The sequence below is a fragment of the Mesoplodon bidens genome, assembly GCF_964165515.1.
Source record: "Mesoplodon bidens genome assembly, chromosome: 12".
In the NCBI taxonomy this organism is placed as follows: Eukaryota; Metazoa; Chordata; class Mammalia; order Artiodactyla; family Ziphiidae; genus Mesoplodon; species Mesoplodon bidens.
Window position 1 is genome coordinate 71,655,437 of NC_138168.1, and position 144,179 is coordinate 71,799,615.

Here is a 144,179-nt window from a genome sequence, read left to right on the forward strand (position 1 = left end):
TTGGAAAAGAAGAAGTAAAGCTGTCACTGTTTGCAGATGACATGATACTATACATAGAGAATCCTAAAGATGCTACCGAAAAACTACTAGAGCTAATCAATGAATTTGGTAAAGTAGCAGGATACAAAATTAATGTACAGAAATCTCTGGCATTCCTGTACACTAATGATGAAAAATCTGAAAATGAAATCAAGAAAACACTCCCATTTACCATTGCAACAAAAAGAATAAAATATCTAGGAATAAACCTACCTAAGGAGACAAAAGACCTGTATGCAGAAAATTATAAGACACTGATGAAAGAAATTAAAGATGATACAAATAGATGGAGAGATATACCATGCTCCTGGATTGGAAGAATCAATATTGTGAAAATGACTCTACTACCTAAAGCAATCTACAGATTCAATGCAATCCCTATCAAACTACCATTGGCATTTTTCACAGAACTAGAACAAAAAATTTCAAAATTTGTTTGGAAACACAAAAGACCCCGAATAGCCAAAGCAATCTTGAGAACGAAAAATGGAGCTGGAGGAATCAGGCTCCCTGACTTCAGACTATACTACAAAGCTACAGTAATTAAGACAGTGTGGTACTGGCATAAAAACAGAAAGATAGATCAATGGATCAGGATAGAAAGCCCAGAGATAAACCCACGCACATTTGGCCAACTTATCTTTGATAAAGGAGGCAGGAATGTACAGTGGAGAAAGGACAGCCTCTTCAATAAGTGGTGCTGGGAAAACTGGACAGGGACATGTAAAAGTATGAGATTAGATCATTCCCTAACACCATACACAAAAATAAGCTCAAAATGGATTAAAGACTTAAATGTAAGGCCAGAAACTATCAAACTCTTAGAGGAAAACATAGGTAGAACACTCTATGACATAAATCACAGCAAGATCCTTTTGGACCCACCTCCTAGAGAAATGGAAATAAAAACAAAGATAAACAAATGGGACCTAATGAAACTTCAAAGCTTTTGCACAGCAAAGGAAACCATAAACAAGACCAAAAGACAACCCTCAGAATGGGAGAAAATATTTGCAAATGAAGCAACTGACAAAGGATTAATCTCCAAAATTTATAAACAGCTCATGCACCTCAATAGCAAAAAAACAAACAACCCAATCCAAAACTGGGCAGAAGTATTAAATAGGCATTTCTCCAAAGAAGATATACAGACTGCCAACAAACACATGAAAGAATGCTCAACATCATTAATCATTAGAGAAATGCCAATCAAAACTACAATGAGACATCATCTCACACCAGTCAGAATGGCCATCATCAAGAAATCTAGAAACAATAAATGCTGGAGAGGGTGTGGAGAAAAGGGAACACTCTTGCACTGCTGGTGGGAATGTGAATTGGTACAGCCACTATGGAGAACAGTATGGAGGTTCCTTAAAAAACTAAAAATAGAACTACCATATGACCCAGCAATCCCACTACTAGGCATGTACCCTGAGAAAACCATAATTCAAAAAGAGGCATGTACCAAAATGTTCATTGCAGCTCTATTCACAATAGCCCGGAGCTGGAAACAACCTAAGTGTCCATCATCGGATGAATGGATACAGAAGATGTGGCACATATATACAATGGAATATTACTCAGCCATAAAAAGAAATGAAACTGAGCTATTTGTAATGAGGTGGATAGACCTAGAGTCTGTCATACAGAGTGAAGTAAGTCAGAAAGAGAAAGACAAATACCATATGCTAACACATATATATGGAATTAAAAAAAAAATGTCATGAAGAACCTAGGGGTAAAACGGGAATAAAGACACAGACCTATTTGAGAATGCACTTGAGGATATGGGGAGGGGGAAGGGTAAGCTGTGACAAAGCGAAAGAGAGGCATGGACATATATACACTACCAAACGTAAGGTAGATAGATAGTGGGAAGCAGCCGCAGAGCACAGGGAGATCAGCTCGGTGCTTTGTGACCGCCTGGAGGGGTGGGATGGGGAGGGTGGGAGGGAGGGAGATGCATGAGGGAAGGGATGTGGGAACAGATGTATATGTATGACTGATTCACTTTGTTATAAAGCAGAAACTAATAAAAAAAATAAAAATAAAATAAAATAAAAAATAAAAAATAAATTAAAAAAAAAAAGAACCACAGGGAAGGAAGGCATAGGAAACCATCTTAGCAGATGTTCAATAACTCTTGATCTCCTTACTCCTGATTCAGAGGCCTATGTCTGGTCTCAGAGAGAGCCAGAGCAATGGATCATCTGTATGCCAGATTACCATTCTCTCACTGGGTATGTCTCATATTCATGCTCCCCAAGTGTCAGAGTGGGTTTCACAAGAATGGACTTTGAGATGATGACATGTGTGCAGAAGGTTTACTGAAGAATGCTCTCAGGAGTTGACACTGTAAGGAAATGAGGAAAGTAGGACTGAGCAGATGAAGAAACACTTGCAATGTGGTTGCAACTGAAGTCTCCATCAATCCCAAGGGTTTCTCCAGAGCTGGAATGGCCATTTAGAGTTGTTCTGAAATAGGATGGGAGCAGGCCTTTTAGCTCTGCATCAGCCAGTTTCTGGCCACATATCCCTTCGCTCTGGGAAGGGACACAAGCTTGGGTGAGGCATTTCCCTGCAATGGAGGGCTGTGTTCGGTGAAGAATATATGCATTCCCGCCAGCCAATGTTCCCAGCAGCGGGGGTATGGTGCAAAGGCAAAGGGCCATAGCGTTCACCACCCCAAGAAGAGAGCTCTGACTCAATCAGGTTACTTCCACTAAATAACAACACGTCATTAGGCATGACCTTCTCTACTATACCTACTCATGGCCAGTTTCAGCTGGTGCCCTAAGAGCTTGTTCAGTCTGTTGAAGCCAAGTAAATTGGCCTGCTTTCACCCAAAACATAAAGCAAGGATTCTAGCAAAATTGGTACTTAAATGTTTATAGGCTCATCTTCAGTACAACTTCTCAATAACAATCACATCAACAACAGTAATAAAATAGTATTTTACGTTAATTTGGTACATACAGTGCTAGGTACCATGTTAAATACTTCTATTTAATCTATCTTACTTAATCTTAATTGCAACCCTATGAGATGTGTACTGTTATTTTTATATTACAGATGGAAAATTGAAACCCAGAAAAAAAGACTGACAAATATAATTAATATCACATGACTGATAAGTCATGGAACTTAGAGTTTCACATTCCATCACTGTAAGAACTTTACTAAACTATCTACACAACTTGACTTATTACTAACCATATACTACTTGACACTTGAAAAGAACTCTGTTGACTTCTTAATTTTAAATGTAAAGTTAGATCTACTGCGTTACAAAGATTGCAAAATTGACGTTATACTTATTCAAAGCTCATATGATCTTAACTCTTTGGAACATTGTCAAGAACCATGAGACCAGTGTAAAAGGTTTTATGTTCTGGTAGAAATGGAGTAATGAGGATTGGATATTCTTTTCTACTTTCTGCATAACAACAACTAGAAAACTGGATCATAAAAGGTAACCATCGTTGTAAAATATGAGATAGCCATTGGAAAACAAGCAGCACAGGACTATAATCACCGAGAAGAGGGAAGCAAGCCATGGGAGACTTGAGCACAAGAATTTACTTCCTCGAGGCAGTTTTCAGGCCACTGATCAGGAAGTGGAAACCCTAATAGAGCCCAAAGTCCTCACTGAATTTAGGAACCAGAGGCAGGATCTGAGGAGGCAGAGATGGCTAGAATTTGGAGGGCAGTGTACTACCGAGGTGGGAGCTAAACAGAGAGAACTTCAGAGGTCTGCAGGGGGTTCCACTTAAGGCTTTGACTGAGTACTGATCTGCTTATGCATGAGAAGAAACTTCCCATGGCTAGAGAAAAAACCACCCACTAAGATTTAAAGTACAAACAGGGCTGAGAGTAATCTGTGTCTCCACAGGAGAGTGGAAAGATCTTGTAAAGCAATGTGTACCCTGTAGAATACTTAGAAACATATTATTTGAGTTGTGAGCCTAAATATGCCATATTCTACAAGTTAATCTAAACTCAGCTTTGCAGTGCTTTGATCAGGCCTCAAGGGTATACAACTGATTCCAGTGACCTACCTGCATGCCAGAACAAATTCTAACACTATTGAAAGTATGACAATACAATACAGCAACCAACAAGTCAAGCATCCAGTATTAAAACTTATCAGTTATATAAATACCAGGAAAATATAACCCATAATGAGGAGAAAATTAATCATTAAAAAGAGACATAAAAATGACAGAAATGATGGAACTAGAAAATAGGACATTAAACAGCTATTAAAATATACTCCATCCTCAACATCACTCATCATCAGGGAAATGCAAATCATAACCAGAATGAGAAGTCACCTCACACCTGTTAGAAGGGCCATCATAAAAAGACAAGAAATAACAAGTGTTGGCAAGGATGTGGAGAAAAGGGAACACCTGTGCACTGTTGGTGGGAAAATTGGTGCAGCCTCTGTGGAAAACAGTATGGAAGTTCTTCAGGAAATTAAAAATAGAACTATCACGTGATCTACCAACTTCACGTCTGGGTATTTATCTGAAGGAAACAAAAACACTAACTTGAAAAGATATATGCACCCTTATGTTCACTGGATCTGTGTTTACAATAGCCAAACATGGAAACAACCTAAGTGTCCATCAGTGGATGAATGAATAAAGAAAATACAGAATATATATGCAATAGAAAACAATTCAGCCATAAAAAAAGAAGGAAATCTTGCAGTTTGTAACATGGATGGACCTTGAGGGCATTACACTAAGTGAAATAAGTCACTGAGAAAGACAAATATGATATGATCTCACTTATAACTGGAATCTAAATTTTTTTTAAAAAACTGAATTAATAGATACAGAAAACAGATTGCTAGTTGCCAGAAGTGGGACATGGGAGGTAAGTGAAATGGGTGAATGGGGTCAAAATGTACAAATTTCCAGTTATAAAATAAACAAGTCATGGGGATTTAATGTACAGAATGGTGTCTGTAGTTAATAATAATGTATTGTATATCTGAAAGTGGCTATGACAGTAAATCTCAAAAGTTTTCATCACAACAGAAAAAAATGTGTAACTATGTGTGGTGATGGATGTTGACGAGACTTGCTGTGGTGATCATTTCACAATATACAAAAATATCAAATCACTCTGCTGTATGCCTGAAACTAAAATAATGTAATGTTATTTGTCAATTAAGACAAAAAGTGAAATAAATATATATATATTCCATCTACATTTACAAAGGTAGAGAAAAATATGAACATGATGCTCAGAGAAATGGAAGACTAAAAAATGACCCAAATAAAACCTCTACAGCAGGGCTTCCCTGGTGGCGCAGTGATTAAGAATCCGCCTGCCAGTGCAGGGGACACGGGTTCAATCCCTGGTCCGGGAAGATCCCACATGCCACGGAGCAACTAAACCCGTGCGCCACAACTACTGAAGCCCGCGCACCAAAAGCCTGTGCTCCGCAACAAGAGAAGCCACTGCAAAGAGAAGCCTGCACACCGCAACGAGAGTAGCCCCCGCTCACCACAACTAGAGAAAGCCCATGCGCAGCAACAAAGATCCAACACAGCCAAAAATAAATAAAATAAAGTAAAATAAATACATTTTTAAAAAAAAAAAACTCTAGAGCAGGATTGGCTCTGGAAAGATTGGCAATTGTTTTCTTAAAGGGCCAGATAGTAAATATTTGGGGCTTATGGGCAATACGATCTTTACTGCAAATATTCAACTCTCACAAAAGCAACCACAGACAACACATAAATGAATGAGCATGACTACATTGCAATAAAACCTTATTTTACAAAAGGAATGGACTGATCCATGGACAACAAATAGTTCACTGACCCCTGTCCTAGAGATAAAAATATCAGAAATGAAAAATGCCCTGAATATGATTAGCTTCAGATAAGATTCTGTACAAGATCAGGGAAATTAACATAGTGACTATTCACAATGAAACACCATGAGAACAATGATTTATAGAGAGAATCAGGTATGTTTGGCAACATATCAAGCAGTCTTGATATATATACATATTCTTAGTCCCAGAACAAGAGGTGAAGGAGAAAGAAAAAATATTTGAAGAAATAATGGCTGATTTGTTTTCCCAAATGTGTTAAAAACAAGTCTACAGATACAGAGAGCTCAACAAATTCCAAGCAAATGAAGAAACTGAGGTTTAGAGTTGTTAGATAATTTTGCCAATGTATTTTCATTACAAGCTATGATTCAAATTCATGTTTGCTGTTTAAAGAACCCGAGTTTTTACTTATTTGGTAGGCTTCCTCTCAAACTTGATAGAATGACTCTAGTCTCCATAATAAGAGCAAAGCTCATATTTATTGAGAAGCCAAATATGCATCAAGCACTGCACTCCATGTTATCGCATATATTCTCTCATCTAATTACAGTATCTCTATTAGATAAGAATAATTTTCCTCATTTTACAGATGGAAAAACTAAAACTCACAGTTAAGACAGAATGTTTAAATAACAAACAGTAACGGTAGAAAAAGACATGAACTCAGGTCTTCTGGATTTACAGGCTGTGTTCTCCTATAGAGCTTGGCTATATGGATGGAGTATCTGAAAAAAGAAATAAAGCATATGTATTATATAACTAGATACCATGTATTTTAGGAATATTTAAAATACAAACTCATTGATAAAGATGGAAAACAAGGCCTTCAAATTAACCATTAGGTCAAGTAATTACTGGCATCATAAAAATTACTGACAATAAATCTCAGAGCTAGTACAATAGCTCCAAGTATGGTTATAAGACTTAGAATTAAAAAAAAAAAGCATAGATTGTGAAATTATTTACAAATCATAGAATCCAGTCTTTTCATTTTGGAGAAATGGAAACACACCCCAGAAGGTTAAATAACTTGCCTAAAATAACATCATTGGTTACTGACCCTTTATTCTAAGCCATTCCCAATTCCATTCCAGAAAATATAAATTATTCATGCAGAAGGATAAACCCAATTTTGGCAGGTCAGGGATTTCAATGAGATGTGAATTGGTTAAGGATTGTGATTTATGAATTGAGGCAGCTATCCAGATTGCCTTATCTCAGCTGTCCTTCTGTGAAGCACACTGTTGTGAGCACCTAAATTGACCTCTAGTCCATCCCATTCAACAGTCATTGGATAGCTCATGTGGAGGAGGGTAAATACTGTAACAGTGCAAAACTTATATAGAGATCATTTCTTCTTGTTTGACAGATATAAAATAACCCAAGATAGTTTACGACACTACTCTGAAGGATTTAATGTCATGCCTTATTTTAAGCAAGTTCTCAGCAGTATACACATCAACTACGTGCATGTATACAAATGTACGTATGTACATACATACAACACAAGCACACATGCTCTTATGTAAGCCCTATGAAGGCAGGGGCCACAACGTTCTTACATACTACCAATACCTTACACAGCAGTTGATACTGTAGGTGCTCAATATTTATTGTATGAATGAGAAAAATGTGTGAATAAGTGCAAACACATAGAAAAGCATAGATCTAGAACAATACATATAATTCAATTTTAAAGTACTAATTTAGAGCAGATTATTAAATAGTAATAATAATTAATGTATGGATTGATTTTCATGTGTAAGCTGTCATGAATAGTGCTTTTCTACACTTTGAATTTATTCAATACTGTCTTGGGTTCTGCACAGAATTAAAGGTTTATCCCCCTTCCGGGTTAGACCACAAAGGTCTTAAATGTTTTTAATCTCAGAAATTTTAGGACATCAAGAATATGTGTCAAAGATTATATGTGACTTTCAGGGTTTAGATTAGTACTGGAAGATAACAGCCATCAATAAATGCCAGCAATTTGTGTGTATGTGTATAGTAGTAGTAGCAGCAGTAGTAGTGCTAAATCTGAGCTTGCCTTCACCCCACTATCTGAAGTTAAAAGCTTTAAGCAAGTTTGAGCAAGTAAGCTGGTATGGTTGTCTCAAATTTTTGGTCATTTACTCAGGAAATTGATAGAGGTGTCCTGGTCATTTTTAAAAATCTTTGAGGCTTGGAGAGCAGAGGTAGCTTTTAATGATTAAATTTACTCAAAGCCCACTGGGGTTCAATCCCACTAGTCCTTGCTGAGCAAAAGTCCATATCTTGCCATCTTAGTAATAGACCCTAACAGAAGAGACACGCCTCCCAAATAGATTAAACAGAGAAGAAGAGAGAGACACTGAAAATAGACATGGTATTTGCATGTTATTTATCCTTCCCTGAAACATTCTTACTCTGGCCAACTCGAAGTTTCTTTACATTGAAGAAAGTAGTGGTTCTTCCTTGTTTAAGAAAGATTATTAATATATATTAATATTATATTAATATATAATATCCTGTAGTCTCCACAACAAGGAAAAATGAATAGAAAACAATTGATGGTTCAAGCTCTCATTAAAGACAGGAGGAATAGTCCTCCAAATGCTTTAATAATCCACATGCAACAACCCTGTGAGGTAAATACTATTGTCATCCCCAGGTAAAGAAGCTGAGATTGAGATAGTAAATTTTCCTGAGATCTCAAATCTAGCCAAATGGTGAAACCAGTGTAGATTTTCTGACTCCAGAGCCCCTGATCCCAGATACCATGTGGTCATTTCGCCTTACACTGAGGCCAAATGGGAAAGAAACATTAGCTAAATTCATTCTGTGGAGTCCTTCATGTTTCTCAAGTACTCTCCCAGCATGTATTATACTTGGTTAGCTCTCTTCGTGGCCTTTCATATTCACAATGAGATCTGGCCAGGAGCATGGGACAAGGGCCAAGCTCTGCAGAACCATCCAGCTGCTATGTGCCCTGATAACTCTCTGAGCTCTTCTCAGGAGAAAATAAGAATGTCTGAGCTTATTTCCCCTTCATTTCCTGTGTTTCAGGATCCTAGCAATCAACCTATTAATATCCTCAATAATATCCTTTAGCTTGTCATTTAACAACAAGTAATTCATTCACTGTCAGTCCCTACCTGGTTTTGCCACTTACTAACTGTAATTTTGGATAAATTGCTTAAACCCTCTAAGTCTCATCTGCAAAATAGATCTATAAGAGTACATACTTTACGGAGTTCTAAGAATTTAGAGAGTTAATTTGTTTAAAACACTTAGTAGCAAATAGAAACCGTTGAATAAGCATAATACATTATTATTAGCTTTTAACTACAGGAGAGTTCTTTTCCCATCTGTTCTAGTCCTTCTCATGTTCCTTTCAGGGCTCAATGTAACAGCACACAAGCCTGACCTCAAACTTTAGTTCTCATAAATCGATTCTAGAATTCTCTATGAAAGAAAGTACATATCCATGATTCTCAAATTGCATTTTCAAATGGCCAAGGTTCTTGAATATTAGATTTACTCAATTTATGCCCCCAGTCATGTGGTAGATTGTAAAATTACTGCAAATTCTTCATCTTTCCACATCCATGCCACTGGAATGTGACTTCAGATCTTCCCACTAAAAGGTGGAATCTAAGTTTGCAGTGACACTTGCTTTGGCCAGTGGAATGTTAGCAATCATGAATCAAGCAGAAACTTGAAAAGCTCTTGCACATTTGGGCTTTTCCATTACTTGCTACTTTGGGAACTCTGCAATCACCACCATAATAAGAAGCCTGGGCTAGTCCCCCAAACGACAAGAAACATGTGCCATAGTCACCCTTATCACTCCACCCAAAGCCTGCCAACCACCTGACATGAGTGAAGTCATTCTAGATAATCCTCCTGGCAGCTTATCTGCATACTGACCACACATACACGTGAGAATCCAGCAGAGGTCAACTGGGCCAGCCCAGACAAGGAAAAATAATCACCCAAACCATAAGCTAAATAAGTGTTTGCTGTTTGACCATTAATTGAGTGGCTTGCTATGAAAAAAATTCTTAACTGATATAGATATTGGTACCAAGGATCAGGGACTACTATAACAAATACGTTAAAAAAACATGACATCATCTTTGGGACCAGGCAGGAGGCAGAAGGTAGAAAAGTAACAAAGAAACTATTACTAATGTCAGGGAAAGCAATGAGAAACTATTAGTGAAGGCTGGAAAAGCAGTGAGGAAACTACTGTGACAGGCTGGAAATATGGTAACCTTTATTATATGTACTGAGACAATTAGCACAACAGTCACCTGTAATAACTTGGAAGGTAAAAAATGTATTAATTAAATGTTGGATTTGACTAAGGAACATCCCAGAAAGAATACTAAAGGTAACAGTTTGGTACTCCTGGCCACATTTTATAAGGTATAAGAAGAGAGAGATTACCTAGTGAAGGAGCCTAGAAATGAATTTGCAAAGAAAATTTGGGGAAAATATAGAGGGATCAGGACTTGCTACACAGGAATTCCTTTCCTTTTTTTTTTTTAATCCCTAGTGTTGGCCAGTAAAACTTTCTCATGTAAAACATGGTTTGAGGGTAAAAAACAAATCATTCATGTGACTATAACAGCCTTGATAAGACCCAAATACTTAAGGCATAACTAATGATCATCTCAATCAATTAGACAAAAGTTTTCTAAAAATCTTAAAAGCATGGTCTCAGAGAAGCTTAATCCAAAAATATCAGCAAATAAATAAATAAATATCTGTAAAATAATTGTGGGTACAACATTTTTTTCCAAATTAATTGCATTAAATCTAATACATAGAAAATTCAAAAAGTGATTAAGAGACTTGTACAAGTAAAAGAACTACTAATTTCAATTAAAATAAAATAGTGGTGAAATTGTAAAAACGACTTCTGGGGCCCCAACTTTCTTCTAACAAGAAGCAGTTTGAGGAAGATAATCAGCTTCAAATATAGCCATTCTTTTAAATGCAAAAGGGAAGATATTTTCAGCCAAGGACCCACTTCCATTAAGCAGTAGAGTACACTAAACTAGGGAGTAGCTTTCAGGGAATAGTACTATACTGTAATCACGGACCTTTTCTGACTCCAGAAGAGGAAGAACTGGCAACATTTCCCCTGCAAGATTTCAAAATTGTTATGGACCAGTGACAGTGTTGTGCCTCCTGTTGGAGTAGAAGCATCTATTGGAATCATCCTACCCCTTATCATCATTGTATATTGACTTTGTATGGAAAATAACTTTTCCTTTTGTTTCATTAGATTCTGGATCACCAAGAGTCACCTCTGAGCCACATCCAGATTTGCACATGAGACAAATCACAGAACCCTGGACTCAAACTTTAATGCTATAATTAGATGAGAGTTCTGACATCCTGGGATTAAGGTGAAGACATGTAGGAGAGATATGAATATATGTGATCATAGGGCACACTGTGCTAGAATATAAAGTTGGCCACAGATTTTTTTCTATCCTTGTACCCACAGCTCTGCAACATGACTTTGCAGGTCCATCAAGACATAGAATCTATCTCTTGAATCTGGGTTGGGATTGTAATTCATCTTGCCTAATGTAACATCAGCAAACATGAAGCAAGCAGAGGCCTAAACAATGGTTACACACTGGGGATTGCCCTCTTTTGCTGTTTGGAAACTTGCAACTATTAACATGTAAGGAAGCTCAGGTTGTCACCCTAATTAACAGCCCTACCAAGTATCATACATGTGAGGCCAACCTATCTTATCTGGTGAGTTCACCTTACATTTGGAAAGTAAAATTTGGCATACATCATTCATTTCTTAGCATCTTCCCCTTGGGAGCAGGTTGCCCACAGAGATCAATAGTTCTATTCTGCTCTTTTCATGCATAAATCTTATACAGGAGGGGGGCGCTCCATGCTGGAAAGGCAGCCATGATACAGCATTGACCTAGCCTGCACCTGTGTCTGCCTGAGAGTCATGCTTTCCCAAAGAGTTAAGCTATGTCCCTCTTCCAACCACATCTTTATGGTAGTAAGAGTGTAACAAAGGTGACATTTTGGCACCCATCTGCCTTATTCCTTTGTCTTATGATTCAGTCGGGTCATAACCCATAAGAGGAAGACCAGTATTATTTATTTTGCCTCTCATAGATCCCAACAATGGAATGATGCTGCATTTTCCTCTTCTTCACATGCAATTAAGGTTCAAGACAATTTCATTCATCTCTGGAAAAACACAGGAAGAACTCGGATGATTTTTACAAGTCTGACACTTGAATATATTTGTCTAAACAAAAACATTTACTATTGTACAATGGTAGAAGTCAAAGCAGGATTCCTCTCATGCAAATGATTGTTTTGGCTTTTGGATACCTCTTTGAAGGAATCAACACGTAGCGAACCTGGAATTCTGTTTCACAGAAGATGAGAATATATACTGATTTCTCTTACTCAACAGTTCTGAGGGGTGATTACATTGCCCATTTTTATTTTTTCCTATCCAGTACAACAGTCTGGTTCAAAAGGCCACTGCCTCCTGCTCATTGGTTATAACTACATGTGTTATGCAATCACTTCTCCACTTGCTGACAAGAGCAATGAAGTCAATTGGAGTTATCACTTTCACAGATTGCAAACAAAACAAAGATGAGAAAAGCAGGTGAAGAAATCAAGTTTGATCAACCATTAGCTGAATAGTGTTATAGGTGGCTGGAAGGTAGCAAGCAGATGTATTATCAGTTAGAAGGCAGCCACTTGTTCTTGGCCCCTGCTCCTTCTCAGTACCCATAACCATCTCTAGCAGATGATGTGTCGACTGAGGACAAAAGAAAGGGAGGCTGGGGGCTTCCCTGGTGGCGCAGTGGTTGAGAGTCCGCCTGCCGATGCAGGGGACATGGGTTCGTGCCCCAGTCCAGGAGGATCCCGCATGACGCGGAGCGGCTGGGCCCGTGAGCCATGGCCGCTGAGCCTGCGCATCCAGAGCCTGTGCTCCGCAACGAGAGAGGCCACAGCAGTGAGAGGCCCGTGTACAGCAAAAAAAAAAAAAAAAAAAAAAAAGAAAGGAAAGGTGGGATTATTCACAGGATTTATGCTAGATCCAGGTCTTATCTTGGTTAGCAGTATCCTATCTTTTTCCTTAGAATCAAGATCTAACTGCAGATTTTTCCATGTCTGTGGTAAGTATTCATCAAAAAGACAAAGATAGTAACACATTAGTAATATTCAGTGATGTAATAGCTATCATAACCTGCTTCACAGTTCCATAAACTTCCCAGAAATCAGTTTTATTCCATGGAAGTAAACAAGAAAGAATCAGGAATATTTCCCACATACTTATCTTTTCAGATATACCTAAAAGGAAGCCAAAAAAAAAAAATCACTTGACATTTCAGAGAAAATTCTAAGCTAAAGAGTCCACTGCTTTACGCACAGGCATTTCTTAGGTAACTAGAGGCACTCACTGAGTGTCAGAACCCTTGCCGGCCTGGCCTCCTGCTTTACTGGCACTCCTGTCTGTCTGGCTGGCTATGCTGACAGTGTAAATCAAGGGATTATCAGATTGACCACATGCCCTACTCTTTTGTTTCTTTGTTTTTGCTTTGTTTGGGGAGGGAGAGAGGAAAGTTGACTGGAGCCCCAGAGATCTATGAAAAAAAAAAAAAAAGAAAAGGAGGAGGGGAGAGAAATGTGCAGTGATAAGTGCTTTCTGTTGTAAAAGTTATGACAGAAAATAAGAGTTTGATTCTGGCAGAAACAAACTGGCAATGTGGGTCAAGGATTAACCCACAGGGATGCTGGGATAACATCTCCTGAGACATGTCTCTAAATTACATCAAAAACTTCTATGAAGGATGTGTAAGTATCATACAAGCAGCAGCAACAACAATTGTATGAGTCCTATCTGTTATTTTAACCTGATTTGCATGAGTGCTGATGAATAAGGTCCTCTACATGTATGGAGAATAATATATATATCAACCATTTACTTCAACATATTCTGAATTTAAATAACTGTAACTAGAATAATTCAGGAAGTACTTTTAGCTGTTGGTGCTTTAAAGCTGATCGCTCTCTCAATTTGATAATTGAGAAGAGAAGCTGTAATGACAACTAAATAAACATTATTTGCTTATTAAGATAGTGTGTATACTAATGAATTTAATGTTGGATTTATTATCCAATTTTTTAGAAAGGTACTAGATATACTAAGATTACCTTGATTTTATTGCAGAAGGATTACAGGGGTAAGGGATATTAATTAAATTCAAAGCTTTTTACAAGTTTCCAAAATTATTTATGTCATTAGCAACAAGTCCCTATTTGACTTGCACTTCATATTTTCAAAGTGAAAAGGGTAAGAAATCTCAAAATGCAGGATTTGAATTTGGCTTGATGATCTCTAAGTTTCTGTCTTTCTTCAAAACTTTATGAATCTTAAATTTTTAAAAATGTGATAATGAAAACATACTTTAAAATATCCCCCTTTAATATTTGTTTTCAAAAGTTTTTTTTTTTCTCCTAAAACTGTAACAGATGAAGCCTCCCACTGTGATCGGTCAGTTCCACACCCTTTTCTTTGGATCGGTCCGAATGTTCTTCCTCGGGGTGTTAGGCTTTGCAGTCTATGGGAATGAGGCTTTGCACTTCAGTTGTGATCCAGACAAGAGAGAAATAAACCTCTTCTGTTACAATCAGTTCAGGCCAATCACTCCACAAGTAAGTATTTCTGTGTGCACAAATGTAAACCTTACTCCACACCAGATAAAATTGTTTTCTTTTTAAATGTAAAATAATGTCATAATAAGATGAAGAATATTCTAACAGGTATTATTTCTAGAATAATTACCTTTTAAAAATATTAGCTGTATATTTCAGGTAAATTAATTTGAGTTGGTCAAGAGTTTCTTCCAAGTCCAGCATTCTATTATCTATTGATGTTAGAATTATACTCCAGGCTTGTAATTAGAAATGGAAATTGAGTAGATACTAAAATAACATATTTTATCATTATTAGTAATTGGTAGGTGATGACAGTAAAATATGACTACTTTTCACAAATACTAAGTGTTTACAATTTTAAACTCTAAACATCTTGGTAATTAAATGAGATTATGTCCAGCATTACCACCTTCATTATATTAATTTTATCCTCATAAGACTTACAAAACTTAGAATTTTTAAATTAGCCTCTATTGAGGGTCAGTGAATTATTGGGGTTTTTTTTAGTGTATTTTTTCATTACGTGTTGACTGATTTGACTAAGATATTTCTGACATACTTTAGGTGTTCTGGGCATTACAACTAGTGATTGTCCTGGTTCCTGGAGCTATTTTTCATCTTTATGCTGCATGTAAAAGCATCAATCAAGAATGCATTCTTCAAAAGCCCATCTACACTGTGATTTATATCCTCTCTGTTTTATTAAGAATTAGTCTAGAAGTGGTAGCATTTTGGCTTCAGATTCACCTCTTTGGTTTCCAAGTAAAACCTCTCTACCTGTGTGATGCTGTGTCTCTTGGGAAAAAATTTACTACTATAAAATGCATGGTGCCAGAACACTTTGAGAAGACTGTTTTTCTTATTGCAATGTATACATTTACTGTAATTACAATAGTTTTATGTGTTGCTGAGATTTTTGAGATAATATTTAGAAGATTATGCTTTCTAATTAGGCAATGACCAAAAGGTTGATTACCTACTGTCATGCCACAATTATTTATCAACCATTTTTATTTAGTTTTATCTCATTCAGTGAGTATCTCAATTTCAAACATAAATATCTGTTCTTCAAACTAACCTCAGTGTGTCTAAAATTTATGTCTAGTATAAAATACAATACTCAGTTCTAAGGCAGGGATTCTTGAACAAAACCTTTGTTCCATTTTAATTTTGTCACACATTAGGAAACATACATGGAACTAATGTTAACTCTTTTTTTTTTTTTTTTTTTCTTTGCTGTACACGGGCCTCTCACTGTTGTGGCCTCTCCCGTTGCGGAGCACAGGCTCTGGACGCGCAGGCTCAGCGGCCATGGCTCATGGGCCCAGCCGCTCCGCAGCATGTGGGATCCTCCCGGACTGGGGCACGAACCCGTGTCCGCTGCATCGGCAGGCGGACTCTCAACCACTGCGCCACCAGGGAACCCCAACTCATTTTTAAATAGTACTTTTACAGAGTTCTTTCATATACAACATCTTAATCAATCACAGTATTTTATGGCCAGAGAAACTTTTATTAACTCTTTTACACAGAGTAGAAAAATGAGGCTCAGGGAGATTAATATATGCAATCCTAGGATTCAGATTTCCTAACTATAAAGCTATTTCCCTTTCCATTTAACTATGCAGCATAAACTTTGAGGATGTAATTATTGTTGTATTCATGTAAAATATAACTTATTTAAGTGCAAAAGTTGTCAATTAATTATTAAAAGAGTCATTCTATAATTTGATGACTAACTTGAAGAAATGGAGCACTTACATTTTTAATATTATACTCATATTGTTTTCTTGAAATTTTTAATATTAAATGACATGGTAATGTGGCCACCAAATAAATAAAAAATGCTATGGAAAATACTGTACGTGGTTTCCTTGTTGCTTGTTGGAAAAAAAAAAAAACCCTCTGTGCTCATAGATATCCTACAACTATAGTTTCTATATTCAAGACTATTGAAATAGTAAGTTATATTTATATTAAGCTAGACTTCCTAAATAGCTATGAAATGATTTCAAAGGCAAGTTTTTAAACTTTTTATTTTATAAAGGAGTATAGCCGATTAACAATGTTGTGATAGTTTCAGGTGCACAGCAAAGCAACTCAGCCATACATATACGTGTGTCCATTCTCCCCAAGACTCCCCTCCCATCCAGGCTACCAAGAACATTGTCAAAGGTAATTTTATATTAATTCAGTGCATTTCTTTTTATCTGCCTGTCTTACCAAGAATCATGTCCATATGATATCATTTAAAAACTTTATGTATGACTGTCTTATACTGGTGCTTTATTAGGGAAATAAGTATAGTCAGTCAAAAACTGAGGTTTTCAATTTTTTCTTAAGCATTATTCAACCTATGGTTGATATCATGAATTTCTACATTAATTTTTAAGTCATTGAGGCTTTCTCCAAAGAAAAGCACAAGAAAAAATCCAATTTACCTTCATTCAACAAATAATTGCATAGTATCGATTATTAAACATGTACCACATTAAAAGTTCAAATACAAAGATAAACAAGATGTAGTACCTTTATAAGATCATATTCTAGTGAGGGGCACAGTGACATGACAAGAGGCTAGGGGCTGTTGGAAATAGCCTCCTCTGAAGGGAAAGACTATTTGCTCATTGTTTTTGTTTAGAATTACTGGCCCTTAGTGATAATAAGCAGCAACAATGTCTAGTATGTTTTATTCTTATTTTTAAATTATCTGTAGATAATTTACCCTTTATTGCCTGTACCTAGGGTGGACTGCTCCTACCAATTCTCCCACAAACACATACATCTTCAATATGGGTCATATTTTCCTGCATCTTTAGAAGGCATGTAATTTTTTATTGGATACCAGACATTGTGTGTTTTACCTTGTCGGATGCTGAATATTTTTGTCTTCCCATAAATAATTCTTAAATTTTATTCTGGGGTACAGTTAAATTACTTGGAAACAGTTGATCCTTTGTACTTCCTTTTAAGCTTTATTAGATGGGACCAGTGTAGCCCTTACTGAAGGGCTAATTTTGCACCGTTACTAAGGCAAAATGTTTCTGAGTGCTCTATGACATGCCTCTTTGGTGCTTTGGAGATGGTATCTTTCCACCATTCTCAAATTCCTGAATTCCTTCCTCAAGGTGGTTGACTCATTGTCTTAGTCCATTTGGGCTGCTATTACAAAATACCTAGACTGGATAGTTTATAAACAAAAGAAATTTATTTTTCATAGGTCTGGAGGATGGAAGTCTGAGATCAAGGTGCTGGCATGTTCAGGTTCTGATGAGAGCCGTCTTCTGTGTTACAGACTTGTCATTGTATCCTCACATGGTGGAAAGAAGGCCAGAGAGCTCCCTAGCATTCCTTTTATAAGGACACTAATCTCATTCATGAGGGCTCCCTCCCCATGACCTACTTACTTCCCAAAGGTCCCACCTTCTAATACTATCACATTGGAGGTTAGGATTTCCAAAATATGAATTTTGGGGGACACAACATTCGGCCCATTGCACTCATGGTTACAACAGAAATTGCTGTAGCTACAGGAAACAGGTTTTTGCTGTGCCCAGGGAAAGAAGGGAGAAGGAGCAAAAAGACATTCTTCTTGTTTGCCTCTCAAGATTTTTCTAAGGGAAGATCATTTTTTAAAAAAACCAACAGACTTCTCCTAATATCATTGCCCATTCACAGGCAAACAATTTGATTTATTCTTATGCTGATTCATCCTAGGACATTGTCAAAGTATGCTCCTTTTTAAGGGGATTTCTACCCTAGCTGTTGGAAAAAGTAACTATTCTCAGTTCTGTGTGAATCTTGGGTATTGTTTCTTTTAATCCTTTCAGGTAGCTCATTTTCTGCAAAGATGTTTAAAGATGTTACACTGATCAGGACTCAGTCGAAGACCCTTTACAGATCTCTGGAGCTCTCATGCTTTGTAGCTTCTCCCTCACAGTAGTCTGTCCTATGAAAACTAGCCTCTTTAGCCCTGGACTCTCTCTCCTCAACTCACAAGGAGGAAGGATAGCATTTCTAAGCCACTAGAGGAACCCTGGTCACCCCTGCTTCTTTTAAGTACACAGTCCATATTGTTATGTGTAAAGATTCAGATCCTGTGAGAGTTGGTTTGGACAGTCTTTTCAATTCCTTAATGATCTATATTATTCTACGATTTCATTTTGTTAGTAACTATATCAGGATTGTTAGCACACAGCTGTATACTCCTGGATAATAAATGCTACATAAAAATATAGCATTTATAAAATATAAGATATTTAAATATATGTAATATAGTTTAAAATATAAAAAGTGATTTTTCTAACTAAACTGCAAATGTAGAAAAAATTAATAAGAATGTCAAAGCTAAACAAATAACTAACCACTTGAAAATATATTTAAAGTTATTCCATAAAAAGTTGTTGGGTCAAATAAGGTAATTCAACCAGAAGTTTTTCAGTTTGTTTATAAATGAACAACAGTCAGAATATTACATATTAAAACCTATAAGATATTGCCAAAATTGCAGTGCATGGCCAATTGACAGTGGAAAATATATTTCTTTTTTAAAAATAAACAATAAATGTAATTCAAACAGCAAATGTAAGAACTTCAAACTAAAACTAAGGAAAACAAAAATAATTTAATAAGGATAAAGACAGAAAGTAATAAATTAGAAAGCAAACAGCTTACGATGGATAAATCCAAAATTGTTCTTGAAAAAACTATGTGTGGCATATCAAATCAAGTGTGGAAGTATACCCTTATAAGATTTTATAATATATATGAAGTTATATATTATCACTTGAAGTACACTGTGATAATTTAAAGATGTATACTATTAAATACAAGACAACCAGAAAAACAAAACAACAAAAGTTTAGCTACTAAACCAACAAAAGAAGTTAAAACATTCAATTAATCCAAAAGATGACCAAAAAGACAAAAAGGAAAAAAAAACAGATGGGACAAATTGAAAACAATAACAAGGTAGTAGAACTAAACCTAAAAATATCAACAGTTACAATAAATATAAAGATCTTAGCAATCCAAACCAAAACAGGGATTTCTGACTGCATTTTTTTTTTTCGGTATGCAGGCCTCTCACTGTTGTGGCCTCTCCCGTTGCGTAGCACAGGCTCCGGACGCACAGGCTCAGCGGCCATGGCTTACGGGCCCAGTCGCTCCACGGCATGTGGGATTCTCCCAGACCAGGGCACGAACCCGTGTCCCCTGCATCAACAGGCGGACTCTCAACCACTGCGCCACCAGGGAAGACCCACATTAAAAAAAAAAAATCCAGGTCAAATTATTAACAAGACCCCACTTTAAATATTTAATATTTAAAACATTTTAATATTTTTACAAATAAATAATAATAAAAGTGGAAAAAGATATATCATGCAAACAGTAAGCATCAGAGAGCTGAATTAGCTGTATTAATATGAGAAAACTCAAGAAGATTTCAGGGCAAAGAATAATGATGGGGATAAAAGAGACATTTCACAATGTCATTAGGAAGCATAACAGTTATAAATGTGTATGCCACCAGTGCCAAAATAGAAGAAGCAAAGCCTGCTAGAACTGAAAAGAGAAATAAATCCAATTATAATTAAAGATTTGAACATTCCTCATCAGAAATCAATTGACAAAGTAGAACATCAGGAAGGGAACAGAACACTTAAATATTACCAATAAGCAACTTGAACTAATTGATATTTAGAGAACACTCTTACTAGACAACAGCAGAATATACATTTTTTTCAAGTGCAAGTGTAACATTCACCAAGAAAGTTCATTTTCTGGGTCTTGATAAAGTCTCAATGACTTTGTTTAATTCACAGTAGAATTAAACTAGAAATTAATAAAAATAAGATATCTGAAATATGCCTAAATATTTGAGAAACTAACAATACATTTTTATTAACCCATTGATCAAAGAAGAAATTACATGGAAAATTTTAAACTACTTTAAACACAATTTATCAAAATTTGTGGAAAGCAATTAAAACAGTTCTTGACAGCATTTTAAAAGTTCTATATATTATGTTAGAAAAAAAGAATTTTTAGCTTCCATCTCAAGAAATTATTTTAAAAAGCAGTTTAAAAACAAATTACATAGTAGGGAAATAAAAATAAGAGCATGAAACATTGAAATAGAAAACTGAAAGACAATAGAAAAATCAATGAAAGGAGAAGCTGGTCTATGAAAAGATTAGTAAAACTGACCAATTTCTAGCTAGACAGATTGAGATAATAAAAGAGAAAATGAAAATTACTCATATCATAAATGAAAAAAGAAAGAAACATCACAACAGAACATTTAAATGATTATAAGGAAACACCATGAATGATATTACACCAATAAGTTTGATAGTTAGATGAAATGGAAAAATTCCTTGAAAGACACATATTACTAAAAACTGACTCAACAATAAACAGAAAACATGAATATCTCTATACCTATTAAAGAAATTGAATTTAAAATCAGAAGCTTTCCCAGAAAAAAAAAATCAGGCCCAGATAGCTTCATTGGTGAATTCCTTCAAATGTTTAAGAAATAATACTTCACAACCTCTTTTAGGAACTAGGAGGGACTATTTGCCATGTCATTTAACAAAGCCAGCATAACCGTGATATCAAAACTTCTTAGCAAAAATAGGCTATGTAATCCAGCAATATATATATAAAGATAATACATCATGTTCAAGTGGGGTTTATCCCAGGAATGAAAAGTTTTTTTAACAGTCAAAAACCAATTAATGTAATTCAACTAGATTAATGGAATAAAGGAAAAAAATCACCTAGTCATCCTAATAGATGCGGATTAAAGCATTTGATTACATAACATCCATTTATAATGAAACAAACAAACAAAAACCCAAATCTCTCACTGTAAAATGGAAGTAGCTAAACTTGATAAAAAGCATCTAAAAATACCTACAGGAAATATCCTATTTAATAGTGGAAGAATGAATAATTTCCCGTATAATCGGGAAAAAAGGTAAGGATGTGTACTTTTACCACTTTTGTTTAACATTGAACTGAAGGCCAATAAGACTAAACAAAACAAAAATTATATATATATTTAATATATACTTATTCAATAAATGCAGTAAGACAAAAAAATAGAAGATATACAGATTAGAAACGAAGAAATATTATCTTTAGTCACAGACATAATCATGTAAATAAAAAATTCTAAAGGATGTGCTAAAAGTTACTAGAATTTGTAATTAAGTTATCAAGATTAAAATTTCTGTAGAGCAATAAAAAATGAAATTTAAATTTTAAAATAAGATTTATATTATTCATTAAGTATGAAACAGGTAGAGATAAATTTTACAACAGATGTGCTAAACCTGTACAATGAAAACTACAAAATGGTGTTAAGAGAAATTATAGATGTTAGGCCTCCCTTGGTGGCTCAGTGATTAAGAATCATCTGCCAATGCAGGGGACACGGGTTCGAGCCCTGGTCCGAGAAGATCCCACATGCTGCGGAGCAACTAAGCCCGTGTGCCACAACTACTGAGCCTGCGCTCTAGAGACCGTGAGCCACAGCTACTGAAGCCTACACACCTAGAGCCCACGCTCCGCAACAAGAGAAGACATCGCAATGAGAGGCCCATGCACTGCAATGAAGAGTAGCCCCCGCTCGCTGCAAATAGAGAAAAACCCACACACAGCAATGGAGACCCAACACAGCCAAAAATAAATAAAATAAAATAAATAAATTTATTTTTAAAAAGAAATTAAAGATGTTTTAAATAGGTGGAACAATAAACCAAGTTCATGGTTTAGAGGCCTTAATCTTTTATAACTTCGGTCACTCCAAATTGATGTGTAGATCCAATACAATTCCAGTCAAAATCCCAGAAAGCTTTTGTAGAAATTCATAAGCTGCTTTTAAATTTTATATGGGATATAAAAGACCTAGAATAGCCAACATGGTTTTGAAAAAGTAAAAGTAGACGACTTACATTATGTATTCTCAAAACTTACTACAAAGTTACAATAATCAAAACAGAGTAGGGTTGGTATGCAGATAGGCATGTTGATTACAGGAACAATAGAGACCAAAAATAGTTCAGCACATATATAGTTGTTGTTTTTTTTAAATTCTCCAATTTAATTCAATGGTGCTGGAACAACCAGATATCCATGTTGAAAAAATAAAAAGCAATTTTTTACCTCTACCCCTGTCTCAGCCATGGATGTGTAATGGACCTGACCAAGTCATTGGTCTTCTCTTTCAGTCTTCTGCTAGTAACTGCAGGGAAAAAAAACAACTCTATTTTAGGGGATGCTAAACAATCAGAATGTGAGTGTCATATACTGGAAGACAAATTTCTACCATAGAGAGTGTACCCAAAAGAGACAGCTATAGTATATACTACCCTTATTACATTGGTTGAGCCCTGTCGTTTCCCATCAAAATATTGGTGACCACAATTAGAACAGAAAGTTTTGCTGTGAGAAGACCACGAGTACACTGGAGTCCAGGGAATGGTGCAGAACATTTAACTTTTCCCACCAAAACACCAGTCAGTTCTGGTCTCTCTCCCTTTTCTTCTTCCTGTGGTTGCTCCTATCCCCTATCTCTGCCCTCCCCTAACTTGCCAAGATTCTAGCCCCAACCTGGAAGGTGATATCAGGTCCTTCAGCAACTGATCAGAGTTGGATGGAAGAGAGTTAGGTCTTTCTTCATAGCAAAATATCAGTAAATTCTTAATTGTAAATCATCAACTGGAAAAATCAACTTCATGTTGTTAATATTTACTTTGTTTACACTCATACTTACTAGCTGTGACCTGGTGCAAGTTAAATAAATTCTATGTGTCTCATTTTTCTTACCTGTAAAATAATGAAAATGATAACACCTTCTTTGCAGGGTTGTAGTAAAAATTAAATGAGTTGATTTAAAGTCACTAGAAACATGCTCGATACACAGTAGATACTTGGCAAACTGCTAGCTAGTTATTATTGCTTTGTTGTGGCAGGGAAGAGGTGAAACAACTCATATTTGGTGAACTTAACTTCAGTAGCAGGAAGTGCAGTTTCTGACCAAGGTAATCAGGCTAGAGGGTCTGACTTGAAGAGAGTGGAGAAGGCTTAAAACATCAGCCATGTACTGATGATTCACTAGGGCACTGGCCCTCAAACTTGAGTTGAGATCTTGTTTCTTGGAGATGGTGTGATTCCAATGAAAACCAGTTTTAAGATGAACTCTCAAAACTGGGGAGTGAGATAAAATAAAGAAATAAAGATTAAGGTTACTGGAGGAGGTAAATAAAGTGTAAAGTCCTGATAGCATGGGCTGGAGAGGCGAGAAAAAGAACTGATGACGTCACTGATGGTAGAAGGAAAAGTTGATGCCTACCTACAATGGTATGAGTCCGCAGCATTGAGCAAGAACTACAAACTGAACGCCTTATCTGTGCATTGACAAGATAGTAACTGTCAAATGACTTTGCAAATCGCTCATTACTCTCCAGAAACAAACGATCTACAAATTATTCATTCACTAGTGTATACGCTCTCCAGCTCAGAACAAAAGCTCAATTTTCTTTAAGCTTAATGTGTTAGTATTTATGTTGAAAAAATATCTGGTTGTTTTATCCAATGTGCCCATACAGAGGAGTGTAATTTAAAACTGAAACACATCATCTCTCATCTTACGCAAGAATTAAATTTAAAGTTTCTGAAATTAGAAAAGCTTCTATGGACGCTATTAATATAATCTGAGGTACTGGAAACGATAATTCCTGAAGGATACCAAAGGCAATTCATGTCTTTACCTTTTCTCCCAATCAACAAACATTATTTTCTTTTTGTTTTTCCCTTTCTACCCATCCTTCAGCCACAAAAGGCGGGTAGAGGCTGGAAACAGAAGAGAAATAAAACAAAATCTCTTCTCCCTCCGGCCAGCGGCCAGCAGGGAGCGCTGGTGCCATAGGCGGTATCACAGCCAAGCTGCTCCACCCACTCTGGGCTCTATAGCTGCTAAGAGCCAGGCGCGCTGAGGTTGTCCCTGCTGGGAACCCGTAGTTGCCTCGATCTCGCGGAGCAACGGGAAAATGGGTGGGATTTGCCTGCGCGTTAGTGCGCGCACCCTCCCAGACGGAAGCGGAAGTGTCGGCAGCCGGCGAGTAAAAAGGGCTTATTCCTGGAGTGGAGATGGCGGCGCTTGCCGCGCTGCCTGTGCTGCCCCCGCTGCCCCCACAGTTTAAGAGCATACAGCATCATCTGAGGACGGCTCAGGAGCATGACAAGCGGGACCCTGTGGTGGCCTATTACTGTGAGTCTTTCCGAGTCGCCGCGGCCCTACTTACCCTCCGGGGCCCACACACCGCCCCCTGGTTCTTAAAGCAGGCCCCGCTCCCCTAGCTTTAGATCTGAGCTTTGACCTCTGACCTGCCCTGGGAATCCCTTGGGGCCCCTCCCTCCTCAGGGATCTCCACCACTCTCCGCCCCCTCGAAGGCCCCAGAAAGGCAAAACTTCACAAGGACCATGGTGTCCACCACCTATCCAGTCTTGTGCTTAAATATTTTTAAACAGAATACTTGGTCTCATGAACTCCGGAACACATTGTTCTAAGGGTTTTTTTTCCTGCGTGTACACACAAGAGCCTCCTGTTTCCACCAGGCAATCCTGATAATAACCTGGGTAGTTAAGTAATTGAGTTGGAGCTAAAACGAAGGTAAGTGTCACAAAGACAGTAGTGATGTGGACAAAAGGAAGATTGACTAGTTGAAACTATAGTAATAAGTGCAGGTGAATTAGGACAACATGCAAGCCCATTCAAAAATTCATAAAGAGAGAGTAGCTGCTACAAAACAAGTACTTGGATTTGTCCATTCCCCCTTCTGCATTCAAACTACCCTGTCCCACCAATGAGAATTTATAGTCTTGATTTTGAATAATACCTGGGGTTGAGACATTTGGTAGCAATAGTCTCACTTTGGTTGACTGTGATGCTTATAATCTACAGGTGATGAAAAACACAGATTAAATTTGTTGACACTTTTTCCTTTGCAGTGAAGAGAGTAGGTCCGGTAAACTTTATTTCTTATTCCATACTCTAATGTTACTGCAAATAAAACATGTGACTAAGCAACTATAAAAGCTTCTGAAAAGGATTTTTAGCCTTGAGAAGCTCAATATAATGTGTCCTCTATTATGGACGTTTTAAGATTATCTAAAAAATGGTCCACTGTCATCCCTGCCATACTCCAGGTGACCCCATTTTCATTTCTCAAATTGCAAGGCCCTTTCAAACCTCCACGTTCTTCACTGTCTTGGACCATCTTCCTTTTTTCTCCAATTGGCAAACTCTTTATGATTCAGGGTCTAACTCAAATGGCACCACTTCTGTGGGCAGTAAGTTGATTACTCTCAAGGCTTTACCTCAGCTTGTTCAAATCGTAACAGCATTTTCCCATTATACTTGTTTTTGAGGTTCCTCAAGTAGGGACCATTAGTCTTTCATTCAGCTTGTATTTATTGAGATTCTACCTGTATGAGCCTTACCAGACACTGTGACTACAGTTCCTGCATTCATGGAACTTACATACTATGGGGTGGGGAGATTAAGCAATAAAATGAGTATATTATATAAAATATTAGAAGGTTACAAAGAAAAATAAAGCAGGGAAAGTATAGGGAGTACCAGGAGTAGGGTGGTAGGAAGTGAGGAAGGGATTTCATTTTTAGACTGGTCAGGGAGAGCTCCACTGGGTTTACATCTGAGCAAGACTTGAAAGGAGTGAAAGGCAGGCTTTGCATCACCTGGGAAAGAGTACTCTCCATAGAGGGGGAAACAAGCACAAAAGTCTTGCTTGAAGGAGGACCATTGTAACGAGTGATAGAGCAAGGAGAAAAACGATGTGATTAAAGTCAAAGAGGTTATCTCTTATAACAATGAAATAGGAACCCTTGATTCTGTGTAAAGCTAATCCCTGTTTATGGGTTTTGTATTATATACCTTTGTGACTGCCCAGAGACCCTTTATTTCCCGTGTCATTATCTTCCCTCTTTTGCTATTTCTTTCTAAACTTGCCCCAGTTTCCTTTATTTAAAAAATAAAAGGAGCTCTCACTGTGACATTCCTCTAAAGTTGCAGTCCTGTCTGCCCAGCCTCAAAGATAAGCTTGAAATAATTGTCTGTAGTTGTCTTTACATCCTTATCTCATAGAACTTTTTCGGCCCATTGCGGTCTGGTTTTCATGCCCATTATTTCACTGTAATTGCTCTCAGCAGGGTCATGAGCAAACATTTCTATTGCTAAATCCAGGTGACACTTAAAAAATATTTTTGTTATGAAACATATGCATGTTAAAGAACATATATAATGTATGTAAGGAACAGTAAAATGAATGCTAATGTACTCAACCATATTTGCTGCTATTAGACTTAAATTTTTGCTGATCTGACGAGTGTGAAATGATGTCTCATTCGAGTGAAATTTGCAATTCACTGAGCCTTAATAAAGTTGAGCATCTTTTCATATTTTAATTAACCATTTGTGATTTCCTTTTGAAATACCTATTTATTGCTTTTGACCGTTTTTCTATTTCATTGTCTTTTCTTAATAATCTATCTACTGATCCTTTGGTATATGCGTTGTGATTGTCTTCTCCAAGTTTATAGTTTGATTTTTCACTCGATTTATGAAATCCTTTGATGTGCAAAAGTTTTTAATTTTAAAATATGGCCAGTTTATTAATCTCTTCCTTATGGTTCATGTTCTGATTTTCTAGGCCTTGATTTCTTTTTGTGTACCTTATTTGGCACTTTGGCTTCCTGAGTTTGTAGGTTGGTGTCTTTCATTAAATTTAGAAAATTTTCTACTATCATCTGTTCAAGTACTGCTTCTCTGCTATCTCTATTCTCTCCTGCAGTTTTAATTAGGTATGTGTTGCATTTTTCTCCTTTAGCTTCTTTGTCTCTTAATGCTTTCATAGTTTGTATCCATTTTCTTTCTGTGCTACATTCTGTATAATTTCTTTAGGTCTGTGTTCACCTCCACATATCCTATTGTAGAACCCATCTGTTGAGTTTCTATTTCCATTTTTTATTTCTAGATGTTCTCATTTTGTTTTTAAATCAGCTAGCCATTTCTGATAATCTTTTGTTAACTGTGTTTTTAAAACACTCTTACTTCTTTAAATGCTTTAAAAAATATTTACGTTTATATTTGCTGTCTGATAATTCCTGTGCATGTTATATTTTAGGTGTGATTCTGCTGTCTAACAGAAGATGGCTCATGATGACTTTTCTCCTTGTAATTTATGCTCTAGACGTACTAAACCAGTGTTCTTCAAACTTCAGTATGCAAATAATTCTACAGGAATCATTTTCACAATTCTCAACTTCTGTATGTTTCTTTCCTGACAAACTTCCTTTGGTCAAGGTAGCAAAGTAGTATGCTTCTTTTTTTTTTTTAATCATCTCCTGTTCTCAATTGCGCTTCTCCTACTTTAAAGAAGAAGGACATACTCTGATGCCTCATTATCATTTTTATGGTGTATTTCCCTGGAGGAGAAGGTGGAAAATACTCCAGGGTGTCCAGAAAAAAGGGACAATTCAAATAAATGACTGGTATTAGTGAAACCTCCATTAATTAAGGTATTAGGTAGAGCTTCCTATCTTTCTCTGTCTTATTTGGAAGAAAACCAGTCAGAGCAAAGAATAAGCTTTTATTTTAAAATGCTGAGCATGAGAAAGAAAGGATGTCAAAGGAACATTCTAACATATAACTTTTTATAAGGGGAGCAGTCAATAATGAAACTCAGAAGAAGAAGGAATTGTTCTTAGCTATTAGCAGCCATTGTTTGGTCATTTTGGATTTTATCCAGAGGAGTGCAGAGGGGCAGTGTGTGACCAAGATCAAGTGCAAGATGGTGTGGAGAGGGTTAGCTGTGGGGACAAGGACATGAACGTAGCACAGTGGAAACTTCTTTGTATTTCAGAGTCTCTTACACTTGTATGTATATATATTAAGGGTAACATCTCATGTTCAAAATTGGCCTGTGTTGAGGTGTTCTGAAGTTTCACAATGGTAAGAGTTTTCATTATATGACCTTACCTTTTTGTTCTCTGTTCCTTACTAAAGTGTCATTCCGGAGGTACGAAACAAAAGGGAAATGCTGAAGTGGGGCAGTGCCTTACTTCATCCAAGTCACAAGCTCATGTAAAGGTCTGTAGGTTATCAAAATTTTAGAATTAGAATTCAGAAATGAGATGGGGCTTGTGGGGACGTGTGAACATATTTATTCAAATTAGAGAAGTCATATTTTTCTGAAAAACGTAAACCTCCAGTGGCTGATTGGTTTGGCTTTAACAACTGGTTTTGTCATTTATGTAAAATGGTGGACATTCTCCTTAAATGAGGTAAATCTTTAGCTCTGAAGTGTTTTGTTTTTTCAGAAATACATTTAAAACAAGTGACAAAATTAAAATATTAAAAAAAAAATTTTTCCTGCCAGCGGATGTTGAAATGAACAGTATTTCTGTTTTCCCAATCCTGTGTCACTGTCTTAGGAAAAAAAGAAGCCTTTGAAAGAAAATGTTGAGTCTTTCTTTATAAGATCTTTTCTGAATACTTCACAGGAATTGAGAAAATGAATACTCTAATGATGGGGTGACAGATTCTTTTCTAGTCTTAAAACAAATTTTGAGGCAGACCTAATTATGATGTCAGCTAAGAGAGATTATTAACAATATTATTTGATAAGTGATGATGTGGTTTTTAGCCTATAACCCAGAAGGAATTTAAAGAATTCAGTGATTTTGCTGTGACAGAGCTTCCATTCTCATCTGCTGCTTTATATGAATGAATTTTCTCCCTTGTTAGAGTCATAAAAATGAAAGTAGGAATAGAACCAATACTCTACCCTGGTTCATTATGAGGATAAATCATATTAATTCATAGATAGGCAGTTTAACTCATTATTTGATGCATTTCCAAGAAAATTGTACTATTTATACTTAATGATTATTAAAATAAATAATCATGTTGTCTTGATCAATTATACATAATAATAATTGCCAAAACTCAATTCCAGAAGAAATATTTTAACACATAGTACCTTCTCTCACAGGAAATTTTGTCAAAATTTCAATTTTTATATCCTTTCTGTTGCAGAGCAGTATGATAGGATAATCAAGTAGGACTTTTAAGCATACAAATACATTTTTTATAATAAAATTCTATAGGATAAGTAAATAGAAATATGGGTTAAAAGAAAATACAACAGTGTATTATTTCTGACTCTTAAAAAAGAGCTTTTTGTATCTTAAAATAGATTATAATAGATACCAAATTGCTATGGTATTTACAGTTGAAAGAGTGATATAATTTTTAGATGTCAATATTTGATGTAGTACAGAAATTACATTTTTTTACCTGTTTAAACTTCTGATGAAAAGTGGTAGATGTCAACTGAAAAATGTGTGAAGGGGTACATTTCTATAAACTTAGAGCAAACGAAAATATTCTAAATCCCTAGAGCAAGGAAGAACTTTTTGTGAGAAAAAAATTCAAGATTATTTTGCTAAAGTACTTGCCGATTTATAAAAGTTCCATATTCTCTTATTTCTGAGGCTTTATATATGTTGCTCTCTGCTTGGAATCCCCTCTGACTTCCTCTTAATCTAACTAATTTATGCTTACGGACTCAGTACTTTTTGCAGATTGGTTTTCCTGACCTCATAGAATGGTCTAGAAATTGTTTCACATATGTCCCTCATCTTGATCACGTTGTGTTATAACACTGTTATCTTTCTGTCTCCTGGATTCTCCTGGAAGACAGGGATTGATACCTTTTTTTCACCTGGCACATAATTGGCATTCATAAATATTTAATGAAAGCCATTGTTCTAAATATTATGAATATTCCATTCTTACTAGAATGTAAGCTCTGTGAGAGCAAGAAGTATGTCTTAGTTGAATCTCTTAACTCCTAATACAGTACCTAAGCCATGGTGGATAATTTAAATTATGTAATTTACATGTAATATCTGTTGATTGAATTAATGAACTATACGGTAATTCTTAGTTTTTTCACATGCTCTTACTCTACAGTAAGGAAACGTAATGAAAAGAATTTCAAAACACAGTATTTTATGACTTGTGGGTATTAGATTAAGTCATAGATATGTCATAGGATGTGCTCATTGTGCCTTCTCCTTTCCAGTATTTTGTGATTTCCAAAAATGATTTATATCTGGCCTTAATGGGAATACTCTAGTGTTTTATCTTTTTTTTTTTTTTTTTTTTTTTTTTTGCGTTTCGCGGGCCTCTCACTGTTGTGGCCTCTCCCATTGCGGAGCACAGGCTCCGGATGCGCAGGCTCAGCAGCCATGGCTCCCAGGCCTAGCCACTCTGCAGCATGTGGGATCTTCCCGGACTGGGGCACGAACCCATGTCCCCTGCATCGGCAGGTGGACTCTCAACCACTGCGCCACCAGGGAAGCCCCTGTTTTATCATTTTTTAAATTGTTACCTTAATATTCCTACATTTCTTAATTGATCTTTTATTTTCTTTTTAAGTCAGGAATGAGTGTTGAAACACCATAGATCAAATTATTTTTTGACTAATATGCTTAGTGTTTACTTCTCTGAACCTTTTAATGTAGTAAGTAATAACAAATTATTAAATTTACTCATATTTGGAACATCTCCTCATTCCTGGAAAGAATCCCATTAGATTTTTTTATTAAACTTTTTATTTTGAGATAATTGTAGATCCACATACAGTTGTGAGAAATAATACAGAAGATCCTGTGTGCCTTTTACCCATTGTGCCCCAATGGTAATATCTTGCAAAATTATAGTACAGTATTACGACCAGAATATTGACATTGACACAATCCACTAATCTGATTCAGACTTCCCTAGTTTTCCATGTATTCATTTGCGTGTGCGTTTTTAGTTCTAAATAGTTTTGTCAGGTGTAGGTTCATGTATCCATCACCATGGTGAAGATAGCAGTTTCCTAAGAAGAATCCTTCATGTTACCCTGTTACAGCCAGAACTTTATGTTTTGGGGGGAAGTTATTTCTTATATTTGTCAATTTCTTACATTTAAAAAATTCGACTTAAGCTAATATTGATGTATTAAAGTTTTCTAGAATATCTTTCATATCTGTCAGATTTTCAAATTTATTAGTTAAAAATTACAAATTTAACCTTCCCATCCTTTCCTCATACCTGTCACAATCAACCAGTCATCAGATGTTTAAAATTTTACTTATCTCCTTAGTTTGTCTGATATCATCCCCTCACCTTATATCTAAGCTATTGACGTAGCTTCCTACCTTCTACTTCAAGCAGGTAATCCCTGTTGCTACTAAAAAGTTCTGCTTTAAATGTTTAGTGGAAAAAAACACAGAATAAAAGAATGATAAAGTTAACTAAACATTTAGGAATTATATGTGACACAAACAGTACAATTTATAAAAACATTGCATTAGGAAAAAATATTTCCAATAGATGAGAGACAAAGGGCCAATATCCCTGATATATAAAACACTCACATAAATCCATTTAAACAAAAACAAAACTAAGATCCCCATAGATAAATGGACAAAGAATATGTATGTACTACTAAAGGAGAGAATACTAGTTATTAACATTCAGTTAAGTTAAAATGGCATACCTTTTTTGGACTATAAAGTTATAACTCAGTGCAAATGAGTATATGGTGAAATTTTCATTGACATGGCTGTGTGAGTTGATTCATAGTTTTAGAAAGCATTTTGTCAGAGTGTATGGAATTGTGAAACTATCTGATGTTCAGTAATTCCAGTTTTGAAAAGCTTGTGCTTAGGAAATAATCACTAATATATTAAGAACTTTATGCAAAATTCTCTGAATGATTATTTATACATTTGTGGCAAGCTCAAAACAACCTAAATATATATCATTGTGGAAATGGTTAAGTAAGTTATGGTATATCCATTAGATAGAAAGTGATGTAATCATCTAAAAATTAGAAAGCATCTTTTGTAACATGGGAGAAAATTGATATAAAAATACAGGATATAAAATTATATATATACTACGATTTGAACTTTCTTATATGTACATACATACATACACTTGGAGAAGAAATTGTAGCTTTTAGGTTTATGTATGGTTTTCTTTTGATTGTCTTTTTTTTTAATGTTTTCTATTCTGTAAGTGGGCATGTCTCGTAAATACTAAAAAACAAAAGCTTTATTAAAAGCAAAAATTTTTTAAAGGTACTTGTGGTAGCTCCATCTGACTATCAGAAAAAAATATAAGTGCCTTTAGGAACCACTTACGATTTGAATGTGGCATCATCTTTTGTAGTTTTAATCAAACTGAATTTCATTCCGTTTCTATAACCTTACTGGATTTCTGTTGTCTCCAAGCCTTCCAACATTTTCTCTCTCCCTTGGTCCCTCTTCCCTTCCCTACCATCCCCGCTTCATTTTTATCCTTTGGATACTAGCTTGAATGTCACTTTTTCTGGGAGACCTTCTCTTAAACTCCCTAGTTTTAAGGTGCATCATCTCTGTGTCCTCATTATGCCTGTATGGCTTTACCTAATTGCTTTTCATTTGCCTATTGTGTTTTCTAGGTGGTAAACTTAAGAAGGCTGCACCCTGCTGGGAGCTCTTTATTCATTTACTGTACCAGGTAGTGCTAGGCCACTAGACATATTTACACAATAAAGAATAAGTGCTCCAAAAATGTTAAATTGATCTGAATTTTAAGGCAACTATGGTCCCTACAGGGAACTTTGGCCTTACAGCTGTCACTGAATAAAGAGGCCAGATGACTAACATTTATGTAGCTCTTGGCATTAATAACAATACTTTTCTTCAGGGCGTCTGATTTGAACCTTATAGTTATCCTGGTCCTTTTATTAGTAAGTGATGGAGCCAGGACCTGAATGACAGATACTAGATGAGAAATGGTTATATGTAAAATTGTTGATAGTAGGTAGTAATTAGAATACCACTTACAGAGTGAAGGTAAAGGGACTAGTTAAATTGGTGAAAAAGAAAGGGGGAGCCAATGCAGTAATCTGGAAGATTTCTAGTAAGTGGAGGGTAGAAATGGAGGACAGGCTTGATGTTATTAACATATCTCTGAGCTCTGTATGTCTCTCTCTTGTTTTTTTTCCTTAATGAAGCCAGAAAATACTTGAGTCTCTACTAAGCATGGGCACCATATGATAACTATTTTGATTCTGTGAAGTTTGGTGTTGTGGATAAAAGTAGAAAGATTCCTTCCTTTTAAATTTGCTTAAGTAACTAAATACATAAAGTTTCAAGTTTGTTTTTTTAAAGTTTCCTCTAGGGGGTGATATTGTACAGTCAATAGACATTCAGTGAAAGTGTACAAGTGTTCTTTCAGAGTCATGTTTATGTGATCATAGGAAAATTAAATGTAGTTTTCAGGAAGTTGTAAATGCATATGGTATATTTCATATACAAGATGTTATAAGATGCACAAGTGTAAATTTTTAATTTAGTTTAAATAAAGGCTGGAAAATATTGGATTTTTTGCTTGCTGGTGGATATTAGGATTAATAATCAGTTGCCTGTTATTTTTTTGTTGTTACACAGAAATTGGATTTTTTTAATGACAGATAAGCTTAACTAAGCCAATGAAAATAAGCAGTGGCTTTTTTTTTTTTTTTTTTTTTTTTTTTTTGCTGATTTCTGAACCTGTAACAATTGATTTGAGCCCATCATAGTCCTCTAAGTACTTATCATTTTTTATTATAAGCTGACTCGGGATACTTTACTGTAGCAATGACAGGTTAATAAATTCGCACAGAAAGTTGGACTACTGGATTATCCATTAGTACTCCATTCTTTTTGTTTTTGCAAACATATATGCGGACATGCATTTTATATCGTAAAATAGTCGTTTTAATAATTACTCTTTTTTGTTGTTGTTGTTGTTCTTGTTGTACAGGGGCCTCTCACTGTTGTGGCCTCTCCCGTTGCGGAGCACAGGCTCCGGATGCGCAGGCTCAGCGGCCATGGCTCACGGGCCCAGCCGCTCTGCGGCATGTGGGATCTTCCCAGACTGGGGCACGAACCCGTGTCCCCTGCATCGGCAGGCGGACGCTTAACCACTGCGCCACCAGGGAAGCCCAATAATTACTCCTTTTTTGAGTAAAGTAAATCATTTTGGTTTTAGACTCTTTCAACCTGTTTCTAAGGTTGAGGGGACAGGATCAGTGTAGTCAAGTAACTTGTCCTTATCTGTCATTCTCTTATGTTTGGCACCCATGCAAGTTTAAATCATCTTTGATAAGATTCCTTTTCTTAATGACAGTTATGATTGTTCAAAGTGAAAGCTTACATCCTCTGAGCAGCACAGGTTTCAGTGCTTGATAAATTCTCACTTTAATTCAATTCATCATGTATTTTTCTGTGGCTTGTCCAGGTTTTTTGGTTTTTAGGTGTTTTTTAATCCCAGTTAATTGTTTCTCTTTGGAAACACTTTGGAGTCCATTGTACCTCCACTGTGGGCTTATTAGATATTCCTCTTTGTTTTAATTTTTTTAATGGTTGCTCTAGCATTTACAGTAACTTATCACAGTCTACTATCATATAACACCTCACATATAAGTTAAGAACTTCGCTTTCTTTTGTCCTGTCCTTTGCCTGTAGTTGTTATGCGTTTTATTTATACATATACCATAAACCCTAGAATATATTTTTTATTTTTTAACCATCCTTTTTAGAAAGGTTCATAAAATGAGGAAATACAATTTTTAATATATTCCCACATAATTACCATTTTTAGCACTCTTCATTCCTTTGTGTAGATCGTTTTAAATCTGGTATCATTTTCTTTCCTGTTGAAAAGTTTATCATTTCATTTGTAGGATTGCCACCAATTCTTTCAGCTTCTCTTTTGTGAAACAAGCTTTTATTTCATTCTCATTTTTGAAAGATATTTTTGCTGGTTAAAAAATTTTAATTTGTCAATTGTTTTTGCCACACCTCCCCACCTTTGGAGGGGAGGATTCCAATTACATGTATGTTAGAGCACTTGGTGTTTTCCCACACCTCACTGAAACTCCGGTTTTGTTTTTGTTTCTCTTTTCAATCCTTTTTCTCCCTGCTTTAAGTAGTTCCTATTGCTGTGTTCTGAATTTCACTAATTTTTTCTTTTATGGTGTCTAAACTACTATTAATCCTGTCCGGTAAATTTTTTATTTCAGATAGTGTATTTTTCATCTCTGGATGGTCCATTTGTGTTCCTTTGTGTATGTTCCATTTCTCTACGCGTTTTATTCATGGTTTCCATTAAATATACTTTATAATAGTTCCCCAGTATTTTAATGTCATTGTCTGCTATTTCCATTATTTTGTCATTGTTTTATCTTATCTTATTGTTTTATCTTACGTTCACATTCTTCTGCTATTGCCATCATTAGTCATTCTTTTTTTTTTTTCTTTTGCGACATGCGGGCCTCTCACTGTTGTGGCCTCCCTGTTGCGAAGCAAAGGCTCTGGACGCGCAGTCTCAGCTGCCATGGCTCATGGGCCCAGCCACTCTGTGGCATGTGGGATCTTCCAGGACCGGAGCACAAACCCGTGTCCCCTGCATCGGCAGGCGGACTCTCAACCACTGCGCCACCAGGGAAGCCCCCATTAGTCATTCTTGATTGGTTGCAGGACAGAGTGAATTTTAAGTACTTGAGTGTCTGTTCTTGAAGGGATTTAATGTGACCAACAATTAAGTTAATCACTGTTCAGTTAGATTCTTTTGTGCTTTGTTTTGTTTGTTTTTAGCTTTGTGGAGCAGGTCTAAAGTAGTCTTTGCTTTAGGGACAGGTTAACCCTATCACTAAAGCATATCCCTTTGGGGGTCTCTACTGAATATCCTGGGTAAGCATCTGGGGCTCTCCACTCCTTTTGGTTGGAACTTGAATACATCCCAGCCCTGTGTGTGCTCTGGGGACAACCCAGCTCACAGCTTCTGCTCATTCTTTGGCCGTGTGGAGTTTTCTCCTTCACATGCACTATGGTAGGGTTCTCCTGAGCCTCAAGTTTACCCCTACACAGATTTCTGGATTTCTTTTCTTCATAGCTTCATCCTGTTCAGAACTCTGCCCCTCAACTTACAGCTGCCTCAGTCTCGGTGAACTCCAGTCTGTTTTCTCAACTCAGCTAGAGGACTGTGCTCTGCTTTGTACTCCCCTCCTGCTCCTTTGACTGGGATGTACCTCCAGGCAGAATGCTAGGCTGATATTGGTGTCACTTCATATATTTCCTTTCTTCAGATGTCTTGGTCTTACCATGTTTGTTTCCATTGTCTGAAAACTTGTTTTGTATATTTTGTCTAGTTTTTTGGTTGTTTACAGTGGGATAGCAAATCTCACTACTCCATGTGGTCAGAATTAGAATCTGTGTTCTCATTTTAGTAATCAAATCATCACTTAGTGTTCGCTAAGTACCAGCATGTTCTTTTAGTAAGAATTCAGAAATAGCTTTTTCTTAAAGCTACTGTATTATGACAGAAGCTCTAAAAAATTTGTTTAAGAAGGAATGAGTGAAGTAAATACCCTTTATTAATATATATTCATTCATACTTTGTTTTTATTCTTTGATTTGGAAGTCCATTCACAAAAGATAATAAAATCCCTGCTTTCACAAAATCAGGGATTTATAATATACTTATGAGTAGAGTAATATATTCAGTTCTATTTATTGGAATAAAATTTGCCTTTATACATCAGTGTATAGCATAATGATTCCTATTTGAGTGCTACATTAATTTAGCCTATTAACTCTTAACCTATTAACCTATTAACAATTGCTTTTATATACCTTTTGTGTGTTTATATCATGCATTTCATATTTTTAGATTTCTCATGTATAAGCAAGGGTGTGTTAGAATGTTAATGTTTAGATTTAATGTTCATACCTTCAGGATTAGTAAATGTTTTTCTCCTAAATGTTTCACATTAAAGTTAGGTTGGAAAGTATTTAATCCTTTTGCAAATATGCCTCATTACTCATCTTCAAATAATATTTATTCATAAAAAATAAACATATTTCCCTGATGAAATAAATCAAATATATTTTCTTATACATGATTCTAGCTACATATTTATTCTGTTTCAGTAGGTAACTTTCCATGTTAGACATTAATTTTTCGTCGTACTGCTGCTGCTACAATGAATTACTTGTCCTGAACAGAGTTCTAGATGAAAGTGATGCTTTTTTCCATCCATTATGAAAAGGATCTTGTTGGTGTGTTTATTAATTTTCATAAATAGATTTAATGTCTTTTCACTTTTATTAATATTAGAAAGTGTATCTTGTGATACAACTTAAGAATTGTAAACCATGTAAGATATTCAAAAATGTAAAAGGCCAACTTTTATCCTAAATCTTTCTGGGTCTGAGATGATTCTTTCCAGTCCTTCAATTAAAGGTGTTGCTTTATAATGATGTCCTTGTAATTGCAAAGACTGAATATGCATGTAAGCCAAGAAAAGAATGCATGTAAGTGAAACCATTAAACTGTATTGTCATTAAACTATATTTTGAGTATCAGCCATTTGTATTAAGGTTAACTTTTAAAGAACAAGAAGCTGACATTTGTTTATATTTGTGTTGTGAGGGAGATTGATGATGGTTGTGGTGATAGTGAATTGGGAATAATTTGATTTTTGCTTCAAAGGAGATACAGATAATCTTCATCGCTTGGTAGCAAGAAATTACTGATTAATTTTCTGCATGTTTGCTTAATGGGCTGTTACCTATGCTAGATAGCCATTTATGCCCAAAGTTGGTCCACTAAGTAGCTAACTACACTCCATAGATGGTAGGATTCATATATTGTTCACTACTTTGATAAAGTAAGGAGAAAGACCTCCTAGGGAAATGAAACTGTCAGTACTGTATTTCCTCACATTATTGTGTTATTGTGTTGACTAATAGTATATATAGATATCGAGTAATTAATTAATGTCTACTAAATTTTCTGTGTGTGTGTTTGGGTGAGGTTTTGTTTGAAAGATGTTTGAAAAAGTCATTTGAGAGGTTGGGAAGATAAGGAAATCAGTCTTACACAGTTAATATAAAATGTCTTCAGAGAATGGAGAAAACAGGAGAGAAGATGGTAAACAAAATAGAGAACTTTAATATTTTCAAACCAAATGTTTCACATAGGATGCAAAATGTTGGCACATCATAAAAATATGGATGTTTAAACAACTGTAGCTTGTGCTCAGTTTATAGTGATGGAAAGTGTATTTTACTTTGGTAAATGTATAATTGAAATATTCAATTATAACAAAAGGTATTAAGCTCATTTGAGGTTGATAATTAGGGTATTTATAGTGATGCTGATCTGCCCGTGGTCTCTGTTGCTAGTATGTAGGCATAGGGAGAGAGGATAGTTGGGCTTATATATGAGTGTGCTTTTGCCAGAGGAATGTAATGAAAAGATTCAGGGATAGGAGATAGGACAGTAAAGTTCAAGAAAAATCTATCATAAAATCAAAGCCGGTTGCAGAGGGAGGTTAAAGGAGAAAAGACTGGTTGTAATGAAGAAGTAGGGCAGCACCAGTGAACTGGAGGAGGCCTGTTGTAACAAGCAGAGTTTAAAATTGGAAGAAAAGGAATTATGCTTAGAGTGAGTGCTTGATATACTGATATTGACAGTACAGCAGTTTGAGATGGTAATTTAGTTATGGGGTGACTGGCATGTAAAGGAGAGTATGTACAGTTATTGGAGATCATTGTATGCATAAGAAATAGATGTGCTTTTTCATCACAGAAAATTCAAAATTACGATTGCTAAGTAAAATAAGGATTTATTCCCTCATTTAAAGCAAGGTCTGATGTTGGCAGTACCCAGTACCAGTGTGCCAATTCCATGAAGTCATCAGGGACCCAAGCTCTTTCTAATTTCAAGTCTACAAACTAGCACGATTACCAAGGTCGCCTTGTGGTCCAAGATATCTGCTAAAGTTTCAGTCATCCCATTTCTATTCTTGGCAGCAGGGAGGAGAAAGGGGAAGGAGTCAGTAAGGTCTTTCCCCTGCTGTCATTCCCCCTTTTAAGGTCCAGAAGTCTCTCCCGACAGTTTCTGTTTATATGATATTTGTCTTAGGTAATAACATGGCCATATTTTGCTTTGAGGAATACTGGGAAATATACTGTTTTGGCAAGCCACATTACAACTCCCTAATAATGTGTAGGTATCTAGTTTGTAAAGAACACGGGGAGAAAGGATGCAGGTAGACAGCTAGCAGTCTTTGCCAGAAGTATTGATTATCCATGTGAACAGCGAAATTTTCAAGATGGTGGAAAGACAAGGAAAGACCCTGGGGTCCATGGGCAATTACAAGCATAACAATCCAATGGAAGAGAGTGGATGAGCCCTAGACCAGCGTATTTAGAAAACATTGAGAGAATACTGTAATAGTGGGATGCAAAGAGAAAACCAATCATACCTGCCAATTCTCTTTTTCTATTCTCTTATGCACTAGAAGGAATGTAAGAGAATTAAAACTCATTACTTGAGAGGACTGCAAATAAAATGATTTCTTCAAGTGACATTCAGGTTTTAATTAAGACAAAGAGGAAGAAGGAATCTGAGGAGAGGTAGGGGAGTTTGCTGATTCTGAAACAGTAGTTCCAGGGAATATGGTAGAAGGAACAGGGCTGTGTGGAGAAAATACAGTTTACAGTTGAGAAGAGCAAGGATGCAGTGAGCAGTGATTCTTAACCTTTTGCTCATCTACCCACAAGTTAAAAATAATTAAACACAAATCTCCAATATTACGTAATTATGTATAAATAACTTTTCTGTATTGATGTACTAATACTATATATGTATTATAAAAATACTATATGTGTTATAAAAGATATGTAAAAATAGGAACTTATAAAGAATGAGATAGATGTATCAATAGAAATGCTGATATCTTCTTCCCCACACTCCTGCCAATCCCTGGGATCTTATAGGTCTCAAAGGCTGCAGCCTCAGTATAGCTTAGGGTGGGGACTATTAGGGGAAATAGGAGCAGCCTAGCACAGAATTGATCCCTACACTCAACTAAAAGCCTTCCCCTTAAAAATAAGAGCAAGGGGCTTCCCTGGTGGCGCAGTGGTTGAGAGTCTGCCTGCCGATGCAGGGGACACCGGTTTGTGCCCCGGTCCGGGAGGATCCCACATGCCGTGAGCCATGGCCGCTGAGCCTGCGCGGCCGGTGCCTGTGCTCCGCAACGGGAGAGGCCACAACAGTGAGAGGCAGGGCAAGAACACTTAAAATTCTTCAGAAAAATATTTGTAATACTGTAAGACATAGTAAGATTAAATATGGAGGAAAAAAAGCATATTATCAGTTACAGGTATTATCATGTGAGATGACATTTAATCTGTGATCTCAGTGAAATCAAATAGCCAAGACATATAAAAAGCAAAAACATATTAAGGAACCACAAATCATTAGAGAAAGAAAGGATTCTTTATTGAATGTATTTGAGACAGATGCCAGTAACTGAGGTGGATGCATGTTATTAAAAGTTAAATTCAAAAAGGAATTTAACTGGAAAAATCATAACTGAATATCCAGTTTCTTAGAGATAAAAGAGCTTTCCAAGCTTAGAATTGATCAGGGGAAAAAATCGCTTTGGGTACATAAATATTTTAAGCTTCTGTGTTTTAAAACAATATTCAAAAATTGAAAGATGGCACAGTATTTGCAGCCAATATGTTTATTTTCCAAAGAGCTCATGTGATGCACTTTTAATTAAAAAAAAAAATGCAACAAAAATGCTGGAAGACCAGAACAACTCACAGAGAGGAGGTGTTGGGAGTTCAGTCACAATTATAACAACAAAAGCTGACTAAAACAGGTACAGAGCTTGAACAACTCAAGAGATATGACTGGTTTGAAGAGGGGAGGGTGTTCAGCCATGCTTTAAAAAGCGTGGAGTGGGGAGAGGTGATTAGAACCTGGTACTCAAATGGGTAAACGACCTGGACATGTTGTTAAACATGACTGGTTAAAAGAAAGAGAAAAAGACAAAATTTAGTCACACTTGTGATTAAAGCGATGGATAATAAGTGCTTTTTTTGCTTCTCAGAATTTTTTTTTTTGTCAGAGTGATATCCAGTGCTGGTTACTGTGCAGTGAAAATGAAAGCATCGTGCTTTTTACACTGTAAGTCAGTGTAAATCTATACAGTACTTTTAGAACTCCATTTTTTTCCTCTCATTAATACCTAGATAGATCAAACCCTTAAATTTGATATAGAAATAAATGCGTTAATTAATTAAGCTTAAAGCTCTATATCATGAGATAGCTCTAAAAGCCTAAGCCTTCAAAAGTAGTTCCCTCAGATACAGCTATTGAAGTTAAGAATACATGCAGAATACATAACTGTATTATTTGTATATTAATACATCTTTAAAGAAGATATGATTGGGTTGACATAATTGAATTGGAAATCCTGAGAGTAGCTAACATACCAAGCCATGTTCTAAAGCTGCAGTAAATAAAGCAATGATAGACCAGTAGACTAACAAATAACAAAGCAAGATAGACAATATAAAGAATTAGGCCCTTTTATCCCATGAAAACTTAATATATGCTAATGAATGATAAAAGTGGCATTTAAATCAGTGGGGCAGAATGCGCTATTCTTTCATTCATGTATTTATCTATTCAGAAAATGTTTATGGAAGGCCAGGCACTATCCCAGATGCCAGGGATACATCAAACCAAGTAGACTACAATCGCCATTTTCGTGGAGCTTAAGTTGGAGTTGTAGTAGAATCAGAGGATAAAAAAATTGAAGATGATTACCTGCTGAGGAGAAAAAAAGGAAGGAAGGGGGATAGTGTTCACAAGATTCCATTTGGTGGGGGAAACATGATCTCCCTCCTTCCTACTGTATAAAGAACTGCCAAACAGCAATTTGTTAAAAAGCAAACAACCCAACAGAAAATTTGGCAGATTTTTTCCTTTTATTTTGATAGCTATTCCTAATTCATAAAGGAGGATACAAAGCTATCCAGTAAATCTGTAATACCTTTTGAATAGTGAAAATGCAGAATCAAACAGTGAGATAACACAGTTCTGAGATTGATAAGTTTATTATCAATTTTTAATTTAATATCAATTTTTTGTGAGTTTAGGAGAAATGGGTGCTTGCATGTGTTACAGATGTAACTGCATAGTTGTAATTCGTTTTGGAAGACAGTTTTAAGAGTACCTCTTAAAGTGGGAAAGGTACTACATACACTATGAGCCAGCAATTCTCATTCTTGGTATCTCCCTCAGGGAACTCTTGAATGTGTGCTCAAGAAGGTCTGGTAAGCGCAACATGGTTTGTAATGATGAAAATCTGAGAACTACCCAAATGTGCTTTAGTTTGTTGTGGCCATAGTGTGGAGCACTGTAGTGCTACAGAGATCTCCTTAGCGTATTGTTGAATGTAAGAGGTAAATTATAGGCAATATATGTACATACCAGTGGTAACAACAATTATTACCACCAAACTTTACAGCTCTTACCACTGGGAAAGCTATTTAGGATTGTGGTAGCAGAGAGGTTTTTAGCTTCAGCCTTATCGCTAATATTTCTATTTTTTTAAAGAGATGGTATACCTATTTTTATTTGTATATATAAAAATGACCAAAAAAATTCTCCCTGTTAGCCTCAGCTTGAGTGGCATTTCCCATTGTCCCAGCCCATACTGTGTATTTTATCAGAATTACTTATCTTGCCCTTGGCAAGTGCTCCTGTACATGTGGTTGTTTTTCTGAATGCCCTCACTTACCTATTAAATTTCAGGTCCCTTTGACAGCTTAGGACTTAGTCCTTTTATTTTTTAAACATAATGCCAAAAGAGAAGGCCTTATTTCATAAAAACTTGTTATCATCATCATTCATCTTGCATTCTTTGGATAATATTTTTGTGTTCTTTATATTTGTGAATAAGAGCCATAGTAAATCAAAGTTTTATTTCTAAATTCACTTAAAACTTGAATTATTAATTAGACAAAACATATTTTAAACATTCAGTCCTGGAAATTGTTCAAATCGTATTTTTCTTTGTAGGTCGTTTGTATGCGATGCAAACGGGAATGAAGATTGATAGTAAAACTCCTGAATGTCGTAAATTTTTATCAAAGCTAATGGATCAGTTAGAAGCTGTAAGTTGAACACTGAAAATTTATTTTCTGATTAATGTTTAAAATGCCGTTTTATTTCATTTGTGTGTGCGTTGTCATTTTAGTTCTTCCTGTTGGCAGCAATCAGCAATGTCATAGCTGAGGAAAAATGAGACACATTTTTTTTTTCATTTACGTCATACTGCTTAGGGAGTTGTAAGTAGGTATAAGTCGGTTTCAGTATCTTTACATATACATTATATCTTGTTCCAGGTTACTGTAGATGACCTTTGAGTCATTCTTTCGTATGACCAACCCTTTCTAACCTTCCTTCATGCAGTCACATGGATGATTGATTTGGGAATTCTTAAATGGCTCTTGTAATAATGAAATCGGGGACTTCCTTGGTGGTCCAGTGGTTAAAACTTTGCACTTCCCCTGCAGGGGGTGCGTGTTCGATCCCTGGTTGGGGAACTGCGATCCCACATGCTGTGAGGCATGGCAAAAAAGAAAAAAAAAAGAAAGAAACGGGCTATTTATTTAGTGAAAAGGACCATGAAGGAAGTTGCCTGTTGTTTCTTCCTCCTACTCTTGGTCCCATAACAAGATACTCTTATGGTCTAGGCATTTTCCTCTGCTAGCAGAAATGTGGTAGGTGACTAATAAGTCATCTTGAACTATGATAGAACTTCACAGGTTATGTAGAAGCACGAATCCAGGGAAAATTGAAGGATTTGATTGGGTGTCAGTGCATCAGGAAGTCAGCGTTAAACCATAGTAACCTTACTTAGTAAGCAGGGCTCCACCCTGTGCCTCCCATGCCCAGCCATCCCAGTTTCTTTTTTTAACAATGTCAAGGTTTACTTCTCATTAATGCATCTCTTCCAAGGCAGTTATATTCATAGCTGTGACTTACTTTTTATTTGCTTATTTAGTTATGTGACCTGCTCAAGAGAATTAGAATCCTAAATGTTTATTTGATCAGTTGCATTATTTTGTTTAGAGAAACAAAATTCAGACATATTAAAAATCAATACACTTATACCAGTCAGCCCAGAACTTTTTTTAAATGTTGAAAGTTATTCAGATCAAAGCCTACTTGTATTAAGCAGCCATGGGCAATAGTGTTCTCTCTAACTTTGTATGGGTGCCTGGCCTTCTGACCCAGAATCCTGTCATCTGCTACTATTAACCATCCAAGGTAGCCTGGTGGCACCACTGATGACAACTCAGCTGCCCTTGGAGTCTGTCTGGCCTTCTACTTCTAACACTGCTTCTGTGGATGCAGGAAGAATTTGAGTACCCTTCTTTTGGAGGGTGGGGTTAGGAGATGGGAGGAAGAATGTGTCTGACACGCAGCAATACATCTGTACAATACTGTCTCTTACAGACATTTTATATAGAATATATCTCTTTATTAATTTTACAGCTTAACAGTAATAACTAAAATAACAATAGCTTATGGATAAGACAAAACTCAAACAGTTCTTTATAATATGCAAAATGTAAAATCACAGTTACAAAGAACTTACCAGGAATTTATTATTATCTACGTTAAATAACAAGGAAGTTCATTCCATGGTGAGAACATATCTGCTTGTGCTATAATGTTTATATTTATAGTTGGAACACTTCAAGTATATTATGTTTTTGCTGCCAGATATTTTATGCTGAAGGCGAGATGAAATGACATGCTCCCACTAAATTTTTCTAGAAATAAATTGCCTCTACGATTAAATCATTTCACAGTGTGGATACAGTAAACCAGTGTTATATGTGGGGCTTTTTTTCTGTTTTTGTTCAGGATAAACGTGCCCAGATGTCCTTAAATTCCAGTATTCAAACTCTTCTGGGCCTTAATTATGAGAATATGTACTTTGCTGATTTTATGAAAAATCCTCTTGCTTTCTCTAAATTTAATTTGTTATTTTATAATGTTCTTTGAAAAAAGCAATTTTTAAACAGTAGTGTGGTACTCAGATCTAATGTTGCAGAAGGTCATTTTACTCCAATATGGCAGTCTGAGTAAAATGTAGGAATTCAGTTTGTTGTTTTTAAGATACTTTAAATTATTGTATGTGTAGGAAAGGGATGTACTGACTGGAAATTTACATGGTTGTAAATTGTGTTGATTTGAGATATATATTTGTCTAAATTTTTAAAACTTCCGTAATCCTATTCTAAGTTTGTTTTCTTATACCTTACTTAGAATTAGATCTCTAATGCAATGTGCTCTGAGAGATACTTTTTTAGGATATAATGATCTTTCTCATTGTATTTTTCTACACTTGATAGAAGAAATTGAAATAGGAATAAATTAAAAATTTAAATTATGCATGGTTAGGAAAGAATTTCTTAATCCCATTTTTAGGATACTTGTTAGTACATTTGAAATATTTGTCTGATGCTTTACATAGATAGTTGGATGTTTTTTATTCTTGATTATTTTGATATTTAGAGCTAAGTTATACTTTCACATTATCATGAGTGTCTTTCTTCAAAATTTTGTGAATGTTGGATTTGATTATTGGGAATTTTTATACTTAAGTATACACTTCTGTGAGCCCAGAATCATAAGTTCTGTATCTCATTTTATTTTAGCTTAAGAAACAGTTGGGTGATAATGAAGCTGTTACTCAAGAAATAGTTGGTTCTGCCCATTTGGAGAATTATGCTTTGAAAATGTTTTTGTATGCAGATAATGAAGATCGTGCTGGACGATTTCACAAGTAAGTAAAGATAGATAAAATAAAAATTATAAGTTTAGTTACTGTATAACCAGAATTTATCCAGTTTTCTCTTGATTACTCTCAGACTTCCTGATTAACGATTTAGATTTTTTTTTTTGAATCTCAGAATGAGTTTGGGTTACAAGAGTGATCCTGGCTTTTTAGAGAAAATGGCTAAATGAAGAACACCCAGAGCAGATTCATTTTCTTAGTAAATATACCCTAACTAGCCATTTAGTAAAATCTGTGTTGATTTTAGCCAAAAACAGCCTGGTCCAATGATACTGACTTTAAAAATTCCCACCCCTACCGATTCAAATGATTTGTCATTATTATAATAAGACTTAACTACAGAGAAATACACATGGCTTGATATGGATTCAGATAGTACTGTCATTACATTTTCTAAATTCAGACGCATACTATGAAACCTTGTTGTAGCATATTCACCTGTTATATGTGTTGTAACTTTCTCCTAATAACAGATTACAGAAGGAGCTCCATTGTACTCTTGAAATCTGATTTTATTTAAAACATTAATTTCAGAGTGCTTTTATAAACATTGGAAGTTTTTGTCTTGTAGCTACAAGACTAATTCTTACATTTTTCATTTGAATTAGATGAACTTTTCTTTTCTCTTCCAGAAACATGATCAAGTCCTTCTATACTGCAAGTCTTTTAATAGATGTCATAACAGTGTTTGGAGAACTCACTGATGAAGTGAGTGTACATTCTTTATTGTCTTATTAGCTGGAGATCAGTATTGTTGCTTTTTATTAGTTTTATTATTGCATTGTTTATTTAGAGCAGCATGTCCATCAGAAATGTAGTATAAGCAAAACGTATAATTTTAAATTGTCTACTAGCCACATTTTAAAAAGTGAAAACAAAAGATGGAATTCTTTTTAATGATAAACGTTTTTTTTTTTTGTAATAAGTTCTTTAAATCCAGCATGTATTTTATACTTAATGAGTACATAGCTACTGTATTGGTCCCTGAACCCCAGGATCAGAGTTTGATTTTATTAAGTGTTTAAGTATTACTAATCCTGGATGCTGTTAAATTTCTGTACTGTTATTTGGTAAACATTACTGGAGGCAGAGACTTTTTAGTGCTGTTTTTTTCCTATTTTGTTTCTAGCCAGAAATATTATTGTTAAAGATTTGTCTCTATTGTAAAATACATATAGAACTAGATATTTTACAAGATACTTCCTATGCATTTTATCAGTTTGTTTCTCATAACCACTCTAAGATAAGTAGAGCACAAATTCATTTTATATATGAGCAAACTGAGGCTAAGTGACAAACTTGTTGCCGTGAGTTCAGTGTTGTTTTCACTGTAGCAGGCTTTACCATTGACGTGGAAAATGTGTTTTCTGAGAGGGGAGATATTAATCTAGAAAGAGAACAAAAGAGAGAGAGAGGGGAAGGAAGAAGGGAGGGAAGGAGGGAGGGAGGAAGAGAGGAGAAAAGAGAGTTACAAATGAGACTGATAGAGGCATGTCATATTAGTGATTTGAGATCTATGAAGACCACTGCTTTCTATGAAATGATTTTTTCAAAATGGTGAGCAGCTCAGTGTATCATTCCAAACAAAACAAAGTACAATCTATCTATGAGATATTTTACATGTTCGTAAAACAGTACATCAAAACTGTGCAATAAATGCTTTGTTTATATGTAAAATGTAGTTAAGCTCTAGGCCTGATGATCATAAGCTGAGTTTTTGAGTTGGCAGAGGTGTACAGGACATTTCAAAATTGTGCCGAATGAGGGACACTTTTTTATTGTGTGTGACTGTCCCTTTTCTTTCAAAACATCAAGCATCCTGTCTCTTGCCCACACAGCATTCCCCAGTCAGATGACTAGAAACCACCAACAGATATTTCCAAACACCCGCGAGGGTATGGGGCAATGCCCAGTGAGAGCCACTGCTGTTAACTTTTCTTGAAATAGAGAAATATAAGAGAAAACTGAGGCCTGGAGTGTGAAAACCACAAATGCTTCTCACTTTTTTGCATTTTAGAGGCCCTGTGGATCCACTCTTTAGCTCCCTTTCTACTCCTGTCTCCTGTTACTACGGATCTGGATTTTTTTCCTGTTTTACTAGTATGGGGCTCTATACTAAACAGGGCATACAGAGGACCTAGAGGTGATTTAATCATGACATTATGGAAAACTGTAGATAGGTAGTCAGGTTTTGGCGAGTACCAGGTGGCTGAAGGAGAATAATGAGACCAGATTAGAAAAGTAAGTCATAAGCCAGATCAGACAGATGATAAAAGGCCTGGCATCTTCAATTAGGGGATTTATTGAATAAAGAATTATGCTTTGGGGTGCTTGGTATGATAAGACTCTATAGAATGAACTGGGGTAGGAAAGAACTACAAGTCATTTGGCAAAAGAACTAGTTAATGATTACTGTGGAACTTCGTACAAAGTGGGTTGTCGTTGACCTGAGGAAAAATAATATGTTTAGACTTAAATTGTAAAGTGTGAGGTGCAGGTATAGCCTACAAAAATAAATCACCACAAGACACTTGGAAAGAAAAAGACAAGAAATATGCAAAATAGAGATGAAAGTTCAAGTTAGGAGATTAGACAAACCCTCAGGTAAGAAGATAGTTTTGAAAGAAAGAGAAGATGGTCAGGTAAACATCCTGATAAACACCTGTATTTAAAAGGCTAGAGGAAGAAGTGAATAAAGAAACACAATTAGAGAAGTGGATAGAAATGTAAGATATCAGAAGAGAAGGTCATGATAAGGCACAGTAGCAGATAAGTTTGCCAGATACTTCTGAGATGGCTTTTCTTGCCTCTCCTACTTCTTACTTAGAGGAGCTGCTTTTGCCCACATATCTCAGAAGCAAGCACACAGGTCTTTTAAGTTATAACTGCTAACAGTGGGGAACCCAGATAAAAGGTAAAGTAATAGATACAGGAAAAAGAACAAAATGTCCAGAAGTCTTAAGTGAGTAATGTAGGTTTGGTTTTGTTTGTTTTTGTTTTTGTTTTACTTAAGGGACACATAAATACCTCCACACATAATTAACATGTCATTCATCTGCATTTCAGAAGGAAAAAAAATCTAAGTTTACATATAGGTATCCTTAACAAAGAACAGCTTTCTTAGTTATTTGAACATAGTAGCTAAGGCGAGGACTCTTAATGGGACAAATGAGAGGGCTTCAAAAGGAGTTGGGGGAGAGATGTTTATATACTGAGGATACTAAAGACTACATGTAGCCCAAGAGTGAAAGAGACATTTTTCCAAAATGTTTACACTCTTTTCTTTCCCTGTCTAGTCACCCAACCTACTACCTAAGTTTTTCTGCCTTGCATTGGCATTAAAGTAGGAAATAGCATCTGTGTTGGTGGTTAAGGGATCCAGAGAGCAGGAGGGGTCTGAAATGGTATGGAAAAAAGAAATTAGGCATTGTAAGGCCAGCATGGAAAGGACGTCCCTATAATTATTTGATTGGGCTGAGGTTTATTCTTTGGGCCTTTATGTAAATCCTGCATTTTAAATTAGAAGATGTATGTACACACATTTAGTGTGTAATTATATGTGGGTGCTCTTCACTAACTTACATATGTTTGTTATAACATGCAAAGTTTATACATCCAGTGAAAGTTGTATATATCAAAAGTTATAATTTGTTGGGCATACAATACTGACATTTCTCATATCCATTATTATACAGTGATCTTATCCTTATATAACTAGTGAACTGGTTTTTGGCCATTGAACTAAGGTTGACTAAATAAAGGCAGCCGACAAGGAAAGTGAAATACTGGCAAGACTGTTCATACACCAATAACATAATCCCCCAGCCAGGCAGTTTGATCAGCCTAGTTTCAAATTCTATTTTCCCTTAATTTTAATGCTGGTTTTTGTTCCATCATTTTCCATTTCTAGAAGTGGCATATTCATCATTATCACTGAGATACAGATTTTTCAAAATAATGATTTAAAATGTCATAACTTTAAATAATGCTCCACTTGAGTGGAATAGGGAGGAATACACTCTAGCTGTGACTTTCGCAGCTCCTACCAAAACAGATAAGCAAAGTATCATCGGCGTCAACCCTCTCTGGTAGGTCCTCATTGTTGTCTGAGGAAATCTAAGGCTTGTATTTCTTTACTTGTGATTTAAGCACTCTATGCCTAAAACAAGACACAAACTAGCAGAACATTTCTTATTTCATAATAACTATTAAAAACATGACATGTTTTAAAAGCTGGGTATAACTGGTTACTCAAAGCATTGTAACTCATTCCCTCCTTTCCACTTTCACTTTAGTTTCATCCTATACTTTGAAAACACTAGCAGAGACAAAGACAGGAAACAGAAAGGTGGGAAAAGAATAAGTTTAAGGATTTCAGGTAGGGAGATTTTTTTTTTTTAATATGTACTCCTGTAAGTATATTTCAGGAATTGCTCTTTCTTATTTGTTCATTTATAAAGGAAATGTGGTGGTGTTATTACCTGCATAATATCCCATAGCTTTTTAATAAAGCTGGAACTTTCTTCAAAAAGAGTTGTTTCCCTTGCTTCTCAAAGAATGCTGTATGAGAAACATTAAAGTCTACAATAACAGAAAATGAAGAAGGGAAAGGCATTATAATTATCTTATAGTTTTTATTTGTGTATTTCAAAATTATCTTTTAATTTTATCATCTTTATAATCAAGATAATGGGGTTTTTTTAATTATATTTTTTAAAGTTTAAAAAATGGTGTGGTTTTTTCCTGTCAGTCCTGAAAATTTATTTAAAAGAACAGCAACAGTGGTTGTCAGCGCCAAGCCTAAACTCCAAAGCAAGAGGTCATTTTACATCTCAGGACTTCGTTTTTCTTCTGTAAAATGGGAAGCCTAGTCAAGCAGATCTCTGAGGTCCTTTGCAGCTCTACCAGTCTATGATTATATGTTCCATGCATGCAAGAAGAGATGGGAAAAGGAGAATAAAAAGCAAAGATGAAAAAGCAGACAGAAAAAGTAAAGGAGAGAGGCAAAAATAGTTTTAGATTAGAAGCTCCAAAAGGAGGGATGAAAAATTACCCATTTAAGTTATATAAATGATAACGAAAAGTAGAGCCACCAGAAATTATGACAGCCAAGCACTAATTTCTAGTAGGAAGAAAGGAGAAGAAACATGACATGGCAATGTAGGGGCTGTCAGTGTAGGGAGGGAGCAAGACGAACATCTGGGGCCTTCTTATGGCATTTGTACGTAAAGATGTTGAGTCTTCTAGTTAAATTCCTTTTATTTAACTTTCCAGCCATTTTTTTTAAAGGTCGTTGGTTCACAAGCTACACTACTGCAGTTTACCTAATTAATTTTCCTATTTTAGGCTCTTTTACCCTGGAACCTATTCTCCTCTGTCATTGTTTTATTGAAGAACCTAACAGGGACTTTTCCTTTCCTGGCTTTGCAAGTCCAGACTCCTTCTTGTGCTACTTCTTACCAGTCCCATTGTATGTTTGTCAGACCATTCTGCTTACCTCCCGCACTCAGCTCTCACTGTTGTAAACTTTGGATTTTTAGCCTGCTTTGTCTAAGTCTTACCTTCTCTTCGAGTCTTAGCTCCATTATTCTAGCCCTTATATGCATTTCTCCATTCTCTCAACTCATTTAGCATCTTAACTTTATGAATGTTACACTATAAATGTGTTGACTTAAGATTTTGGGGGTTTTTTAATTATTTTTTTTAATTTTTAATTTTGTATTTTAAAGCAAGCGATGTTCAAAATATATATATAGGTTATTTTTCTACTTTAACATCTTGTGTTAACTACTTATGGCCAGTATTGATAGGCTTTCTTTTATCATATTTTAGATCTATTTCACTTCTAGCAGTGTTTGAGGAGCAGATACCATTTTGCCTTTACCTGTTGAGTTTCTGCTAATTTGAGGGAATCAAATGAATATGGTATGTTTTCCTGCCCTCACAAGGTTTGTGTTCCAACTTGGAAAGGGAAGCAGAATAACTGAGTATGATGATATATGGTGTAGTAATGACAAAATACAGTGACGCGATCCAATCCTACCATTTGCCTGGCACTGTGCTTAGACACTTTAGATATATCTTGTTTCACTTTCACAACCCTGAATTACTGTGAGAAAACAGAATCAGAAAATAAAAGTTCCTTGTCCCCAGATGCTATGGCCCTGAACAGTATTAACAAACTCTGTGTGATAAAGGTCTAGCATTTTTTTCTTCTTAATTCCCATTCTGTTGCAAGCTGATTGTTTTGTAAAATATAAATAATGATTAACTAGAAAAATAAAACCTTAAAAAGACATATAAAGTACAAGCCTAATTTGCTATAAGTTTCCCAAATGCTCTCAATTTCTGTACTGTCTTGTCACAAAAGTGGTAAACAGTTTGCAGTCCAGCTCTGGTTCTGGGACCATATTTTGATTGGCACTGATCTACATCCCTCTATGGGAGCTCCCAGAGAATCCTGTTTGTATCTCAATCAGGGACTCTCCCTACTCGAAAAACAGGGCTGCAATATAACTGGAATAATAATAATAATAATAATGTAATAATAACTGTCTGCAAAGGAGGTAGTCTATTTAAGGTATCCATTTGCGCTGTAAGGTTCAGAATTAAGCAATATCTTCTTGCTAGCCTAGAAAACCATGGTAGATCAGGAGAAATTCATCTACTTACAAAATTGTGTTTTGTACATACACCATACCTTAAGTTTTCATGCTCTCACTGTACACTGAAGGTCTCATTCTTAGTAATTGTAATAATAAATAGAAAGATATGAGGGTAGTATTATCTGTCTTATTAGAGTAGGAATTTCATGTATCTTGTATTCATTTCTGTATAATAATTACCAAGAACGGTGTCTTGTACATGATCTTCAAATAGTTGTAAATGAATGAAGTATTTTTGCATGCAATGTTAGTATAATATGGTTCAGAATACTGCAGGCATTGGCCTCAAAATCCCATATGCCACTTCATAACTGTGTGACTTTGGGTAAGTTATTTGACTTATGTAACCCTGTTCCCACATCTGTAAGATGAAGAAAATTGTAACAGCTACTTCTTCAAGGTGTTTTGGATTTTAAATGAGAAAATACATGTAAAGCCTTTAACAAAGTACCTAGCATATAGTAAACGCTTAAAAAACATTAATTTTGCTTTTATTAGTTGATGGATAATGTTCTAATATCCTGTATTTAGAGAGGACATCCACGTAAAATACATGAAAATTTTAATGGAAACTATCCTCATCTACTCAATCTTAAATATTAAGATAAATTTATTCAGAAATAGGCATATTATGTATTATTAGTACTATATTTGGAGGTCCAGCATGTACAATTGGAGTCTCACAAAAGAGACTAGAAAGAAAATGTTGAAGAAATGACCATAGATTTTCTAAATTGGGTGAAAAAAACAGTTATGGAGCCAAGAAGCTCAGTGAACCTCAAGTAAAATAAATGCAAAGAAACCATACCTGAGAGCATTTACTGGTTGTGATAGTCCAACCAGTAAAGTTCAGTGATGGAAGAGGAAATCTTGAAGGAGCTGTCTTGGGAAACGACACATTACGCACAAGGTAACAATGCTTTGAAGGATGGCTGGCTTCTCATTTTTTAAAAAAGTTGTGGCAAGAAGATAATGAAATTGGCATATTTAAAGTACTGAAAGAAAAAGCAAACAAGCAAAAGAACCTGACAGCTCAGACTTCTCTGTAGAGCAAAGCTACCCTTCAAATAATGAAGGTAAAATAAAAGACATTTTTAGATACATTAGTTCATTACTAGCAGATCTGCACTAAAGATCTAAAGAACTAAAGAACAGCAGAAAGGAGGTTTTTCAGGCTGAAAGAAAATGATACCAGATGACAACTTGGATTTATAGGAAGGAATAAAGTACACTGATACAGTGTGTAAGTAAATACATTAAAAACTATATATTTCCGCTTTTATTTGTTTCTTTAAAAAAATATATATGCCGTTTAAGTAAAACTTATTGTAACGATACATATATATTTGGTAAACCACCCCCAAAAAAAGGCAGGGAAAGGGAACAGAGAAACAGAAGCAGATAAGACTAATATAAAACAAATAGCAAATTTTAGGCCTACATACAGCTGTATCAGTACATACTATAAATGTAAATGGAGTAACACTCCGATTTAAAAGTAGAAAGCAAGTCCCAACTGTATACTATTTATAAGAGACATCCTTTAAATACAGAGACACAGATATTTTGAAAATGAAAAGATGAAAAAATATTCAATGCAAATACTAAGTTAGCAAAATCTGAGGTGGCCATATTAATATTAGATAAAGTAAACTTTAAGATGATGTTTTACCAGAGGTAAAATGGGACATTTTGTTATCAAGAAGATATTACAGTTCATTAAGAAGTTACCACAGTTATAAATGTCTATGTACCTAATAGCAGTTTTAAACTTTATGAAACAAAACGTGATAAAAATAAAAGAAAATACAGAAAAAAAGTCATAATAGTGGTTGGAGATTTTAACACCCCCCTCTCAGTCATTTGTAGGATAAATAGTTTAAAAGCAGTAAAATTATCTAAAATGAATAAAGACTGCCCACATCAAATATTGGCTAGAATGTGTGAAAACAAGAGCTTTCGTACATCGCTTGGTGAAAATGTTAGATGTCATAACCAGTTTGGGAAGAGATTTGGCAGATTTTTATGAAGTTAAACATACACCTACCTTTTTACCCAGCAATTCCTTGGTGTTTATCCAAGAGAAATGAAAACATATGTCCAGAAAAGACTTGTTCAGGAGTGCTCATAGCAACTTTATTCATGATATCCCAAAGCTGTGTAAACAGCCCAGATGTCCACCAGCAGAGGAACTGATAAATAAATTGTGCTGTTACTAAGGTATAAAAAGAGGCTACTGATATACCCTAAAACATGGATCAATTTTGTAGACATGTTGAGCAAAAAAAGACCCAAAAGAATACAAACTATATGATTCCCTTCATATAAAGTACTACAATAGACAACTTGATTCTAGTGAAGAAAATTAGGAGTTTTTTGGTGTATGGCAAGGGGAAATTGATCCGGAAAGGGATATAAAGGAGCTTCCTGGGGAACTAGAAATGTTGTATGTTGATAGGAGTATGTTTTACACAGGTAGATCTTTTTGTCAAAACTCAAACTATACACTTAAGATTTATACATCTCAAGGTATATCAGTTTTACTGCAAAAAAAGTTAAATATTGAACTGTTGTTTGTAGGTTTAGTTTTTCTTGATGATATTAGTTGGCAATTCTAAAACTGCGTACTCTATATTCGAGGATTGTGCAAATGAGTAAATATATTGAGGGAGCCAGATTTCTCACTTCTGGGGAAAGAAGTTACAGTGGAGGGTGGGAGAAGACTAGATTGCATTATAGTGTTGGATTGGAGTTGGAGATGTCCATATTAACTCATGCTTTTAAATATACAAATAAGGCAAAATAGATATATTTCTATAAACAGTATGTATGTATACTATAAATGTGTGCATATACAGTATATGCATGTATTTGTATATACAGCATATATACATAGGTGTGTGTACACATGCACATAAAACATAGTTCCTATATCTCTGTACTGAAAGAACCTAGAAGCAATGATGCATCAGTCACAGTGCCTGATTTTGGGTTCTAAATACCCCTCATCTATAAAAGGAACCAGGACTCTTATAGGGCTGGGTATCTAGGGCTGGGTAAGGGAAAGTATTAAATGAAGCTGGACCTTCTTACTGTGCCAGAAAATAAAGAAATGGTTCACATAATCACAGGAACATGTCAGAAGGATCCAGAAGCCAACTTGAAAGGGTTCCCACTGTCAGCATGAGGGACAGTTTGACTATCGAAATATGAATGATATTAATAGGTAATGCATTGAATAAAATAAGAATTCATTGGTCCCTACTGAAACATACAATGGAATAAATAAATGAATGAATAAATAAATAATGGAAGGACGGAGAAAGCTCCTTACAGTAGCGTTCTAACTAATAAATAGAGAAATGACAATGAAGTTGGAAATCATTAATGGGATTTAAAACTAGTGGGCAGAAAATTTGGTGACGAGCAGGATATTTACATTAGTCTCTAAATGTCTCCCCTCAGATTGCTTATTAATTTTAAAGGGGAAAATAGTAAGCCAGTAATGGAAAAACCTGTCTGACACCACTTTAACCAACTCGTCAAACCTAACACAAGCAATATTGGGACCAGCTGATATTATGTGGCTCCTAATAAGATGAAGTGAGAAAGGCAAATATCACTTCAGTGCAAATCCTGTGGAAAATGCATAATCTGAACCTAATCATGAGGAAACATCAGACAAATCCAAACTGAAATGTCAAGGTCAAGAAACACTAACAAAGGCTGTTCCAGATTAAGGGCTAAAAAGATAATGACAACTAAATAATGTATGCTTTTTAAGTTAAATAGACCCAGGGGAGGAACTACCAAGGACATCACTGGGCCAATTTACAGAATTTATTGGGACTGTGGATCAAACAGTATTCTTGTGTAAGTGTTAAATTTCCTGATTTTAATAACGATTGTGTGTGAGATTGTCCTTGATCTTAAAAAATGATTAATGAAAGGGTAAGGGGGCAGAGTGACTTCCAACTTACTCTTAATTGGTACAGAAAAAAATGCAGTAAACATTTTACATATTAATATGTGCATAGCAAGTCCATGCATAGATGAGTAGATTGATAATACAAAATGTAAACAATTGGGTGATCTGAGTGAAAGGTACCGTGTACTAGTTTTAAAACTTTCCTCCAAGCTTGATGAAATTATATAAAGTTCCTTCACAAAACTATATATGTATATTTTTCCCCCCCAAAAGATAGCATTGGCTTCTTTTCTTGCCCTGGTGGATTAAGTTTTAAATAGTTAATGTTCATACCTTCTTTGGATATCTTTCAGCTAATTGGAATGTACCTTTCAAATATTATAAAAATAGAGTAAATTTAAGTATTTGTGTATTATAGTTAAGACTTTTTGGTACAGTTTTACTCTCATTTTTAAAATTTGTTTTATAAAATTCTAGTTGCTTTGAAAAATATAAAGGTATAAAAATTTTGAATAAGTCTCCAGGAAATACATGTTATTTGTGATAACACTTTAATATTTGAATCATGATAGTAAGTTTGTTGAATATGTATTTTTAAAGTGTTTCTCATTGTGCTATGTCCAGTGTTCCTGGGAGTTATATAGAGCCCTTGTTGTTTGTGTAATATACTTGGGAGAATTGAGGGCCTAAGAGTATAAATGTGTTATCTGTGATGTTACCACCAACTTAGAGATTCTTATTTTCTTTTGTGTTACTAATTACTTTGAAGTGTTATGAAAGCTGTGGCTTCTCTCCCATGCATATATGTATTGCTTTTTTTTCATATAATTCAGGGGGTTTCAAGGACACCCTTCACCCTATCTACTGACCCCTCCCTGCAAGCTTAAGTGAAACTGTGTACTGAAGTTTAATGTTCACATTTATTCGTTGGCAAAAAGTGTTTCACTCCAGTTCAGTGTTTTTCTTGGTGCTGTTCTAGGACAGCCAGCTTCAGAATCGTTTGTGGTACTTGATGTAAAAAAAAAAAAAAAAGGATTCCAGAATCTACTGTCCATTCATTCATTCACCAAATATTTGTTAATGTCTACTACATGCTAAACACTGTTCTAGGCAGTAGTAATACAGCAGTGGATTAAATCCCTGCCCTTGTGGTAATCACATTCCTCTGGTGAAGACAGACAATAAGCAAATAAACACATAAAATGTATAGTATATCATGATAAATATCATGGTAGGGATCCCATGGTAGGGATAGGAAGGTCAATTTAAATAAGGTATCTGGGGAATGTCTCACTAAGAAGACAACATTTTAGCAAAGCCCTGAAGAAGTAAGGGAGTGAATCATACAGATGTTCCAGGAAGAGACAAGAGAAAGTGCAAAGATTTTTGAACAGCACAGTTACCTGTTGAAGTTCAAGACATAGCAAGGAATACAACGTGGCTGAATCTAGAGTGAGGAAAATGCTGGCAGGTGACGGTGGGGTAGGGGAGTTCAAATAGAGTTGACAGGATTTGACTGCTATCTTTAAAGTGTTAATACTTGCATTATAATGGACAAGGGTGGAAATAGGGGCACCGTTAGTATATTATTAATAATCAAAGTGAGGGCAGTGGTGGCTCAGACCAGAAATTGCGATAGAAGACATGGTGAGAAACTGGATACATTTTGAATGTAGAACTGACAGAATTTAAGATTCATTGGTAGAATATGAGAGAAATAGAGGGCTCAAAAATGACTTCAAAGGTTGGGGCTTGAACAACTACAAGACATTTACTGACGTGGAGGAACGAATTGAGTAGCGGGAAGATCTGACATCGGTTTTGAACTCTGGATGTTTTGAGCTATCAGATGTACAAGTGAAATGCTGAGTTGAATGTATACATCCCGAAGTTCAGAAGAGAGGTCTGAGCATTTGGGAGTTGACCGCACAGTATTTAAAGCCATTAGACTGGAAGAGGTCGTCAAGGTAAAGTGTTGAAAACAAGATGAGAAGTCTAAGAACTGAAGTCTGTGGCACTCCCCACCCTGGAGATGAGAAAGAATCACTGTGAAGGTCTGGAAAGGAACACCCAGTGAGGCAAAACCAGAAGACCTTGATAACCAGGAAAGCAAGTGAAAAGGGGGTTGCGAGGAGGAGGGAGTACTCAACTTTCCACCTTAATGGGGACAAGTAAGATGACATCTAAGCTTTGGATTTAGCAAGAGAAGTAATCCGTAACCTTGACAGAAACAGTTGCAGTGCATGCTAGGGATAAAAACTTGACTAGGATGGGTTCAAGAGGAAGAATTGGAGACAGCTAATGTAAAGCATTCTCTAACACACCATTGTAAAGCAATTATACTCCAATAAAGATGTAAAAAATAAAAAAATAAAGTATTCTCTTTCAAGGTGGCTTTTTGGTATGCTAATGGAGAATGATTTATATCAGGTTTTCTGTAATTTGGGCCAGGAATTTTTTTTTTTCATGTGGACCGTTTTTTTAAAGTCTTTATTGAATTTGTTACAATATTGCTTCTGTTTTATGTTTTGGTTTTTTGGCCGTGAGGCATGTGGGATCTTAGCTTCCCAACCAGGGATCAGACCCGCACCCCCTGCATTGGAAGGTGAAGTCTTAACCACTGGATCACCAGGGAAGTCCCAGGAATTTATTTTTTTATTACACCCTACTATGATTCTTACATGCACCAGGTTTGAGAACCCCTGTTTTAACGTATGATTGGTGTTTGCTGGCCAGTCATTCTTCAGTGTAGCAAGTGCAAATGATTTAATGAAAATTCTTATTTAACCACTGCTGACTTAGTGGCTAAAATTTGCAGTTGTCAGTGACTCTCATCAATCCAGTTACAAAACAGGAACATAGAGGCCAGGGACAAAAGTAAAAGTTCTTTTTGTAATTCCTGTTTCCCAGAAAGGATGTCTAATCAGCCAAAAGAAGTTAAAAGATTTCAAAAATATTGACATCTTGAAATTCTCCTCTTCAAATATTATTTAATATTTAGCATCCTTTATTTGAAAGAAAACAATGAAAAGGTGAATTAGTTTTGAGTTACAACTGCCAAAATCTGCTCAAAATTTAAGCACCAGTTTCTAGGGGTGTCTTGGAAATAGTGTGGAATAAAAATCAAGCTGTTGTGTTGATTTATCTGCTTTGGGGAAATTTTTTTTTCTTTTTTTTTTTTTTTTTTTTGGTACGTGGGCCTCTCACTGCTGTGGCCTCTCCCATTGCGGAGCACAGGCTCCGGACGCGCAGGCTCAGCAGCTATGGCTCACAGGCCCAGCTGCTCCGTGGCATGTGGGATCTTCCCGGACCGGGGCACGAACCCGTGTCCCCCACATCGGCAGGCAGACTCTCAACCACTGCACCACCAGGGAAGCCCTGGGGAAATTTTTTTTAATGTATTTATTAAAATGAACCCATTTCAGGTTAGAGTAATGTTTTTTAAACTTCACATACTAATGAGGAACCCAACGTGGTTTAAATGTCTCTACACTGTTCGTACTATGAAATTAGGAATGAAGGAACCTTCTAAAGTCATTACAATATGACTTACCCAATTAAGTCTTTAGACAATGTTAAATTATTTCAGACGAAAGAAAATCTGTCTCATTTTTAAAAGACTCCAAAAGAAGGTAACTTAAACTTTCCTAAGCAATTTATTCATTTACTTTCAAAATGATTCCCTTTATATTTAAAGTACCATTTAAAAGCCCATTTTCTGGTTCTGAAGAACCTAGGAGCAGGACAGGAATAAAGACTTAGTTGTAGAGAATGGACTTGAGGACACGGGTAGGGGGAAGGGTAAGCTGGGACGAAGTGAGAGAGTGGCATGGACATATATACACTACCTAATGTAAAATAGATAGCTAGTGGGAAGCAGCCGCATAGCACAGGGAGATCAGCTCAGTGCTTTGCGACCACCTAGAGGGGTGGGATATGGAGGGTGGGAGGGAGACGCAAGAGGGAGGGGATATGGGGATATATGTATACGTATATCTGATTCCCTTTGTTATACAGCAGAAACTAACACACCACTGTAAAGCAATTATACTCCAATAAAGGTGTTAAAAAATAATTTTTAAAAAAGCACACTTTCCCTTATTGTATACATTGCTGTCTAAATTGCAAATTGCAGTTTGCTAATTGTAGCTTACCAGAACAGCCCTAAATTGAATGGCTAGGTTGATTACTAGTGTGACATGGGGTAAGTCATTTTACTTTTGTAATGCCACTTCCTCATCTCTATAATGTTGGGACTATAGAATCCTAAGAGAAAAAGATGAAGAAAATATTATGGACTTCAGATAATACAGGTGTCACATTTAGTGATGGAAGTTATTGCCTGGCTTTCACATTGGACTCCAAAACTCATGCCTAACTTGTTCATCCCATTACCTCTAGCACTTAGCATGGTGCCTGACTTGAGTAAATGATATATAGCTGTTGACTTGCTGGGAGTCAGGGTAGCTCATATGGGAATAAACATTTGAACTGAACCTAAGAGAAGAGGAGACTTTTGGCAGAAGAGGAAACCGTATGAGACAAAGAGAATAGCACGAGAAAGACTGCAGGTGAGGCAGAATCCCAGCTGGATTGAGGGAAATGGTAGGAAATGAGACTGAAGCCATGGCCACAATGTAGAAGGCCTTGAATGCCAGGTTAATCTATATTTACATCGAGTCAGTCTTTTAATGTCTCAGAGCCTTACTGTGAGTAAAACATGACCTGCCTAAATTTCAAGGTTGTGGTAAGGACCAGGTAAGGGGAAGTGGAGCAAAATATAATTGTACCTGGAAGAAAATGAGAATCAACGTATGGAACTTTTTAAAAAATGGAATATATGAGAGGATTGTTTTAGAAGAGAAGAGAAGTTAAATATACAAATTCAGTAATTTGAAGGGTTACTTTTTCTTTAGGTTTCTGTATATTGTACTACTTATCTATAGTAGTATGTAGAGAATCTCACATTACAGAATACTCAACTAAGTATTTGGACTGTATGCAGTACTTGTAGTTATTGATGACTTAGTGGATCTTTACAAAAGGCAAATTACAGTTGTTTTCAACATAATAAAGTCATGTGTTCTCTCCAACTTTAATGTGCATACAGATCACCTGGGGGGTCTTGATGCAGTGCAGATTGTGGTTCAGGAAGTCTGGAGTGGGCTATAGAAGAGTCTGCATTTCTAACAAGCTCCCAGGTGTTAGCAGTGCCACTGGTCCATGATTACAATAAAGGTCAAATGAAAATATAAACTGAAAATCAGTAGTCCATCCTAAATTCTAACAGATTTTACTCTTGTATTTTTAAAGCAAATTTTTGTCTTATTCTATAGCATGTAGCGTAAATTTTAAGTCAGGAAAGAAGAAGAGGCAACTAGCAGATTCTTCACTGATTTTCCATTTCTCTTTACAGCAACCCAGTGATGTATTATTTTCCCCTTTTTAGAACCGAGGTAACTGAGATTTAGAGCTGGTAAATAACATAAGTTAAAAGGTCAAGTTTGTGTAGCTGTCAGTCTAATGTTCATGTGTTTGCTGTAACCACTACAGCATCTTAGTTTTTTGTTTGTTTGTTTTCATATATTTGTACAGATTAATTTTTCCCTCTTTAGTGAAAATCGTTTAGTATGTTGTTATTTTATGTTTAATTTTAAATTCAATTTAGCCTATTTCTGTCCTGTGCATAAAAGTTGCAAGTTTTGCTGAAAGGACACTCCTATAGTTCCTTTGTAGACCTCTTCTGAAACATAAAACCACAAAAGAGAACTAGTTATGTGTATTGAGGAAGATGGCTTTTCATGAAGTCTGTCAAGCCCTAGGCAGTTGGTAGAATCCCGTGATAAGGTGGGGAGATTGCCAGAATATGTCAGAGCTGTACCGTGCAAAAATAGGTTTTATCACAGAAGTATGATGTAGGTCATCATAATGTATATTTTTATTTGACTTTTTTACTGCAGTCTAACATTGACATAAAAATATTTCTTTTAGAATGTGAAACACAGAAAGTATGCAAGGTGGAAGGCAACATATATTCACAATTGTTTAAAGAATGGAGAGACTCCTCAAGCAGGGCCTGTTGGGATTGAAGAAGATAATGGTATGTATTTATCTAAGTAAAATGATTTAGTAGAATCATAATTGCTCAATATATTATTATTCAGAGTTTTTAGAAGGAGTGATACAATTTTGTTTCCTTCATCAGGTCCAAAATCACGTGTAAAATTATAAACTTAGGGACAAGTGAAAAATTAAGGCCAAACTGTTCTAATATCTGTCTGTGTCAACTGCTCTGTCTCCGGCCTCTAATCAGATTTCTTTCCTACGTGGGACAGGCAATCCTTTTTTAATCTGTAAAATGTTTCCAAACTACAAAGAACACTGAATTTATTTTGTATATACTTGAGGTGGGTTTTTTGGGGAGGGGGGCAGGTAATACTTTAACATGGTTAAAAATTTATACAGTATATAAGAAATAAGAAGTGAAATTCTCCTTTCCACCACACCCTTTATCTTCCCAGATTCTACTGAAACCCAAATAAGTAAATGTTTTAGTGTTTTGTGTATTTTTACAGAGATTATTTTTTATAAATTACTAGTAAATAGGAATATATACCCTCACTTTTTTTCACACAATTGGTAATACACACACTGTTCTACTTCTGGTTGGTTGGTTTATTTATTCATTCATTTGGAGGACTATTTAGAATTTTATAATGCCACTCAGTAAAAAAGCAACACTACAGTTCTACATATAAATACTATGTATAAACTGTTTTTGCAGCTCTTCTCCTAGAGAAGCAAGCTTTTATGCGTTATTTCAAATGAATTTTTTGCTATCTATTCCTGAAGGACACTTCCTGATATATCCTTGTTTAATCTTGAGGTAGCCTTTTTCACATAGAATGCTTCTTGCAGTCATATAATAAATGCCTTGCATTCATATAATGCCTTAAAGCTTGCAGATCATTTTCATGTATCTCATACCCTCAGAAATCTCCAAGAGACAGTTGATGTTATTTCTGTTTTACAGAAGAGGAAATTGAGGTTCTGGGTTTTGGCCTGCCTAATGTCATAGAACTACAGAAAAAGAGAACCAGAAGTTGAATTATACTCAAAGTCCTTTGTTCTTTTTACTAACACTATAGCATGAATACTGTAATATTAAGTTGTTATTAACTGTTTAAAGTTAACTATTCTAAGACATGGTTAAGTTTTGGAGTTATTTACATCATGGCGGTGAAATTGGATTTTTTCAAGTGTATTGCTACAACCTTATTTCTCACTTTTTCATTTAATATTTTGGAATGTTTTACATACTTCCTTCGCTGCTTTAATACTGACCACAATCAGGCATGTTTTATGTTAGTCCTACTGTTTACAAAACCATTAGTCACTTCCAGTTTTCCAAAAGAAAAGATCCAAGATCCTTAGCCTACCAAGCAAGACTCACCACTATCTGGCACTGACCAGTTTTATTTCCTACTCCTATCTCCTGTGGTCTTAGTCCTCTAGGGCTGCCATAGCAAAATACCATAGACAGGGTGGCTTAAACAAAAGGCATTTATTTTCTCACAGTTCTGGAGGCTGGAAAATCCAAGATCAAGGTCCAGCAGAGTTTGGTTTCTGGTGAAGATCTAATTCCTGGCTTTCAGAGGACCACCTTCTTTCTGTTCTCATATGGTGGAGTGTCAAGGAGAGGGGGCAAAAGAGGGGGAGAGGCACAGATCATTCCTGTTGGATTAGGGCTCCTCCCTTATGACCTCATTTAACCTGTAGTTACCTCTAAAAACCCTGTCTCCAGATACCGTCACATTGGGGGTTACGGCTTCATCATACGAATTTTGGGGGGACAGTTCAGTCCATAACACCTATATAAACCCTTTATTACATCTATAGAAGTTAACAGCAAGAAAGTACCTTTTTCTCTTTCTTTAATTAAAACCATTTCTCCCTCCTAAAATGTTCATCTTTCTTTACCTGTCTGAATCCTGCCTATCTGTAAAAGTCTTCCTTCATGTGAATTTCTGCAGAGCTATTTTATGTATGTATGTATAGTTTCTTATAAAATATATATTGTTTAATAAAGTGAGTATTTTCATAATTTATGATAATATTTATAATTTATAGAGCACATGCTAGGTGTTAGGCACTGTGATAGACATTTTACATATATTATCTAATTTAGTCCCCATATAATTCTGTTGGTAGCTGGGCATCCTTATCCAAGTTCTAATGACTAGTTAATGGAACCTAGGATTTGAACCCAAATCTTTGTAATTCTAACGTCTATGTTAGATGTCATAACATCTAACAGTGTCTGCTCAGAAATGGCTTACAGCTCTAAAAGAGGATGTTATTAAATCTGAATATGTATGCAAAAACTCTTCCTTAAAACTGATTTTTCTTTTTCTCAATGTAGCATTATATTCTCTTGTGTTTTTTAATTGTATAAGATATTCTCGATGTAAAAGATATTGTTTAATAAAAGTCTAATTTTCTGTCATTCTGGAATTCTAGTAAAGCTAGTAAAAAATAATAGATACTATACCTTAGTTAATTTAGAGTAAGAAAAAAAAGAAGTATACTTAATTTTTGAAAACAGTACTGTGTCACCGTATTGTCAGAAAATACTTAAGGAAGCCATATGATTGGTACAAAGAAGTGTTCTAGAAAAAAATTTAGGCTCAACTGAAGGGATATCTGTTAACATTCAAACTCTAAGTTTCCATATCCACTTGATTTCAGTATCTGCAAAATGGTATTGTTTTTAGGTGATCAATATTAACCTATACCCCAGCAATAAAAAAATAAAAACTAATGAAGGTGGTAATTGTTTCTTTCAAATTTCTAGTGATTTAAAGTTTCCTTCTTTTGGAAAAGCCTGAGGTATAGTTAACATCAACATTTTTTAGTCTCAGTAAATATTTGTTATTAAGATTGTTGGTTAGATAATATGGGAGATATAAAATAAGTCAATACATGGTTAATCTAAAACTTAAAGTGTCATAATCTAGTGTTAATGTCACAACTTTTAACAGTATCTCCTTGGAAATGGCTTACGGTTCTACAAGAAGGTATCATTTTACATATATAAATTTTTTTGAAGTATTTGAAAATAAATTGGAGATATGCTCTTTTACTCGAAAAGTACTTCATTCAGCTTTGATTAGTTGATTCAGTAATGCCCTCTGTAGCTTTATTTTTCCTCCTCCAAGATCCAGCCTGGGTTCATGCACTGCATCTAGTTGTCATGTCCCTTTAGTTCCTTATTAATCTGAAATGGTTCCTCAGCCTTTCTAGGTGTTTCTTCCCTTGACGTTTTTGAAGAGTACAAGCTAGTTTTAGACTGTCTCTCAGTTTGGGTTTGACTGATTTTGCCTCATAGTTCTATTAAGGTTGTGCATTTTTAGCAGAAATACACCCCAGTGATATAGATTTCTCTCTACCCCATATTGGAAGTATGATTCTGTTGAAATATTGGTGATATTAACTGATCACTCATATAATGTGTTATCATCTACATCATTCCACTTTAAAATTATTTTTTCCTTTGTTATTAATAAGTAGTTTGTGGAAGTTACTTTGAAACCATGTAAGTATTCTATTTTTTATGACACTTTATCCACTATGTTTAGCATCTCCTGATGATTTTCTAATACCATCCTTCCTTATGTATTAATTGGCATTATACTATAAGGAAGAGCTTTTTGTGTCTCCTCCATTTGTATATTTATTCATTTAATTATGTTAGTATGTGATCATGAATTTATATGCAGTGATTATAACCCAGTACTATCCATTCTTATTATAATGGTCAAATTGTGCCAGAATCATACAGTGGGAGTTTTCCAAACTGGCTTATGTATCTTTTTTTATATATTCCTATCCTTCTTGGAGATTTGAACTTCCTTCCTTGCTTTCTAACACTTGAGAATGCTCCAAGTACATCTAGTTCTTTCTTTGCCCCAGCCCCTAGAATGAGCCTTCCTTTAAAGAGCTCTGAGTCCTTTTTTAGTGAAGAATGATATTTAGAAGCCAAGTCCTGGGCACTAGCTGTACTCATTGTTACTGGTATATCATTGCTTCTGGTCCCTGTCAGAAGACAGAACAAGAAAGTATTCATTCATTCTTCAGCACTACAAATCCTTGTCTTTAACTTATTCACTCATTTGTTCATGTCTGGAAAACATGATAGAGTCAGAATCGTTAATTCATACCACTGTAAAAAGCAAACATACAAATTAGTTTCCTGTTTGCTTAGTTATTATTTTTTTAATGTAAAACCTCATGCATCTTAAATATGTAATGCAATGACTTGACACACAGCTCTCTAAATATAGAACATTTCCATTACCCCTAGAAATTACCTTGTACTCCTTCCCAGTCTATTCCCACCTTGAGAAGCAAATGATTTTGTTGTTTGTTTAACCAAAAACTAGTTTTGCCTGTTCTAGAGCTTTGTATAAATGGAGTCATAATGTCAAATGAGCCCAGCATTTTTCTCTAAGCATTATATCTGTGAGATACACCCATGTGTTATTTATCAGTAGTACATTCTTTCTTACTGCTGAGTAGTACTTCATTGTATGGATACCACAATTTGTTTATCACTTCATCTGCTAGTGGACATTATTGTTGTTTACAATTTGAGGTTATGATGAATCAAGCTTCTTGACATTGAAATACATATATTTTTCAGACATATTTCACATGCTATATGTGAACACATGGCATATTGTCAATTCCTCTGGGTCAATAGCTACAGCAGAATTGCTGTTTAATTTTTAAGAAACTCACAAACCATTTTCTGAAGTTAGTGTACCATTTATACTCTCATCAGCAGTGTATTAGTTTCTGTTGCTCTGTATCCTTGCTTACACTTGGTATTGTTGGTAGTATGTTTAAATATAGCCATTCTGACCCATGTGTAAGGGTTCTACATTGTGATTTAAGGTACATTTTCCCAATGACTGTGATACTGAGCTCTGCGTGTATTGGCTTTTTATATATATTTATGAAGTATCTGTTTAAATCTTTTACCCATTTTTTGTGGTAAAATAGACATATACTATAAAATTTACAATTTTAACCATCTAAAATGTACAGTTGACTGTCATTAAGTACATTCAGACTTTTTAGCCTGTAACCACCGTCCATCTCCAGAATGATCTTCATCTTCTCAAACTGAAATTCTGTGTCCATTAAACAATAACTCCGCTTTACTCCCACCATCCCCAGCCCCTGGTAACCACCTTTCTCTTTTCTGCCTCCATGAATTGACTACTCTAGGTAACTCATCTGAGTGGAATCATACAGTATCTGTCCTTTTGTGACTGGCTTTCTTTTAGCATAATGTCCTGCAGGTTCATCCATGTTGTAGGATGTGTTGGAATTTCATTTCAAAGCCTGAATAATATTCCATTGTATGTATATACCACATTTTGGTTATCAGTCATTCATTGATGGGTATTTTGGTTGTCTCTATCTTTTGGCTATTGTGAATAATGCTGCTATGAATATTGATGTATTTGCCCATTTTTAATGGGTTGTTTGTCTTTTTATTATTGAGTTGTTTAAAATTATGAATAAAAGTCCTGTGTCAAATACATGTTTTGCAGATATTTACTCCCAAATATTTATTCTGTTGCTTGCCTTCTTATTTTCTTAACTATCTTTTGATTACCAAAAAGTCTTTAATCCTGATGAAGTATAATTTGTAATGTTTAAAATTTTATGGCTATTGTGTCCTAAGAAATCTTTACCTGGACTTCCCTGGTGGCTCAGTGGTTAAGAATCCACCTGCCAATGTAGGGGACACAAGATCGATCCCTGGTCTGGGAAGATCCCACGTGCCACGGAGCAACTAAGCCCATGTGCCATAACTACTGAAGCCCGCGCTTCTTGAGCCCGTGCTCCACAAAAGAGAAGCCACCGCAATGAGAAGCCCACAAACCACAGCGAAGAGTAGTCCCCGCTCGCCGCAGCTAGAGAAAGCCCACGCACAGCAACAAAGACCCAACGCAGCCAAAAAATATATAAAAGTAAATAAATAAAAATTAAATTAAAAAAAGAAATCTTTACCTAACTCAACCTCAAAAATTCTCTCTCATGTTTTTAATCTAGAAGATTTTAGTTTGAGCTTTTACTTTTAGACCTTGATTAGATCTTAAATTTTTTTTTTTCTTTTTTTTTTTTGCGGTACGCGGGCCTCCCACCGCTGCGGCCTCTCCCGTTGCGGAGCACAGGCTCCGGACGCGCAGGCTCAGCAGCCATGGCCCACGGGCCCAGCCGCTCCGCGGCATGCGGGACCCTCCCAGACCGGGGCACGAACCCATGTCTCCTGCACCGGCAGGCGGACTCCCAACCACTGCGCCACCAGGGAAGCCCTCAGATCTTAAATTTTTTGTGCATAGGGTGTAAGGTAGGAAATCAGGATTCTTTCCTCCATAAGGATGTCCTGTTATTCCAGCATCATTTGTTACACACTTTCCTTTCCTTCTTGAATTTCTTCAGTTCCTTTGTCAAAAATTCATTAACCATGTAAGTGTGATTTTATTTCTGAACTCTTTTCAGTGGCATTGATGTATTTTTCTGGCCTGTACCAATATCACACTGCCTTCCACCTTGTTATAGTAAATCTTGGAGTCAGACTATTTAAGTCCTCCAACTCTTCTCTTCTTTTTCAAGATTTTCTTAGCCATTCTATGTCCTTTGAGTTTCCACATAAATTTTAGAATAGGTTTCCCAGTTTCCATTAACAAAAAGCCTACTGGAATTAGGATCAATATTGCATTGAATTTATAGATCAATTTAGGGAGAATTCATATCTCAACAAAATTGAGTCTTTCAATATATGAACATATCTTTCCATTTGTTAAGCCTTTGTTAATTTCTATCAGCAGTATTTTGTATTTTTCAGAGTAGAGATTTTGTACCTCTTTTGTTAAATTAAGTATTTTATGAAAATGAATGAAAAGTTCTCTTATAAGTGGAATTATTTTAATTTCATTTTCCAATGTTTACTTTTAGTGTATGAAATACAAATTGATTTTTGTATAATCTTACGTCTTGCAACCTTGCTACATTGACATGAGTCTTGATGGTAGTTCTGTAGATTCTTTGGGAGTTTCTATGTAGATAATCATCTCATCTGCAAGGAGAGAGTTTTGCTGCTGCTTTTCCAATCTTCATGCCTTTTCTTTCTTTTTCTTGTCTGTTGCACCAGTCATGATACATATGTGCATTGTTTTGGTTTGGTTTTTTTGCCCTTCTGATACTGAAGGATTCCCTTTATTTTCCTAGGGTGCTGAAAACTTTTGTCATAAATGTATGTTAAATTTTTTTAAATACTTTTTATGCATTTATTGAAATTATACTGTTTTTCCTCTTACATTCTATTAATATGAGTTACACTGATTGATTTTCAAATGTTAAATCAACCCTACACTCCTTGGTGAACCCCACTTGGTCATGAGGTATATTATCCCTTTAATATATGGCTAGATTTGATTCTGATGTTAAGGAGTTTTGTGACCATGTTCAAATCTTTGTGAGTTTTGCTAACCAAGGTTACACTGGCTTCAGAAAACAAGTTGACAGTGATTTTTCTTCCTGTTTTCTTAAAGTGTTTGCATGAGATTGGTATTATTTCTTACATAGAATTCACCACTTATTGAGGCTAGGTGTTTTCTTTGTAAGAATGTTTATAGCTATGAATTCAGTTTCTTTAATAGATATAGACCTATTCAGATGATCTTTTTCTTGGGTGAGTTTTGATAGTTAGTGTCTCTGTTTCATGATGATAATGATCCTGCAGACATTAAAAGGATGAAGACATTTCACTTAGGTTTTCCAGTTTATTGGCTTAATATTTCTTTGTTGTCCTCATTACCCCTTAATGTCTGTAGGATTGGTATTGATATAACCTCTTTAATTCTTTTTTTTTTTCTTCTTCTTCTTTTGCGGTACGCGGGCCTCTCACTGGTGTGGCCTCTCCCGTTGCAGAGCACAGGCTCCGGACACGCAGGCTCAGCAGCCATGGCTCATGGGCCTAGCCGCTCCGCAGCATGTGGGATCTTCCCGGACTGGGGCACGAACCCATGTCCCCTGCATCGGCAGGCGGACTCTCAACCAGTGTGCCACCAGAGAAGCCCTCTTTAATTCTTAATATTTGTAGTATCTATTTCCTTTTTTTTCTAATCCATATTATTTTCAATATTTTTTATTGTTTCAACAAATGCTCTTCTAAGATTTTTTTCTGTCTTATTTTCTATTTCCTTTATATTTGCTCTTATTTTTTTCCTTCTCTGTACTTGAAATTTAATTTGCCTTTTTTTTTTAAGCTTCTTAAGGAGAAAATGTAGACTTTTTGAAATTTTAAGCCTTTTTTTGGGAATTCCCTGGCAGTCCAGTAGTTAGGACTCAGTGCTTTCACTGCGGGGGCCCAGGTTTGATTCCTAGTTAGGGAACTAAGATCCTGCAAGCCTCGCAGTGTAGCCAAAGAAAAAATAAATAAGCCTCTTTTTTTCTAATATAAACATTTGAAACTATCAGTTTTCTTCTAGGCACTGATTTAATGTCATCCCACAAATTGTGATATCATTTAATTCAAAATAATTTCTATTTTCTTTGTGATTTCTTTTTGGGGGAATGGATTATTTAAAAGTATACTGTTTAATTTTAAAATATTTGGGCTTTCCTAGCTGTCTAAATTTAATTCTGTTTTGGTCAGGGAACATTTTTTTGTAAGTTTTCAGTATTTCAAAGTTCATTAAGATTTATTTCGTGGCCCAAAATATTATCTGTCTTGGTGAATGTTGCATGTGCATTTGAAAAGAATGTATTCTGCATTTATTAGATGTGGTGTTCTGTGAATATGAATTATATAAGGGTATATTTTAGTTAATATTTTAATTGATATTTTATTCTCCGACTATGGGGATTTTACTAGTTCTGTCAGCTTCTTTTCACTAGAAACTTTATTTTATTAGGCACATACACTTTTACAATAGCTTTTTTTATATATATGTAAATTTATTTATTTATTTTTGGCTACGTTGGATCTTCATTGCTGCACGTGGGCTTTCTCTAATTGTGGCGGGTGGGGGCTACTTTTCATTGCGGTGCTCATTGTGTTGCGCCGGCTTCTTATTGTGGTGGCTTCTCTTGTTGCAGAGCAAGGACGCTAGGTGTGTGGGCTTCAGTAGGTGTGGCATGCAGGCTCAGTAGTTTTGGCTCGTGGGCTCTAGTGCTCAGGCTCAGTAGTTGTGGCGCATGGGCTTAGTTGCGCCGCGGCGTGTGGGCTTAGTTGCGCTGCAGCGTGTGGGATCTTCCCGGACCAGGGCTCGAACCTGTGTCCCCTGCATTGGCAGGTGGATTCTTAACCACTGCACCACCAGGGAAGCCCTACAATTGCTTTTTTTTAAAATTGACCTAACCTTTTTATCATTATGAAACATCCAATTATATCTCTGCTAATATTCCTTGACATGAATTCTGTTTTGTCTGTTACTGAAATTAGCCACTTTCAGCTTTTGCCTCTTGATATTTACATGGTATGTATTTTCATCCTTTCAGTTTAAACGTATCTGAGTCTTAAAGCACATAAGTGTGTCTTTTATTTTTCAGTCTTTCAACATCAGCCTTCAAAATAGTGTTTAGCCATTTACATTTCATGTAATTATTACTATATTTAAGCCTACTGTTTTAGCCATTTGTTTTCTCTTAGTCCCATCTGCTTCTGTTCCCTCTTACAGTTTTCTTTTCTCTGGTGAATTTTTCTTCTTTCATTCATTATGACTACATTTTTCTCTGTGGCCTTGAATGCATTTATAGTACCTGCTTTAAAGTTATTTTCTGCTAATTTCAGTATCTGGGGCATGCTGGGGTCTTTTTTTTTTTTTTCCTCTCATCGCGGTACGCGGGCCTCTCACTGCCGTGGCCTCTCCCGTTGCGGAGCACAGGCTCCAGACGCGTAGGCTCAGCGGCCGTGGCGCACGGGCCCAGCCGCTCCGCGGCATGTGGGATCCTCCCAGACCAGGGCACGAACCCGCGTCCCCTTCATCAGCAGGCGGACTCTCAACCACTGTGCCACCAAGGAAGTCCTGGGGTCTTTTTCTATAGGCTCTCTTTTTCTACTGACTCTGGTCACATTTTCTTCCCCCCTGCCCCCATATTTCTAATAATTTTTATTATTGATAACATCTTGTAGCTTTGCATTCAGTTATCTTCCTCTGCAAAGTCTTGATTCTTGTTCTAGCAGACGGTTAACTTGCCTGAACTCAAACACTGCCCCTCTTTTCTTTCAGCTTTAAGGCTGTTGCTTTCTTCAGGCCCCTTAGAATCTTCCCTGAGTGTGCGTGCATAGTTCAGGGCCATATAGGTATTTAGTTGAAGTTCGTACACACATTTCAAGGCTCACTTCTCTGCAACTCTTTCTTTTGCATAGACTTTTGGGTGCCCTCAGGTGAAAAACCACATGAAAGCAGACTTTACCTGGTGAGATTTCCTCTCTCAAGGGCCATCTTCACTTTAATTTCTACCAGCTTTTGATCACTTGCCAGTATCTTTAAAAAGTGTTGGGGTTTTGTTTGTTTGTTTGTTTGTTTGTTTTTTCCTTCCCAGGATGTACTAGTGTTAGAGTTCTCTAATATGGGAGAAAATTATATATATATAAAGTATACTTACATCTACAACTTTACTTAGTAAAATTCCCAAAAGTGGCTCCCTTATTACTTCTTTCTACATAGACAGCTCAATGTGAAATTTTATTCCTTTGTTTTTGTTTATTAATTTGTTGAACAACACACAGGTAATCATTTAATAGCTAGTAAACAATAAATATTGAGTAAAAGACAGCTGTCAGAGAGTAAAGTTCTTATGGAGAGCATAAATGTGACATGTTTTGCCAAAAATGTCCTCCATTTTTCATAAATTTAAAGAATGGGTTTAAAGAAAATTTATTTTTAAGAAAAATATAATATATGCAAAGATGTTACAGAGTTGGAAAGTATTAATTTAAAGAAATGTTGATCATACTGCCAGGCACAACTAAGTGTTTTAAGGAAAGGAAAAAAATTAAAACAATTATTTTAAGAGAAGCTGCTTGTCAATTGCATTAAATAGAATTACATTCAAATGTCTGTCACGTCCGTATAGCAAAATAAGAATATTTGGCATTTCTATTTCAAAATACAGATCTTCCTCAACTTACAATGGGGTTATATCCTGATAACCCATCATAAATTTGAAATATAATTTGAAAATATATTTAATACACCTACCCTACTGAACATCATAGCTTAGCCTAGCCTACATTAAAAGTGCTCAGAACACTTACAGTAGCCCACAGTTGGGCAAAGTCATCTAACACAAAGCCTGTTTTATAATAAAGTGTTGAATATCTCATGTAATTTACTGAATAGTGTACTGAAAGTGAAAAACAAAATGGTTATAAGTGTATCGGTTTTTTACCCTTGTGATTGCGTGGCTGACTGGGAGCTGTGGCTGCAGCTGCCCAGCATCACAGAGAGTACTATACCGCATATCGCTAGCCTGGGAAAAGATCAAAGTTCAAAGTGTGGTTTCTACTGAGTTCCTATCACTTTTGCACCATCGTACAAAAACCCCGTGAATCAGGGACTGTGTGGACCTCATTTAACATTGCATGTATATTATATAATAGATGTTGAGGAAAATGAAGACGCTGGAACAGCCTCTCTGCCCAGTCAGCCACCTCAGTCGTCATCTTCAACGTATGACCCAAGCAACATGCCATCGAGCAGCTATACTGGAATACAGATTCCTCCCGGTGCCCACGCTCCAGCTAATACCCCAGCAGAAGTGCCTCATAGCACAGGTAGGAAGTTGAAGCTTAACGACTGTGAACTCTCCTTTCATAAATAACAACTGCACTTCTCGTATGTGTGTCTCATAATGATGGTCCTAAAGCATGATAAGATCTTTTTAAGTTCCACTTGAACCCACCAAAAAATTACATCCTTTTTGTTGAAGTTGTACTTTAATTTTTTAAGAAATGACAAAATATATTTATGTGCAATTGATTACTATTGACCTTATGTTTTATTAGTAAGTAAAGTTCCTGTGCTTTTCGTGTGTGTGGCTGTTTTCTTTTTCTTCACCTCCCTTTCTTTCCACTTCACTGTTCAAGAATAGCACTGAGGTGAGTGGGGCTTATTATAGGATGTGTCTGTCAGGTTCCCACTGTGATCGCAAGATTCATTTTTCTTGACTTATTCCCTTAGGACCCTGTCTCCGCCCTCAACATGGGTATTATTGATGAAGGAGCAAGCTTTGAGGCACAGAATCTCAATAGCAGTGGATTCTCAGACAAGTGAAAGGAGGGGGGTTGGGGTTTGTTTGGTTGGTTTTTTAATATTACAAACGTGTCTAAAAATAAACCACAGAAGTGATGCCTGCTATCTTTGAATAAATTAGTACTATATGTCTGTGTTTTCATAGAAAAAAGATCTGACAAAACTAGTCTCCAGGGATAAGTCAATGTCATAAGATAAACTTTTGAAAGTTTCAGATACTCTTGTTTACTTGTATTGTTGACAGAGTATCACCCTTACTTCCAAATAGAGGGGCATTTAAAACCATAGTTTAAATAAATCTTAAATTTAATTAATTGTAATTTTTTTTCCAAAAATTGTTTTTAAACTTTTATCTCAGCATAAGGGTAATCTATGGTAGTAACCTATATATTTCAAAATATTTAATTAATAGAATAAAAGTTGTCTTTGTGCCTTGATTTCTACTATTGCGGTTATTCACCATTACTTCATTGACTTTCAAATTTTCAGCCTCAGTTTACCCAAACCATTTAGGTTATTTTGCATGAGTTGTACAACATTTAAGAGTTTTCTGTTTTGACCCTTGTAGCAGCAATTATGATTAGTTTCTTTCCTCCTATCTTAAAGCTTTCAACTTCATATCATCTACAAATAATGCAAACATTTTTGTAAGCATGTTGATGAACATGATAATTTTAACACTGATCTCTTTAGTATCATCATTCTGTATATTTTACCCTGCCTGACTTTTCATTGCTTTAAGGTCTATGTGATGGAATTAATAGGCCAATTTCCATTACTTTTGCAAGTAAAATTTCATGGAACACTGTTTTTAATATTTTATTATCTTTTGGGAATATTCAGTATTTCCAGGGTAAAATGAAGTAAGCAAAACCAGCTACATATTTAGATGTATTTGCCTTTGATAAATACTGCTCAAGTTATACTATTGGCAGTAAATTTAAAAACTGACCAAGAGCCTCCAACACAAGCATCCTTACAGAAGGGTGAAGTGAGAATAAAATACACTTGGGAGTCACATAGTATTAGTTATTAGTTTCTACTCCTTGCTAAACCACAAACTCAACTGTTACTCAGTTTCTGACTGAGGTTTTTCCCTCTTTTAAAATGAAATTAATCATACTTCTCATAGTTGTTTCATTAAAAGGGAAGAAGTATGAAAATTGACTACTATTCCTAACACAAAATCAGTGTTCAGCAAATTAGCTTCCTTTTCCTTTTTTTTTTCTTTTTCTTTTCCCATATATTTTATTACAGAATATTGAGTAGAGTTTCTTTTGCTATACAGTAGGCCCTTGTTGGTTATCTTTTTTTTTAACATCTTCATTGGAGTATAATTGCTTTACAATGTTGTGTTAATTTCTGCTGTATAACAAAGTGAATCAGCTATATGTGTATATATACATCCCGATATCCCCTCCCTCTTGCGTCTCCCTCCCACCCTCCCTATCCCACCCCTCTAGGTGGTCACAAAGCACCTTGGTGATCTCCTTGTGCTATGAGGCTGCTTCCCACTAGCTATCTGCTTCCCACTAGCTATCTGCTTTATGTTTGGTAGTGCATATGTCAGTGCTGCTCTCTCACTTTGGCCCAGCTTACCCTTCCCTCTCCCTGTGTCCTCAAGTTCGTTCTCTACGTCCACATCTTTATTCCTTTCCTGCCCCTAGGTTCATCAGAACCATTATTTTTTTCTTAGATTCCATATATATGTATTAACCTACAGTATTTATTTTTCTCTTTCTCACTTCACTCTGTATGACAGACTCAGGGTCCATCCACCTCACTACAAATAACTCAATTTCGTTTCTTTTTATGGCTGAGTAATATTCCATTGTATATATGTGCCACATTTTCTTTATCCATTCATCTGTCGATGGACACTTAGGTTGCTTCCGTGTCCTGGCTATAGTAAATAGTGCTGCAATGAACATTGTGATACATGACTCTTTTTGAATTATGGTTTTCTCACGGTATAGACCAATAGTGGGATTGCTGGGTCATATGGTAGTTCTATTTTTAGTTTTTTAAGGAACCTCCATACTGTTCTCCATAGAGGCTTTATCAATTTACATTCCCACCAACAGTGCAAGAGGGTTTCCTTTTCTCCACACCTCTCCAGCATTTATTGTTTGTAGATTTTTTGATGATGGCCATTCTGACCGGTGTGAGGTGATACCTCATTGTGGTTTTGATTTGCATTTCTCTAATGATAGTGATGTTGAGCATCCTTTCATGTGTTTGTTGGCAATGTGTATGTCTTCTTTGGAGAAATGTCTGTTTAGGTCTTCTGCCCATTTTTGGATTGGGTTGATTGTTTCTTTGATATTGAGCTGCATGAGCTGCGTGTATATTTTGGAGATTAATCCTTTGTCATTTGCTTCGTTTGCAAATATTTTCTCCCGTTGTGAGGGTTGTCTTTGTCTTGTTTATGGTTTCCTTTGCTGTACAAAAGCTTTTAAATTTCATTAGGTCCCATTTGTTTAGTTTTGTTTTTATTTCCATTTTTGCATCTATGTTCATCAGTGATATTGGTCTGTAGTTTTCTTTTTTTTGTGACATCTTTGTCTGGTTTTGGTTTCAGGGTGATGGTGGCCTCATAGAATGAGTTTGGGAGCGTTCCTCTCTCTGCTATATTTTGGAAGGGTTCGAGAAGCATAGGTGTTAGCCCTTCTCTAAATGTTTGATAGAATTCACCTGTGAAGCCATCTAGTCCTGGAGTTTTGTTTGTTGGAAGATTTTTAATCACAGTTTCAATTTCAGTGCTTGTGATTGGTCTGTTTATATTTTCTATCTCTTCCTGGTTCAGTCTTGGAAGGTTGCGCTTTTCTAAGAATTTGTCTATTTCTTCCAGGTTGTCCATTTTCTGGGCATATAATTGCTTGTAGTAATCTCTCATGATCCTCTGTATTTCTACAGTGTCAGTTGTTACTTCTCCTTTTTCATTTCTAATTCTGTTGATTTGAGTCTTCTCCCTTTTTTTCTTGATGAGTCTGGCTAATGGTTTGTCAATTTTGTTTGTCTTCTCAAAGAACCAGGGTTTAGTTTTATTGATCTTTGCTATTGTTTTCTTCATTTCTTTTTTATTTATTTCTGATCTGATCTTTATGATTTCTTCTGCTAACTTTGGGGTTTTTTTGTCCTTCTTTCTCTAATTGCTTTAGTTGTAAGTTTAGGTTGTTTATTTGAGATTTTTCTTGTTTTGAGGTAGGATTGTATTTCTATTGACTTCCCTCTGAGAACTGCTTTTGCTGCATCCCATAGGTTTTGGGTGGTTGTGTTTTCTTTGTCATTCGTTTCTAGGTATTTTTTCATTTCCTCTTTGATTTCTTCAGTGATCTCTTGGTTATTGAGTAGTGTATTGTTTAGCCTCCATGAGTTTGTATTTTTTACAGATTTTTTTCCTCTAATTGATATCTAGTCTTCTAGCGTTGTGGTCGGAAAAGATACCTGATATGATTTCAATTTTCTTATATTTACCAAGGCTTGATTTGTGACCCAAGATATGGTCTATCCTGGAGAATGTTCCATGAGCACTTGGGAAGAAAGTGTATTCTGTTGCTTTTGGATGGAATGTCCTATAAATATCAGTTAAGTCCATCTTGTTTAATGTGTCATTTAAAGCTTGTGTTTCCTTATTTTCATTTTGGATGATCTGTCCATTGGTGAAAGTGGTGTGTTAAAGTCCCCTACTATTATTGTGTTCCTGTTGATTTCCCCTTTTATGGCTGTTAGCATTTGCCTTATGTATTGAGGTGCTCCTATGTTTGGTGCATAAATATTTACCATTGTTATATCTTCTTCTTGGATTGATCCCTTGATCATTATGCAGTGTCCTTCTTTGTCTCTTGTAATAGTCTTTATTTTAAAGTCTATTTTGTGTGATATGAGAATTGCTACTCCAGCTTTCTTTTGATTTCCATTTGCATGGAATATCTTTTTCCATCCCCTCACTTTCTGTCTGTATGTTCCCTAGGTCTGAAATGGGTCTCTTGTACACAGCATATATATGGGTCTTGTTTTTGTATTCATTGAGCCCGTCTGTGTCTTTTGGTTGGAGCATTTAATCCATTTCAATTTAAGGTAATTATCGATATGTATGTTACTGTTCCCATTTTCTTAATTTGGGGGGGTTTGTTATTGTAGGCCTTTTCCTTCTCTTGTGTTTCCTGCTTAGAGAAGTTCCTTTAGCATTTGTTGTAAAGCTGGTTTGGTGGTGCTGAATTCTCTTACCTTTTGCTTGCTGTAAAGGTTTTAATTTCTCCATCGAATCTGAATGAGATCCTTGCTGGATAGAGTAACCTTGGTTGTAGGTTTTTCCCTTTCTTCATTCTAAATATGTCCTGCCACACCCTTCTGGCTTGCAGAGTTTCTGCTGAAAGATCAGCTGTTAACTGTATGGGGATTCCCTTGTATGTTATTTGTTGCTTTTCTCTTGCTGCTTTTCATATTTTTTTCTTTGTATTTAATTTTTGATAGTTTGAGTTATATGTGTCTGACATGTTTCCCTTTGGGTTTATCATATATGGCACTCTTTGCACTTCCTGGATTTGAATGACTATCTCCTTTCCCATGTTAGGGAAGTTTTTGAGTATAATCTCTTCAAATATTTTCTCAGACCATTTCTTTTTCTCTTCTTCTTCTGGGACCCCTATAATTCGAATGTTGATACATTTAATTTTGTCCCAGAGGTCTCTGAGACTGTCCTGAATTCTCTTCATTCTTTTTTCTTTATTCTGCTCCCTGGCAGTTATTTCCACCATTTTATCTTCCAGCTCACTTATCCGTTCTTCTGCCTCAGTTATTCTGCTATTCATTCCTTCTAGAGTATTTTCAATTTCAGTTATTGTGTTGTTCATCACTGTTTGTTTGCTCTTTAGTTCTTCTCGATCCTTGTTAAATGTTTCTTGTATTTTCTCCATTCTGTTTCTCAGATTTTGGGTCATGTTTACTATGATTACTATGAATTCTTTTTCAGGTAGGTTGCCTAATCATCTTCATTTATTTGGTCTTGTAGGTTTTTACCTTGCTTCTTCATCTGTAACATATATTTTTGTCGTTTCCAATTAAAAAAAATTTTTTGATGGGTGGGGCTTTATTCCTGTCTTACTGGTTGTTCGGCCTGAGGCATCCACCACTGGAGTTTGCAGGCAGTTGGATAGAGCTGGGTCTTGGTGCTGAGAGGAGGACCTCTGGGAGGCCTTACTCCGATTAATATTCCCTGGGATCTGAGGTTCTCTGTTAGTCCAGTGGGTTGGACTTGGAGCTCCCACCACAGGAGCTGGGGCCTGACCTCCAGCCTGGGAGTGAAGATCCGGCAAGCTGCGTGGCACAGCAAAAAAAAAAAAAAAAGAAAGAAAGAAAAAAAGGGGGGGTTGGGGGGAACAAGCCAAAGGGAGAGAACAATAACAAACTATAAAGAATAAAATAAATTTAGAAAAATTAAAGCTTTATTAGGAAAAATAGAAATGTAAATGAATCAACAACAGTGAATCCACAAGGTAAAATAGAACCCCAATCTAAAAGAGGGGAAAAAAAAAAAGCCTTTGTATGGGGCAGAATTTAGGCGGGGGTGGAACTTAGGCAGGGGTGGGGTTTAGGGTGGGGTGGGGCCTAGGCGGGTGAGGGGTGACATTTGAGCGTGGGGCGGGGCCTCTGCTCAGTACCCAGCTGGAAAAGGCCCTGGGGACGGGGCCTCTGCTTAGGACCTGAAGGGAAGGCGAGAGGCAGCATGTACAAAGGAGGGCCTCTGGAGTGTGGAGTTCCGGAGTTTGGAGGTAGGGCCTGGGTGAGGGTGTGGGAGTGGGGCTCGGGCTCCACACGGCAGGAGGTTGGCTCTGAGGGCAGAGGATTAGGCCCAATAGCCCAGCAGGCTCCCCGGTAGCTAAGTGGACAGGGAAAGCGCTGGCCCCATTCCCTTCTTTTCCTCAGAGCGCCCCCTCTGCCTTCCCCCGCCAGGGTCTCCCCCATCCCCACGGAACCTCTAACCGTGTGTGGGTCACTGGGTGTAGGAACTCCTCCCCTCCCTCAGCCACCCCTCAGGGGTGCTGGTTCCTGAGGTCCAGCCTTTACTTTTGCTCCCCCTTCCTTCCCTCCCGCTCCCTCAGGACCCGCATGGCTGGAGGGGGCCTTGGTGGGCAGAGGATCAGGCCCAGCATCTCAGCAGGTTCCTGGGGGCCCAAGTGGGCAGGGGAAACCTGGCCACGCTCCCTTTTGATCCTCTGCCCTCCCAGTGGTTCCCCAGTTTCCCCCTTCGGGCATGGGATCCCTTCCCCTCCCCCAGCCCCCCCCCCCGCCAGGGGTGCCAGTCCCTCCCACATCCACTTCTCCTCCCCCTTCACTCCCCCCCCCACTCCCCACGTCCTATCCGGTCGCTGGGGGTTCCTCCCGTCCCCTTAGGTGTCCATGGTCCTCCACAGGTGCCTGGTACATGCCTTAGTTATGCTTCCTTTTTTTTTAACGTTCCTTCCTATTTCTGTGCCAAAGAAAGGGTATTTAATAGCAAGTTAATGAACACTTTAAATCATTTTGTGAATCAAGAAAAGTGTCACTGTTAGGGTAAGACACTGACCTTACAAAAAGATTGCCTAAGGGGTATTGCTCAGACAGTGTATCTTAGGGCAGAGTTGTGGTTATAGGTCCATATACATATATTTTATATGTAGGCATATTGTGTGTATATACGAGAGGGAAAATATGCTTGTAGTAGGAGGGTTGTAATAGGTTGAACCAAACAAAGTGTCTTTTTGTACAACAAAAGTGATAAAATATTAGTAGTTTCATATGTTCAAGCTAATAGACTCCTGCTCAGAATATCCACACATAGAGATAGATAGCAGGAGGTAGTCTTCTATTTCTGTTAGGAAGTTTTCTGGCATGAGCAGTTCATTTTGATCCATTTAAATCTGGCATGAGCCTTATTTTTTTTTTCACTCTCATGTTCTTCAGAGTGGGACATAAAACTAAAAACTTTGGAACTGCTTTAGGGCATCAGGTGTACATTCTTATAGACTTAGCATTTAAATAATTATCACAGCTATTTCATAAACTTATTCTAACAGAGCTATATTAGATATTGCTATCCCTACTTTACAAACTAAAGAAATTAAGCAGTTATCCCCCAAAAAATACACATAGAAACATACCTAATAAGTAACAGTACTAGAATTTGAATCCAAGACTTTTGGATTTCATGTTTTTGGCACCTGTCTTCTGTTTCCCTTCCAAGGAACTAAAGTTCTATCAAATCAAAACCTACATTTCTCATAATATTTTTCCTCTTAAGGTTGGCTTGAGATATGGGAATCTCCTCTTTGCTGGCAGATTTTTTTTCTATTATATTTAAAACAGTAAAAAAAAAATAGTCCATAGTTGCCTAATAGAAAGTGAAATAACATTTTTAGTTTATAAATATAGCAGATGTTTCCCCTTTTACTCACTTTAAGAATGATTTACTTTCTCTCATATAAAGGTCCAGGATGCACTTTTATCAAAGGGAAATCCTTAAGATAGCTGAAAAGAATAGTATGTACTAATATACAGGTTTTAGTTCTTCCACAGAAAAGCAGAGGGTGCAAGGAGGGTGGGGATAGTGATTGTTTGAACAGCCAAGTGTTTACCTCTTTGTGCTTTTACCACTGTGTAATATCAGATAGAGGCAATACAGCCTAAGGTTTTTCTTTCTCTTGAAACATGCTTTTCACAGTCTGTAAATATTGAAGAAGATGTCAGTAATAAATCTAAATAGATTAAAAGAGTTATTTTAGAATTAATGCTAGCCTTTTAATTATAAATGCAGCTCACCTCATAAGTAAATCAAAAACTTAGCTCTTTTATTGTTGTTCTTTTAAGTGACAGAAGTACTGCATTTGAATTCTGCTGTACAGCTTTCAAAGTGGTTAATATTCTGGCCTAACCATTTCTATCAGTGCTATTTTCCATGACTGTTCTGAGGTTTATTTAACCCAATCTTCTTACATTGCTTACAGTGTTCCTCATAGTTAGCATGTCTTTCTCTTTCTCTGCCTCTTCAAATGCTACTGACCTTCAGGGTTCTGTTTAATTAATACTTTTTACAACGTCTTCTAGAGTTTTCTAACTAACACCCATTTCTCCCTTTTCAGAATCCCCACACCACATAGTCAGGAGAACAATTTAGTACTTAATTAGAAATCATATAGCATTTAATTCTTGAATATATATTAATCTCATCAAATAGCCTGTGTAACAACCATCCGCTAAAAAGTTAACCAGAAGTTACTTGTTAACATTTCTTTATGTTAAGTAATAGAAAGAAAGAAATTTCTAACACAGTTCTGCTTTCCCCCAGGAATGTTTTTATGGTGACATTATTCCAACATACTGTAGTCCAGGGGGCTGCAACCCATTCACAAATTGACAATTGAAATCTTTCCAAATCAAGAAAGAAGGAAAATTTAACTAGATTTGGAAATTTCAAAAAATAAATAACACAAACTAAAAAACATTTTTACTGATTTAACAGATATTTATGCACTTAGTTGAACCTGTATGCTAGGCCCCCATGGGAACATGTCATGATGGCTGCCAAGAACACAGGCCTTGGTCCTTGGGCATGGAAACAAATGAGAAGCAGCATCTCTGACCGCTGCATGAGGCGTGTTGAGCAGCCTGTGCTTTCAGTTCAAGTCTTGGTTGAATGACTGTGACCAGAATTCTTAATAAAATGCAGATTACCTGTGTTTTTCTTTTAATATCGCTCAAGTAAAATTTTACTACATAAGTAAATTATCTCTCTGTAAATTCTGTTTTGTTCTTGTTAAGTAATATCACCTACTTAATTAATCATCTGGAGATGTACAAATAAGCATTTAAAAATTAATGCAGGAGGCTGACCAAAGAAAGTATGCCTTCTCCATAGAGAAAAGGGTTTGTTAGGAGAATTTTAATTTAGGCAGAAGCACAAATTACTTAGTAAGGAATGGCACTGATATCCAGATTGTGAGACGGTTGTCAACTTATCCTCCTTTCTAAAGATCTGTGTGAAGAATATATATAGTCACCTACCTGTGTTTTTATGCTCAGCTGCTTCAAATCACTGGACTTCACCAGGTAGTCTCAAGAGCCCTCTCAAATCTTGCATTCTAACTTAAAAAAATATATGTTATGTAAATTATGTGCCTTTGAAAGTTCAAGTTTTGTGGGGAGAATTATGTCATATTTTTACAGTTTAATGTATTTTGTTAGTATTTGTAAAAATCAAGCAAAAGATAGTCATTGAATTGGTCAGTTTAAATTTGTATGTCTCCTGACTTTGCAGTTATACTTCTGTAATTTTTTCCTGTAAATATATTCATGCATATATATGTATTCAGTGTATAAAAATATTCATGTAGTACTAGCTGTAGCAACAAAAGTTTGGAAACAACGTAAATGTTCATCAGTAATGGATAGCATTATAAATTGTGGTTCATGCATGGAATAGAACACTATGTAGCCATTAAAAAGAACAAGGAGGGGCTTCCCTGGTGGCGCAGTGGTTGAGAGTCCACCTGCCGATGCAGGGGACACGGGTTCGTGCCCCGGTCTGGGAAGATCCCACATGCCGCAGAGCGGCTAGGCCCGTGAGCCATGGCTGCTGAGCCTGCGCATCCGGAGCCTGTGCTCTGCAAGGGGAGAGGCCACAACAGTGAGAGGCCCGCCTACCGCAAAAAAAAAAAAAAAAAAGAACAAGGAGGATTAGGGACTACCCTGGCGGTCCATGGGTTAAGACTTTGCCTTGCAATGCAGGGGGTGCAGGTTCAATCCCTGGTTGGGGAGCTAAGATCCCACATGCCTCACAGCCAAAAAACCAAAACATGAAACAGAAGCCGTATTTTAACAAATTCAATAAAGATTTTAAAATGGTCCACATCAAAAAAAAAAATCTTAAAAAAAAAGGCGGATTTAAATATGTTTAATCTGGAATTATTGCTAAAGCATATTAAGTGAAAAATGCACAGAATAGTACAGTTTGCAGACATATTACCATTGGCAAAACATACATACCAAATAATGCATTCTCCATAGAGAAAGGAGTTTGTCCGGAGGGTTTTGATTTAGGCTAGAACACAAATTTCTTAGCAAAGTACATTTATTTCCTTGCGCATGCACACACACACACACACACTGGCTTGGACACACACATGTTTGTATGTGCATAGAAGGGTATCCTAAAACTAGTGATAGCCCTCAAGTGACCTGGAATACGAATGAGAGGCAGGCTTTTCACCATTTTTTTTTCCTCTCTCTCTTTTTTTTTTTCTTTTTTTTCACTATTTAAAATTTGTACTTGACTTTTCATCCATACCCCTTTGTACTGTTAAAATTTTTGTTAGTTCAATTTTTAGTTAAAAAAGTAAGATTTTCATGAATTAATAGCACCAAACCTGTAAAGTGAAACTAGTTTGTCCTAAGACAAAATTAAATGAGATAAAATAGTATACATTTAAACCATTTTTTTTTCCTTTGGATAAGGATTGAGACGATCCTTCACAGTCAAGACTTCATAGCTGCAGAATGTATTTCAGAACTTCAGTCAACCTTTGTGAAACCATAGCTCTAGAACTCTCATTGGCTATGTATCCGTGACCCTGAAAACTTCACAATTTGTTTTCTCCCTCTCTTCTGTTCCTGTCTTCTTGTCCTAGTGTCTATCCTACTTTACCTTTACTACAGATTGCCTGTTCAGATTTAACCTCTTAGCTTAGGACAGAAGAATCCTGTTTTCTATTTGAGTCCATTAATCAAGAGCAATCAACTTTTCCTGTTCATTTGCTTTCTTGTTAATTGAATCACCTAAGTCTCTTTTGGGAAGTTTCAACAATTTGTGTTAATTTTTTAGATGATTAATAATCTTCAACTCTAGTATATTACTTAATATTAGTCAAGAATGCTAGTTATCCACTGAATATGACAGACATGACAAGTTCTAATAGGAAGTCAAAACTAATTGCTTATTGGATATATAAAAATATTATCTTAAAAACATGTAAACTGGAAAACTGGAATATATAATTTATAATTTCATTCATAGTGATGAAATAGGACTCATCCCATTAGTTAAACTAAATCATAATTATATCCCACCTTATCCCCCAAATTAATTATTTATTTAAGAAATTAAAAGGTAGGGAGTCTGTTACTTCTACAGATATTAAGTAAGCTTTACTTGAGAAGCAACTTGAAGTATTAGACATGATAGAAAATGCAAAATACATAATAAGAAATGTGTGGCCAATACATGTGTGTAAACACTCAAAATGTATTTTTCTGCATATTTCCTGTAGCAGCCTCCACCATCAAATAAGTATATCAAATTTCAGTTCATTAAGGTTTCAAGAAAGTAATTAAGTGAAGTAATGAAATTCCTCCATGGTCCTTTGAGCGCTTTCCTAGAATGTAATTGAGAGGTGTAACACTTTTATACCCATTTATGGTTTTCTGATTTGCAGGTGTAGCAAGTAACACTATCCAGCCTACTCCACAGACTATTCCGGCCATTGATCCTGCACTTTTCAATACAGTTTCCCAGGGTAAGTCAGCTGTTTTATGAGATATAGTGTTTCTGCTGTTTGGGGCCGTTGTTTTGTACTTTTATCTTAGGAGTGCAGTGTATTTGAATGTCTAGGTAATTTGAAACACATTTCTTTGAATGCCTTTATTCACTAGATTCTCCAGTAAACCAAGATTGTTTCTTATTATCAAAAATACCTAAATCCAAAGGCATTTTCTCTTTTTTTTTTTTAATCTTTTCAACTTCTTTTTTTTCCCCCCACTTGGTTGTTCTGTTTGTTTAATTTGGTCATCCTTATTCAGAGTTTTCTTCATATGTCTGCTGAGATTAGTCCTTTTATATTTAGAATGAAGATGTTGATTGGTTATTTTCAGTAGATGTTATTGAATTTCCCCAGATACTATGTCTGCAGGTCTGTTTCCCACTTGATTTTTCTGTTCTCCCCTGTGAGTGGGAACAGGCCATTCAGCTTCCTCCTACATCTCAGCCATGGATGAGGAGATCTTTTCTTGGAGGGGGATGGCAAAGGGTGTACCACACATGCCTTGTCAGTCCTAGCTCTGTCCAGGAAGTTAATTCCACAATTTTGGAGAGACATTCTCTATCTTTTTTTGCCTAAGGTCTCATGTGAGAGATGGGAAGCCATTAAGGCTGAGGGTGTACAGGTATGCAGAGGTTGATAGAAGGGGGGAAGGATGTGAAACTAGTGCAGATAATTGTTTTAGACTGACTCAGTAAAGATCCCCCCAGTCCCACTCCTCATACAGCTAGACCCTCTCTGAAGTTTCTCTGGATAGGCTCCCCAGTTGCCTCCTATATTACATGTTCTGAGTTGGGATTTTTCTGGATACTGTTTTATCTAACAGCATACCTTCACTTAATTTCTACTTTTCTAGAAGTTTCTTTAAATCTCTTGTCAATTATCCTTTCCAGTTTTTACACTCTTTTCTCTTCTCTGCTTTTCCTTCAGTTTTAGAATTTTATTTCCTTTTGTTTTACCTTATCATTTTAATATAGTTTCAGAAGGAAAAATAGTCAATTATATATGCTTAATCTACCATCTAGAACTAGAACCCTGGAATTCTTTACCCAACCAAACTGTCAGGTGTGAAGGCAAAATAAATATTATTAAATATTTAAGGATTCTGAAGTTTTGCCTACTGTACACCATTTCTAAGGAAGTTATCAGAAGTTACTCCATCAAGAAAAGAATGATAACCAAGAAAAGAAATATGAGATATAAGAAATGGTGAAATTAATCTTAGGTCACCTAAAGAAAAAAATTCCATTGACAGCTTTTCCATAGGCTTGAAAAACAATTGCTCTAAAATTAGAACAGAAAATCAGAGCTCCCCTCCTTTAAGAAAAATCAAGCAGATTCTATGCAATACATAGAATAAGAAGCTGTAGAATGGGAAAGAAATGGATAAGAAGCTGTAGAATTCCTTTCCCAAGAACGAAAAGATCCAAGAAAACATTTTAAATCGTACAAGTAGTTTCAAGTAAGAAGCAAACTGAAATATGCCATGATTTTGAGCAATAATAGAATTATGAAATATAAGAAAAGGGATTTTGTTTGACTTGGACACAAAGAACATTCTCCTTGCAATGGCATAGGCTTATCACAAACAGAATACTTTATTCAGGGCAGAATATAAATCAGCACTGACAAGTGAAGGTAGAGAGATATTTCTGGAAGTTGAAAGGTGGAATAAAAGAAAGCTGTTATTAGGACAAGTGTCCAGAAGTGAAATGTTGTGATTTTTTTCTAGAGTTGATGGAATGAGAAATAGAAGACAAAAGTAAGCAACTAAGAAATTTAAAAGCACTAATAAATTTAGAAGGAGATAGGGCAGGAGAGGAGGAAAGTGAGATAAATTCTTTACCTTTCATAGCAGAGTGTCAGTAGATAAAGCCTAAAAACTGATAAATCAAGAAATGGTGGTATAAGCTTATCAACTGGGGTTAGGGAAGTAACCTAGAGAAAACAAAAAATAGAAATAATTCAAATGTGAAGTGGGGAGGGGCAAGGTAGATGACTTATTTAAGTGTATGAGTTACGTTAAGTTTATTCTACTTTTCCTGGTTTTATTAAAAGCAAATAAGTTATAAAACCTAAAATCAAGAGCTGCAATGGCCTTTGAATCCTGAAAGGCCTAGTTTAAGAGTATGTGTATGGGGCTTCCCTTGTGGCGCAGTGGTTGAGAGTCTGCCTGCCGATGCAGGGGATACGGGTTCATGCCCCGGTCCGGGAAGATCCCACGTGCCGCGGAGCGGGTAGGCCCGTGAGCCATGGCCGCTGAGCCTGTGCGTCCGGAGCCTGTGCTCCGCAACAGGAGAGGCCACAACAGTGAGAGGCCCGCGTACCGCAAAAAAAAAAAAAAAAAAAAAAAAAAAAAAAAAGAGTATGTGTATGTTTCATGGGGGAACATAGTGCTAAGGTAAGAAGAGTAAAGAAACTATAATAAACTAGCAAATTACCCAAGAACATAGTGGAAAATGTCTATTAGTAGACAGATAACCTGCCCAGCAAATGCTATATTCCTCTGTTAAACTTGTTTTCCAGATTCCTCTCTACAGTCCCATGTACCTGTAAAAGCTCTCCCTAAAATATGATGTGAAAAATATCTGAAGCAGAAATAGAACAGTGAAACAGAATAAAGAATCCAGAAATCAGGCTACACAGTATGGGAATTAAAATAATGACAAAAGTGGCATTTGGATCAGTGTGGCAAGAAAAACAAAACATCAAAACTGATGTTAGAAAAAATATATATTAGATACTATCCCCCAATTCCTGTATCTCATTTGGTTGTATCTTAACAGGTCGGACTAATGAAGAGTAGTAAATTGCATACAGCAAAAGATTTCCTCTCCCCATTATATTGTTAAAATGCAACTAATAGACCAGGAGGAAATAAATACTTAAAAAAATAAAGAATTACTGTTCAGAGCATACATAAACAGCTCCTGCAAATAAATAAATAAAACTTAACTCTATAGGAAAAAAAAAACAGAAATAAACATAGGGAATGACTTGTATGCTGTTGGTGGGAATATAAATTGGTAAAGCCTTCTTCAGTAGCATTCTGTCACTGTCAGAATTGCAGATGTTTTTTTGACTCAGCTATTCCACTTTAGGGAATCTATCTTAGAGAAATATTTAGACATGAGCACAAAATGTATTTACAAGGATATTTTATTTCAGCATCACTTGTATTAGTAGAAAACAATTTTAAATGTCTATTAATGAGAAATTATGGTCCATCTGTCCTATGGAATACTGTGTACCTGTTAAAAAAGGTTAAATACTTTCATAATGAATTTGTGGCTCACTCTGAAGAGGAGAATGGAATTGGGAAGGTAGCTATTTGAAGTACAGCATTTACTTTTTTAACTTGTGTATACCTGATAGTATTAGAGTGTGAATAACAACTTACCTCTTAAAGGTTTTTTAAAAATTAAATGGAATATATGAAAAATATTTAGCATGGTTCGTGACATAATAATATTCTGCCTCTTATCATTACTATTGCTGTTGCCATTATTAAGTGATGTGTCCTGGCGATGCCTGGATTTAAGGGATCAATACTGTACCTTATATTTACCTCCAAGAGTTACTTCAGGGAATCAGCTGATTCCCATATGATTTTGCCTATGCTTTCCATTCAAGTCAGAGGATAATTGAGTACACTAGGATCAGATTATCCAGGGTCCTTCACGTGAATTTCTAGTTAAGTAGGAAAAAATCTCTAAAGACCCATTTCGGAAATATTTACAATTAAGTATTCTATATTCTGTCAAGGTTAGATAAATCAACCTTGAAAATGGATGCTTCTAGCAACTGAGCATGCAGGGATTTCTCTTTATACCAAATAATGTTACCTTTGATCCAGTGCTGACCCAGGCTCTTTCCCCCGGAATAGAGAACTTAACTGATGGCTCTACCTCTCCTCTGCCCGGTTCTTGTCCTGCCCTATGAAGGGGAGAAGCAGCTCTATGATAAAGACAGTCTTCTTGAAGGCATCTGGAACTTATAAGCACAGATTTCAAAAAAGAGATATTATATTAAATTAGACAACTTCTCTAGTTCTTTTTTTTTTTTATGGTTGGATTAGCTGTATGTGATCTTGCTTTTTTTTTTTTTTTTTTTTCTCTAATTCTTCAAACACCTTTTAGGTCCACAGTGTGCTCTCTCTGGTTCTGATTATGGCTTCTGGTAAATTTTAATGATAGAAAAAAAAAAACAGCTTTCATTTAGGTGCATTAAGTAATAGTTACTATTTTGAATATAAAATCAGATAAACTGAAATTGAAGTTGTTCTCTTCCTGAAATGTGTTTTCCTTTGTTATGTCTTTTTCACTTTCTCTATTTAGTTTTTAAATGCTAAGTTAAAAGAATCCTAACTAGGAAGCAGATTTCATTTTTATTTAATTTAAAATTTTAATTTGTGCATTTTATTATTAATGACTTATAGATAATATTTTAAAAGGAAAGAAAGCTTGAAATATTACAGAATAGCAGAAGTAACTATTTGACATGGCTTTTTAAGTTCTTTATATATTTATACTATATATTTATATAGAATATTTTTATATATTCTACATATATATATATTTACTTATAAATGTTTATATATTTATTTAATTAGTAAAAATCTTAACATCTGTATAAATCTGTAAATTACATTTTGCATCTAAATCTAAGCTGGTTCTTATCATCTAGTTATTACATTTTATAAGATAGTTACATAATTTGTCATACATGCTGTAAGCTATATATTATGTATCTGTAATTATAGTTTTCTAAGATATATTATTCACATTTTATAAATATTGAAATTGTTATTCCATGAAAAAAATGCAATATTTATGTTTTAAAATAGTTTTATCACTAGTAGATAAGTTTAGTTTATAAAAACTAAAATATAGTAACAGAGTTCTTACTACTATACACATTTTTATCTTATTAATAAATAAGTGATATGTCAGCAAAACAGTGTTAAAGCTGATGCTGTAAAAAATAAAATTAGTCCTGAGCATTAGGGCTTTCCTCCAGCAAGTCCAGTAAATTCTGGATAGATGTCTTACATATTTAAATGTTGCCTGGAGATAGAAGAATAGACTATTAAAGCACAAAATGAGTAGTATTAAGGTAAACTTAATTTTCATAGATGTCTCACTCACCTAGATAATATGTCTCACTCACCTAGATAATAGTATACATCTAGGTGACTAGAGCCTCTCAATATACTTTGAAAAAACATTGATGAATCTTTCAGTAAAAAAAAAATAAGCAGAAGTGTGCCTGACTAAATTGTCCAAAGAACTGCAGGACAATTGTTTTTTAGGTTTAATGGGTAACAAATGCCAAGTCACTAAAATACTAAAAATAGAACTGTGGAGAAACTGTTTTTTGTTTTTTAAATATATAATTACATTTTACTAGTTTATTCATTTGTATTTCTTACGTGTAGGCAAGACCAGAATTCAGGGAAATTAAAATAAGTTCTGTTAAAATTGGAATGTGTAATCTCTGATTCACAACAGTAAGGACCAACTCTTAATATAAGCTTTAATAATATTAATTCAACAAATATTTGAAGGCTTGGTATGTGTAACACACTGGGCTAGTTACTATATGTAGATGTATAAGTGCATTATCTTAAAATCTGAAATTTAATTAATGTTTAATTCTGTGTGAACTTTTATTCCTTTTAAAATGTGGGAAAGAATTTAAAGTACAGACAGTTTTTTTATATTCCTTTGTTGAAGTTATTCAGCACTTACACTGGGCTAGAAACTTTAGGATACATTGTTTCAGTATTCTTTTTTGAAAGTTTTTAGAAAGTAATAATTTGGATAAGAATTTAGTATCAGAGTACCTGGAATTGCTACATAATTTCAAGTCCTTGCCTAGGGAATGTCAAAGTTTTCATTTAATGCTGTACTATCTGGCAAAGTTAAAAGCAACTAAAAAAAGTAATTATATTTATAACTACAAGCTTATAAATAGGATCAAAATATATGTTCATTTAGAAACAGAATCGAAATATATTATCTTTTCGTTATATTGTATGCCCCCAGCCTTCTGACCAGTTCTCCTTAGAATCCGCATAAAAATTTCTAAAGAAAATTGTATTTATTTCCAAAGGTAAGACACAAAGTCAGTTTTAATTTCACCTTTAGAAATATATATTCAAGTATGTTCAAATCTTAGATTAAATGAAATGTTTTCAGTGTGTTTTTTTTGCCCAAATTATTTAGTTGGGTTTATCCATATCAATCATATGTGTAATTAGAAAACTTGCTGGAAAAAATTGTGGACAAATAATTGGTAAGGGTTGTTTACATGTTTAAAAATTGTGTAGTGTAATGATATATCTTAGTTAAACCTTAGAGTTTTGTATATGGACAGCACAAAAATGCAAACTATTTTCATGCTTAAAAAAAGATGACTTATGTAATTTTTTAACATAAAGTTTGTTATTTAATTTTTTTTGAGTTATATTTATATTCTAGTTCAAATGAGGGTTGAATAGTTTAGTCTGTGTGTATTTATTGTTCCATGAAAAGAGAGTCTCAGCAATTCTAACATACACACCAAAGCAATTTTCCTTGTTTTATACAGAATATAATTTTTTTGCAGTTAGTTTGCCAAAATATAAAGGCTTCCAGTTTATGACTTCTGGTAGGAAAATCTTGCTCATATAAGTTGTTATGTATTGACATCTGTATGGTTTATGTTAGTAATTTAAAAATTTAAAAGCATAAAGAAACTTTATTCAAATACAACTGGGGATTGGGGAAAAAAACCTTCATTTTTAATATAGCATTAAACATTTTCTGTAATCTTGAATATAAGCATGTACCTAGCCTAAAAGAACGTTTCCTATATGCTTTATAAATATCTTAATTACTCTGTATTTCTCTTAGGAGATATCCGACTAACACCAGAGGACTTTGCTAGAGCTCAGAAATACTGCAAATATGCTGGCAGTGCTTTGCAGTATGAAGATGTCAGCACTGCAGTGCAGAATCTACAGAAGGCCCTCAAGTTACTGACTACAGGCAGAGAATGAAGCCTTTGTACAACATCCATGCATTTTTGGCTTAAAGAACTAACAGTCCACTACTCTATCTTCAGCCTATCAGGAGCATATTTTAAGGAAGACTTCAGTTCCATTGACTATAACAATGGAATCTGTGTCTGTGTATCAGATTCCTGTTGAAGCATTCATCAGCAGCCTCAACCAGTTTTCATTGTCCATTTAGGGGATTCAGTAGTCTCTGAGTGTATAGGGCTGATGTGAGCAAGGTCCTAAAAATGCCCATTTGAACCCTGCTTGTTCAAAAAATGAGAACACACTTCTATAAAATGTACTAGGAATTAGCTTTGTATCTTAATCTACATAAATTAAGGAATTTTTTAATCTATAATTTGGACAAACACCATATTACTTTGCTATAAAATTCTAAATTTAACTTTTAATAAAGATTGCCAGAATAGTCTAGAAATGTTTTTGTTTTCCTCAGGACTTCTGAAACAGATACGAACATCCTAAACTGTTAGTTGAATCTGAAAGAGATTATGTTCAAATTTCAATTTATATTCATATTAAATATAGCTACATTAAAAGTTAAAATGTTCATGGAAGGAAATGTAATAAGGTAAAGAGGTAGAATCAGTTTTAGACATAAGAGTAATGTTGGTTGCTCAACTGTTTTCCCTTTTTCATTTACGCTTAAGGTGAATTGGTATTTGCTTCCTAGGCAGTTTGACTGCATGTGTTAGAGAATGAAAACAAGACATTTGTAATAATGCCTGGAAACTTGGTGCTTTGAGTTAAGGTTCTCCTCTGCTGCTATGGAATGGATTCCATAGAGTGAATAGTTATGAATGATGCAGAAGATTATAAAAACATAGACTCTCAGTTGTTAAGTTTATAAGTTATGTGGGAATTATGGACTTCCTATGTCACCTGCATTTGTGCTGTTTAAAAAATAAATACAAGGATTCTTTTAACTAATTCAGTTTATCACAGAGCCAAATGTCTGTTTTGCATGCTAAAATTGTCACTTTTCTAAAGTCATTATTTCTAGTTATAAGAATATAAAGAGAGAGAAATTTGGCAGATTTACCTGAAATTATCTGGTCCATTTCATTCATTCCACTAATATTGGGAATCTTTTAACATAGGAGTCAGCAAACTATGGTCCATGGTCTGGCCATTTGTGTAAATAAAGTTTTATTGAAACCAAATAATAGCCATTTATGTTTTGTGTTTGGTTGCTTTCCACGATGGCAGAATTATATGGCCTGCAAGTCTAAAATATGTACTACTTGGTCCTTTAAGGAAAAGTTTGCTGACCCCTGTTCTGACAGTCTGTTTGAAAGGAAATGAATCATTATCTCATAATCTCTTATGTCTTTCTATTTTTCTTTGCATAAGTGTAATGTTATTTATATAGAGTTCGATAGAATAAATATTGACAGAATAAACTGTTCTAAATTATTGCAAAAACAAGCCCCCCAAAAACATGCCTCCTGAAAAACATTTTCATATCTTTCACAGCTGAATTCTTAAAACATTTGCAGGGTTCAACATTGGCATCTGGAATTCCAGGACTCTGATACAGTTCTATAGAAGTTTATTGAAATAGAAAAATGACTAGGGTGATCTTTCATTTTATAAAAGGTAAATGTAAAATACAGTTCAGCAAATTTTAATTCAAATCCTAACATGTCTGGCCACTAGGAAGAAAACTGTCACCTCTCATTTCACACCCTACCTGTTGCTCCCAGTTGGGACAGCACATGGAGGGGAGAAGATGCTGTGGAAACCACGGAGTCCACTGAGAAGTGAGCTGTGATGTAACACCCCTTACCTGTAAAATGGAGGTGACACCACTAGCCACCTCAGAGTTTGTTTTGAGCACTAAGGTACTACACATGAAGTGCTCAGCAAGTAGTAGCATTCCATAAATGTTTACTGTTATTAACATTAATATTACAATAATAATGTAAATTGTTAATCATTTGTTTCCTGACTATCGGGAAATCCCAGTTGTTTCTGTGGCCCATTACGTTAAAATGCTTTCTTGCATGAAGGGATTGACCTATAAAGATTTTTTAGCTTTGTACTTCTGCATATAAAATCTGACAGGAGAAAGTTAGAATTTTTCTGATGTAACACTAGGGTAAATAGTTTTCATTTAGTCAGTCAACATGTATTTATTGAGCAGCTACTATGTGCCTGGTATTGTCCTTTGCATGAGGAAACAGCAGAAGACAAGAAAAAAAAAATCCCTGCCTCACAGAGTTTATTCTAATGGGGAGGAAATGGACAAACTTAATAAAAAGTATATCATATAATCTATTCAACCAGTGGTTTTGAACATGTAATTGTTAAAAATGTAAATCTCAGTCCCTACCCCAGTCCTACCCAATCAGAAATTCCAAGGGTGGGGCCCAGCCTTCTGAGTTTTAAGAAACACTTTACAAAACACTTCCTGTAATCTGGTGGTCCCTCGAGTCTGAGTGGTTTAGCCCCACTCCCATCGGAAAGATTGAGAGTCTGGGAGGAAGATTGGCCAGAAGTGTGCCTGGATGCCCAGCATCCGTGTCACGTGGGATGGGAATCACACTTCAGGAACTTCTGTAGTAGACAGTGATAAATGCTCTGGAGAAAAGCACAGTATGGGATAGGAAATGCTTGGGTGTGTGGGGGCCTGTGCAAGTTTAAATAGGATGGGATAAGCCTCACTGAGGTGACAGTTGAGTGAAAAGGGAAAGGGAGGAAGAGTATTTGTGGCAGAGGGAGGTCGACAGAGGAGGGAAGAGGGGATAAGTGAGGAAGGCGGTGAAGAAGCGAGAAGCTCAGGATTATACAGGCTTTTTGTAGAACACTTAGCTTTTCCTCTGAGCAAGATAGGGAGCCACTCAAAGGTTTTGAACAAAAGAGTAGCCTGATACAACTTTTAAAAGGTTCATATTGGCTACTGTGTTGAGACAAGACCATAAGGTGGGCAAGGGTGGAAGCTAGGAGAGGAGTTAAAAAGAGTACTGCAACAATTCAAGGTGGAATGTTATGATGGCTTAGATCAGGAGTAGAAGTGGAGGTTATACAGTGTAATGGGTTTCTGTAGAGCCACAGTATTTCTGATAAACTGGATCTGAGGTGTGAGCATAGAAGTAGTGAAGGTTGACTCCCCAGATTTAACTTGAATGCTTGGAAGGAGCAAGTAGTCATTAATTGCAGCGGGAAAGTCGTGGAATTCTGCTGACATTTAGGCTGAAGTACAGTGTTCCCAAGTTCTTGTGAGCATCCCAGTAAAACTATTTGATAACATTGTTTTGTCAATACAGACAGAGGAGGAAGAAGAAAAGATAAGTTCTGTCTACAGTGATTGTCACAGACATCTCACCAAATCACTGCTGAACTGGACCTAGAAGCCAAGAACGGTTCCCAAGGTGATGGTCAAGGAAGTTTGCAGGCTTTAAGATTATACCCATGAAAAAGACCCCAGTTACAGGTCTTGAAAATTAACATCCTAGTCTTCACAGAATTTATTTATATATAACTTGTACTTCTAGAAATGTGACATCACTGTGTATGGGTTAAGAAATGGTTATATACTGTCGTTTCTAAAGAAACTTAAATCCTAATAGCATTGTTACAATTATCTTCAACTTGAAAGGAGCAATAACTGACTCAGGGTTGAATGGTTTTGGTTTTCTGCACAGCTTTCTCTACCCATCCCCATTTTTTGTTTTAACTTTACTCATTTTATGTTCCAAAGCAATTGGATCAGATCATCTAGTTTGGACAGTACATAAACCTCCACCAGTAGAAAAGTTCTATTTTCAAGAGATCACAGAATTTTAAGGCGTCCCTCATATGGAAGTATGCTCACCTGGTTGGTTGTAATCTTTGATGTCCATGCGGGATTCTGAGACTAAAAGCTCATTTAATGGAGTATACTTAAGTAGGACTAATTTCAACTAAGTGATACTTTAATAATAGTAAATATAATAACTAACATTTGAGTGTTTACTAAATCTCAGGCACTATTCTGAGTATTTTACATGTATTCATTTAATCTTGCCAGCGATCCTGAGAGGTGGGTCCTACCATTGGTCCCTGTTTACAGATGAGGAGACAACCACAGGGTAATAAATTTGCCTGAGGCTACACAGCTAATATTGAAATTTTCTAAGCTCAGGCTGCCTATTTCAGGCAATAATATTATCATCCATGTAGGTAAAGGATCAGTTAAATTATTATGAGAAAAGTGAGATGTTATCAAGGTCACTGGACAATTCCTTTTATTAGTGGGACGTGTAGCAACCAGATTTTTTTGTTATCTGGACAATATGTTCCAATTAACTGTGGGTGCTAGGCAGTGAATACAGGGCATGATCACACACGCTGGAGCCATGGCCTGATAGCAAATGGAGTTTGTGTCCAGAGAGAAAATAGGCAGATTTGGATGGCTGGTGCAATGGATTAATATGTCATCTGGAGAGAGTCCCACATCACTAGGGAGTCCTGGGTTTCCCAGACACACCCGTTTTTTTCTCTTTATTTTAAACAACATAACTATTTTTCCTAATTACATAGCTGTCACAGGACTTCAAAATAATAATGTTTATAATTAGTTATTTCTTTAAATTAAATTTTTGCCTAAAAGTATGAGACAAGAACACCTATCCCTTACTTTAGATACCCCTTAAAATTGGGGGGAAAAGAAATGAATGCATAACAATAATCCATGGATATAACTTTCTGGAGAACTATCTTCATAGTGAGCAATATTGGGAGATTTTGTAAAAATGTTAGTATCATCCATTTGTTGAAAAATACTAATATGTATTGAGCGTCTACCATAAATTAAAGTTTAATGTGATAGTGCTGTACCGTATGAGAGGTTATGTATGAGACACAGTCATTCTTCCTGCAGAAAGTCAGGGAAGGCCTGGGAAAAGAGATTGACCTGCAGGTTTGCCAGACAGAGAAGCAGGGAGAACTTAGCAAAAATAAAACATGATCAAAAACATGGAGAAAAAAATGTTAGAAATTCAGGGAATTTGAGAAATTTAGTGTTGCTATGGCAGATGGCTTATCAAGACCAAGAATTATAAATGTGAACTTGCATACGTGGGAAGATGTTATGGACTAAATAGTCTCCCCCCGAAACTTCACAGGTTGAAGCCCTACCTCCCAATGTGACTATATTTGGATATAGGGCCTTTGGGGAGGTAATTAAGGTTAAATGAGGTCATAAGGGTGGGACCCTAAGTCCATAGGGCTGGTGTTACTGGAAATAAGAGACGCCAGATTTCTCTCCATGGTCACGCGAGGGCACAATGAGAAGACGGCCACCTACAAGCCAGAAAAAATGAACTCACCAGAACCCCACCCTGATGGCACTTTGATCTTGGACTTCCAACCTAAATTTCTCACAGCTTAAGGCTTTGATCGCCTCAGATATGCTCCTAACATATTGGTTGCTTGCTTTATATTGGTAAACCATCAAGTTGGTTTTTTCTTTTTGACCCCTCAGCTGTGTTATTTGTGTTGTGATACAGGAGCCATTCAAAGCCCCTTGAGAAGGAAGAAGAATGTTTAGATTTGTCTATTGTGCTGTGCTTTTATACTTTTTTTTTTTTTTTTTTTGGCTGCGTTGGGTCTTCGTTGCTGCGTGCGGGCTTTCTCTAGTTGCAGCGAGCAGGGTCTACTCTTTGTTGTGGTGAACGAGCTTCTCATTGCGGTGGCTTCTCTTGTTGCAGAACACGGGATCTAGGATGCACGGGCTTCAGTAGTTGCAGCACGCGGGCTCAGTAGTTGCAGCATGCAGACCCTAGAGCACATGCTCAGTAGTTGTGGCACACGGGCTTAGTTGCTCCGTGGCATGTGGGATCTTCCTGGACCAGGGATCGAACCCATGTTCCCTAAATTAGGTGGATTCTTAACCACTGCACCACCAAGGAAGTCCCTATACTTTTTTATATAAAACTAATACCCCTCTAACAACCGTAACTTGGCAAAATTACTATTTACATCTTCACCTTATATAGCATGTAAGTTAAATATATATATATTTCCTTCATTAGATCATTAGATGCTAAGTATGGTAAGAGCTATTTATACATCTGTGAATCCCTAGTATTTCACATGATGTCTGTTGCATATTAAGTATCCCTAACTGGCAAAATTAATAGATGAATGGGTGGAAGAATAAAGACATTATACTGAACTCATAAATGTTAATTCTGTTCAGAAACCTCAAATATTGTGTTCAAAGTTCTCAAATATTGAAGTGTAAGATAAATTTATAAGGATGATTACATCCAAAAGTTCTGAAATTATTTGTTAATCATTACTATCTAAGAAACCCCCATTCCACAATATCAGAATATTGGAATATTGGTAGAATCCATCTATACCACCCAGTAAGTCTTGATTCCTAATTCAAATACATGGTTCTTTATCTGTTGAAAACATGAAGGATAACAGTGACTTAGATATGCTCAGAACATTCTTATAATATATACTAATAACATCTTTGTAACAACATACATGTTCCCTGCTGGCAGCTTATAGGTTCTCAGTCTATCTATACTCTAGCAGAAATTAACATGTTCAAGCCCATTGGAGTTATTTGACAAAGAAACCTCTGTTTTAAAAATAGGGGGAAAAAATACTCAGGCCACAGTGAAAATTGGAAATAATTGTAATGTCTGAGGAAATTGTAACTGAAAGATTATTTTTACAGATGAATGGACAAATAAAAGTTTAAAATTTTAGAAGCTGCCACTGAGACCTGAACATTTTGAGAAAAGTCAGAACTCATTTGAATTTTTTTTCTCTGTATATACTACTTTATTCTATCCACTGCTCAAAAGACAAGCAGCGGAAGGAAAGGTGTGAAGATTATAAAACCATGGGCACAGGGTGATATAATGCAAAGTGTTCTATTCTGAGTCAGGAACCGTGGTTCCGGTACCCTTGTTACTGTAATCTTTTCTGCCCGTTGACTAGAGAAAATTTACCCTCCCTGACCTTCCTCTGAGCATTAGTCATCCCACATGTAACATAAGCATCTTGGGTTAGATATCTAATGTCCCTTAAAGATCTAAGATTCCTTAAGTCTCTGACTACTCCATAGATTTCTGTAGGCAAATTTTGAGGTTAGGTCAGTGGTCCTTGAATTAGTCTTCATTTGAACTTAACACATTATACCATGTTTTCAAAACTTAAATTCTGACATCCATCCTATTTAATGAATAAATATCCCCTGAATATCTTATATTAATAAGCCAAGAATTCAGTAAATAAATACTTTTGAACAAAGTTGAAACCAAGGACCAAGAGAGCAAAATAATTGTTGTTCCTTTGGGCAGGGAATTTTCTACTCCAATGCAAAGATTGCCATTGAGCAAAAATCTGACAAAGAATATTAGCAGGGACAAAGAGAGTCATTTCATAATGGAAAAGTGGTCAGTTAATCAAGAGGGCATAACAATCCTAAAGGTTTATGTACTTACCAACAGAGCTTCAAAATACATGAAGCAAAAACTAGTATAATTTCAAGGAGAAATAGAAAAATTCAGAATTATAATTGGGGACTTTAATAGCCATCTTATTAATCGATGGAACAATAAGAAAATATGACCCTTAAAATTGGTCTATGACCCTGAATAAAACCAATGTATCTTTTTTTTCTTTTTGCAGTGGGTTTTGTTTGCTCTTCTTCTTTTGTAGTGACTCCTACATAGGATGATATGAGAATAATCTTCTGACCCTGTTTATCAAAATTGGAGATTTTATTTCTACATGTGTGAAGACTGCAAGCAATATGTCTGCTTTTTTTTGATGCTGAATTTAAAGGGAAATGCATGGGTGTGCTAAGTTATTTACAAATGAGTATATATACTTACTGAGAGTGTGTATATATATATATATATACTTATTCTTTTTTTAATATTGTCTTGAGATACTGTCTATAAACATCCCCTGATTTTCTATATATTTCCAAATGTCTGCCAACCAAGCAGCATAGAAAATATTTCCTCCAAGTCACTATTACAAAAGCTCTCTAATTCTTTATTGGTATCATATATGAGAAAACTCTCAATGTCACAGGTAGAATAACATAGAAGATCCTGTTAAATAAATGTGTGTAGTGTTTGTGTATATGTAATATGTAATTATATTTATATTATATAAATTACATATATAATTACATATATTACATATGTATATATAATTAATCTGAGAGCTTCTACTATAGTGACTTGGAATAAATTTTTTCCAAGCTGCTTGTTTGGCAGACTTTTGAAAACACTTAGAAAGTCAGGAGATGTTTATAAACAGTGTCTTAAGACAATATTGGAAAAAGAATGAAATTGCTTCATGAATGGCAGTAATCCTTTTGAAAATTATTTTTAGAATTATGTGGAACAAAAAGCAAAGAAAATCATAAATAATTTATTTTCTATTATAATTTCATTATCTGCTAAGACTGGAGGTGCATTTTTGTTCCTACCCTACTGGGTAGTTATTTCTCCTCAAAATGGAGTGCAAGAGATGATCCAAACATTTCTAATGAATGATCTTTGAGCTGAGGAACAGATACTGTAGGTTTTCAATCTACTTCAGTTCAACAAGCTTTGCTTAAGAAGTTGCAAAGTACAAAGACCTGAGTTGTGTAACCTGAGGCACAAAGTTTCCTTAGAAGTCTCTGCTACCCACAAGCTCAGAATCTACTTAGAGATGCAGATGTACACAAATAAACATAATTGGAAGCATAGTTTAAAGTTCCAGAAAGAAAGCGTTCATGAATTGCTATTGAACTTAATTTTTTTTTTCCAAACTGGGGGAGCTGGAGCAGACATTTCATTGAACTGGTGACATTGAGTTGTACCTTATTCCAACAGAGAAAATAAGGTGGGTAATTAAGATAACAGGGAAGCATCTGAAGAAAAAAATTATAGGAAAGCACATGATAACTTTTTTCAGTTACAGCACACTAGCCATATTCGTCCTAAGGAGAAACTGCGTAACAGGATGAGTATAGTCACATGGTCCCAGTGAGATAGACAGCAATCTCTTAAAGATGGAATTGGTAAGTCGAACTGAAATATTTGTATTTTTATCCTTTCTGAAGCTGAATGTGTACCTACTTGTAGATCCCAACCTTGTACAAGCTCTAGCTCTCTTCATGATCTTCAAACACCCTGCCCTAAACCAGACACTATCTATGCCTTACATCTCTCAGGCACCTAAAGATCAAAGTGAGAGAAGCGTTCGCCACGTAAAGCAGAAAGGGCTGGACAGGGCTAGGAGAATAAAGTGGAGGAAAGAAATGGGAAAAGGATGGAATATTCTACGCAGAGCTTTTTTTTTTTATAGACATCTTGTTTATTTACTTCTTTATGTATTTTGGCGGCATGGGGTCTTAGTTGCAGCGTGCAGGAATCTTTGTTGCAGCATGTGGAATCTTTAGTTGTGGCATGTGGACTTCTTAGTTGCAGCATGCAGACTCTTAGTTGAATCAAACCCAGGTCCCCTGCATTGAGAGTGCGGAGTCCTACCCACTGGACCACCAGGGAAGTCCCCTACTCAGAGCTTTAAAAGGCAAAAGTAAGGGTGTAACTCTTGCAAGCCCCAACAATTGACATGAAATATCACTAAAGTTCTGCTCAGAGAATCACTGGTTATTTTGTTGCCATGGCCATCTATCTGATCAAAAAATGCTTAGGTAAGTCATTGGGATGCTGCAGTTTTTATAAGAAAATTGTTGAAAAGGTTACAAAATGCTTTCATAAAAAAGTTTCCAAGGAACTCACCAATGAACCCCTCTTTCATCTAGGTATGAAAGAATTTGACTAGAATTGGAACTAGCATATCACTCCAAAGGCGTCTTTTGACAAGAAGGAATGAATCTTATTAGGCATGTGTTCGATAAAATTCACCTTCTCAGGTAAGTCTCCGTGTTAGGCATTTCAATTCTTAAACTACTTGAGGAAGCTGAATAATACTAGAAACTTGAATTCAGTCCTAATGAAGTGTTAAAAACTTTAATAGTGTTGATGAAGGTGATATAAACTCTGATTCACAAACTCTTAAAGACGGTAGAGGTCCCCTAGAGGTAATCTAATCCAATCCTTCCATTTTTACTAAGGATGGAATTGAGACCCAGGAGAGATGCATTTACTTGCTCAGGATCACAAAACTGATGAGTGAAAGAGGAAAAAAGAAGAAACTCCAACTTTCAGAGCAAGAATCTTTTCATATAATAGATCTTGTTCTGAGGACTAGCTCAAAAAGACTAAGCACATTCTTGAAATTTGTCATTTTCACCTAAATATGTATGTAAATACAGTGTGGATCATTAATTGATTAACTGGTCAATCACTTCATACATATTCACCCATTACTACTCTTAAAAGCTCTCAAAGCTCCACTGAGGAACAGAGATGTGTATTACTTTATAGAGATCCAAGCTCATCAGGGTGGTAAGAAACATACGCATGAAAGATATATAACATCTCAAGGCAATATATGATAAAATGCCAAATCAGTGAGAGAGAAAATAGTCTCTTGATTGAGAAAAAAAACATATTTACTGTTTTAAACTCTAGCTGAAATTTACCATTCTTTGTAAATATAAATATAAACAACAAACCACAGTGGTATGAGCAATTCCAGTGACTCTGTTACCAATAAAAATTACAGATATTTTCATCACAGTCATTGCAGTTGTTACTGATACATTGAAAAATCATTTACACTCACCACTATTTTGAATTTATGGACATGAGTAGACCTGTTCTAGATCATGTTATTAAATACACATTATTATAGGACAAGTTTGTTTTTTAATATATTTTTATTACTGATTTCCACATAATTATTTTATCCATAATCCTAATTATGTAGAATAATGGTCCCCAGAGATCCCCAAGCCCTAATCCCCAGAACCTGTGAATATGTTACCTTACAGGGCAAAAAGGACTTTGCAGATGTGATTAAACTTAAGAACCTTGAGGTGGGGAGGGGATCCTGGGTTATCTAGGTGGTCTCCATCTACTCACATGCATTCTTTAAAAAAAGAGAATCTTTCCCAGTGGTAGTGAGAAAGGGGGACATGAAAAGAACTTGATTTGCCTTTGCAGGCAAATGCAAAGACGAGGAAAGGGAAGATGAGGAAAGGGAGCCATGAGCCAAGGAATGTGGATGGCCTCTAGGAACTGGAAGAGGCAACAAAACAGATTCTCCCCTAGATACTCCAAAGAGGAACACAGCCCTGTCAGCACCTTAATTTTAGCCCAGTGAGACTTCTACCAGACTTCTGATCTTCAGAACTGTTGGATAATAAAGTTGTGCTATTTAAGCCACTAAGTTTGTGGTAAGTAGTTATGGCAGCAATTGAAATCTAGTATATTATTTATATTATTCATTTAAAATATTATTCTGAGAACTTCACCAAAGGTGTTCATGCACAAGTACAGGTTAAAAACCTTGCCTAGTAGTAGTGTCTGTTGCTACAGTTGAAAGGAAAACCTTAGGTAATCTGACATTGACATCAGTCAGTGTCTACTGGGACCCCAAAGGTAAATATATATATATTTTTTGACAATTGTCCAAATGTTCCAGTAAATATTTTTGTAACAAAATCACAAGTACAGTTCTCCTTCAGACTTGGCTTCTTCTCAGTACTTTTCTTTCTCAGTGGTTCTTATTTTTTCTGGCTTCCACCATTTCCGTGTCTGGATTACATTCACATACGAAACTCATTCATGCAGGAATGAGAGCCAAGGGAAGAGTGATTTTAATCCTTTTAATCGACATTGTTACTTCACAAGCTTCCAAATGAACCCAGCAGCTACTAAAATGTCGTGCTAGGGAATTGTTGTAAAAAAATGAAAATCCAGTAAAGAGGACATGTGCCAAAGGAGATGTGTTTCCCATTCCCAGTAGTGATAGGGTCTCCGATGATTCCTTTGTTGGAATTCTGGGGGTCCATTTCTAATCCTGGTATAAAATGTTGATGCCAAAATGACTTTAAAAAGTGTTTCCATTTTCCTACTTGTTAAGTGTAAATATGCACCTTTTGAATTATCTTGTTAATTAAAATTGATAATGATATTTGTGTTCTGTAAAGTTCTAGGGAAATGCCTGATACAATTTTACTGGTGCATTCTTATCTGTTGCTTTGGAGTCTATCAGAAAAAAAAGAAATTCTTATTCCAAAAGACCTGTTTCTTCCCTACGTAAAACCACACCATGAAAAAAGCAACAAGTATACCTATGTCAACAGCAGCATGGTTTATCTGCTGCTGGTTAAAACTTACAAAACACTTATCAGCACAGCCTCCACATGCTCTTGTAACAAGCAGTCTTGTTAAATGTGTACGTGTGGGTATTTAAAAAAAATTTTTTTAGTTAAAACCATCAATGCAAACATTATAAAATTGTAAATCACTGATCAATTTGCTTTTGAAAATATACATATAGTAATCTAATCATTACTTCCCAGGACTCACTTCTTTGGGTAATGAAAGACAGACATGATAGTTTTGTTGAAGTGAAGAACATACAGTGTATAATAAAGTATAATATCTGGACCTTGGACAAAATGGAATGCCAAAACAGTAATGTTGCCAGCTTTCCACTGTGCAAGGTCTAAGTTAAGTGATACATCTGCTCTCCGTACTTTATGAACCTTGATGCATTTTCAGGAATTCAAAACTAATGTTTCTCATTAATAGAGATGCACATCCGGCCTCAGGTACAGAAAGTTGTGTTAAATGACATCTATTATCACATGGGAGATTTTCAGAATGTCTTGCAGGGAGTTTTCTAAAATGTAGAAAAAGTAAAGTGATGCTAAAATGCAGCTGAAAAATCAAACATTTAAGTTGTGCTTCCTAAAGTTTGGACTTACTTTTTCACTAAAGCAATTATATACTCTCACACCTGAAAAATATCTCACATCTTTAATAGCAACCCTCAACTGAGACCAGCATTTTATTGGTATTGTCATATAACTAAAAACTTCCTAAATGCTGGGCATTGTATGGTAAGTGGTGACAAAAGAGAGGAAATACCTATTGGAGATACAAACAGTGCTTGACCGTTCTGATTTTTTAAATTAACTTTAATATAATAGAAAATAATGTACTACAAAAAGCAGACAAGGAGCCTCAAGAAAAAAAAATACAGGCCAATATCACTGATAAACATGGATGCAAAACTTCTCAACAAAATGTCAACAAACTGAATTCAATTAAAAATATCATACACCTTGATCAAGTGGTATTTATTCCAGGGATGCAAGAATGGTTCAATATTCACAAATCAGTCAATGTGATACACAACGTTAACAAAATGAAGGACAAAAATCATATGATTATCTCCATAGGTGCAGAGAAAGCATTTGACAAAATTCAATATCCATTTATGAAAAAACTCTCAACAAAGAAGGTATAAAGACAATGTACCTCCACATAATAAAGGCCATATATAACAAGCCCAGAGCCAACATCACAATCAACAGTAAAAAAGTTGAAACCTGTTCTTCTAAGATCAGGAACAAAACAAGGATGCCCACTCTAGCCACTTTTTTTCAACATAGTAGTGAGTGATGGGCCCAGGCTGATTCTGTCTTGTGGCTCTCTCATCCCCCAGAGGCTTTTTATCATCAATATCCAGCTGGAGGAATGGGGAAAAGAACTTGGAGGTGATACACCCTCTTCTTAAAAGATTTTCCCCAGAAGTTGTACACATCATTTCCACTCAAGTTCTATTGAAAGAATTTGTCACATGACCACACCTAACTGCAAAGGAGGATGAGAAATGCAGTATAGCTTGTGTGCCCAGGAGGAAGAGGAATCAGCCTTTGTGAACAAGCTCTAGTATTCAAATCATCATAGGTTGATTTTCACGGATATGAGATGTATAGCTTCTTATTTTGGAAAAATAACTCATTCTCAGTGGGAAAAAGAATCCAACATTGTAGGGCAGAACAAAGTAGTAAGTGAAAAACCACCTCAAGCCCCAGAGATAATCACTGTAAACATTTTGATAAAGATGCTCCCTTTCTACAGGATTATATATTTGTAAGTTCTTTATATCATGTAATACCACTCATGTAATTCTATATCCTGATTCTTTTTATTTAGCAATATCTATTATATTTTTTCAAATCACCACAATAAAAGTATATGCCATCAATTGTAGTGCAACATAGTACTCAATTTTATGTGTTTGTTGTAATTTAATTAATATCTTCCCTGTCTGCTGTTATAATTGACAATTATTCAACAAACATAAATGTGGGTATATCTTTTGGCATTTAGGTGTTTATTTTGGGGGTAGATATTTATGTGGGTGGGATTGCTGGATCAAAGAATTTGAATATTTTACATTCTTAAATATATTTTCTATCTGCTCCCAGAAAGGTTATGTCAAGCCACAGCCCCATCAAGGATATGTAACAGAGCCCTTTTCCCAATGTCCTCTACACTGCAGCATTTGGTATTTTTCATATTTTTACCTTTGCAAAGTATATTTCTTTACTTTTCTTTTTTATTTTTGACTGCACCCCACATCTTGTGGGATGTTAGCTCCCCAACCAGGAATCAAACCCGGGACCCCAGCAGTGGAAGCCTGGAGTCCCAACCACTGGACCTCCAGGGAGCTCCCCATTTCATTTTTAATTGGCACTTCTTTTATTATTAGTGAAGCTGACTATTTTCAGTTCTTTGGGAGCCCATTGTCTTTCATGTATGGTTCAAGTATGTTTCCAGCTTGTATTTCATCCTTATCTGTGCTTTCATATGTATATAGTAAGAAAAAGTTTAAATTTTAGATGAGTCAAATTTGATTTCTCTTTATCTTTCGTTGCTTTTAGGTTTTGTGAAATGCTTAGAAAGCCTTCTATAACTGAGGCTTATAAAAATATTCACTACAACAGATTTTTTATTTCGGATATTTAAACTTAGTTGAATCCCAACAACAGAACAAAGTAAAAACCCCCAGTTCTCACTCTTCACGCTGCTTTAGCAACAAACATCTGTGAAAAGAGAGACTAAGGCTAATAAACTAGTTTATTAAATTAGTCCCAGGGAAACATTGTCAAGGCTGGGAAATGTTCACTAAATTTGCTGTTTGTTAACATAAAGTCAAACATCCAGTTTAGCTGATTATTTTCTTTGAACTGATCAAGAATTTAGTTATGAAATAGAATAGAGCTTTTGTATTACTGTAATGCCACATTTATTTAATAAAGATGATGGTAAAAAAGAACCTAGAAGGACCTTCAAGATAGCAGAGGAGTAAGACATGGAGATCAGCTTCCTCCCCACAAATACATCAAAAAGACATCTACATGTGAAACAACTCCTACAGAACACCTACTAAACGCTGGCAGAAGACCTCAGACTTCCCAAAAGGCAAGAGCCTCCCCATGTACCTGGGTAGAACAAAAGAAAAAAGGAAAAACAGAGACAAAAGAATAGAGATGGGACCTGCACCTCTGGGAGGGAGCTGTGAAGGAGGAAAAGTTTCTACACACTAGGAAGCCCCTTCACTGGTGGAGACGGGGAGTAGGCAGGGAGAGCTTTGGAGCCACCAAGGACAGCACAGCAACAGGGGTGTGGAGGGCAAAGCAGAGAGATTCCCGCACAGAGGATCAGTGCCAACCAGCACTCAACAGCCTGAGAGGCTTGTCTGCCGGGGTGGGTGTGGGCTGGGAGCTGAGGCTCCCGCTTCAGAGGTCAGATCCCAGGGAGAGGACTGGGGTTGGCTGCATGAACAAAGCCTGAAGGGAACTAGTGCGCCACAGCTAGTTGGGAGGGAGCCCAGGAAAAAGTCTGGAACTGCCTAAGAGGCAAGACACCATTGTTTTGGGGTGTGCGAGGAGAGGGGATTCAGAGCACCGCCTAAACAAGCTCCAGAGATGGGTGTGAGCTGAGGCTATCAATGCGGACACCAAAGACAGGCATGAAACACTAAGGTTGCTGCTACAGCCACCAAGAAGCCTGTGTGCAAGCACAGGTCACCATCCACACCTCCCCTGCCAGGAGTCTTGCAGCTCGCCACTGCCAGGGTCACGTGATCCAGGGACAAATTACCCGGGAGAACACACAGCATACCTCAAGCTGGTGCAACGTCACTGGCTTCTGCCGCTGCGGGCTGGCCCCATAACCTGTACCCCTCCCACTCCCTGGCCTCAGTGAGCCAGAGCCCATGGATCAGCCACTCCTTTAAAACCCTCCTGTCTGGGTGAAGAACAGACACCAGAGGGCAACCTACATGCAGAGCCAGGGCCAAACCCAAAGCTGAACCCCAAGAGCTGTGCAAACAAAGAAGAGAAAGGGAAATTTCTCGCAGCAGCCTCAGGAACAGCAGATTATATCTCCAAAATCAACTTGACGTACCCTACATCTGTAGAATACCTGAATAGACAACAAATCATCCCAAAACTGAGGCGGTGGACTTTGGGAGCAATTGTAGACTTGGAGTATGCTTTCTGCATCTAATTTGTTTCTAGTTTTATGTTTATCTTAATTTAGTATTTAGAGCTTATTATCATTGGTAGATTAGTTTATTGATTTGGTTTCTCTCTTCTTTTTATATATATATATTTTCTTTTTCTCCTTTTGTGAGTGTGTATGTGTATGCTTCTTTCAGTGATTTTATCTGTATAGGTTTGCTTTTACCACTTGTCCTGGGTTCTGTCTGTCCGTTTATTTTAGTATAGATTTTATCGCTTGTTATCAGTGGTGGATTTGTTTATTGGTTTGCTTGCTCTCTTGTTTCTTTTATTTTTAATTACATTTTTATTTTTTTATGTTAACAATATTTTTAATAACTTTATTTTATTTCTTTTTTCTTTCCTTCTTTCTTTCTTTCTTTTTTTCTTTTCTCCCTTTTCTTCTGAGCTGTGTGGCTGACAGGGTCTTGGTGCTCCAGCCAGATGTCAGGCCTGAGCCTCTAGGTGGGAGAGCCGAGTTCAGAACATTGGTCCACCAGAGACCTCCCAGCCCCATGTAATATCAATTGGTGAAAGCTCTCCCAGAGATCTCAGTCTCAATGCTAAGACCCAACTCCACTCAACGACCAGCAGGCTCCACTGCTGGAAACCCCATGCCAAACAACTAGCAAGACAAGAAAACAACCCCACCCATTAGCAAAGAGGCTGCCTACAATCATAATAAGTTCACAGACACCACAAAACACACCACCAGATGTGGTCCTTCCCACCAGAAAGACAATAAATATCCAGACTCATCCATGAGAACACAGGCACCAGTTACCTCCACCAGGAAGCCTACACAAACCACTGAACCAAACTTAACCACTAGGGACAGACACCAAAAACAATGGGAACTATAAACCTGCAGCCTGCAGAAAGGAGACCCCAAACACAGTAAATTAAGCAAAATGAGAAGACAGGGAAGTACACAGCAGATGAAGGAGCAAGGTAAAAACTCACCAGACTAAACAAATGAAGAGGAAATACACAGTCTATCTGAAAAAGAATTCAGAGTAATGATAGTAAAGATGATCAAAAATCTTGGAAATAGAACAGAGAAAATATAAGAAACATTTAACAAGGACCTAGAAGAAATAAAGGGCAAAAAAACAATGATGAGAACACAATAAATGCAATTTAAAATTCTCTAGAAGGATTCAATAGCAAAATAACTGAAGCAGAATAACAGATAACTGAACTGGAAGATAAAATAGTGGAAATAACTACCACAGAGCAGAATAAAAGAAAAAGAATGAAAGGAATTGAGGACAGTTTCTGAGACCTCTGGGACAACATTAAACACACCAACATTTGAATTATAGGGGTCCCAGAAAAAGAAGAGAAAAAGAAAGGGACTGAGAAAATATTTGAAGAGATTATAGTTGAAAACTTCCATAATATGGGAAAGGAAATAGTTAATCAAGTCCAGGAAGTGCAAAGAGTCCCCTATGGGTTAAATCCAAACAGAAACATGCCAAGACATATATTAATCAAACTATCAAAAATTAAATACAAATAAAAAATATTAAAATCAGCAAGGGAAAAGCAACAAATGACATACAAAGGATACCCCATAAGGTTAACAGCCTATCTTTCAGCAGAAACTGCAAACCAGAAGGGAGTGGCAGGACATATTTAAAGTGATGAAAGGGAAAAACCTACAACCAAGATCACTCTACCTAGCAAGGATCTCACTAAGATTCTACAGAGAAGTTAAAATCTTTACAGACAAGCAAAAGCTAAGAGAATTCAGGACCACCAAACCAGCTTTATAACAAAAGCTAAAGGGACTTCTCTAGGCAGGAAACACAAGAGAAGGAAAAGACCTACAATAACAAACCCAAAACAAGTAAGAAAATGGTAATAGGAACATACATATTGATAGTTACCTTAAATTTAAATGGATTAAACGCTCCAACCAAAAGACATAAACTGGCTCAGTGGATACAAAAACAAGAACCTTATACATGCTGTCTACAAGAGATGCACTTCAGACACATACAGATTGAAAGTGAGAGGATGGAAAAACATATTCCATGCAAATGGAAATCAAAAGAAAGCTGAAGTAGCAATTCTCATATCACACAAATAGACTGTAAAATAAAGACTATTACAAGAGACAAAGCAGAACATAACATAATGATCAAGGGATCAATCCAAGAAGAAGATATAACAAATGTAAATATTTATGCACCCAACATAGGAGCACATCAGTACATAAGGCAAATGCTAACAGCCATAAAAGGGGAAATCAAAAGGACCAAAATAATAGTAGGGGACTTTAACACCCCACTTTCACCAATGGACAGATCATCCAAAATGAAAATAAACAAGGAAACAAAGGCTTTAAATGACACATTAAACAAGATGGACTTAATTGATATTTATTGGACATTCCATCCAAAAACAACAGAATACACTTTCTTCTCAAGTGCTCATGGATCCTCCAGGATAGATCATATCTTGGGTCACAAATCAAGCCCTGGTAAATTTAAGAATATTGAAATTGTTTCAAGTATCTTTTCCGACCACAACGCTATGAGACTAGATATCAATTACAGGAAAAATCTGTAAAAAATACAAACACATGGAGGCTAAACAATACACTACGCAATAACCAAGAGACACTGAAGAAATCCAAGAGGAAACAAAAAATACCTGGAAACAAATGACAAAGAAAACACATCACCCAAAACCTATGGGATGCTGCAAAAGCAGTTCTAAGAGGGAAGTTTATAGCAATACAATCCTACTTCTATAAACAAGAAACATCTGAAATAAACCATCTAACCTTACAGCTAAAGCAATTAGAGAAAGAAGAACAAAAAAGCCCCAAAGTTATCAGAAGGAAAGAAATCATAAAGATCAGATCAGAAATAAATGAAAAGGAAATGAAGGAAGCAATAGAAAGGATCAATAAAATAAAAGCTGGTTCTTTGAGAAGATAAACAAAATTGATAAAACATTAACCAGACTCATCAAGAAAAAAAGGGAGAAGACTCAAATCAATAGAATTAGAAATGCAAAAAGAGAAGTAACAACAGACACTGCAGAAATACAAAGGATCATGAGAGATTACTACAAGCAACTATATGCCAATAAAATGGACAACCTGGAAGAAATGGACAAATTCTTAGAAAAGCACTACCTTCTGAGACTGAATCAGGAAGAGATAGAAAATATAAACAGACCAATCACAAGCACTGAAATTGAAACTGTGATTAAAAATCTTCCAGCAAACAAAACCTCAGGACCGGATGGCTTCACAGGTGAATTCTAACTACCATTTAGAGAAGAGTTAACACATATCCTTGCCAGAATCTTCCAAAATATAGCAGAGGGAGGAACACTCCCAAACACATTCTAAGAGGTGTGGCCACCATCACCCTGATACCAAAACCAGACAAAGATGTCACAAAGAAAGAAAACTACAGGCCAATATCACTGATGGATATAGATGCAGAAATCCTCAACCAAATACTAGCAAACAGAATCCAACAGCACATTAAAAGGATCATACACCATGATCAAGTGGGGTTTATCCCAGGAATGCAAGGATTATTCAATATATGCAAATCAGTCAATGTGATAAGCCATATTAACAAATTGAAAGATAAAAACCATGTGATCTCAATAGAGGCAGAAAAATCTTTTGGCAAAATTCACCACTCATTTATGATAAAAACCCTCCAGAAAGTAGGCATAGAGGGAACTTACCTCAACATAATAATGACCATGTATGACAAACCCACAGCCAACATCGTTCTCAATGGTGAAAAACTGAAACCATTTCCTCTAAGATCAGGAACAAGACAAGGTTGTCCACTCTCACCACTCTTCTTCAACATAGTTTTGGAAGTTTTAGCCACAGCAATCAGAGAAGAAAAAGAAATAAAAGGAATCCAAATTGGCAAAGAAGGAGTAAAGCTGTCACTGTTTGCAGATGACATGATACTATATGTAGAGAATCCTAAAGATGCTACCAGAAAACTACTACAGCTAATCAATGAATTTAGTAAAATAGCAGGATACAAAATTAATGCACAGAAATCTCTTGCATTCTGATACAATAATGTTGAAAAATCAGAAACAGAAATGGATGAAACACTCCCATTTATGATTGCAACAAAAAGATTAAAATACCTAGGAATAAACCTACTTAAGGAGACAAAAGACCTGTATGCAGAAAACTATAAGACACTGATGAAAGAAATTAAAGATGATACAAACAGATGGAGAGATATACCATGTTCTTGGATTGGAAGAATCAACATTGTGAAAATGACTATACTACCCAAGGCAGTCTACAGATTCAATGCAATCCCTATCTAACTACTAGTGGCATTTGTCACAAAACTAGAACAAAAAACTTCACGATTTGTATGGAAACACAAAAGACCCTGAATAGCTAAAGCAATCTTGAGAAAGAAAAATGGAGCTGGAGGAATCAGGCTCCTTGTCTTCAGACTATACTACAAAGCTACAGTAATCAAGACAGTATGGTACTGGCACAAAAGCAAAAATATAGATCAATGGAACAGGGTAGAAAGCCCTGAGATAAACCCATGCACATCTGGTCACCTTATCTTTGATAAAGTAGGCAAGAATATACAATGCAGAAAACACAGCTTCTTCAATAACTATGCTGGGAAAACTGGACATCTACATGTAAAAGAATGAAATTAGACCACTTCCTAACATCACACATGAAAATAAACTCAAAATAGATTAAAGACCTAAATGTAAGGCCAGACACTATAAAACCCTTAGAGGAAAACATAGAACACTCTATGACATAAATCACAGCAAGATCCTTTTTGACCCACCTCCTAGAGAAATGGAAATAAAAACAAAAATAAACAAATGGGACCTAATAAAACTTGAAAGCTTTTGCACAGCAAAGGAAACCATAAACAAGGTGAAAAGACAACCCTCAGAATGGGAGAAAAATTTGCAAATGAAGCAAATGACAAAGGATTAATCTCCAAAATATAGAAGCAGCTCATGCAGCTCAATATCAGAAAAACAAACAACCCAATCCAAAAATGGGCTAATGAAGATGTGGCACATATATACAATGGAATATTAGTCAGCCATAAAAATAAACAAAATTGAGTTATTTGTAGTGAGGTGGATAGGCCTAGAGTCCGTCATACAGAGTGAAGTAGGTCAGAAAGCGAAAAAGAAATACCGTATGCTAACACATATATACGGAATCTAAAAAAAAAAAAAAAAAGTTCTGAAGGACCTAGGGGAAGGACAGGAATAAACACGCAGACATAGAGAATGGACTTGAGGACATGGGGAGGGGGAAGGGTAAAGTGGGACGAAGTGCGAGAGTGGCTTTGACATATATACACTACCAAATGCAAAATAGGTAGATAGTGAGAAGCAGCCGCATAGCACAGGGAGACCATCTAGGTTCTTTGTGACCACCTAGAGGGATGAAATAGGGAGGGTGAGAGGGAGAGGCAAGAGGGAGGGGATATGGGGTTATATGTATATGTATCGCTGACTCACTTCGTTATACAGCAGAAACTAACACACCATTGTAAAGCAATTATAATCCAATAAAGATGTTAACATAAGTAAATAAATAAAATAATAATAATAAATGCTGTGTAAATAGTTGCTAACACAGCAAATTCAAGTTTTGCTTTTTAGAGCATTCTGGAATTTTTTTTCAAGTATTTTCAAGCTGTGGTTGTTTGAACCTGCAGATGAGGAGCCCAAAGATATAGAGGGCCGACAGTGTCTATGAGTTTGGGGGGTTTGTTTGTTTGGTTTTGGTGTTTTGGTTTTATTTTTCAGATTCCATAAATAATTGAGGTACATATTTGTCTTTCTCTTTCTGACTCACTTTACTTAGCATAATGCCCTCCAGGTCCATCCATGTTGTCACAAGTTTTCTTAGTTTGAAAAGCAGTTGCATATTTTTTTATTATTGTAAAATATTATTAAACAGAAACTTCAATTAGAGTTGGGAGACCAGAAGGGGGAGCTCTCAGGCCCTGAGAAGACAGCAGAGCCCAACAGGAAGAAGTATGACTCCTCTTCTTTCCTGGCAATAATTCAGCCAATGAAAAGCCATGGACTCTTTGTTTACAGTAGTCCTCCCAACTTCCTTTTCCCCTCTATAAAAGAGTTCTTCTTCCCTTGTCCTGCAGGACTTGCATGTGGCTTGCCAGGGTTGCATACACTGAATTGCAACACTATGCTGATCCAGAATAAAACCTTTTTTTTTTTTTTTTTTTTTTTTGCTGGAGAAATAAATGGCAGTCTATTTGTTTTACGTCAACATTATTCAGTTTGAAAATCTGCAAGAATTTTTTCAAAAGGATGAAAGTGTTTTCGATTGGTTTTTTTTTAAGACAAGGAAAATCCATACTTGAAAAAATTTCTAATCTGCTCAAGTCTTAAAAGAGTCCCAGTTCAGTTTGCTTTCTCCCACGCAGCTGAGGTGCTTCAAACGTGCAATCGGAATAAGATTGAAATGAACTGAGAATAATGTTGATGGTAAAGGAGAACTTTCCAGTTTTACTTTTATTCGAATTCCTGATGGATGAGGCTGCAGCACAGTTGAAAGAGGGAGGGGGTGAGGTTGGCCACTGTGTAGGCTGAAAGACTCCTGCAGTGGAACAGAGGAAAAAATCAGAAATGAAGCCAAATCTACGTGTCTTCTATATACTATTCCCCCAGGAGGCTTACAAATATAAAACATGTGAAAAAAGTAATTGAGTAGCTATAAATTCCATCATAAAATTTTCCCAGTGGGACTAGGCAATAAGTCCATTAAAAATAAACCACAACAGGAATTCTTGATGGTGGAAAACATTATAAATAACTCGCAAGCTGGCAAGAAATTACAACCAATAAGCGTGTTCTAAGAATAGTATTCTGGAGGAGGGAAACTACCTACAATAAATGATTTCCAAAGGAAATTCCAATTATTAGAAAAAGGCCAACAAAAGAGGTGGAGATGGCTTGAGTTTTAGCATGCAGATCTCTGTCTCTTTCCATTGGCTTCAGTTAAAAGGAAGATTTTAAAAAAATTTTTTTTTTATTATGAGTGGTTCCCATATAGTCAGAAGATATATTTGTTTTCCCCACAATGTAGAAGGGTGCCTCATTCTTTAGGAAAATAATGAGAACTGCAAACAATTCTCACCCTGACTCTGTCTAGAGAGGTTTATATTTCTGTGTCTTGAAGAATCATCTACAGAGTTTACAAATGAAGCTAGATGGTGTCCATAAATTCTAGTCCTTTAAGAAATTTACCCATATAAAGAGCACATGTGTCATTGCCACACGGGAGATTTAGAGTCAAATAAGACCTCAGCCTTTCCTTCAGTGATTTTGTTTGACCCAGAGCCTGACATTAGCAAAAATAACACAAGCTCCTAATAAACCACTAAGCGAAATCAATGACAAACCGGTTAATGAGTGTTGGCAATTTAGTGAGCATTTAAAATAAGTCACTAGACAAGAAAACTTTAAACATCAGAAATCCCACAGCTTGTATGTGAAAAAGGAAACCTGATAAAATTTCCCCAGATTTAACATGAACCCTAAAACTTTATGACATTATCATTTCAGTTTTGAAGCTGAAAGTTTTCTAAAATATCAATAACTATAGTTATTGAGTAACAATATTAGTCTTTCATAATAGTGGAAACACTGAATTTTCTTTTCATTCTCACAAAAGAGTAATATTATAACAGTTGTTACATATACCAACATTATATATATATATAATGTGTTATACACACATTATAATGTGTGTCAGCAGTTAATTAATAAAATTCTTTTTTCTGTATTTTCTGGTTTGTGGTGTCAGTTTTTGGAAACTGTAGTTATGATTTTAAAATAATAATTTAGTAATTAATAACATAAATAATAATTTTAATAAATATTTGTTTTAATATCTAATGCATTATTCTCATTAGAGTCCCACACATTGTATAAGGTTAGGGACCCACAAAACTTGGATTTGTCCCCATTTCCAGCCTATTATTTTTTAAAGCCATTCTCTTTTGGATGAAGGCATTGCCTTTGTTATATGGATTTCAAGTTGTCTGATGTTGCTTTATATGAATGTTTACTTGAAGAGACAGCAACGTGCACTGGATGGAGCTCTGGCTGGGAGTGAGTAGAGCAGTGTGCCAGCCTGCTTCTGCCCGGCTGCACAAAGACTAATATCAGACTAAAATCAGAGTTGGACTCATTTAGTAAAAGAACTTAGTTAAATATAGATCTCCCTAAAAGAAAAATATTTTAAGCTGTCATTAGTCACTTACACTTTAGTGCAGTCCTGTCCAATAAATGGAACTTTCTGTGATGATGGAAATGTTCTATATATAGTGTGCTGTCTGACTCGTAGCCCAGTAGCCACATGTGGCTGTTGAACGCTTGAAATGGGGGTAGAAAAACTGAGCAACTGAGTTTTTATGAATTTATTTTATTTTATTTTATTTATTTTTGGCTGTGTTGGGTCTTTGTTGCTGCACACGGGCTTTCTCTAGTTGTGGTGAGGGGGATTACTCTTCGTTGTGGTGCACAAGCTTCTCATTGTGGTGGCTTCTCTTGTTGTGGAACACGGGCTTTAGGGCGCACAGGCTTCAGTAGTTGTGGCACTCAGGCTCAGTAATTGCGGCTTGCAGTTTCTAGAGCACAGACTCAGTAGTTGTGGCACACGGGCTTAGTTGCTCCGCAACATGTGGGATCTTCCTGGACCAGGGATCAAACTTATGTATCCTATATTGGCAGGCGGATTCTTAACCACTCTGCCACGAGGGAAGTCCCAGCAACTGAGTTTTTAATTTTAACTAATTTAAATGTAAATAGCTACATGTGCCCAGTGGCTCCTCTATTATAGGTCAGTGCAGTTCTAGTGTAAATGACTGATGAGTGAAAGGTTAGAGGATAAAGGTACGGAATACTGAGAAAAGGAGGATGGAAAGACAGGACAGAATGTGGTTAGGGCTCACTGTAAAAATTCATTCCCTGGGAAGTGTAGGAGGCGAGGCCATTCCAAAATGTAGCTTTGGAATGCCTGTCATTCTCTATGTCACCATCAGATAATGTTGAAGAGGAATTTCTCAGGAGATGACTCTGGCTGTCATCTGTCCTACTTCTCTTCTACAGTCCAGGGTCCACACAAATAGATAAAGCTCATAGAATTCTTGTATCTCTTATTAGGAAGGCAGCAAAGTGTAGTGGAAAGAGTACAGCACCTGGAATCAGGAGATCTGACTTTGCATCTTGGCTCTGCACTCAAAGCTAAAAATATGTTGCCTTGTATCTCTGAGTCACTGTTTTTTGTTTATTTGTTTGTTTGTTTCATTTATAAAGCACAAGTGGTAATACACGAGGGAATACAATCTACTTGGCTTCATTCAACATATGTGATAGAGTAAGGTCAAGTAAACCATTGTTAATGGAAACCCCTTGGACCCTAAGAAGACCACTTAAATATTATTGATCATTCCTGTGGATATACAGGGAGTTATGATATACAGGGACCTGGGGCACCACACACCACCCTCCATGCTGCAGGGAGAAGTACAAGAAGGCCATCTCTCCCTATGGGTAACCCCGTAGGAGCTGGTGGGGGGCTGCCTTTGGAGAAGAGTTGGAGGGAAGCACCTCCCCCTCTATTAACTCTTGAGAACTGTTCTTTGCCTCCAGTCCCTACCTTATTCCAGAATGGGGGGATGGGGGGGTGACCACATCAGTTTCTGAACAGTAGTATTTTTTTAAGTTGACAATGTGCATTGAAAATGGGTTCATCTAGTTAAATAATTCCTAGTTAAATAACTAGTTAGGGATATTTCGGTCTTGTATCAATCCTCAAATCAGTTTTATATTTTTAATGATACTATGGGTCAACCATTTTAAAAATAGGCAAGTAAATATATTTCTGTTTTATATTGATAACGGTCCCAGAGAGTCTTGGCATACATTTTGATAGAAGAGTGAAAGAGTTTCAGAAAAAAAAAGAAAAGAAACAAAAATAAAACGGAGAGAAAGGTAAAAGTAACAACAAGACTTGAATAGAAGTGACGGTGTGACCATTTGTAACAACAAAGAGTATATCTGGCTGCCCTTCACAACATACCACAGAGTCGTTAACAAAACGTCTTGCACTTCGGCTTGACCTCTGGTAGTCTATTTCAAATACTGATGAGAGTAAATTTAATATAATTGAAAACAACATATTTAGGATCAACAAAACCAAAAATTGTCTACGAAAATCAACAAACCTCTGATAAGAGTGATCAAGAATAAACAATATAAAAGTGTGTAGGGGTGGACTATATGTAATAGAGTTTTTTTAATCAAAGAAAATTACATGAATAACTTGATATTTGGTCAATTTGAACACAGATAGAATGAACAATTTCTTGGACAAATACAACATTAATACTAATTGAGAAATTTGAATTTGTATTTAAAGGTAAAAAAGAAAAACATCAGGTCACAATGTTTTACTTGGCAAATTATGTGCACTCTTCAAGCTACATATTATATCTATCTGAAAAAAAAAACCAAAAACTGTTCCAGAGGATAAAAGTATGGCAAAATTCCCCAAGGAATTAGGAGTGGAATGGGAAATGGGTGGGAGAAGTGAAACATTCCAGAGTTCTCATGGAGGTAGGAAGGAACAGTAAATGGAAGGGGATAGTGAAAGTTTTCTAATATTCTTCTGATATTAAGATGGCAGAGAAGCAGGGGGAAAATAGAGTATCTTGAAGGGGAAACTGAAATTCACTGGACATATGTTTGTGCTGTTTGTGACTCATTACATGAACAGAGAAAGGAAATCTGATCACTGATAAAATGTAAAAACACAGTAGAAATTCCACAACAAGGTAGTGAAAAATGAAATGAATAAAAATTTGATCAAACTGTAAAAATAACATGCAAGAACGAGATTAAGAATCTAAAGTTAAGTAATACATTTAATGGAAGGAATAAATAGAAATAAATGGACTTATAAAAGAGAGAATATCAGGTTATATTTTACAAGGTTTCCAAAAAGTTGTGAAACATAGACTAAACTTCTTGTTAAGCAGTATGTTCGTTATAATTTGAAAATTATCTTCAGTATTCTTTAAAACAAAAATCGTTCAGACAGGTTTTCAAATGAGGTATCTCTAGATTTAAAGCAATGACTTCAATTTTGAATACTGCATGGACTGTCCAAAAAGTCCATGGAAACACAAGAAAAACTGTGTGCTTATTGTACTTTTTCCAGATTAACAATTGAGACATAGAGGCAAAATGTGAAATGAGTATAGCTTTGTAGGACAATCCAGAGGAGTCTGTGTAAAACATAGGGGTAGAGAAAATCTTCTTAATATTGAAAATTCCAAATTGTTTAACAATCTCAAAATTAAAAGTTTTTAGATGGCAAAAATGTTACAAATAAAATGAGGAGGTAACAACCATATAATGGGAAAATATTCGTAATGTAGATGCTAAAGAATTAATATATATGATATACAAAGATACAAAAATTTACAAGAAAATGACAGACAACCAAACAAAGTATCCAATAGTACAGCCTAAGAGTAAAAAAATATCGCAGAGGAGTCATCTAAATGGGCAAGAAACACTTGAAAGAAATGGTTATTTGGAGAAAAAAAAAAAGCTCAAAAAACCCAGAAAGATATCACTTTGTACCCACCAGACTAGTAAAAATTAACAAGATCTATAAGACGTATTGTTGGCAGAATGAGGGGAAATATTACTTTCATATATTTTCTGTGGAAATATGATGCATTATAACCACTTGGAAGGCAATCTGGCAATAAACACTAAAATTAAAAATAAACACATCCTTTGAGGGGCCATTCCTCTTCTGGGGCTCTAACCCAATGAAATATAAGTACAAACATGTAGGGACATATGCAAAAAGCTATTTGTTGCAGCCATGTTTTAGCTGCAAGAAAACAAGCAAAATGTTAACATCCATTAATAGAGGAGTAGATGAAGAAATTATAGGACACTTTTTCAGCATTTTATGAACATTTATTCATATTCATGAGCCCTTGTGTTATTCAACCAATAAAAAATTACTGCTCTACTAATTTACTTGGAGATATTCCCAGAAGTAATGTTGAACAGAAAAAGCAAGATACATAAAATATATTTAATATAATCTCATTTTTATAAAATGATTTTTAAAAAATCCTTCTGCATGTGTATTTATATTATGTACATATATATTATGTAATATTATGTACATAGAGGGAAAGAGAGGTCAATTCTCAGCTCACTCTTCTAGTCCTATATTCTAGTATAAATGGGAACTTGATGAATTACAACTCAGAAGGGCATTAGAGTAGGCATTAAAGATCAGTAGGGAAACAGTGGATATTTAATAAATGGTTCTGGGACAATTAGCTATAGGAGAAAAAGGTGAAATTAGATCTGTAGTGCACATCAAATACTAATAAAACACCTGGAAAGTTTTGAGAAAAACATTTTTTTTAATTTTTAGTTAAAATTTTTGCATGAACATAGGAAAATTGTTACCATATCTGGGGAAAGATTTCTTTAAAAAAAGAAAAAAGCACAATCCATAAAGGAAAAATTTAACAAAAATGGCTATTTTTAATTTGACACTTCTATACACCAAGAGATAATTAGGAGTGGAGAAAAACAGGCCACAGATTGGGAGGAGGTATTTGAAACTTTATATATTCATTGAATATAAGAAAACTACTAAATATTAATACAAAAAGACAACCCAACAAACAAGTAAAGGATTTGCATTACTTAAGGCAATGCTGCTAGCATGTCTAAAATTAAACCTCCAAGTTTCCTTGGATTAACACAAAAGTTCATTTTCCATTCATATAATAGTTCAAAGAAAGTATTCCTGGTTAATGGCCAGCTTTCCTCCACATGGTCCTCAGGGATTCAGATTCCTTCCATCTTGGAAAGCTCTCCATCTCCCAGGGCTTCAGAGGCCTCTGCAAACAAATAAAAGAGAAAAAGGAGTAGAGAAGGCATACTTCTTATCCACCTCAATCCAGGTGTAACACATCATTTCTGCTCCTAATCCACTGGTAAGAGCAAGTCATCTGGTCCAACTGAGATGACAGGGATGCCTAGAAATATTTCTAGATGATATCATTTATCAGCAACAAGTCCACAAAACCATAGGGGAGCATGAATCTTTGGCAGTGCTCTCTGCCACACGTTATGAACTGGCTAGTGACAGAAGAAACTGGAAAGATCTAGAAACAAATAAAATAAACTTAACCTCAGCATTCATCAAGAAATTATCAATTAAACAATGAGACATATCAACTTTTACACTAAATATGGCTTTTTTTTAAAAAATAAAAAGACCTGAGAATATAAAGTTAGCAAGATTGTAGGGAACCATTTTTAAACCATGTGGTTGACAGCTTAAATTGAAAGAAGCAATCTGGAAAGTAATTTCACTATCAAGTAAAAATGAAGATTCCATTCCCTATGGCACAGTAATTCCTCATTTAAATGGACTCTCACATTTGCGAAAGAGGAAGTTGTAGGATGTTCATTTGAAGCACAGTTTGTAATGTCCAAAATGTGGGAAAATGCAGTAGGAAAATGGCTACATATAAATGGTGTTTCTTCATTTAATATAATTTATACTGCATTATATTAAATAAACAACGTCTGTATAGATCAACATAGAGAAACTAAAAAATATAAAGTTGAGAAACAGATCAAGTTGCAAAAGAGTACGTTTGGCAAGCCTCCATTTATCCAATGTTTTGAAATATAAAAAACGTAATACATACTGCTCGTGAAGACTTACAAAAGCACTACATATATAAAAATAAACAGACATAAAACCCCCAACTTTAAGATAATGGTTACCTCAGCAAGTATGCTGGGAAAAGGAATGGGGTTGAGGGAAATTTTAGTTTACAGATCTGAAACAAAAATGGCAAAATACTAATGTTTAATGCCAGTGTTGGGTAAATGTATATCATATTATTTTCTGTGCTCTTTTCTGTGTTTCAAATTAAAATTATAAAATTTTCAAAATTGAAAATTTATTTATTGTTAATGAAATAAAAGCTTTGTCATCAGTCTGGGGCAGACTTTTGGAAATAGTTGATAGGCAAAATTCTTGCTGTCCAAAATCAGATTATAAGGTACCAGATATCTTTAGACACTTTTACAGGTAATTGAAAGAATTCAGCATTATTTTGTAATGGAAAGTAATCCATATTTATTGTTTTTAAACAGAATACTCTTCTACTCTATACTATACTATATTGTAGTACAAATTACGTTAGTCTACCGAAATATGCCCATACTTAAAAGTTTATGTACAGTTATCTCTGATAATTGCCATAGAAAAAATTGAGGACAAAAATTTGTTCTTTTAAAATATAGGACAGGGAATAAGAGTAAAATAACTATTACCATATATTAACAAAATAGTTCATATTTGTACTTACATTTTCATCTCTAAGTATATTTGACAAAATCTCTATAGCTTTAGCAAAAATATGAGGTAAGAATTATTATTCTTACAACTAAATATTCACATAACTAACTGGAGGACTTAAGCAGCAACTAATAAATAGTGAAATTGATAACTGAGTCCAGGTTTATCTTGTTTCTAATTCTTACTAATAAACACTAAGAAACACTCTCTTACTTTCCTTATTCCTAATGTAGAAAAGGATCAAATGAGAAAAATCATTGAAAAGATACATCACAGTTTTTGAAAGTAGGTGATTGTTTTGTTCTCCTTTGTCAATTTATAGTGATTGTTCTTGCCCATAGTCTTGATAAAGTATACAGGCATGGGCTCACTTCAATCTAATTTTGTGCTGTAAACAGGAAAGATGAGTACATTCAAAGATACCATTTTGTTGTTAAAATTTTGTACTCAAGTTTATTTTGTGTGAGTGTGAACTTCCCAGGTCAGCCTCCCTTCTTGACTACTAAAAAGTATAATGAAATTTTTAAAAAGAAATACTCTAAAATGCTAGATAAAAACATTTCCTCATATGACTCTAAATGATAGAGCTATATTCTCTTCTGTTCAACTGATTGAGAAGACCAGCCCCATCTTGACATTCTTCATGTATAAGAGTGTATGAGAAGAATGTGTAAGAATGTTCAATCTTGCAAATAGTGTCCTGTTCTCCCATGAAATACATCTGTCAAGGAGAATAGCTAACAAAGAAAATTTTGAATTTAGAACAGAATTTTGATCAATGAAATGTGACAGAGCAGTCAGAGGATTGTCATGAAAAAGCTGAAGATATCAATGTAAGGGCAACTTCATACCAGAAAATGACCATATCTAAAAAAAGACCACCTTCATCACCGCTTACTAAACTCATAGTTCCAGCTAAATAGTAATAGTGGTAAACTCTGCAAAATTACAGATTAAACAAATTTAATTAATTAATTTGTTATTATTATTATTATTTAATTAATTATTTTATTTTTGGCTGCTTTGGCTCTTCGTTGCTGCGCGCAGGCTTTCTCTAGTTGTGGCGAGTGGGGGCGGTGTGTGGGTTTCTCTTGTTGTGGAGCACGGGCTCTAGGCACATGGGCTTCAGTAGTTGTGGCATGTAGGCTCAGTAGTTGTGGTGCATGGGCTTAGTTGCTCAGTGACATGTGGGATCTTCCCGGACCAGGGATCAAATCCATGTCCCCTGCATTGGCAGGCAGATTCTTAACGACTGCGCCACCAGGGAAGACCCAGATTAAACAAATTTAAAGGTTTCTTTGTTACAGGACTTCTCAGAGCCTTTATTTTGTTAATCAGATTAATTATTCTTCAAGAGAGGGGTTTATTATACATGACTGTGTGATCTTCCATTTTATTCAGGCTCTCTAACTCAATAAGTGGTTCTAGGAAAACACGTTGAGGACTCCTGCCCCTGAAACCTATGTCTTTCAGTGTCCTGTCTTGCATTTTACTCAGTACACGTTTGTTTATTGCATTCCTGCTCTGGACCTTGTACTATGGTGGAGGCTAGAGACCTCATGAAGTCCAAAGGCTAGTTGGAAAAGCAGATATGCAAACAAATTGTTATAAATAGACTCAGTTCAAGGTTGGCTCCAGGTTAGAAAGATACTATAAGATAAGGAAGAACAAGCTTTTGCGTTAACGGTGCAGTGGAGAATAAAGATCCCAACTGCTCAAAGTCAGAGAAGTAAAATTTAGGACTCTCGCACACCAGACTGAAAAGTAGCCAGGTCATCTTTAGTATACACCATGACACTGGACCTCCACGGGGAAGGAATATTGACTTTTTTTTCCTTTTCAACAATATTTTTAAAAGATCTAGTACAGACTAGACACTTATTTATTGAATTAATTATTGACTGAATGTATGTCCCCCACCTTAAGCCCACATCCTTGCCAAGAACTCACCTAGAATACTCTCCTCTGGAGCTTGTGACTCTAATTCTTTGTTTTTAAACTCACTCCTTAATTTCCCAGCTGGATATCTCCTGAAGCTCTGTTCTCTCTATCCATAGTTGAAGAATTTTTTACTGAACCAATTGAAAAATGACTTCTTTTAGTTTCTCCAGAAATTTTCTTGTTTTCCTATCTTATTTCTCAAAGCCAGATTTTCTATCTTCCAAGGAAACAGTTACTATATCTGATGCACTCATTCTTACCCATGTGCTAATGGGAGTGTGTTAATTTTAGACCTCCAAGAAGTAGATGGGATTAGGAGGGTAAGAGAGTTCTGGGGGGAAATACTCATGAAATTTAAAGAGAAAGGAATAGGAGAGGACGAGGAATCCTTCCGTCTGCAACGCAGTTCCGACATCTGTGAAGGAGAGGGTGAAGGAAGCAGGATTGGGGAGGAGTTCTCAGACTACAGCACAGTTCTGAGAAGATTTCAGCCAGGCCAATGGAGAGTGCTTGAGACAAAGTTACACATTACAAGAGACTCAAGTTAGGTGGGAATGGCTGCGGCGCTCAGCCACAGATGGCCTGGAAGGGGAAGATTGGCCTTGAGGGGAACAGCGGGTGCATGAAGTGAGGGAGCAGCAGCTGCATCTGTCAGTCAACTATGTTCTTTGCAGAGGATCTGAGTGGTGTGTTTTTATGACCATGACCGCCACAGGGAAATAATTTAGCAGTGCCCCTTTAGTGTTTCTCTCCCTGCCCTGGTAACAATTGGGCATTTCCTAGTGCTCTCCGAAAACAAGGCTCTGTTCTTATTTACTCTTGGGCTTCCCGTTCTCTGTGGGCACACACAGAAAATGCTCATATATCGACAACACATTGTAGTACATAAAGAGAGGCTCAGGGGCTCCAGCAATGCAGAGGACTGATGCAATCTGTATCCTAAACTTTCTTAACCCATTTGAAGCCCAGTGTAGGGAAATTGTGATCTAACCCATTAGTTATTTTGGGGAAGGAGGCTTTCTGCATTGTGATTCTCAACCCTGGCTGTATATCTACAAAGCGCAACTCCCCTTAGCTATGATGTGGTTGCACAGCGACAGAGTTCTATAGGAAAATCAGGATGCATGTCTGTTTCTTTTCCTTTATTTACCCGTTCTCAAAATAATCAGTCAGTTACACAGTATTCTCTACCTTTTCTTCTTCAGCCAGGCCACCAAAACATAAAAGCTCCTAGCTATATGTGTTGATTAAATATGTGTCAGACATCTCTAAAAAGTATATTTTTCTAAAAAACATGGCTCCCTCTTAAATGCCAAGGCATGGGAATAACTTGATTTTTAATCAGGAAAATGTGTTAGGCGACATTTTTAACCAGCCACATCTTTGTTTTCTAAGTATTTTGGCAAGCCTGAGTGGATTTGTATGCAATTTCACCCAATTAAGAGATTTTCCTTTATAAATTGCAAAATTCAAGACCCAAAGATGCCTCTCTTGGGTGGGAACTGAGACCCAGACACCAATATTTCCATGTGATATACAGAGATTTGGGGAAGTGAGAAGGTGGTGTCAGATGTGAACAGAGTCAGCTGATGTGGAAGGAAAATAGATCAAAGGTCTGCCCTAAACTCTTTTGCTCTGAAAGGCCAGAGGAATCCCCTTTAAAAAGTTTCTGAGTCATATATGTTGAATTTAATGGGCATGTCCTTCCTCAACCCTTTAGTTGGCAGGATGAAGCCCATAATGCACATACTGAACAGATCTTTTATTGGTTGCCCTTGTGTTCCCAGCAGGTTACTAGGGGTCACAAAAAAAGAGAACAGGAAGGCATGGATCCTGTTTTAGGGGTTTACGTTGCAGTTGAGTACAACTGAAATGACTCTTCCCCATGGGCAGGCTTGCAACGCTCCTTGCTCAAGAACAGAGAAGCACTTAATATAAAGTCCAATGCATGTAGACCCTTAGATGATGAAGTGTGGTCATGAGACAGAAGGAGAAGGACACTTGGATATAAATTTGAGAGACCCGGACTTTTGGTCTTAGTTTGTCTCTAACTTTCTAGGTCACCTAAGTCAATCAGTGTATTTATTCTAGCTTTTGATTTTTTTTTTTTGTTAATAAATCCTGGATTAAATACTCTTTACCTCTCTCAGGAGTATGTTTCTAAAATACTAAATGGTGGTAATATAATCTAAGGAAAAAATATTATGGGCAGGAACCTCTGTGCACTGTATCCACTGGTATGAAAGACTGAGGGAAAAACAAGTCATAGACCCTATGGGCAAGGGCCACTTTCTACTGGGAGAACTACCCAGTTCTGTTGTGCATCCAGTGTGGAGCTGTGACTATACAATAAAGCGGGCAGCATGCTCTAGCAGAGGTCCAAGAAAGGTAAGATAGGAGTGTCTAGACATATTAATCGATTTTAAATATTTTACTTTCAAAGTCAGCGGTCCCCAAACTTTTTGGCACCAGGGACCGGTTTCACGGAAGATAACTTTTCCATGGACCCGGCGTGGGGCTGGGGGGTGGGGGGAGTGGCGGGGATGGTTTTAGGATGATTCAAGCGCATTGCATCTATTGTGTAGTTTATTTCTATTGTTTTTACATTCTAATATATAATGAAATAATTATACAACTCACCGTAATGCTGACAGGAGGCAGAGCTCAGCCGGTAATGCGAGCGATGGAGAGCGGCTGTAAATACACATGAAGCTTTGCTCACCCACCCGTGCCTCACCTCCTGCTGTGTGGCCCGGTCCCTAACAGGCCACGGTCCGGGGGTTAGGGACCCTTGTTCTAAGGCATTGAAAAAAAGTCAAAAGACCTCTCATACAAGATGGATTATTTCTTCTCCCTGTTTTGTTTGTTTGTTTGTTTAGGCTGTGCCACGTGGTTTGTGGAATCTTAGTTACCCAGCCAGGGATCGAACCCAGGCCAGGCAGTGAGAGCACCGAGCACTAACCACTGGACCGCTGGGGAAATCCCTTCTCCCTGTTTTAAAATGTTCCATAAAATTTGGGTATTATTGTTTCCTATTCTCCTTAGAATTTGCCATGCTAGACAGGTAGACCTCATGATTCTTATTTATTTCTCCTGCGGTAGCTTCTGAATGGTGGTACCTCTGCCTATAAATATATGTGTCCTTCTCCTTTTTTCACATTTATCCCATTCCTACCTTCCTTCGATGCCCAGTTCATCTTTCTTTTTCTCTGTGATGTTTTCCTCAGAACTCATCTTGTGTCTGCGTCACTCACTTTGTTACCTACTTATCCTTTACTTTGTAATGTTATTGTGACTGTTTCTTCAGGAGTCTGGGGCTTGTTTTCCTGATGAGGCAGTAAAATTTAATCAATATCAGGGAGTGCCTACTTTGCACAAGACACAGTGTTAGAGACTTCCGATTTCAGGGTAGAGTAAGATAGCCCCAACCTTCAGGAAATGTGTAGTGGAATTGGAAGATGGACGTCAGCACAGTTTAAAGAAGAGAAGATTTTAGGAAGAAGTTAGCACCTGATGATACCCTTCCTCATCAGGAAATAATGGGGGAAGTTGGGCCAGACAACAGGAAGGGCTTTTAGGTCAGAAGGGAAATCAAAGGAAAAACACAGATGTGAATCTCATCTTTCACTTCTTTTTAACTTTCCACAGAAGCTGGTCAAAGTGCTAAGTACATTTGTGGGAACTCAAGCACTAAGAATTGAATTTCACAGAAGGAAGGAAAGTGGGGAAGTAACTCTATCTGAGGAGTCAGACAACTCAATATTCTGGGCTGTCTCTTTTTAAAATCAAATCAAGCTTGAATATGTATCCAACTATTTAAGTTCAGAATGTTCATGGAACAGAGATCCATGGAGTGGTCATGGAGTTATTCATTACTCATTACTTGTCATTTATGTCCTGCTCAGAAACCTGGGGACCTCCATGAGCTCTTTGTATAACTTCCCAATATGCCATCAGCATCTCTGATGAGAGGCAGTATCTTCAGTATATACTTTCATTTTTTTAATTAAGAGCTTACGAGGTAGAGGAAGTCAGAAATCTAACCCTTTAACTCAGCAGTGAACACAAGTAGTCAATCACAGCAAAACAAAAATGTTAATGGGGGTCATGGGTTTCATGTCTTTGTATCCAGGTAGTACTGTACTTGAATGATGATCTATACCAAGATCATCCTTCTTATTTTTAAAAGCAAGTAGATTATTCTACTTTCATCAGTAATTTATTCATTTCACTGATTTACAAATTTAGCTCAATTACATTTTATGCTTTCTTCTACCACCTTTGGTGGTTTACATTTTAAGCTAAACCACTAAAATCTCTGCTCCGAGGTGACATTAAATTAACTTTATTTTTGCTGTAGAAGTTCACTGCTTAACAGAGTCTTTATATGTTTTTAACTTTTAAAAATGCGCATAGTGTTTTCCACAAGGAGCTTTTCAGTTTGCTCTGGTTTCCATTGTGACCACCTCATTGTACTGACCACCCACCAGTTCCTTGTTTTTCATGCATAATAAATTTTAAAACGAAGTTTCAGCCAACATTTCTGGTAGAAACTCCTACCTCAAGGGAGGGAAACTAGGTATTCTTTTGATTTATTAATTGACCATTAAGCATAGGCATTTAAATGCCTGCAAAGAGACAAGTGCTGAAATGAAATCTAGGTGGCCAAAGAATAAAGTTTCCTGTAAACAAAATAAAATGAAACTCAAAGATACCCTGGAGAAATCATATTTAGGGAAGTTTCAGAGGGCATATTTTTATTAGCCTCAAGTACAGAGAGAGTATACAAATTTCTAGTGGAATTCTGGGCACTTATCAAAATATTCCCCTTGCTCAACCAATGGGGCATTTTAAGGAGGAATTTAATAAAGACTTGGAAATGACAACTGCTGCCCAGAAGCCAATTTAATATTCAGGTTTCTCAACAGTTCAAATATCAAGTGTACATGATTTGCATTTCTATACATCTGGGAGGTACATAAAGGATTTTTTTTTTTTTTTGACCAAGTGATTTCTCTAGGTACAATACAAGGAAAGACATTTCTGTTCTTTTTTTTTAACAACTTTTTACAAATTATTTGGGTTTTGGTGTGTTGTACAATAACAAGGTGCTGCTTTCCTTTGATGTTTTTGAAGATCCGCCCCCCCCCCAAAGTCACATTCCAGTTGCCATTCTGATATCTTTCTGATTCGTGTGATTGGAATGTAGCTGCAGATCACAGGCCACTTAACATCGATGGACAGAGCTGATTTTCCGGCTGTTGGCAAAGGTCTTCTCCTGAATATTACCTTTGCTAATATTGGAAATTCCCTAAATTCTACCATTTGATATTTATTAATTTTGTCCCCTATATTTTAAACTACAAATACCTTGGGACAAAGGTAGCATAATGCTCGTAGTTCTGATTCTTATTTACAGCCTTCTCAACTGTTCAGTTGGCAACAGATTTTGATGGAGGGATAGAGCAAGAACAGAAAGACCACGAGGAAGCCTGACCCTGAGGAGTTGGGGGAGATGCTATAAAAGAAAGAAGAGACAAGCAGGGGAGCATTATTGGGAGATTAGGCATGAAGATTCACATTTTTAATAGCCAATTTAATGTCACTTTCTCCCTGAAGTCCTCCCCATGTGTGTGATCAGAAGCAAGATGACACCACTCTCCTATCAAATCTAGGAGGACTCAGCACCAATGTCCTGATAATCCCACATACTCCCTTGCACTGTGGTAGTTTTTACAAATGTTTAAACCCCTGTTCTGTGCATAGATATATTTTATAAATTTCTCTGATCCTCTTTTATTGTCCTTTTATTTTTTTTAACATCTTTATTGGAGTATAATTGCTTTACAATGGTGTGTTAGTTTCTGCTTTAAAACAAAGTGAATCCGCTCTACATATACATATGTCCCCATATCCCCTCTGTTTTGTGTTTCCCTCCCACCCTCCCTATCCCACCCCTCTAGGTGGTCACAAAGCACGGAGATGATCTCCCTGTGCTATGTGGCTGCTTCCCACTAGCTATCTATTTTATATTTGGTAGTCTATATATGTCCATGCCACTCTCTCACTTCATCTGAGCTTACGCTTCCCCCTCCCCATGTCATCAAGTCTATAATCTACGTCTGTGTCTTTATTCCAGTCCTGCCCCTAGGTTCTTCAGAATCTTTTTTTTTTTTTACATTCCATATATATGTGTTAGCATACGGTATTTGTTTTTTCTCTTTCTGACTTACTTCACTCTGTAGGACAGACTCTAGGTCCATCCACCTCACTAGAAATATTCAATTTCGTTTCTTTTCATGACTGAGTAATATTCCATTGTATGTTTGTGCCACATCTTCATTATCCATTCATCTGTCGATGGACACTTAGGTTGCTTCCATGTCCTGGCTATTGTAAATAGTGCTGCAATGAACATTGTGGTACATGCCTCTTTTTGAATTATAGTTTTCTCAGGGTATATGCCCAGTAGTGGGATTGCTGGGTCATATGGTAGTTCTTTTTTTAGTGTCTTGAGGAACCTCCATACTGCTCTCCATAGTGGCTGTATCAATCTACATTCCCACCAACAGTGCAAGAGGTTTCCCTTTTCTCCACACCCTCTCCACCATTTATTGTTTGTAGATATTTTGATGATGGCCATTCTGTCTGGTGTGAGGTGATACCTCATTGTGGTTTTGAGTTGCATTTCTATAATGATTAGTGACATGGAGCATCCTTTCATGTGTTTGTTGGCAATCTGTATATCTTCTTTGGAGAAACGTCTGTTTAGGTCTTCTGCCCATTTGGGTTATTTGTTTTTTGATCCTGAGCAGCATGGGCTGCTTGTAAATTTTGAAGATTAATCCTTTGTTAGGTGCTTCATTTGCAAATATTTCTCCCATTCTAAGGGTTATCTTTTCATTTTGTTTATGGTTTCCTTTGCTGTGCAAAAGCTTTTAAGTTTCATTAGGTCCCATTTGTTTATCTTTGTTTTATTTCCATTTCTCTAGGAGGTGGGTCAAAAAGGATCTTGCTGTGATGTATGTCATAGAATGTTCTGCCTATATTTTCCTATAAGAGTTTTATAGTGTCTGGCCTTACATGTAGGTCTTTAATCAATTTTGAGTTTATTTTTGTGTATGGTGTTAGGGAGTGTTCTAATTTCCTTCTTTTACATGTAGCTGTCCAGTTTTCCCAGCACCACTTACTGAAGAGGCTGTGTTTTCTACATTGTATATTCTTGCCTCCTTTATCAAAAATAAGGTGACCATATGTGTGTGGGTTTATCTCTGGGCTTTCTATGTTGTTCCATTGATCTATAGTTCTGTTTTTGTGCCAGTACCATACTGTCATGATTACTGTAGCCTTGTAGTATAGTCTGAAGTCAAGGAGCCTGATTCCTCCAGCTCCATTTTTCTTTCCCAAGATTGCTTTGGCTATTAGGTCTCTTTTGTGTTTCCATACAAACTGTGAAATTTTTTGTTCTAGTTTTGTAAAAAATACCATTGGTAGTTTGATAAGGATTGCATTGAATCTGTAGATTGCCTTGGGTAGTATAGTCATTTTTACAATGTTGATTATTCCAATCCAAGAACATATCTCTCCATCTGTTTGTATCCTCTTTAATTTCTTTCATCAATGTCTTATAGTTTTCTGCATACAGGTCTTTTGTCTCCTTAGGTACGTTTATTCTTAGGTATTTTATTCTTTTTGTGGCAATGGTACATGGGAGTGTTTCCTTAATTTCTCTTTCATATTTTTCATCATTAGTGTACAGGAATGCAAGAGATTTCTGTGCATTAATTTTGTATCCTTCTACTTTACCAGATTCATTGATTAGCTCTAGTAGTTTTCTGGAAGCATCTTTAGGATTCTTTCTATATAGTATAATGTCATCTGCAAAGAGTGACAGCTTTACTTCTTCTTTTCTGACTTGGATTCCTTTCATTTCTTTTTCTCCTCTGATTGCTGTGGCTAAAACTTCCAAAACTATGTTGAATAAGAGTGGTGAGAGTGGACAACCTTGTCTTGTTCCTGATCTTAGTGGAAATGGTTTCAGTTTTTCACCATTGAGAATGATGTTGGCTGTTGGTTTGTCATATATGGTTTTTATTATGTTGAGGTTAGTTCCCTCTATGCCTACTTTCTGGAGGGTTTTTATCATAAATGAGTGCTGAATTGTGTCAAAAGCTTTTACTGCATCTATTGAGATGATCATATGGTTTTTATCTTTCCATTTGTTAATATGATGTATCACATTGATTGATTTGAGTATATTGAGGCATCCTTGCATTCCTGGGATAAACCCCACTTGATCATGGTGTGTAATCCTGTTCGTGTGTTGTTGGATTCTGTTTGCTAGTATTTTGTTGAGGATTGTTGCATCTATGTTCATCAGTGATATTGGCCTTTAGTTTTCTTTTTTTGTGGCACCTATGTCTCATTTTGGTATCAGGGTGATGGTGGCCTCATAGAATGAGTTTGGGAATGCTCCTCCCTCTGCTATATTTTGGAAGAGTTTGAGAAGGATAGGTGTTAGCTCTTCTCTAAATGTTTGAGAGAATTCACCTGTGAAGCCACCTGGTCCTTGGCTTTTGTTTGCTGGAAGATTTTAAATCACAGTTTCAATTTCAGTGCTTGTGACTGGTCTGTTTATATTTTCTATCTCTTCCTAGTTCAGTCTCAGAAGGTTTAGGTGTTTTCTTAGGTGCTTTCCTAAGAATTTGTCCATTTCTTCCAAGGTGTCCATTTTATTGGCATATAGTTGCTTGTAGTAATCTCTCATGATTCTTTGTATTTCTGCAGTGTCTTGTTACTTCTCCTTTTTCATTTCTAATTGTATTGATTTAAGTCTTCTCCCTTTTTTTCTTGATGAGTCTGGCTAATGGTTTATCAGTTTTGTTTATTTCCCAAAGAACCAGCTTTTATTTCACTGATCTTTGCTATTGCTTCCTTCATTTATTTTTCATTTATTTCTGATCTGCTCTTTATGATTTCTTTCCTTCTGATAACTTTGGGGCTTTTTTGTTCTTCCTTCTCTAATTGCTTTAGCTGTAAGGTTAGATGGTTTATTTCAGATGTTTCTTGTTTATTGAGGTAAGATTGTATTGCTATAAACTTCCCTCTCAGAACTGCTTTTGCAGCATCCCATAGGTTTTGGGTGGTCGTGTTTTCTTTGTCATTTGTTTCTAGGTATTTTTTGTTTCTTCTTGGATTTCTTCAGTGATCTCTTGGTTATTGAGTAGTGTATTGTTTAACCTGCATGTGTTTGTATTTTTTCCTGTAATTGATATCTAGTCTCATACTGTTGTGGTCGGAGAAGATACTTGATATGATTTCAATTTTCTTAAATTTACCAAGGCTTGATTTGTGACCCAAGATATGATTTATCCTGGAGAATATTCCATGAGCACTTGAGAAGAAAGTGTAATCTGTTGTTTTTGGATGGAAAATCCTATAGTATCAATTATGCCTACCTTGTTTAATGTATTATTTAAGGCTCGTGTTTCCATATTTTTCATTTTGGATGATCTGTCCATTGGGGAAAGTGGGGTGTTAAAGTCCTCTACTATGATTGTGTTCCTGTTAATTTCCCTTTATGGCTGTTAGCATTTGCCTTATGTATTGAGGTGCTCCAGTGTTGGGTGTGTAAATATTTACAATTGTTATACCTTCTTCTTGGGTTGATCCCTTGATCATTATGTAGTGTCCTTCTTCCTCTCTTGTAATTGTCTTTATTTTAAAATCTATTTTGTGTGATATGAGAATTGCTACTCCAGCTTTCGTTTGATTTCCATTTGCATGGAATATTTTTTCCATCCCCTCAGCTTTCAGTCTGTATGTGTCCCTAGGTGTGAAGTGGGTCTCTTGTAGACAGCATATATATATGTCTTGTATTTGTATCCATTCAGCCAGTCTATGTCTTTTGGTTGGAGCATTTAATTTATTTCCATTTAAGGTAATTATTGATATGTATGTTCCTATTACCATTTTCTTAATTGTTTTGAGTTTGTTATTGTATGTCTTTTCCTTCTCTTGTGTTTCCTGCCTGGAGAAGTTCCTTTAGCATTGGTTGTAAAGCTTGTTTGGAGGTGCTAAAATATCTTTAACTTTTGCTTTTCTGTAAAGGTTTTAATTTCTCTGTCGTAATCTTGGTTTTAGGTTTTTCCCTTTCATCACTTTAAATATATCCTGCCACTCACTTCTGGCTTGCAGAGTTTCTGCTGAAATATCAGCTGTTAACGTTATGGGGATTCCCTTGTGTGTTACTTGTTGTTTTTCCCTTGCTGCTTTTCATACTTTTTCCTTGTATTTATCTTTGATAGTTTGATTAATATGTGTCTTGGCGTATTTCTCCTTGGATTTATCCTGTACGGAACACTCTTAGCTTCCTGGACTTGACTATTTCCTTTCCCATATTATGGAAGTTTTCAACTGTAATCTCTTCAAATATTTTCTTAGTCCCTTTCTTTTTCTCTTCTTCTTCTGGGAGCCCTGTAATTCGAATGTTGGCATGTTTAATGTTGTCCCAGAGGTCTCAGAGACTCTCCTCAATTCTTTTCATTCTTTTTTCTTTATTCTGCTCTGTGGTAGTTATTTCCACTATTTTATCTTCTAGGTCACTTATCCATTCTTCTGCCTCAGTTATTCTGGTAATGATTCATTCTAGAGAATTTTTATCTCATTTACTGTGTTGTTCACCATTGTTTGTTTGTTCTTTAGTTCTTCTAGGTCCTTGTTAAACTTTTCTTGTATTTTCTGCATTCTATTTCCAAGATTTTGGATTGTCTTTACTATCACTAATCTGAATTCATTTTCAGGTAGACTGCATTTCCTCTTCATTTGTTTGGTCTGATGGGTTTTTACCTTGCTTCTTCATCTGCTGTGTGTTTCTCTGTCTTCTCATTTGGCTTCACTTACTGTGTTTGGGGCTCTCCATTTTGCAGGCTGCAGGTTCGTAGTTCCTGTTGTTTTTGGTGTCTGCCCCCAGTTGCTAAGTTTGGTTCAGTGGGTTGTGTAGGCATCCTGGTGGAGGGGACTGTAGCCTGTGTTCTGGTGGATGAGGCTGGATCTTGTCTTTCTGGTGAGCATGAACACGTCTGGTGATGTGTTGAAGGGTGTCTGTGGCCTTATTATGATTTTAGGCAGCCTCTGTGATGATGGGTGGGGTTGTGTTCCTGTTTGCTAGTTTGGCATAAGTTGTCCAGCACTGTTGTTTGCTGGTCGTTGAGTGGAGCTGGGTCTTAGCGTTGAGATGGAGATATCTGGGAGAGCTTTCGCAGTTTGATATTACTTGGAGCTGGGAGGTCTCTGATGGACCAGTGTCCTGAACTTGGCTCTCTGACCTCAGAGGCACAGGCCTGACACCCAGCCGGAGCACCAAGACCCTGTCAGCCACACGTCTCAGAAAAGAGAGAAAAAAAGAAAGAAAGAAAAATAAAATTATTAAATTAAAAAATAAAAATATTATTAAAAATTTAGAAAAATTAAAATGTAATTAAGAAAAAGAAAAAAAAAAGTCAGACAGAACCCTAGGACAAATGGTAAAAGCAAAGCTACACAGACAAAGTCACACAAAGAAGCATTCACAAATAGAGAAAAAGGAAAATAATATAAATATATCTCTATATAAAAAAAAAGGAAGAGAGCAACCAAATCAATAAACAAATCTACCAATGATAATAAACTAAGATAAACATAAAACCAGAAACAAATTAGATGCAGAAAGCAAACTGCAAGTCTACAATTGCTCCCAAAGTCCACTGCCTCAGTTTTGGGATGATTGATTTTCTATTCAGGTATTCCACAGATGCAGGGTGCATCGAGTTGATTATGGATATTTAGTCCGCTGCTCCTGAGGCTGCTAGGAGAGATTTCCCTTTCTCTTCTTTGTTCGCACAGCTCCCGGGGTTCAGCTGTGGATTTGGCCCCGCCTCTGCGTGTCAGTCGCCTGAGGGCATCTGTTCTTCGCCCAGACAGGATGGGGTCCAAGGAACAGCTGATTCAGGGGCTCTGGCTCAGTCAGGCCGGGGGGAGGGAGGGGTACGGATGCGGGGCGAGCCTGCGGCAGCAGAGGCCGGTGTGACGCTGTACCAACCTGAGGCGTGCCGTGCATTCTCCTGGGGAAGTTGTCCCTGGATCTCGGGACCCTGGCAGTGTCGGGCTGCATAGGCTCCCAGGAGGGGATGTCTGGAAAGTGGCCTGCGCTTGCACACAGGCCTCTTGGCGGCGGCAGCAGCAGCCCCAGCGTCCCACGCCCGTCTCTGGGGTCTCAGCCGCGGCTCGTGCCCGTCTCTGGAGCTCCTTTAAGCGGCGCTCTTAATCCCCTCTCCTCGCGCACCAGGAAACAAAGAGGGAAGAAAAAGTCTCTTGCCTCTTCGGCAGCTCCAGACTTTTCCCCGGACTCCCTCCGGGCTAGCCGTGGTGCACTAACCCCTTCAGGCTGTGTTCACACCGCCAACCCCAGTCCTCTCCCTGCGCTGCGACTGAAACCCGAAACCCGAGCCTCAGCTCCCAGCCCCGCCCGCCCCGGCGGGTGAGCGGACGAGCCTCTCGGGCTGGTGAGTGCCAGTCGGCACCGATCCTTTGTGCGAGAATCTCTCCGCTTTGCCCTCCGCACCCCTGTTGCTGTGCTCTCATCCGCGGCTCCGAAGCTTCCCCCCTCCGCCACCCGCAGTCCCCGCCCGCGAAGGGGCTCCTAGTGTGTGGAAACCTTTCCTCCTTCACAGCTCCCTCCCACTGGTGCGGGTCCCGTCCCTATTCTTTTGTCTCTGTTTATTCTTATTTCTTTTGCCCTACCCAGGTACGTGGGGGAGTTTCTTGCCTTTTGGGAAGTGTGAGGTCTACTGCCAGCGTTCAGTAGGTGTTCTGTAGGAGTTTTTCTACATGTAGATGTATTTCTGATGTATTTGTGGGGAGGAAGGTGATCTCCACGTCTTACTCCTCCTCCATCTTGAAGGTCTCCCCTATTGTCCTTCTAATTCACAGCGGGTTTGCATAAACCCGAGACAAGTCACCTTATACAGTATTTAGTTCTTCAGTGACAGCATGAGGAAGGGGAAGAAAGACTCTTCTTTTACGGAATGAGTGAAGCTCCCCTGAACTATAACCTCAGATCACAGTGCGGACACATAGAGGCTGCCTTTGGCTGTAAGAAAAGCATGCTCTAAACTAGAACACAACCTCCCTTAAACAAATACTCTATGTGATTAGATTACATACTATTTGAATAATAACAGTAGTATTCATGTTTGCATAGGTCTTTATCCTCACTGAAATAGAGCAGTCTGTGATGATGTCAGGCATTTGTTAATTTCTCTCTGTGTCTCTCTTGTGTCTGTTTTTCTCTCTGTGTGTCTCTGTCTCTTTTTCTGTTTCAAGTAGAGATAAGTCATCTGAAGCTAAGAGAAGTTAAATGTCTTGCCTAAAGACGAGAAAGTTCCAGTGGGTGCAGAGCATACTAGGTGCAGAAAAGGATATTTGCATCCCTTTAATCCCATAAGTGGCTTACGGATGTTTTTCTGGAAAAGAATGCCTACACTTTTTTCTCTAATTCTGGAATTACCATCCTTCTGTTTATCCAGGCACAAGCCTCAGAACCATTTCATCTCCACTTCTGACATCAAAATCCAAGATCCCTTGATTCTATCTTGGCAGTGTTCAAAACATTTATTTTCACTGAAAAAGCCTTACTGCCAATTTCCCTGCCTAGACTATTGCAATAAACACATAAATATTTTAAACATTCAACCCATTTTCTACACTGCCAGAGTAGTCTTCTTAAAGTTTTGAATATTTCACTACCTGATTCAACTATCCATTGATGAGTGTAGGATGAAAACCATATCCTATTTAACATGATTTTCAAAATATAAACTCTTTGTTTCCTATCTGAATACTTTATTTCCTTATTTCCCAACTGGTCATCCAAGAAAAGAAGACTCAGTCTTTCCCAAGCATAGCTGTGCTTTTCTGATTCTGTGCTGCTTCTCACTCTTTTCTCAGCATCATATCTACAGCTAAAATTTATTGAACTTATGCCATGTTCTGGGTTCTGCTTAAGCAATGTATATACATTATCTCACTTATCTCTCACAACAACCCCATGAGATGAGTTTTCTTCTTCCTATTTTATAGTTGGTAAGCAGAGATTAAGTAAACTTCCTCAGTTATAAAGTAAATGGAAGCAGGATGTGAATCCACTTTTATCTGACACTCTTCTCCTTTCCTTCTCTTATCTGGAAAATTTCCCAACTTACATGTTCTATCTCAGACACAAATATTGTGTTCCCCTTTTTATGTTCTCTGTGTCATGTTGTATTTAATTTGTTAATACCATTAAGGATTTTTGCAACTAAGCTGGTGAGGAATATTTGTCTGTAGTTTTCTTGTCCTGAATTTTTTTTCCTTTCTGATTTTTGCATCAGAGGAATAATGGACTCATAAAATAAGTTGGGGAATGTTCCCTGTTCTTCTATTTTCTGACAGAATTTGTGTAGAATTGATATTACTTTTTTCTTTAATGTTTGATGGGATTTACCAATCAAGCCATCTAGGCTCAGACTTTTCTTTATAGAAAGCATTTTAATTATTAATTCAATATTTGAATTGATGTAGGGCTATTCGGATTTTCTGTTTCTTCTTGAGTCAAATTTTGACAGTTTTCTTTTTTTCAAGGAACTTGTTCATTTAAACAAAGTATTATATTTATTTGTATAAGGTTTTCCATAATACTATCTTTTGATATCTGTAGAATCCTCTTGAAACTGAGCAGGACCATGTCGGGTCCTCCTGGGTCAAAAGCCTTTACATGTCCCCCATTTCTTGCCTGTAGGATAAAGGCTTCAGCCTCCTAGACCTTCCCTGAGTTCCAAAGGGAAAATTCAAACAGTTAGTAATCAGGGAAGAGAAGGAATGTAAAAACAAAGAATGAGCAGTCAAGAAACAATAGTGCAGCATGGGACAGGTTCCTGGTTCCTCCTCAAAGGATAAACAGAATAATCTGGTACATATCTCTGAGTTCTTCTACAGTAACTAAAGCCCCCACCCAGGTAGAGGATGGTAACTTCAGGCTGAGGATAAGATTCCTGGAACACCACCTTGTTACCTCACCACCAACCAACCAGAAGAAAGTCACACCCTGCAGACCTCATCCCCAGTTTTGCTTATAAAAACTCTTCCCTGAGAACTATTGGGGAGTTTAGGGTTTTTTGAGCATGAGCCACCCATTCTCCTTGTTTGACCCTTGTCTTTCTCTGCTCTAGACTCCAGTGTTTCTGTTTGTTTGGTCTCACTGTGTGTCAAGCACAGGAACTTGCATTCGGCAAGACTTTCATCCCTTTCATTCCTGACATTGATAATTTGTGTGTTTCCTCTTTTTTTATTGAGAAGACTAGCTAGAGTTTCATCAATTTTATCAAAATTTTCAAAAATTTCCTATTTCTTCTTATTTCACTTATTTTCCTTATTCCTCTATTCTGTTTCATTGATTTCTGCTCTTTCTTTGTTTCACTCATTCTACTTAGAAAGGATTTAATTTTAGCTTCTTAGATTGAAAGCTTATATCATTGATTAGATCTTCCATTTCTAATGTAAGTATTAAATGTTATAAATTTCCCTTTAAGCACTGCTTTGATTTCATTCCACAAATTTTGCAATATTGTACATTCATTATCATTCATCTCAAAATATTTTCTAATTCCCCTTTTGATATCTTCTTTGGCCAATGGGTTAATTTAATTTCCAAGTATTTGTTTAATTGCCAAATTGTTTACTCTCTAAATATTCAAGGGAATTTCCAGCTATGTTTCTGTTTGAATTCAATTTTTTTTTTTGTTAGATGATGGGGTTTAAGGCCGACCACCCCAAGATATGCCACTCTGGCACATGGATTATTTCAAGCTGAAATCAACCAAGGCCCAAAAGATTCAGGAAGAAGCTTTGGAATTTAAGATAGAAGGCCTGTTCCAGGAAGAAGATATCACCATAGATAACTATAGTAAACTATGAACTTGTATGGTAGGCAGGGAGGAACCATCAAGGTCCTTTTGATAAAGGTGCTCTCTGTGTCCCATTGTCTCTAGATGGCTCAGCCAACATTTATTTAATGAACATTAAGTCTTTTCATCTTCCTGTGAATTACCTTACTTCCCTGTGAAGTCCCAGACCCCTACTTCCTTCTCCTTAGCCCAGAATGACATATATACCTTATCTTGACTTACTGTCTTTGGGATTCTTCAGGCTTATGTGAATTTCCCATATGTACTTGATAAACTTGATTTTTCTCGTGTTAATCTGCCTTATGTCATTTTAATTATTTGACTGGCCAAAAGAACTAGGAGGGGAAGTTGGGGAGGAATATTTCTCCCACCAACATAGAGAACACACTTGCTTTCAGTCCTTTAAGTTTATCAAAACTTTTTTGTGGTAAATATTACAAGTATGCTTGAAAAAATTGTGTATCATGTTTCTGCTGTATGGTGTCTTCTATGCATGTCAATTAGTTAGTTGATAATTGTTGAAGTCCTCCATATTCCTCCCAAATTTCTGTCTTCTTTTTCTATTAGATACTGAGAGAGGAGTACTGAAGTTGTTGGGGGTGGAAGAAGTTTTCCTCTGCTCCTCTGTTCCGACTTGTTTAACAATTAAATTGACATGAGACTGATTAACAGGAGAAAATCAAACAGAAGTTTAATAACATATATACATGGGAGAGACCAAGGAAAACTGAGTAACTCGCTAAAGCAGCTGAAGTTCTCACCTGAAATACCATCTTCAACTAAAGGTAAAAGAGGATGTTGAGGGTGGGAAGAGTCAGTTATGGGGGCTTGCCAGGACAAGCACAGTAAACAAGGGTAAGGTTGTGCAGATTTAAGTCATTGCCTTCTCCATTGATAAGGGCTTCTAGAATATTCATCATCCTTTTCTTCCTGGTAATTGAGGGAAACACCCTTACAAATGGAAGTTTCTCTTGTAAATGTAAATGTTTTTTTACAAAAAGGCAACTCCTACTTGGTTTTAAGAGTTTCTCCCATGACGGCTGTTTCTTAGAAAATATCCAACTTAAAATAATTAATATGCCAAAGAGACATATTTTGTGGTGGCAGATTCTGCTCTCCTACAAAATCATTTACTAAAGTTTTAAATGTATCTATTTCTCCTTTCATTTATGCCAGTTTGGGGAACTCTGTTATTAGGTGCATATTCATTTAAAATTGTTGCATCTTCTATTGGATAGAGTCTTTTAACTTCATGAAATACTCCACTTTTATGTAGTAATATTCTGGGGCTAGAATTTTATTTTGTCTGATA

At 36.3% G+C, this 144,179-nt stretch overlaps 2 protein-coding genes across 2 annotated transcripts; both read left to right on the forward strand.

The window, feature by feature from the left end:
• Positions 1-13,708: 13,708 nt before the first annotated feature.
• On the forward strand, positions 13,709-15,571 carry GJE1 (gap junction protein epsilon 1; the record flags this gene model as incomplete). The annotated part of the gene is made up of 3 exons (XM_081251227.1): positions 13,709-13,747; positions 14,426-14,608; positions 15,176-15,571. The coding sequence occupies 3 exons, from the start codon at positions 13,709-13,711 to the stop codon at positions 15,569-15,571; spliced, it is 618 nt and encodes a 205-aa protein (XP_081107353.1).
• Positions 15,572-24,721: 9,150 nt separating this feature from the next.
• On the forward strand, positions 24,722-95,204 carry VTA1 (vesicle trafficking 1). The gene is made up of 8 exons (XM_081251269.1): positions 24,722-24,893; positions 43,684-43,778; positions 46,338-46,465; positions 47,110-47,185; positions 63,062-63,170; positions 74,757-74,930; positions 86,877-86,957; positions 93,875-95,204. Exons 1-8 carry the CDS (start codon positions 24,773-24,775, stop codon positions 94,018-94,020), a joined length of 930 nt encoding a protein of 309 aa, XP_081107395.1. The 5' UTR covers positions 24,722-24,772; the 3' UTR covers positions 94,021-95,204.
• The last annotated feature ends 48,975 nt before the right edge of the window (positions 95,205-144,179 follow it).

Bases quoted from the DNA above. Each gene is read 5' to 3' on its own strand.
- VTA1 (XM_081251269.1), top strand. From the start codon at position 24,773: ATGGCGGCGCTTGCCGCGCTGCCTGTGCTGCCCCCGCTGCCCCCACAG. The intron at 46,466-47,109 runs GTAAGTAAAGAT...TTTCTCTTCCAG, and splicing joins CGTGCTGGACGATTTCACAA to AAACATGATCAAGTCCTTCT. The intron at 63,171-74,756 runs GTATGTATTTAT...ATTATATAATAG, and splicing joins TGGGATTGAAGAAGATAATG to ATGTTGAGGAAAATGAAGAC.